At 51.5% G+C, this 137094-nt stretch overlaps 9 protein-coding genes and 1 pseudogene across 23 annotated transcripts; 7 read left to right on the top strand and 3 right to left on the bottom strand.

Annotated features, from left to right (window-relative positions):
- Positions 1-1301: 1301 nt before the first annotated feature.
- On the top strand, positions 1302-2027 carry Hbm (hemoglobin subunit mu). The gene is made up of 3 exons (XM_047534154.1): positions 1302-1401; positions 1544-1748; positions 1851-2027. The coding sequence occupies exons 1-3, from the start codon at positions 1310-1312 to the stop codon at positions 1977-1979; spliced, it is 426 nt and encodes a 141-aa protein (XP_047390110.1). The 5' UTR covers positions 1302-1309; the 3' UTR covers positions 1980-2027.
- Positions 2028-3154: 1127 nt separating this feature from the next.
- On the top strand, positions 3155-4276 carry LOC124969976 (hemoglobin subunit alpha-like; annotated as a pseudogene).
- Positions 4277-8642: 4366 nt separating this feature from the next.
- On the top strand, positions 8643-9527 carry LOC124970201 (hemoglobin subunit alpha). The gene is made up of 3 exons (XM_047533372.1): positions 8643-8797; positions 8924-9128; positions 9282-9527. Exons 1-3 carry the CDS (start codon positions 8703-8705, stop codon positions 9408-9410), a joined length of 429 nt encoding a protein of 142 aa, XP_047389328.1. The 5' UTR covers positions 8643-8702; the 3' UTR covers positions 9411-9527.
- A 2417-nt stretch (positions 9528-11944) lies between these two features.
- Hbq1 (hemoglobin subunit theta 1) lies at positions 11945-14082 on the top strand. Of its 2 annotated transcripts, XR_007106053.1 has the most exons (4): positions 11945-12076; positions 12158-12362; positions 12468-12692; positions 13085-14082. XR_007106053.1 is itself a non-coding variant. In XM_047532996.1 (3 exons), exons 1-3 carry the CDS (start codon positions 11982-11984, stop codon positions 12594-12596), a joined length of 429 nt encoding a protein of 142 aa, XP_047388952.1. In that variant the 5' UTR covers positions 11945-11981; the 3' UTR covers positions 12597-12737. The 2 variants fall into 2 exon arrangements, 1 of the variants encoding a protein (XP_047388952.1); XM_047532996.1 differs by lacking the exon at positions 13085-14082 and having other exon boundaries at positions 12468-12737.
- Positions 14083-15994: 1912 nt separating this feature from the next.
- On the bottom strand, positions 15995-47492 carry Luc7l (LUC7 like). Of its 6 annotated transcripts, XM_047532991.1 has the most exons (12): positions 47320-47472; positions 46412-46482; positions 46065-46148; positions 45330-45424; positions 39348-39446; positions 28161-28271; positions 26954-27097; positions 21894-22070; positions 18826-18914; positions 17422-17451; positions 16903-17073; positions 15995-16335 (listed from the first exon to the last, which is right to left on the bottom strand). In XM_047532991.1, the coding sequence occupies exons 3-12, from the start codon at positions 46072-46074 to the stop codon at positions 16194-16196; spliced, it is 1068 nt and encodes a 355-aa protein (XP_047388947.1). In that variant the 5' UTR covers positions 46075-46148; positions 46412-46482; positions 47320-47472; the 3' UTR covers positions 15995-16193. The 6 variants fall into 6 exon arrangements, with proteins under 6 accessions (XP_047388947.1, XP_047388951.1, XP_047388950.1 ...); XM_047532995.1 differs by adding an exon at positions 44289-44450 and having other exon boundaries at positions 45330-46482; XM_047532994.1 differs by lacking the exon at positions 46065-46148.
- A 6284-nt stretch (positions 47493-53776) lies between these two features.
- Fam234a (family with sequence similarity 234 member A) lies at positions 53777-79081 on the top strand. Of its 2 annotated transcripts, none has more exons than XR_007106054.1 (12): positions 53777-53930; positions 69736-70035; positions 71799-71915; positions 72195-72383; positions 72870-73000; positions 73165-73297; positions 73544-73673; positions 74008-74148; positions 74475-74550; positions 74768-74923; positions 75175-75358; positions 75437-75483. XR_007106054.1 is itself a non-coding variant. In XM_047533002.1 (12 exons), exons 2-12 carry the CDS (start codon positions 69768-69770, stop codon positions 75640-75642), a joined length of 1650 nt encoding a protein of 549 aa, XP_047388958.1. In that variant the 5' UTR covers positions 53777-53930; positions 69736-69767; the 3' UTR covers positions 75643-79081. The 2 variants fall into 2 exon arrangements, 1 of the variants encoding a protein (XP_047388958.1); XM_047533002.1 differs by having other exon boundaries at positions 75256-75358; positions 75437-79081.
- Rgs11 (regulator of G protein signaling 11) lies at positions 77442-84726 on the bottom strand. Of its 5 annotated transcripts, none has more exons than XM_047533005.1 (17): positions 84430-84723; positions 84234-84330; positions 84111-84161; positions 83936-84042; positions 83231-83282; positions 83064-83122; positions 82683-82759; positions 82452-82533; positions 81859-81927; positions 80727-80756; positions 80593-80654; positions 80388-80501; positions 80172-80287; positions 79908-79995; positions 79682-79820; positions 78374-78456; positions 77442-78278 (listed from the first exon to the last, which is right to left on the bottom strand). In XM_047533005.1, exons 1-17 carry the CDS (start codon positions 84490-84492, stop codon positions 78155-78157), a joined length of 1413 nt encoding a protein of 470 aa, XP_047388961.1. In that variant the 5' UTR covers positions 84493-84723; the 3' UTR covers positions 77442-78154. The 5 variants fall into 5 exon arrangements, with proteins under 5 accessions (XP_047388961.1, XP_047388962.1, XP_047388959.1 ...); XM_047533006.1 differs by having other exon boundaries at positions 80727-80750; XM_047533003.1 differs by having other exon boundaries at positions 84111-84330; positions 84430-84726.
- Positions 84727-86346: 1620 nt separating this feature from the next.
- Arhgdig (Rho GDP dissociation inhibitor gamma) lies at positions 86347-88599 on the top strand. 2 transcript variants are annotated; one of them, XM_047533558.1, is made up of 6 exons: positions 86347-86788; positions 87415-87594; positions 87677-87760; positions 87926-87984; positions 88083-88146; positions 88232-88599. In XM_047533558.1, exons 1-6 carry the CDS (start codon positions 86716-86718, stop codon positions 88429-88431), a joined length of 660 nt encoding a protein of 219 aa, XP_047389514.1. In that variant the 5' UTR covers positions 86347-86715; the 3' UTR covers positions 88432-88599. The 2 variants fall into 2 exon arrangements, with proteins under 2 accessions (XP_047389514.1, XP_047389513.1); XM_047533557.1 differs by having other exon boundaries at positions 86353-86788; positions 87926-88002; positions 88232-88598.
- Positions 88600-88692: 93 nt separating this feature from the next.
- Positions 88693-91575, top strand: Pdia2 (protein disulfide isomerase family A member 2). Its single transcript, XM_047533559.1, has 11 exons — positions 88693-88906; positions 89392-89598; positions 89666-89799; positions 89875-90012; positions 90081-90197; positions 90274-90399; positions 90473-90670; positions 90769-90889; positions 90963-91144; positions 91241-91339; positions 91449-91575. Exons 1-11 carry the CDS (start codon positions 88699-88701, stop codon positions 91491-91493), a joined length of 1575 nt encoding a protein of 524 aa, XP_047389515.1. The 5' UTR covers positions 88693-88698; the 3' UTR covers positions 91494-91575.
- A 214-nt stretch (positions 91576-91789) lies between these two features.
- Axin1 (axin 1) lies at positions 91790-127149 on the bottom strand. 3 transcript variants are annotated; one of them, XM_047533905.1, is made up of 11 exons: positions 126776-127149; positions 121455-122410; positions 109121-109261; positions 105447-105543; positions 101691-101828; positions 98189-98712; positions 97602-97772; positions 95791-96033; positions 94402-94509; positions 93040-93207; positions 91790-92486 (listed from the first exon to the last, which is right to left on the bottom strand). In XM_047533905.1, the coding sequence occupies exons 2-11, from the start codon at positions 122327-122329 to the stop codon at positions 92360-92362; spliced, it is 2592 nt and encodes an 863-aa protein (XP_047389861.1). In that variant the 5' UTR covers positions 122330-122410; positions 126776-127149; the 3' UTR covers positions 91790-92359. The 3 variants fall into 3 exon arrangements, with proteins under 3 accessions (XP_047389861.1, XP_047389860.1, XP_047389862.1); XM_047533904.1 differs by having other exon boundaries at positions 126986-127004; XM_047533906.1 differs by lacking the exon at positions 94402-94509.
- Between the last annotated feature and the right edge of the window lie 9945 nt (positions 127150-137094).

Here is a 137094-nt window from a genome sequence, read left to right as displayed (position 1 = left end):
CTGAGCCCTGGGGTCAAGGCGTGTGCCACCACGCCGGCAACGTGGATGGTTTTACATTAATTTTTCAAAACACTGGGTTAAAATGTGATTTTCCTGACTTCTGGGTTGGGGGGCACCCCGATTTGATCCAAGTACGGGGTGGTCTCTGGTCTTTTCACCCCTGCGCCACTGACGCCCCTCGGCGCTGGTCCCGGCCTCCGCAGGCTGTTTTCCAGCTTCCCGCAGACCAAGACCTACTTCCCGCACTTCGACCTGCACCCGGGGTCGCCGCAGCTGCGCACGCACGGCTCCAAGGTGGTGGCCGCCGTCGGCGACGCGGTCAAGAACATCGACAACATCGCCAGCGCCCTGACCAAGCTCAGCGAGCTGCACGCCTACATCCTGCGCGTGGACCCGGTCAACTTCAAGGTGGGCGAGTGGCCCGGGGTCCCGGCTGGGCCGGCCGCCAGCAAGGGACCAAGAGCGGGTGGGGCCTGGACGGGCGCGCCCAGCCGCGCCTTCGCTGAGCGCCACGTTCCTCCGCAGCTCCTGTCCCACTGTCTGCTGGTCACCCTGGCCGCGCGCTTCCCCTCCGACTTCACGGCTGAGGTCCACGCCGCCTGGGACAAGTTCTTGTCTATCTTGTCCTCCATCCTCACTGAGAAGTACCGCTGAGCGCCGCCGCCGGGAACACGCCCCCACCGGACAGACCGCGACTCCTCCCTGTCCCCGAACCCTCCTGCAATCCCCAATAAATGGATGAGAATGGAACAATCTGGGTCCCGTGTTCTTAGTACTGAGGAGGAGGGGAGAAACCGGGGATGCGTCGGGGCGTCGTGGGAATGCGGTCGACACTGAGGACTCTCCGAGGGTGGTTTGTGGAGGGTCTTGACCCAGAGGACCCCAGAGTGCACAGCATCCCGTGCATCTCCTCAGTTCGCACGTGCTTTCGCGCCTCTCCGTGCTTTCCAAAACCGCCATGCTCCGCGTGACCCTAGAGGTGCTGGGCCTGCAGCCGTTCCCTCTCCCAACCCCTATAAGGGAACGGGGCAGTAAGTCTGCTTGTAGAGGAGCAATTATACATCCCCAAGTCTGCAATAAAGGCGCCCACACACTGCGACGTGGGTCAGTTGGCAGAATCCCGAAAATCACAGAGGCCGCAGCCAGCACTTTGGCGAGGGTCCTGCTGGCGACGTTCCTGCTCGCGGGCCAAGGGTGTCTGCGTTCCCGCGGTGCTGGAGCCGATAAGCGCGGGCGGGGTGCGGCGTGGGGGGGCTCTATAAGGAGGCTGGGGTGGCGGGCGCGGCCCCCAGAGTGTGCCGCCTGTGCCATGCTCAGCGCCCAGGAACGCGCCCATGTCACCCAGGTCTGGGACCTGATCGCCGGCCACGAGGCGCACGTCGGGGCGGAGCTGCTGCTCAGGTGAGTAGGGGCGGGGTCGCCAAGGGGCGGAGACAGAGGTGTTGGGCACAGGGCCCGCCACCCCCCGAGTTCCACGGGGCTCTGGGAGGTCCTGGTGGAACCCAAGTGGCTGTTCTGCCAGCTCACCAACCTGCTCCCGCAGGCTCTTCACCGTGTACCCCAGCACCAAGATTTACTTCCGGCACCTGGGCACCTGCCCGGACGAGGCGCAGCTGCAGAGCCATGGACAGCGCATGCTCGCGGCAGTGGGCGTGGCTGTGCAACGCATGGACGACCTGCGAGCTGCTCTGAGCCCGCTAGCCGACTTGCACGCCCAAGTGTTGCGCGTGGATCCCGCCAACTTTCCGGTGAGCAGTTTCTGGTTCGAGTAAGGGTCCAGCATGCAGCGGAGGGGACTCGGGCAGGAGTTGGCGGGGGCAGAACCCTCTCACACGCCCCTCCTCCCACAGCTGCTAATCCAGTGCTTCCAAGTGGTGCTGGCCTCACACCTACAGGATGAGTTCACCGTGGAGGTGCAGGCGGCGTGGGACAAGTTCCTGACAGGCGTGGCGGTGGTGCTGACGGAGAAGTACCGCTAAGCCCCGCATCCCACAAGGCTTGATCTGTTTTGTCAATAAAAGGCTTCAAATGTGCGTGTGGTCTTTTGGGGAGCGCACAAGGCGACATCACTGTTGCTGGGCAGAGAACCCAGGGGTCCCGTTTGGAGCCTCCCAGAGCTCTTAAACGACCACCCAAAGGTTCGCCTTCCCTTCCCGTGGCACAGGATTTTGAGAAGAGCTAGTGCTTGGAGTCTCTGGTTTATTCATTTTTTCCATTCCCACCTCCGCTGGCACCTATGGGTGCAAATCCTTCCCCCCTTGCAGACAGATACAGGAATGGAGTCTCCTGGGGCTAGGTGTGTGAGGGCAAGCAAAGTTGGGGCCCCAGGGCTCCTCACCACTGTTCCTTTATGCTTCCTCTCCTCCCTATTGGAGGTTCCCTCTCTGCAGCAGACCTTGACCTGGGCCAATTTAGTGCCTTCCTCCAGATCTCTTGGCATGGGGGTGGAAGTGGAAGTGGCCACAATTTGGCAGTGCATGTTTGAACCCAGTTCATATTGACAAGCTGGGTGATCTGCACATGCCTGAGCTCTCTGAGTCTCACACATAAGACGGACTCACTAGATCTTTGATATAATTTTTAGAATCATAATGTAGAGTTGATGCCCAGCAGGCTCATAAACACCCCACACCCCAGCACTGCATTTCAGACTTTGCAAGTCTCCTTTACAAGGTGTGTGCTCATCCAGGACCTGGCCCGACACTCCCTGGTGACCTAGGGAGGGCAAGAATCTTAGGGTCCCTACTTTTGCAGTCAATGAGCAGGGACTGAAGAGGGAGCAGGACCCTCAAGCTCTCCAAACACTGAGTGAGGGTGGTTCCCAGGCTGAGGATATCTCTGTGCCGCAGCACAGTGCCAGACTCAGGAGGGACGCTGGTAGCTGAGCCCTGACTGTGGCTCTGCCTGGCCTAACAAGGGGTCAATGCCCAGGACAAGGGAGAGGTGGGGAACTTGTAGGACTTGACTCCCACAGTCAATCTCTAGGTCCTGGGGGAAGTTTGGTGTGAAAGCAGCTTGTATTTCATTCTGGGAAGGATTGCTTTCCCCTCCCCGGCCCAGCAAATAGGTACATCAAGTGTGCCCTGGGTCTGGGCTGCACCTGGGTACCTTATGAGTTTAAGGGGTCTCAGAAACTTATGTTCAGAACCCCAGGATGGGTGAAGTTACAGTGCAGAAAGTCAAGTCTCTAGAGTAGCCGTGGAAGTACAGCTAGGACGCACACTCTCCTCCGCCCCTCCCACAGGGGCACCTCCTGGTGAGGTTGCCAGCCAGTGAGCTTAGCCCTGGGACATGACCCTGCACAAGGCTATAAAAGCTCTAAGTTCTAGCCAAGCATAGTGGTGGTACCCATGACTTGGGAGGCTGAGGCAAGAGGATCAAGAATTCAAAACCTGCTTCAGCAAATTAGCAAGATCTTAAGCAACTTAGAAAGACCCTGTCTCTAAATAAAAATACAAAATAGGGCTGGAGATGTGGCTCAGTGGTCGAGTGCCCCTGAGTTCAATCCTCGGTACCAAACCAAACCAAACCAAACAAAAAAACAAAACCAAAAAAAGACAAAACAAAACAAGAACCCAACATTGTGTTGTCTCCTGGTGACAAGGAACATATCAGGGTTGTGTAGGACAGGGTTGGCAGCCATGGTACTGGGTATGGTGTGGAAGCCCTAGGCAGTTGAGGACCCTCCTCCCATCTGCACCCCAGGTTCAATGTCTGCCCCAGAGCCAGCTCCTAACTGTCCAGCTGAACTTTCTCTAACCCCCCACCCACATGCCGCCTCTCCCCACAGGGTGCTCAGGATCTTCCCCCACCACCCAGACCTGCTTCCTCCACTTTGACCTGTCCCCTGACTCCCCCCCGGTCAAGGCCCAAGGCGAAAAGGTGGCCAACAGGCTGACCAAGGCCACGGGCTCCGCAGACGACCTGGAGCCAGCTCTAAGTGATCTAGAGACATGCACACCCACCAACTGTGTGTGGATCTGGTCAACCTCAGAGTGTGTACTGGGGTGGCCTGGGAGGGGTGTGGGTCCTGGCAGCCACAGTCAGCCTTGTGCACAGGGCAGAGAACTCCAGGGATGTGGACGGCTGGGCTGCAGCCTCCACTGCCACAACCTCTACCCCCTCTGATGGCACTTTCCCCACAGTTACTCAGCCACTGCCTGCTGGTAACCCTGGCCACTCACCACCTGGAAGAATTCACCCCTGTGGTGCACGCCTCCCTGGACAAGTACTCGGGAGCACTGTGAGCACTGTGCTGGCCTCCAAATGCTGTTAAACTGGAGCCTTGGTGGGCAAGCCCGTCAGGCTTCCCCTGTCCTCAGGCCTGCACCTCTTGGTCTTTGAATAAAGTCTGAGTGGGCAGCAGCCTGAGTGCCCTGGGTTCTCCGTGTCTGCCTAGGTGCCAAGGTTGGGGGGTGGTTCTACTTATCTTGGATGAAGGACCTTTCTGGGGAGCGGAGGCGCGCTGAGTTGGACTTACTCCAGAGATGGCACTGAACCATGGCCCAGTCCTAAAAAGCGCCCGACCTCCCAGGATCTCTTTGAGGGGACAGAGGAGGAGAGACCTATAGTCAACGACTTTTCTGAACTGACTGACCCCAGTTACACATACAACAAGACCAAAACCAAATAAGCAGGCCTCAGTGGCACATGCCTGTAATCTGGAAGCTACTCTGCAGGCTGAGGCAGGAGTATTGCAAGTTTGAGGCCAGTTTGAGCAACATGGCAGGACCCTGTCTCGAAACACACATGCAAACAAAAATAGGCTGCTCCAGATACAAAAGGAGGTGCCAGCAAATCTGACTCCCACCAGAGGGTAGGTGGGCTGAAGGGAGTGTGCTGGTCCCACCTACCCTTCTCCATCACAGTGACGCTCAGAGAGCAGGTCCAAAGTCAGGCAAGGAAAGGATGGGCTGGCTGGAGCAGACAGGGTGCCCTCAGGAAGCTTAATATCACAGCAGAGTACCTTGCCCCGCTTTTGTCAAGTCATGTGGATCTGGTGTCCCCAGCCCTGAGCTTGCTGATACCCTGGCTCACTGTCACACATTCTCTGGCTCTGAGGCACTGAGCCTTCCTGGGCTCTCCCAGTCGATCCACCTCTCCTGTTGTCAGCTGTCATCAGAGATGCCCCTGTGCCAGGTGCTGAATCTCAGGCTCCACCGTGGGATCCTGAATACTGGGCCTGATTTCACTGCCCTAGGAACTTCAGGCCAACTACCAAAGTGAGACAGCACACCCTGCGCAGGATGCCACTCGGGAGCAGAGCAAAGACCCATTCGTCACTCTCTGGTCATGGACCTCTCTGAACCACTGGAGTGTCCCGTCTTTCCTCTCCCCCATCTGCTCCTCTGCCTCTTAGCCAACCCATTTTTATTCAAATAGTGAAAATGTTTAAGAAATAAACTGAGGGGCTGGGGAAATAGCTCAGTTGGTAGAGCACTTGTCTCGCAAGCACAAGACCCTGGGTTCAATCCCCAGCACCGAAAAAAAAAAAAAAGAGAGAGAGAGAGAGAGAGAGAGAGAGAGAGAGAGAGAGAGAGAGAGAGAGAGAGGGAAATAAACTGGCCTCCATCAGTGCTTTCACACACACATGTCTGTATCACCAAAGCAGGGGACTAGACCTCTGCCCGGTCTCCCTATCCCACAGAAGTCAAAGTGAACATTTGGGACTGAGTCAGGTGGCCTCCATCTGTGCCAAGAGGAAACCGGTATGGTTGCTGCCTCATGAACCATTTTTTTAAGAGATGGGGTCTCACGAGGTTGCCCAGGATGGCCTTGAATTCTTGGGCTCAAGAGATGCTCCTGCCTCAGCCTCCCAAGTGTCTGGGAATACAGATGTTCATCATGAAACCTAGCTTCATTCCAGTTTTGCTGATCACTTCTCTTCCTGTAAAGATCTTTTATCACCTGTTCTCATAAGTCATTTTTCTTTTCTTTTTTCTTTCTTTGCAGTACTGGGAATTGAACCCAGGAGTGCTTTATCCTGAGCTACATCCCCAGCCCTTTTAAAAAAATTGAGACAGGGTCTCACTCAGTAATGCAGGCTGGCCTCAAACTTGTGATCCTCCTACCTCAGCCTCCAAGGTAGCTAGGATTACAGAAGTGTCCCATAGTGCCTGGCATCTTTTTTCTTCCTTTCACAGGACTGGGAATCAGATGCAGGGACTCACCCATGCTAAGCAAAACTACCACAGAGCTACATCCCAGCCCTTTTACTTTCTGTTTGATGGGGGGGGGGGTTGTTCTTTTTTTGTTGTTGTTTGTTTGTTTGTTTTTGCATTTGAGATGGAGCTGCTCTTGAACTCCTGGGATCAAGTGATCTTCCTATCTCAGTCCCCCGAGTAGCTGAGACTACCACCACGTACCACCACAACTGGCTCCCTCCCCTTTTACTTTATATATGAGGGATCTTTCCACATGAAGAATGCAAGTCAGGCTGGGTGCAGGGGCAAACACCCATAATCCCGGCAACTTGGGAGGCTGCAGTGGGAGGATGATAAGTTTGAAGCCAACCTGGGCAACTTAGCGAGACCCTGTCTCAAAGTAATAGATAAAATGGGACATAGCTCTGTGGTAGAGCATGCTGGGTCTAATCCCCAGTGTTGCTAAATAAGCAAATTAATTAAAATTTAAAATTTAAAAGGTGCAAAAGGATACAAATAAGACAGCACAGAGTTGTGCACCTGCATCGCAGCTACTCTGATATCTGAGGTCAGAGGATTGCTGAGCTAGGAATTTGTGACCATCCTGGGCAACATAGAAAGACCTTGTCTCAAAGAGAGAGACAGAGAGAGAATATGTAAGTCTTTGACTGAAATATGTTCCACAGACTAAGACTTGTCTTAAAAGAGCTCATGTAGGGTTGGGCAACATGGCACCATCTATAATCTCAGCTACTTAGGAGGCTGAGGCAGGAGGATCCCAAGTTTGAGTCCAGAATCAGCAAATTAGGGAGACCCTGTTTCAAAATAACAACTAACGAGGGCTGGAGATGTAGCTCAATAGTAGAGCACCCCTGGGTTCAACCCTAAGTATGAGGTGGAGGAAGGCTCAGGTAGTGGAGAGATGGGAGCAAGATGCAGAGAGAAGTCTGGAGAAGTCTGGTGTCTTGGGTGCCTCTGAATCCCCAGCATCTTATCCTCTTGCCCTTCAGAGTCAGGACTAAGCATGGGACTGTGGGCAGAATCGGGAAAGGAGTGCGGAGTAGGAAGGGGAAGGTGGGAAGAGCAGGGTCCTGGGCACTGCTCAGACGGGTCTAGCTCTGCCCTGGCTGTCCAAGGCAGCTGGCCCTCACCAACGCCCAGGCAACAGGCAGGCCTCCCAGTAAGGATCCCAGGGAAGGGACTGGCACAGCTGTGGGCTGAAGGGTGCCGCCAAACCCCGCTGCAGAGCAGTTCTTCCTCCAGGCCCCAGGCAAGGACACGGGGTGACTTCTTGTCCCCTTGGCTCCTCAGGACCCTCCACCCACCAGCAAGCCCAAGGGACCACCACCGATTACAGCAAGGGGACATGGACAGCACCAGCCGGCGCTCCAGCCCCTCTCCTGCTTCATGGAAGTCCCTCTTTTCTTCAGCCTAAAGCCTCAGGCCAGTCTCATCACCCCTCTCCCGCCTTGGTTCCATAGCCTCAGGGACCTTCTCTCCCTGCCCCTGAAGGCAAGGCTCTGCCTTCTCCTTCACCCTCAAGTCTCACCTCCAGGAAGCCCACCCTGACCCTCAGGCTAAACTAGGTCTCCTCATCCACTTTCTCCATGTTTCCTCAGTGCCCTTCCCAAAGTGGACGTATACTTCTGTGATTTCTGTGATGACTCGATGACAGTGTAGGTCCCTGACAGGCCAAATGCTCAGGTCTTGCTCAGCCTGTTCCTGGGTTTATCAATCTAACCCCACTTAAATCAAGTCATCCATGAGGTGCAATTTGGACAGGGGTGTCTCTGTGAACAAGAACCACTACTCCAGTGGTGCAGAGAGACCATTATTCACCCAATCATGCAGGGGTTGGCAGAGGAGGGACCCCACTGTGAGTCCGTGATCTGGGGCTGCACCACCACCAGGTAAGGGAACTGGAACCTGGAGCACCCTACTCCAGCGCTAGCACTTCCATGCATGGGTGCATCTTCCTTCCTTGTACCTGCGGGTCACTGTCTGTGGAAGGAAAGGGGGCTGCAGGAGAGCTGATGGGAGGATGGCAGGCAGGGCACCATCGTGTGGGCACCTCTTTCTGCCCCGCTGGGAAAGGCTTCGCTCCCTTCTCGCACGCCTTCCAGATTCACCCGTCGATTCTGCTCGGGTGATGCCCATCCAGCGTGTGCCAAGCCTAGGATCAGGGCAGGTGGTGTGGGCTGACCCTTGCCGGGTTCACAGGAGCCCAGTTCCCGCCTAGGATGCTCAGGCATCCGAGACATCATTGAGCTTCTGCGCCCCCACACCCCCGGCAACTGGGGCCTATCGTGCTGCTTCCAAGGAGGCCTCAGGTAGTGGGGAAAGGAACTTCTGATCCGTGGGTCCCTGCGAGGTAGAGGCACAGATCGGCGGGCGAGGCAGCGCTCCCCCTGCTGGCCGGGCCCGGTTGCTCACCCGCACGGTTCCAGCCAATGAGCGCGGCTGGGCAGGGCGGGTCCCACGCACCACGGGCATAAAAGGGCCGCGCTCTGCTGGCCCAACACGCTTCTGGTTCTGACACGGACTCAGAAAGAAACCACCATGGTGCTGTCTGCTGCTGACAAGACCAACGTCAAGACTGCCTGGGACAAGATCGGCGGCCATGGTCCCGCGTTTGGCGGGGAGGCCCTGGACAGGTGAGCGCCCTCCTCTGCCCTGCTAGGTCACCGGGGGCTCAACGCCCGCCCAGTGTCCAACTGGCACCCCTACCTGTCATGCCCCCACCCTTCTCAACTTCGCCACCCGCCCCTTTTGCCCCGCAGGATGTTCCTGAGCTTCCCCACCACCAAGACCTACTTCCACCACTTTGACCTGAGTCCCGGCTCCGGCGATATCCAGAGCCATGGCAAGAAGGTGGCCGAGGCGCTAGCCACCGCCGCGGGCCACCTGGATGACCTGCCCGGCGCCCTATCTACTCTGAGCGATCTGCACGCGCACAAGTTGCGTGTGGACCCGGTCAACTTCAAGGTGAGCGCTTGCGCCGACGGGGCCAGGAGGGACCCGGGCAGCGGAGGGCGCAGGTGGCACTGTGCGCAGGGCAGAGAACCCCACCGTTAGCGAAGGTGGAGCACGGACCGCAGTGGCCTCTACAGCCACTGAGAGCTATTCCTCTCTCTGCAGCTCCTGAGCCACTGCCTGCTGGTGACCCTGGCGGCTCACATGCCGGCTGATTTCACCCCTGCGGTGCACGCCTCCCTGGACAAGTTCTTGGCCTCTGTGAGCACCGTGCTGACCTCCAAATACCGTTAAGCTGGAGCCTTGGTGGCCTCGCCCAAGCCCACCAGGCCTCTGTCCAGGCCCTCCTCCCCTCCCCTCCTCCTGGCACCTGCACCTCTTGGTCTTTGAATAAAGTCTGAGTGGGCGGCAGCCTGTGTGCCCTGGGTTCTCTGTGTCTGCCTCGGTGTCAAGGTTGGGGGTGGGTAGCTTCCTGGGGACTCATGGTTCACTTGGTTCAAAGACCTCTCTGCATCTGGAGTGGGCAAGAAAAGTAAAGGGAGGGAGGGGAGGGAAGAAGCGGGAGTGGGAGCCAGTCCTGGTGGCTGTCCAGGACTCCCTGGACAGCCCTCCCTCTAGAGAGCTCTGCTGTAGTTCCTCCCGGCATTTCACTCCAGGGCCCGGCAGATTCAACACGAGTTTGTGGCGATACTGCCTCTGTTCCTCCTCCACACTTTATCACACGTGCACACACACTTACACTAATAGATGGCCTAGCAAGATGGGCAATGTGACACATGCTGATAATTCCAGCTGCCCAGAAGGCAGAGGCAGGAGGACTGTAAGTTGGAGGACAGACTGAGCAACTTAGCAAGACTCTGCCTCAAAACAAATAAATAAAGTGAAAAGGTTGGGCACTTGCCCTGACGTGGGGTTGGGGAAATTGGCCTAGCTCTCCCAGGGACCCTCACAGAGAAGGGTGGTGGTGAGGAGGCCACACTTTCTCAGAATTACACTGAATCCTCTCCCTTCACCAATTAGTTTCCCTAAAAAAAACCCAAATTCTCTATACAATTCTGATAAACTTGAGGGTGAGTAGCAAATTGCAAATGCCACATCATTTTCAGGAGCTACCAACCCAGGATGTTCATTCTATGAATACTGTAGTCCTGGGGCCATCAGGGTCAGGATTTTGGGCCCAGCCCAATGCCCACTCAGCTGCCCCATGTCATTGGGTGTTCCTGTTCCAGTGGATCAGTAGAGAGAAGATCCAGAGCAAGGGAGACCTGGCTGATCCACCCCCACATAAATCCTCCAGGCAGAGCAGGTCCCAGGGCAGGGGTATCAGAGGGAAGGCTCAGCCCTTCACTTAGGAACACTGTTCTGGGGACTGCAGCGGCAGAGCACTTGCCTAGCATATATGAGGCACTGGGTTCGATGCTTGGCACCACATGAAGATAAATAAAGTGGAGGTTTTGTATCCATCTACAAATAAAATTTTTTTTAAAAAAGAACACTGTTCTTTCTACCCTAAGCCCAAGACTCATCCTTAATATGCCCTTTGGCTCAATAGAGCTCTGGGTAGGAGCTATCTTTGCTATTTTATTAGGAAAAATAGAGGTCTCAGCTATGGTGGAACACAGCAGATGTATGTCAGTGGACAAATGTGCCCACGAAATGTGGCTTGTACATAGAATTCAGCCATAAAAGGAAAGGAAGTTTGTAGGATGTGGACAAACCATGCAAGAAGCCAGACCTGGAAGACTACATATTTGTATGATCCCATTCATATGCATGGTGGCACATGCTTGTAATCCAGGCTATCTGGGAGGCTGAGGAAGGAGGATCCCAAATTCTAGGCCAGTTGGGCAACTTAGCAAGACCCTGTTGCAAAATAGAAAATGAAACGGCTGGAAACATAGTTCAGTAGTCCATGTGTTCAATGAGGAGGAGGAGAGGGAAGAGGGAGGAAGGGCAGGCGGAGGTGGGGGGAGAGTCAGCCAGTCAGCCAGCCCACCCAAAATAAGCAAATCCATGGGCAAAGGAGCAGATGAGTGGTACCCAGGAGCTGGAGAAAGGAGATTGGGTAGTTAACAGTTATGGGGTTTCTGTTTGGCATGATGAAAAAGCTCTGGAACTAGACATAGTGATGGCTGCATAGCTCTGAGACTGTCCTAGATGTCACTGAATTGCACACTCTTAAGATGGCTTTAATGGAAAATCATGTGAATTTTACCTTTTTGGTTTTTTGGAGGGGGGGGCTGGGGATTGAACCTAGGAGTGCTCTACCATTGAGTTACATTCCCTTTTTAATTTTTTTTTTTTTTTTTTTTTTTTTTTTTGAGACAGTCTTGCTAAGTTGCTCAGGTTGGCCTCAATTCAACTCATTCCCCAGTAACGCAAGAAAAAAATTTTAAAAGGTGTGGTGTGGAACCCGGCAGAGCAGATGCTGACTAGGTACCTACTATTAGTATTTGGACACAACCCAGGCACCTAATAAATGTTCAGTGTTCTGAAAGGAACTTCTACTAGGAGCCAGGCACCTGACATTTGATACCCACGTAACTCCCACGACAAACTATGATAACAGCAGATGGCCTGAAGAAGGGGTCACAATCGTTGCAGGAGACAGAGCGCACGCCAAAACGCAGGCCGGAGCTCAGCGTTACGGGTACCGCGCTCCGCAGAGCGAACGCTGAACGAGTGCGGCCCCGCCGGCCGCGGGACGCAGGTGGCAGTCGGGCGCAGCGCCGACGCTCCGGGACGCGGCAGCCGGCGGGCGGCGCGCGCGCCGCGGGCGCCCTCTGGAGGCTGCGCGGAGCCTGCGGTCCGTAGGCGCGGGCGCAGGAAGGGCGCCGAGCGCTCGGTCCCGGCCGGGAGGGCGGGATGGCGCTGTCTGCGGCAGAGCGGGCCATGGTGCGCGCGCTGTGGAGGAAGCTGGGCGACAACGTCGGCGTCTACGCGACCGAGGCCCTGGAGAGGTAGGGAGCGGGCGGCAGGACCCGGTCCCACTGTGCTCGGCCCGCGCGGGGACGCGCACCCACCCTCCGTTCCCCCGGCAGGACCTTCCTGGCCTTCCCTGGCACCAAAACGTACTTCCCACACTTGGACTTGAGCCCCGGCTCCGCCCAGGTCAAAGCGCACGGCCAAAAGGTGGCCGACGCACTGACCCTCGCCGTGGACCAGCTGGACGACCTGCCCGGCGCCTTGTCCTTTCTGAGCGACCTGCACGCACACAAGCTGCGTGTGGACCCGGCCAACTTCCAGGTGAGCACGTGGACCAGGCTGGACCCAGGGTCGCCGGGGGAGGGGGTCCCATCCGGAAGGGTGTGAGGGATGGATGGACCCAGGCCACGGCTGTTCTGCCCGCAGCTCCTGTGCCACTGTCTACTGGTGACCCTCGCCCGGCACTTTCCTGGGGACTTCAGCCCCACCATGCAGGCCTCGCTGGACAAGTTTCTGAGCCGCGTGACTTCCACGCTCGCCTCCAAGTATCGCTGAACTCTGGTTGGTGGTCGGGGGCCTCCTGGCAAAGCCAAGAAGTCCCCTTTCCCGGCCGGCATTTGAATAAAGTCCCCCAGAACAGCCTCCTGACAGGTATGTCCTTTAGATACAGCAATAGGCAAGGCTCTGTCCATTCTAAGGGGCTGGCTAGGGTCTGCGGAGTAGCGTCTCACAAGCCTCAGCTGTTCAGTAGGGCTGCACACAGCAGCCCCACCCCATGTTCCTGGCTCTCCCTGCATCGCTGCCCACCCCCACTCCTAGCAGATGCAGAAGCTCTGCACGTGGGGGGAGGCTGGTAAAAGTTGCCTGACTCTGAACCAAGTGGAAGGAGGTGGGTCCAGCCCCAATACCCAGTCAGGTAGTGGACAGGGTGGTGGTGGAGGGCCCACTGGAATCCTGCCTTCATCTAACATCTCCACAGAGGGGAAATGTAGGGGTTTATTTTATTTTTATTTTTATTTTTTTCCTATATAAAATGAACCAAGGTAACTGCAGAAAACATCAGGAAGTAATTACCCGTCTGCTGCCGGCCCCTTTCCACTACTGGAGTCAGGAGCAGATCTGGCACATGGCAAAGGAACATCCAGAGCACATGCAGGACACAGACATACCCATCAGACCACCAATGGGCACAAACAGGTCTGCAGCCTCTGTGTAGCCAGGGGACAGTCTTTCAGCTCTTGCTAGCCTCAAATACCAGTGGACAGAGCAGACCACACAAGAAGGGTGTGTTGGTCAACAACCTTCCCAGGCTGACAGTATCCAGGCACTTCTGGGGTATTTGTGGGGTTCCCAGGAGAGACTGGCATTGGAACCAGGAGACTGCAGGTCCCCTGCCCAATGACACTGGGCACAGTCCACCCAGCAAGGGCCTGGGCACAACAAAAATGTGCAGGGGGGCGAACTGCTCTCTGCTTGGGCAGAGACATCCCTCTTCTGCCCTTGACGTGGGGCTCCTCGTTCTTGGGCTTTCCAAGCACTGGTTCCCTGGTTCTTGGGTCCTTGGGCTGGGAGTGGAACCACACAACCTGGCTTTTCTGGGCCTCCAGCCTGCAATGGCAGGTGCTGACTTCCCATCCTGGGGCAGCAAGGGCCAATCCCACATAATAACTATGAATCTCTATGTCCTACTGCTTCTGTTTCTCTAGAGAATCCTAGGAAGAAAAAACAAACAAAAAGCAGTGAAAAACTGCCAGGTGTGGTCTAGTTCCACCACCTGGGAGACTGAGAACACTAGCCCAGGACATCAAGGCCAGGCTGGCAACATAGTGATACCTTGTTTCAAAAAATAATACTTAAAAATGAACTTTTAGCTGGGCACATCCCAGCAGCTCAGGGGGATCCCAAGTTCAAAGCCAGCCTCAGCAACTTAGTGAGACCCTAGATAACTTGGTGAAGGTGAGACCCTGCCTCAAAAAATAAAAAAGACCTGGGGATGTGGCTAACTGGTCAAGTGCTTCTGGATTCAACAATGGTACCAAAATAAAAGAATATACAATTTTTTACAAAACAGCCCCTCCAGGAGAGGGGCCACTGTGCAGCCTGTGCCAGTCACATGCAGGTTGTATAGCTGGGCCAGGAACCTGGGACCTCAGCTTGTCCTTCTACCCCACCTGCCAGGGCTTTTCACCAACTCCTGTCTACGGGCTACACCCAAGGGGACCCTGTAGAGGAGGCAGACGTGGCAGTCAACACCACAGCAAGTACAGCCATCCAACTGGCTTCTCTGAAGTCGCTGCCCATGGTGTGAGGGCAGTGTGTCTGGGGAGAACCCTTTTGTTCTGCCTCATCCTGGGCTCCCTTGGGTGTGATGACCACTCTAGCTGGGAGGCCTTCCTGATGGGCAGTCTCCTTCACAGGGCAGGGACATGCCTCCCATGCCCAGGCACCACCACAGTGTCTGACTTTTACAGGCATTGCTGTGGAAAGCAAGAACTGGACAGACGTAGGTCCACTACAGCAGGCTGAGGACCAATGGAGGTTTACCCAGGGACAGGGAGCTGAGGGGAAGGAAGCAAAGTCTAGGGGGCCTCAAGGCTGCTCTGGGGCATGGGCTCCATTTGGCCTGGATCACTGGAAAAAGGCACAAAGGACCACAGTACTTTCCCAGCAAAGGGAGGTGGCAAGTCCTCTACCCAGAGGGCTACACTAGATCAGGTCACCAGGGAAGGACTGGGGGGGACACTGACTCAGAAGCCCAAGAGAGCCTTGCCCCTCAGCTGTGATCAGAGGAGCGAGGGTGTGTGGGTGCTGCAGGTCATTCACTGGCATGCCCTATTCCCTGGCAAACAACAAAGCCAAACAGCTATTTGTCCACATACAGAAATTTATGTCTAGACAGAGAGAAAAGGATCCAAACCAATCACAGTGGTAATGGCGGGGGATAGGGAGCGGACAGACTGGCTGACTTAGGCCTGGGAGAAGACAGCCTGCAAATGAACACTCAGCCTGGACACCGTGACCTGCCTGCAGGCTGGACGCTGGTGCAGAGATCCATACACACACAGAGCAAAGCACCAATCCCACACGGACTCCACAGATCCCCTTCCCACCAGCCTTTCCTGTGGAGACAGGAAAGTCAGGGGAAGAACTGTGTCACAGGCCAGCAGAGCAGCACACCTACCCACTGTCATGCAAGGGACATGCTAGGGCAGGGGTAGGCCAGGATGGGACCAGGGGCCACATCAGGATGCTGGTGGCCAAAAGATGCCTGTGTGCCCATCCAGTCAAACAGCTCAAAGGAGACACCTGCACCTCTACGGGGGTAGAGATGGAGTGACTGTTAACAATGAGGCCAACAGAAGTTTCCTCCAAGACAAATGTTAACCTGCCTCCTCCGAAATGTGAAAAGGGAAGGGAGCTCCCCGTGTCCGTGAGTCAGCACTTACCCTTCCCTTTGGTCTTAAGGCACGTGTCCTATGATGGCAGCAGCAAAGGCTGAGTGGGTAACACAGAAAACCCATCCAGGCAGGTATTGCATCACACTGGCACCCTGGAACATGACCTAAAGCTAGCACCCCTCACGCCCCTCAAGTCTGCCAGGTGGGCGTCACCCAGGGGCTTTTCTTGGCCCTACATAACTTCAAATAGGGAATGGCACTACACCTTGCCTGAGCTCGGATCCGACAGGCCAGCTCCCCCTGAAGGGTGGATGGGAATATGCCCTCTACTCCCTGTCTGCTCTCTAGTCTGTAGCAGGGGCTGGAGACCACCAGCTGAGATGGGTGTGGGTCAGGAGGGTGGGCAGCCACATACACCTGGCTCAGCTGGGAACAGACACCAAAAGCCAGATGGTGGCTGGATGCCAAGTCACAGTTTTCCAAGGTGGGGCGGCAGCAGGCCTGTCTCTCCTGGAATGGAGGGGGGTCCCGGCAAAGTACTTCAGCAGAGGATGATCAGGAGGCAGTCAGGTTTATTTATTTCTACACAACATAACCCATAATACAGGAGCAACTCTGCACGACCTAGGAACTCACAGCTAGCTCCATACAATAGAAATTCAAACTACAAAAGGTGAGTCACGTTCAGCAAATACAAAGGGCACTCTTAGGCTGTGCTGTATTCCCAGACTCTCGATGGAACCAAAGCACGGGCTCAGAGCTCGCCAGCCTCCTTCTCCTCTGACCTCCGTGAAGCCGTCTTCCCGTTGGAGCTCTCCAGTCTCCAGTCCGCAGACCCACGCTCACTCCGCCCACACTCCCAGGGCTCTTCTCTTGATGCACGCTCTCTGGAGAACCTAGGGAAGGGGAACCCGAGGCTCAGTGGAGGCTGCCACCCTGCTTCTGGGTGGCTGTTCAGAAACCAACAACGTGGACCCTCCCCACTGGGACAGGGAGGGCCCTGGTCCCAGGAGGCCACAGGGCAGCCAGGCCTGCCCTCTCATGCCCAACCTACCACACAGGGAACGTTAGGTAGTCACTAAAAACTGACATTTGCAAAGACTTTTAATGAGGAAAGTACAACGAAATTTTACATGTGATACAGGATCCACTGCGTGAGAATACAACAAGGAAAAGACCAAAATTTAAAACCACGACAGAAGCAGGGCCCAGTGTCAGCGTCAGTGCCCGCAGTCCAGGATGACCAAGTGTAGAAGCCCTGCAGCTCCACCTAGAGGTCTGTGAGGGACATCCTCCACAGTCCTCTCCCCTTCAGGTCTCACCACTGGCCAGGCTCCCCACAAGCCCAGCCTCACCCTATGAGATGAAGAAGGGCCCACTGACAGACCCCCAGCAAACCCAGGGAACACAAAGAGAAGGGGCTCACTCCTGGTTGCAGCTACTGAAGGAGTCAGAGTAGTTACTTGTATTTCGCACTCCGGTCCCTGGAAGCCCGGCGATGTCCCCGGCTGCGGCTCCGGGAACGGCTGCGATGGCGCCGGTGTCTGTCTCGGGACCGGGACCGGGAAGACTTCCTTCGGTCTCGGGAGGTAGACCTTGACCGCCTTCGAGGACGCCGATCTCGGGAGCGTGACCTGGAAAAACCGAAGGCTCCGATGGTCAAGACTGTACAGGAAACAAGCAGCCCAGGACTTCCCCCTACCCCCTGTCCTATGGTCAGGTTCTGCCTGTGGCCTTACTTGTATTTCCCCGTCAACTCCCAAACGTGCAAGTCAGGTTTAAATCACTCCCATGAGCCACTCTCAGGCCAGACCCACCCCGAGTGGGGCTTCCTAAACACTCCTGGTTGGTCACAGGTCTCAGCAGCCCGCATGGTGGCCTTCACATGCCACCCTGCCCACCAGATAAAGGCATGGAATTGCAAACATCAACTGTGGAAGAGGCATGTGACTGAGAACACTGTTTTGGATCTGGAAGCCTACCTCCTACGGTCTCTGGTTCTGGATCCAGACCTGAAAAGGGAAAAGATGATGAACAACGTTCCAAAAGCATCCCCACTCTCCACTGGCTGGAGAGGTGCCCCCACTCGAGGTGGAAGACACTCCCCAAGACCTGTTCTCTCTTGGTTGCTCAACTGCTCAGGTTGCAGTGGGAGGTGCTGACACTCACAGGATGAGGCCCCACCCACTGTGGCTCACTCAGTGGCACTGGCAGCACCAGGCCACCTGTGCAGGCTAGAGTTACAAGCCTTTACAACGGACACTGGCACCAGTGTGCAGTCAGAACAGACGCAGGGCTGCATGCAATTCCACAGCCACCAAAGTTCCAGGCACAGGCTTAGTGCCCAGTGAGCATCAAATGGGATCCTTGGATCAGACGACCAGCAACCTGAAACACGCATGTCACGGCGAGATCTCAGGTGACACCCATGCTGAGAGCACTGTGACCGTCTAGACATGCCCAACCACAACGGTGGCACCTCTGTGCAAAGGCTGGCAGGTCTCCTGAGGATGTTCTCACAGAGCGTGAAGCTCTAACAAGGAAACCACCGTGGAAACAACACGCCACAGGAAGCACTGGCTCTGTCTGAGCCATGCGCTCAGGAATTCCTTTGGAAAAGCAGTTTGGGATTTGTAAGGGAAAGGAACTATACCAGAACTTCTCTGAACTCCAACCAGAAGGAACACCTCCCCCTGGTGGAGCTGGGCGTTCTAACTGTACACGGCAGCTCACACTCCACCCATCCCTCCCCGCACGACCTTCTCGACCCCAGCAAGTGCCAACTCCAGGCCAAGTTCCATTCCTGTCAGTTCTGTCCCCAGATCACACCCAGACTCCAGCCCCTTGACTCTTCAGACCCCCAATTCCTTCATGAGGATCCTCCCAACCAGCAACTCACTGGTCTTGTTGCTCCACCCCAACACCCTACACCCTGCTCTCCAAAGGGTGGCGGCACCTCCTGGCACCAGATCCCATGTCTCCTGAGATTTTTCACGTCCCACACTATGCAATAAAGGTATGCCAGGCGACCTCCAACCACGCAGCCCCAAGTTCTTCCCTGACGCACTGTCCTAGAGCAAGGTGCTGCCACAAGAGCACACTGCTCTCCCCGAGGAGCAGCTCCTGCCTTTCCCATCTGCTGAAGGCTGTGTGCCCAACAGTCAGTGGAGCAGTTATGTGGGTGAAGGAGGACGCTTTCCTTAACTGTTCCTCTTCCTTCTCTTAAGGTGAGCACACGCAGGCACTGGGCCAGCCTGCAGTCTGTAGGACTGAATATGCTCTTAGCCTGTGGCAGACCGTGACTACTCCCAGCCACACCTTGGTGCATGAAGCAGGGTCTCCTGAGCCCAAGGGCACTGCCAGCCTGTTAGCCTCTCCCTGCTCACCTCCTGCTCAGCCGTTCCTCCCGCTCTCGCTCCTCTCGTCTCCTCAAGCGATCCTGATTTCTCTTCTCCTGCTTTTCAGCCACAGTTTTCTAAACAGATGAAAAATGGAAAAAGAAAAAAAAAAAAAAAAAAAAGAAAAACTCTAAGATTTAAACACTAACTCATTTGCTTAAAAACTTCTTAATCAAGCCAGGTGCAGTGGCACAGGCCTATAATCCTGATGCCTCAAGAGGCTGAGGGTCCTAGATGTCCTTCAATTGATGAATGGATAAAGAAACTGTGGTATATATATACAATGGAATATTACTCAGCCATAAAGAATGATAAATTATGGCATTTGCAGGCAAATGGATGAAATTGGAGAATATCATGCTAAGTGAGATAAGCCAATCTCAAAAAACCAAAGGACGAATGATATCGCTAATAAGTGGATGATGACACATAATGGGGGGTGGAAGGGGTTAGTGTTAGGGTTAGAGTTAGGGTTAGGGAAGGGGGCAAGAATGGAGGAAGGAAGGACTTGACTGTATAGAGGGAAAAGAGGGGTGGGAGGGGTGGGGGGGGAAGGGAAAAAATAACAAATGAATCAAACAGCATTACTCTATGTAAATTTATGATTACACAAATGGTATGCCTTTATGCCATGTACAAACAGAGAAACAACATGTATCCCATTTGTTTACAGTTACACAAATGGTATGCCTTTATGCCATGTACAAACAGAGAAACAACATGTATCCCATTTGTTTACAGTAAAATAATAAAAAAAAAAAAAAAAAAAAAAAAAAAAAAAAAAAAGAGGCTGAGGGTGACACCCTATCTTAATTAAAAATAAAGGTTGGGCGTGGTGGCACACACCTGAAATCCCAGCGGCTCGGGAGGCTGAGACAGGAGGAAGGAGAGTTCAAAGCCACCTCAGCAAAGGTGAGGTGCTAAACAACTCAGAGAGACCCTGTCTCTAAATAAAATACACAATATAGCTGGGTATGTGGCTCAGTGGCAGAGTGCCCTAAGGATTCATCCCCAGCACCACCAGTAAGTAAGTAAGTAAGTAAATAAATAGAAAAAAAGGTACATTTAAAATACATGTCGTACTGCTACTTCACCACCTGTCACCATCATCGTGTGTCTGTGTGTGTGCTCACCACTCATAGCACCAATAGTTAAGACACCTCACAGATCAAGTTCTTCAGGCTGTAGGCAAAAAGTTGTAAACATACCCACTTTTTTCTTTTTTTGTACTGGGAACTGAACCCAGGGGGTGGTTTAACTCCAAGCTACATCCCTAGTCACTCTTTTTAATTTTGGGGGGTAGGGCCTTGGTAGCTACCTACTGAGGAGGGCCTCCAATTTGTGATGCTCTGAACCTCAGCCTTCTGAGTCAATGGGATCTCAAGTGTGCATCATATGCCTCGTTCATGTTCAAAGTTCTTTGTTGTTGTTGTTTTTGTACTGGGGATTAAATTCCCAGCCCTTTTTATATTTTATTTAGAAACAGGGCCTTGCTGAGGTGCTTAGGGCCTTGTTCAGGGTCTGGCTGGTTTTGAACTAACAATCCTCCTGCCTCAGCCTCCCAAGCCACTGGGATTACAGACATGTGCCATCACACCTGGCCATTTCCCAACTTTAGGAAAAAATTCTTTATGAGATGACAATAGAGACCAAGCATTTATTTGTATTCTATTGAATACATATAACATACAACCTTTTACATCTATAAACTTATAAGGAAAATTTCAACTGAGTACACTGAAAACTAGCCGGAATGTAGTTTGAGGTTGAAGTGCCCCTGAGGTCAATCCCCAGAACCAAATGTTCTACAGGGAAGATAGAAGCAACATATTTTACGAATACCCTCAGTGCCACTGTACTCTGATCCTACTTCTAGTCCCCAATTCATGTCACCTAGGGGACCTTTTCTTGGTGCAGAACCCTTTCATCTACTTGTCCAAGGGAGCAGCATCTTCCTGGAGACAGACAAGACCCAGTCTTACTAAATGAGGTCTGGGTTACTGCAGCATTCCACATTCCAGTCAGATGCCATGTCTGTTCTTCCACATCTCAGGTGCACGCAGGGAAGGCTACATGGCCAGCCCTTTTTTTATTTTCAGAAATAGTCTAAGTTCTCCTGGCTGATCCTACTACCTTAGCCTCCTGAGTAGCTGGGACTGTAGGCTATGCACCATCTCACCCAGCTCCATTCTTTTTTTTTTTTTTTTTTTTTTTAAGTTTTTTTTAGATGTTGATAGATCTTTATTTTATTCATTTATTTATAAGTGGTGCTGAGAATCAAACCCAGTGCCTCAAACATGCTAGGCAAGTGCTCTACCACTGAGCCACAACCCCAGCCCCCAGTTCCATTCTTCAAGTTTTAAATGTTTATAGCCTAAATAGGAAGGAACAGGTGGTACACTGCTAACAGAAAAAAACCCACTGCTTCCTTTTCTTTCTGATGCAACTCAAAGGCAAGGATAACTGAACCACACAGAAGCTATTTCAGAACTGTCCATACCTGGGGATTAGACTCCATAATTTAACACAAAGAAGGGGTACAAACCAAATAAATTTTCAGGATTCTTTGGATTCTGATATTTCATGTCTCATGTGAAATCAAGTGATAAATTTTGAGTATTTCACTATAAAACTCAAGTTCTTAGAGTGAATCAGAACAAAAGGGTTTTTCTAAAAATTTTTTTTAGTTGCCAAAGGATATTTATTTATTTATATGTGGTGGTGAGAATCAAAGCCACTGCCTCACACATGACAGGTAAACGCTCTACCACTAAGCCACAACCCCAGCCCAAAAGGTTTTTGAAAATATAGAAATGTGAAGGAGGAGCTGGGTGGTAGCTCATTAGCAGAGTGCTTGCCAAGCACATGTCAGGCACTGGGTTCAGCACCACATAAAGACAAATAAATAAAATACAGGTACTGTGTCCATTTATAACTAAAAAACAACTTAAACGAAATTAAAACAAACCAATAACAACAACAACAACAAAAATCAGAAATGGGAGTTTACTACAAGACTTCTGGGAGTTCTCCAGAAACACAAGTCACTAACATACCCTCAACTGATCAAGCTTCTCTCGGATCTGAATAAAACCCAGGTGTAACTTGCCCCCAAAGTGGTCTGCGAGGCGACGGTCATTGTCATGGAGACCCAGGTAGGCAGAACAGACCTCACACACACGCAGCTTTTGCTGCTGGAAACTGGATGCAGGCATGGAATTCCTGTATTCTTCCTGGAGAAAACAGAGAGAGATGAAGGTAAGTGAACAGAAATGCCACCATGTACCAACCTCCAAGACAAAAATCACCCAAGGGGTCAGCAGACGTGGCTTTTAAACAAATTTAACATTGGACTGTTCAGACTTTCACATATTCGCTAACCAGTTTAAAACATGAACTAATAGCTGAGAATGGCGGCCACACCTGTAATCCCAGCAACTCTGGAGGCTGAGGCAAGAGGATCATGAATTCCAGACCAGCCTCAGCTAAGAGATACAGTCTCAAAATAAAAATAAAAAGGTCTGGGGATGTATCTCAGGGTTAGTTAAGCACCTCTGAGTTGAATCCCAGTATTATCAATCAATCAATCAATCAATCAATCAACTAATCAATCAATAAAAAACAATAAAACATTCATGATAGCAAAAAACATTCATAAGTTCTCAAACAAGCAGGATTATTCTGAAGCCGGTGGGGAAGACAAGTCTCTGCTCTGTATGAGAAATTAAAAACCAGAGGAGCAAGAAGAATCTTCAACAAATACGCAAAAAAACATAAACCATAGGGATCATGTCCCAATGTTCAGGAAACCACCCCAGTGCTGCTGCAAAAGTGACAGTATGCAGGCAGGCATGGTGGCACACATCTGTAACCTCAGGTATGCAGAAGGCAACGTGGCCAGACCCTGCTTCAAATGAAAATTAAAAGGGCTGAGGATATAGCTCAGTGGTAGAGCACTAGAACGCTTGCTGGAGGCCACAGTTTCAATCCCCAAGACTACAAGGAAAAAACCACAATGAATCCAACATACTGAGCCCAGTACGCGGATGTATGCCTGTAGTTTCAGCTACTCAGGAGGCTAAGAAGATCACAAGTTTGAAGCCAGCCCCAGCAATTTAGCAGGGACCTAAGCAACTTAGTTGAAACCCTATCTCAAAAAAATGAAGATTTGGGGATAAGAGCTCCTGGATTCAATCCCCAGAACCACCACCACCAATCCATTACTTAATGCAGTTAGTATGCACTAATAATTATAATAAAAAAGATCATGTAATTTATGACCAGGAGCATCTGTAGCTTTCTTGGACTGTGTTCAATAATCCAAACAGCAGAGAAATGAGAACTGCTGAAAAAATGCAAATCTCAGTAGCTCAACAGCCTCCCTCCAAACTCTTCAAAGAGATCTAGTTCCTCATCCTGTCCTACCTCTCCCCATCCTTCAAAACTCCCCTTTGTAAATCCCACCTTGTTTCCCAGTGTCTACTCAGCCAAATCCCCTTTTTAGAATACTAATCTCCACCATCTGTGAACTGGGGTAAGCTGAGCATGGTTTGAATATGACCTAAATATAATCACTCCATGAGTACCCTTGGCTGGACTCTACTCTCTCTCAAAGTCCCCACGCTTTCCTTTTTGATACTGAGGGCTGAACCCAGAGGTGCTCTACCACTGAGCTACATCCCCAGTCTTTTTTTAAATTTTATTTTATCTATCTCTGTGTGTCTACACATAGCATCTTACTAAGTTGCCTAAGCTGGTCTTGGACTCTTGATTCTCCTGAGTCCATCTCCCAAGCAGCTGGGGTTATAGGCAAGTACCAATGCACCTGGCTAAAGAAATGCATTGTCAGTCATCGGTTCTTTTTGAGGAGAACTGAATACACTTCAAGGGAAGATTAAAATGATTTACCATGACACTCACACCAAACTAGCAAAAAAAAAAAAAAAAAAAAAAACCACATAAAAAGACACTCTCACACAATGCTGGCTTACAGGCTAGGTTGACACAACTAAATGGAGGGCAGAGTAGTAAGCTACCTGTTTAAAACGCATCACACGTGCAACATCACCAAGGAACTTTTGTAGTCTGCTTCCTGCAACTATTACATCAGCACCAGGAGATAGGTGTAAGAACAAGGTGCCTCACCAGAGAACTGTCTGAAATGGTGACAAACCATCAATAACCTAGAAAACTGCTAACGAACATCCTTGTCCATAAAATAAGAGTCCCACATCAATTGTCAATGGGGGAAGAACTCAAATAAGCCGAGTCAACAATTTGAAATTTTAGAAGCACTAGCGTAGCTTTAAAAATGCACAGCACAGATGCACTATTTATGGGCCATATGAGCAATGAAGTATAAAGACAACAGAAGGACACATGCTGAGTGCAGTCTAGTATTTGCCTCTGTAAAGGAGGGAACTGGGATAGGGATACAGAAGGAACTTAAATTTTCATTATAATGTGCCGTCTTTTATTAAGGAAAAAAAATTCATGCAAAAATGATAATTATGTGAGTTTCCTCTGTCCCCTTTGTCATTTTGAAACTTAGGAGTTTTAAATATATGTGTGTGTGTGTGTGTGTGTGTGTGTATATGTGTGTGTGTATATGTATATATATATATATATATATATATATATATATATATTTTTTAGTTGTTGATGGACCTTATTGTCTTATTCATTTATTTATATGTGGTGCTGGGAATCAAACCCAGTGGTTCACACATGCTAGGCAAGCTCTCTACCACTGAGCCACAACCCCAGCCTTACTCAGGTGTTTTGATATGATGCCCAGGCTGGTCATGAGCTCCCAGTCTCTGAGTAGGGGAGTAAAGATATGTGGGCCTATGCTAAGTATTATAGTTTAGAATTTTAAACGCTACCCTAAATTCTGATAATGGTTTTTTTTCAAAAAAGTCAATCTCAAAGGTTACATATTATATGAATCTATTTATTAGTTCTGTGCCCAGGCTGGCATCAAACTTGGAATCCTCCTGCCTTAGTCTCACAAGTTGCTGTTTACAGTCACCATGCCACACACCTGGTACTATGATTCCATTTACGATAACTTGTTCTTGCTACCAGGGATTGAATCCAGCAGTGCTTTACCACTGAGCTACACCCCCAGTCCTTTAATTATTTATTTTGAGGCAGAGTCTCACTTCGGCACTTAAGACCTCACTAAATTGCTGAGGATGGTCTAAAATTTGTGATTCTTCTGCCTTGGTCTCCTGAGTCAATGGGATCACAGGTGTGCGTCACTGTGCACAGCAAAACCCTTAGTTTCTAAACTGCTAGAAGTCAACCTGAAAAGCAGGAAAGCAGCCTTGGGACTACTGAACTTCTTGCCTGCAACTCCAGAGGTGCCACAACACTGCAGATATGAGCAGTGCCGGGTCCCACATGCCCACCCAACAGTCTCACCCCAAATCATCCTGACCTTGTGCCCAGGGTGTTGCACTAGTCCTGCCTCTTAGAGGTGATGAAACTGGAGTCCTGGGCTTAGACAGTCTCAACCAGACGTCCATGTGAGTAAAAACACCAAGCTATAGTTATTTAGCCAAATCACAAATTCTCCTGAGTCACCAATGGACGGTGAGTATCTCTTCCCCTGTCAGCAGAAAGGGCAAGGGCTCAGGGTGCACTGAAATGCAGGTCTTCCCTCCTGACACGGCTAGAGGCACCAGAAGCCCAACAACCAAACACAGAACTCTAGGGAAAGCTTACATATGCACCCCATTCCCAGAAACTGAACTACCCTATAAATCAGGGGAAGGCTGGTAACAGTTTGGGAAGTCACGCCACCATGCCAATGGCACCAAAAGCATGTGAGTCAGTGTATCACTGCAACTGTCACTCACAGTGCTTCTGTGTCATGGGCTATGAGTGGGTCCCACTTTCAGTGAGCACATATAAGTTTTTCTCTTTTTTAGTATTTTTTTAGTTGTCAATGGACCTTTTATTTTTATTTATATGCAGGGCTGAGAATCGAACCCAGTGCCTCACATACCGGGCAAGCACTCCACCACTGAGCCACAATGCCAGCCCACATCTAACCATTTATACAAAAAAGCACAGTATTTGTGCTGTACATCTATTCATTATCCATTATGTTAAAGAATTACAAGAATAAGGCTAGGAGCTGGGTGTGGTGGCACAGAGCCTGTAATCCTAGCAATGTGGGAGGCTAAGGCACAGGGTACCACGTTGGAGGACAGCAACTTAGCAAGACCCTGTCTCAAAATTTTAAAAAAGGGATGAGGATGTGACTCAGCAGTAGAGTGCCCCCGAGTTCAATAATGTCCCCACAACACCAAAAAAAAGAGTAAGGCTAGAGAATGCCATCTAGGGATGTCACTGAGGGCACCAACCCACCAGGGGGTCACACTTCCAGGACCAGACTGCTCTAGCAACCTCGATGCCAGCCATGGCTTGCAAATGGCTGAATGCAGTGTTCTGGGGGTCCCATCTGAGTTACCCTACTGCCTGCTTCCCGTACTTAGGGCTGGTCTCAGAGGGCATGGCTTCAAAACCCACAAGCCCTTGGCACCACTTAGTTAATATAACCATGTATCTACCAAGTGTTAGGCTCCATGTGCAGCCAGAAGTACGATACCCAAAACTAGACCTACACCGGGGTGTGTAAACACTACCTCTGCCCCCTACCATTCCAATAAGCTCTGGGTCTGTGGGGGTCAGTCAGGGGGACTCCAGGATCACTCTAACCTTAGAATAAACAAAGCAGAGAGGATAGTGAAACTACTCTGTAGGATATCACAATGGTAAACACAGGTCATCATCTCTTGTTCCAAATCCCTAGAATAAACTAGACATCAGGAATGGAGTCCAGTATCAAACTGTGGATGATAATGATGCAGGTCATCCATCAATGGTAATGAACATACCACTCTGGTGGGGGGCAGCTAACAAGTGAGGAGGCTGTATAGGAGTTGCAGGGAAGAGATGGGGAAATCTCTGAGCCTTCCTATCCAATTTTCTGGATATCAAAACCACTCTAATCAAGTTTACTAGTTGAAAAATGCAGGTATTGGCCTAACATTAGTCAACTCCAAATGACTTTCACTTCTCTTCCCAAGACATTTCCCTCACCGACCTCAGCTTCTTTTTTCTTTGCGCGAACTTTCTCCACTTCCATGAGAATCTTCTGGGATTCGTCCACATTTCCTTCAGCTCCAAGCTGCTCAGCTTTAGCAAGGAGTTTTCCTATTTCTTCATTCAACTCGTGTACTTTTTCTGCCTGAGGGGAGAAATAATCAGGTAAACGGACACTAAAAATCAAGATTCTGAATGCAAAACAAACAATTATTTATCTTGTTGTATCTCTGGCCTGTTTGATGGGAAAAAAGGAGTAGCTTAGGGCTGGAACTGTGACTTGGTGGTGTGGCACTTACCTAACAGGTGCAAGGCCCTGGGTTTGATACCAGTACCACAAAAATATATAAATAAAAACAATGAGTTAAATAAATAAAGGAAATGGTTTAAGAGCTATACTGAGACACATGCGCATTTTAGGTGTCCTTATCGCCACCAATGAAAATCTGAGCATAAATCTGTGCATGGCATTCCAACAAAAAGCAGCAGTACCACCCCCGTAATCCTAGGTACACAGAAGATTGGGGCAGGAGGGTTGCCCAGTTCAAGGCCATCCTGGGCCATTTAGTGAGGCCCTGTCTCAAAACGGGACTGCTGGGGTCAGTGGTAGAGCAGTTGCCTAGCATGTGTGAGGTACTGGGTTCAATCCTTAACTTAAAAATAAATAAAATTATTTTATTTATATTAAAATTATTTATATTTATTTATAAATAAAATTATTATTAAAAATAAAATAAATAAGTAAATAAAAATAAAAAGGGTTGGGGCTAGGTGCACTAGTGCAAGTCTATAATCCCAGTGGCTCAGGAGGCTGAGGCAGGAGGACTGCAAGTTCAAACTCAGCTTCAGAACTTAACGAGACCTTGTCTCAAAATTAAAAATAAAAAAGGGATGGAAATGTGACTCAGTGGTTAAGCACACCTGGATTCAATCCCCGGTACCACAAAAAAATAAATAAAAAATATCCGGTGTAGCTCAGTGGCCTTGCCCAGTGAGCAAGGCCCTGGGCTTAATCCCTAGAACTTCAAACAAATAAATAAGCAAAGTGAAAGAAATTATGTACAGAGGAGAAAAGAGATAAGGAAAAAAGGCAAGGCAGCAACCCTCTGGCATGGGCATGCTTAGTCACTCAATGATGGTGAGGCAGAGCGCTATCTACTAGCAATTCAATTACAGATGGCAATCTGTACCAAGGACACCTGACATACCTTTGCAGAAACTTCTGCACTGATCTCCTCCTGTGTTTCTGCCAACCGTTTCTTGGCAAGCTCAGTCCTCCGATCACACTCTGCAATAAAGGACTCCAAGTGATCCATTGCCTAGCTCAGGAAAAGCAGAAAGGGATGATTGATGATGCATGCCATACACTCAAGGAACCCCCTGGGATACCAGGAATGTATTCCTGTAGACTTCAGCTATAGCTAAGAAATCTGTAATCATAATAAATCAAAGGTTTTGTTAAACAAACAAATGCTAGGAAGCATGGTGTTTTCATGTGATTTTCTTGCACATTTTCAAAATTCATAAAAGGACCTCCAACCTTCAACAACACATCTCTCTGGGAACACATCTCTATGGAAATAGAAAAGGTAACATCAAAGCAAGGCGCAAATGCACATACCTGTAATCCCAGTGGCTCAGAAGGCTGAGGCAGGAGGATCTCGAGTTCAAAGCTGCCCTCAGCAACTTAGCAAGGCCCTAAGCAACTTAGCAAGACCCTGTCTCAAAATAAAATTAAAAAAGGGCAGGAAATGTGGCTCAGTGGTAAAGCACCCCTGGGTTCGATTCTTTAAAAAAGAAAAGGTAAATATTACTGAGAGTTGTGAATAAATTTAGTTATTGCCTACTGTCTACTGTCTATAGCATGAGGAAATTCAGTTCACAAAGAAGGAAAAGGAATTCTACAAATCTAACTGCTTACTCTGAAAAGAATGAATAAATTGCCACAGGTGCTACGGTGAATGCACAACAACCAGGCAAAGGTCAATGTAATTACAGGCAGGACATCAACTTCCAACCATCCCTCTGTGCTACTAAGAAGGACCTCCTCCATTAGTCAGCTGGCTAAGGATAACATCATGTCCAATATGATAGCAAGTCCATTAGCAGTGATGACAGATTTAGACAAAGTAGCGTGTTACCAAAATAGAAAGGAAAATTTGGGCTGGGGATGAGAAAGCAGCTGAAAGAACGACAGGTCCAGAGGTTATGATCTGCATCCTCCCTCCAAAAGTAGAGAGCAGGGTGATTGTCCAGAGATCAGTGTTACTCAACAGAGGGACATTGGAAAGGACCAGCATCTTCCAGGAGTCTCCAACATTTCTTCGAATACGAATAAACAGGGGAGAGGCTCTATGATGGTGCTAAGTCTCCCAGGGATTAAAAAGGGCAAATCACCCTACTCGCTGTGTCTGACTTCAGATCCAATTCCATAATTGAGAAAATCAAAGTTCCTGTTATGATAACATAAACATTCACTATGTTCAGGTCAGACCAGGAGGGAATCAAATGATCTAGCCTGTGTGTGCCAACACAGTGGCATGCTGATTTCCAGGAAGATGAAGAACTGGTCACCTGTGCTCACCTGGGACCAAAGCTGCCAATAAGACAGCTGACGTGCCCAAGGCTCACCTAGGAAGTGCCCCTACTGTTCACTCGAAGACAGCACTGTGCACCTGACAGACCCAGGGATCCATTCAAGGAGGTGGAGTGGAAGATGGACACCTGACCACTCTGCCAGTGCCTTCACTGAGCAAAGCAATTACTTATACCACAAGCAGAATCCAAACTGGTTATGGCTTCAGATGTTTGAAAACCTAATGAATGAATGATAAATATAGCATAGAAAAAGCAGACCACAGAGAAGCCTTCTAAACCACCATGTTCTTCAAAATGTGGCTTTCCTTAGTGCCCCATCTTAGGGGTGTCATGAAACACGAATTCCTAAAAGTACCTGGCACACCCCTTCTTCCCAAGAGTGGGGGCCCATAAACACAAAGTCTTAGAACCTTAAAAATAAAAACTATGGATAAATTCTTATTTTTGGTCCTTTTTTGGTAGAAAAGTATCTAATCATACCTTTAACCTGCTTTTTAAAAATTTATAGCAAAAAGGACTTATATGCAATGTTTGCCAGAATTAATATTATCAACGTGGCCATACTTCCAAAGGTGCTATACAGATTTAACACAATTCCAATTAAAATCCCAATAACACTTCTCATAGAAGTAAAGAAAGCAATCATGAAATTCATCTGGAAAAACAAGACCCAGAATAGCTACAGTGATCCTGAGCAGGAAGAGTAATGCAGGAAGTATCACAATACTAGACCTTAAATTCTACTATAGAGCAACAGTAACAAAAACAGCAGGGTAGTGGCACCAAAATAGACAGGTAGACCAGTGGTACAGGGTAGAAGACACAGAGACATACCCACATAAGTACAGTAACCTCACACCAGACAAAGGAGCCAAAAACATACAATGGAGAAAAAATGGTTTCTCCCAACAAATGGTGCTTCAAAACTAGAAATCCATATGCAGTAAAATGAAATTAAACCCCTATCTCTCACCCTGTACAAGACTCAACTCAAAATGGATCAAGGATCTAGGAATTAGGCCCGAGATCCTTCACCAAATAGAAGAAAAAGTAGGCCCCAATCTCCATCATGTCGGCTTAGGACCAGACTTCCTTAACAAGACCCCCACAGCACAAGAAATAAAAGCATTAATCAATAAATGGGATGGATTCAAATTAAAAAGCTTTTTCTCAGCAAAGGAAACAATCAACAATGTGAAAAGAGAGCTTACAGAATGGGATAAAATCTTTTCCACACGCACTTCAGATAAAGCGCGAATCTCCAAAATCTATAAAGAACTTAAAAAACTTTATACCCAAAATACAAAGAACCCAATCAATAAATCAGCTAAGGAACTGGGCAGACACTTCACAGAAAAAAATATACAGGCGATCAACAAATATATGAAAAAGTGCTCATCATCCCTAGTAGAGGAATGAAAATTAAAATCACCCTAAAATTTCATCTATCTCTAATTAGAATGGCTATTACCAAGAACACAAACAATATCAAGTGTTGTCGTGGATGTGGGGAAAAAGGCACACTCATACATTGCTGGTGGAGTTGCAAATTGATCCAGTCACTCTGGAAAGCAGTATGGAGATTCCTCAGAAAACTTGAAATGGACCCACCATTTGATCCAGCTATCCCACTCCTCAGTTTATACCCAAAGTACTTAAAGTCAGCATACTACAGTGATACAGCCACATTTATGTTCACAGCAGCTGAATTCACAATAGCTAGATTGTGGGACCAACCTAGATGCCCTTCAATTGATGAATGGATAAAGAAACTGTGGTACATATACACAATGGAATATTACTCAGCCATAAAGAAGAATAAAATTATGGCATTTGCTGGTAAATGGATGAAGCTGGAAAATATGCTAAGTGAAACAGGCCAAGCCCAAAAAAACAAAGGTCGAATGTTTTCTCTAAGTGGATGATGATAAATAACAAGGGGAGGTGGCAGGGGGGAAGAGAAGAATGAAGGAACTTTGGATGGTGTAGAGGAAAATAGGATGGGAGGGGTGGGGGACGGAAAGACAGTAGAATGAGACAGATAGTATTACCCTATGTATATGTATGAATGGTGTGAATCTAGAATGTGTACAACCATAGAAATGAAAAGTTGTACCCCATTTGTGTACAATGAATCAAAATGCAATCTGTTTTAAAAAAAAAAAAAAAAAAAGATTCTGCCCATGCCACCATTCTATAAGACTTCTATGAACGGGAAATCCTACTCCTTTTCTTGCCAGCAAAGCCTCAGATTTCTGATAGAGACAATCTTTGAACAGGAAATATGAGCTTCTAGCAAATGCTCTGAAATATTTTGTTAAAAAGTTGACCAATCAAAAAAACAGTCAACTAATCAAAACCTGTTTGTGGAATTTAAGAATTAACCTGTGGAAATCCAGGTATGATGTAATCCCAGTGACTTAGGAGGCCAAGGCAGGAAGATTACAAGTTAGAGGCCAGCCTGGAAAATTTAGTGGGGCTCTGTCTTGAAATAAAAAGAGCTGCACCCCTGGGTTAGATCTCCCAAAATGCCCCCCCCCACACAAGAAACATTAACCAGCTGAAGCTGGGTGTCACAGTGCACAACTAACCCAGCTACTCAGAGGAGACTGGGGCAGGCAATCAGAAGCTCAAGGCCAAATGGGAAACTCAGTGAGACACTGTTCCCAAATAAAAATAAAAAGCTGGGATACACCTTAGTGGCAGAGCACTTGCCTAGCAAGTAAGAGGCCCTGGGTTGGGGCTGGGGAGATAGCTAAGCTGATAGAGTGCTTGCCTTGCAAGCACAAGGTCCTGAGTTCAATCCCCTAAATTTTTTTTTTTTTTTAATTAAAAAAAAAAAAAAAAAAAAAAAAAAAAAAAAAAAGAGGCCCCAGGTTAATTGCCAGCAATGCAAAAAACCCAAGAACAAGAACAACAACAACAACAAAAACACCTCACCTGTTGTTTCTGGCTGCCTGCAGGAAGCAGGTAGCAAATGAAGGCTTGTTTCCTGTAGGGAGCAGGATGGGCAGCAAAGGCCTGTAAATGCTTACTACCAGTCTTTTTTTTTTTTTTTTTTTGGTACTAGGGACTGAACACAAGGGTGCTTTTCTACTCAGTCACGTCACCAACCCTTTTATTTTTTATTTTGAGACAGGGCCTCGATAAGTTGCTGAGGTTGGCCTCAAACTGGCAATCCTCCTGCGTTAGTCACTGGGATCATCGGCATGTGCCATGGTCATCATACCTCGAAAACCTCTGTATTTTTTTCCTTTTCCTTTTAAAAAAATATTTCTATTAGGGGCTGGGGAGATAGCTCAGTTGGTAGAGTGTTTGCCTCGCAAGCACAAGGTCCTGAGTTCAATCCCCAGCACCACACACACACAAAAATTTCTATTAGTTGTTGAGGAACCTTTATTTATTTATTTACATGTGGTGCTGAGAATCAAACCCAGTGCCTCACACTGGCAACTGCTCTACCACTGAGCCACAATCCCATAACCTCTGTATTTTTAAAGTTCAGTTATGAATTCTCTGAATAAGCAATACATGGTCATTAAGAACATTAAAAAAAAAAAAAAAAAGCTTTTGGTATTTTTGTTACTGATCTTGTTTTTTGCTACTGATAAGATCTGTTGCACCCAATTTTTCTTTTTTTTTTTTTTTCTTTTTTTTTTTTTTTGGTGCTGGGGATTGAACCCAGGGCCTTGTGCTTACAAGGCAAGCACTCTACTGACTGAGCTATCTCCCCAGCCCCCCAATTTTTCAATCTTACAAATAATCCTGCCACAAATTCTGCGTGTATTATGCACAATCTGTGTGTATATTTCCAATGGATTTTTTTGCAGCGGCAGCAGGGGTGGGCCCTGGGAATTGAACTCTGCCACCTAGATACATCCCCACCCATTTTTTAAAATTCTAAGCCAAGCATGCCTCAAATATTTGATCCTCCTGCCTGAGCTTCCAAGTTGCTGGGAATATAGGCAGGTGCTGCTAGTGCCCAGCTGCTAATCACATTATTAGCATAGATTTGCAGAAATAAGTCACAAGGTAGAAACTTTTACACTTTTTTATTTTTGCCTACTATATTAGCAATCTAATAAACTGATTATATTAGCAATCTAATAAACCTAATAGCTTTATATGACAGAGAAAATGTTAATCTTCTGTAATCCCAGCAACTTTGGAGGCTAAGGCAGGAGGCTCACAAGTTCTAGGACAGCCTCAGCAACTCAGTAGTGCCCTAAGCAACTTCATGAGACCCTGTCTCAAAATAAAAAATAAATATGACTGGGGATGTGGCTTAGTGGCAAAAGTGCCTCTGGGTTCAATCCTCAGTACCCGCCCCCCAAAAGTAATTCTTTCCCTTCCCTTTTCCAGGAAATGATAACTAACTGTGTGATGTGATGTATACCCTTTAAAACTGCATTAAGTGTGCATACTTAAACACATAATTTCTGGTCCAACCACATTTTTAAGTTATTCTTTTCATATCACACCTACTTACTATAATCCAGAGTTGTGCAGTATATCACTGGTTTTTACAAAAGTACTTTAATCCTTCCTGTGTATATTTGAGTTTTTCTACTACTTCAATGATTCAAAATGTTCCAATAAACATTTTATGATTTCTCTTCTGTAGTAAGTACACCTGCTGAACAATTTAACGAGATGACTCATCTATTTAGCATTATACGTTTACATTTATACATTTAACATTTTACATTTATATAAAGGATTGGTAAGATCTTCAAATTATATACAATATCATAATGAAAGTCAAATGCCATTTGAACTATGAGTTCAGCAACTAATTAAGAAATAGTAGGGTTGGGGATATAGCTCAGTTGGTAGAGTGCTTGCCTTGCATGCACAAGGCCCTGGGTTCAATCCCCAGCACCGCAAAAAAAAAAAAAAAGTAAACTTCAAAAATAAAGCCTTTCACAAGGACACACTCTGCATTTATACAATGTACCAAGAATCAATACTACAGCCTGATATGCTGGAGCACACCTCTAGTAACAGGTACTCTGGAAGCTGAGTCAGGAGGATCACTTGACCCAGGAGCTTGAGGCCAGCCCGCATAATACAGCAAGATCTGTCTCAAAAACAGAACTTTAAGGGTTGAGGTTGTGGCCCAGTAACACAGCACTTGCCTAGCATGTGTGAGGTGCTGGGTTCAATTCCCTACACCACATATAAATCAAATCAAATAAATAAATACCCATCAACAACTGAAAATATTAAATCAATAAATAAACAAAACCTTTAAGCCTGGCATGGTGGCACAGGCCTGTAATCCCAGTAGCTCAGGAGGCTGAGGCAGGAAGATCCCTGATTCAAAGACAGCTTCAGCAACTTAGCAAGACACTGTCTCAAATCAAAAATTTGATTTGTGGGGGTGGGGGGGACCTGGGGTTGTAGCTCATTGGTGGAGCACTTGCCTTGCATGTATAAGGCACCATATTTGATCCTCAGCACTACATAATTATAAATAAATAAAATAAAGGTATTATGTCCATTTCCAACTAAAAAAAAATTTTTTTAAAGGCTGGGAATGTAGCTTGTAGTAAGAGCACCCCTGGGTTCAATTTCTAGTACCCAAAAATTAAAAACAAGGAACAGGAGTCATAGCAGTAGCATCAGTGTAAAAGCATGCCTGTTAATCTGACCACAACAATCTGGATTACTTTATTTATTGATCATTAGTAGTATATTTTTTTTGGTAGTACTGGGAATTGAACCAAGGGCCTTGAGCCAAAAAAGTACTCTACCACTAAGCTGTATCCTGACTTGTAACAAAAATTTTTTAAACACACAACTCAAAATGATAGTTTCATTTAATATATCTGTTTATTAATAAATGTTACTATTTTGGTGTCAGTTGTCTGTTTGCCTGACTGATAAAGAGGGCTTCTATGTACCTGACTGACCCATCGAACCAAATCTCATTCCTCCCCCAAGGTTTTTCCATGCTGCTTTCATGAATTCTGGCAGAAAAAATTCAACACTTTCAAATAAGCCGCAGCTGAATGTATATCTCATGGAAGTATTTCAGCAATGAAGCAAATACTACTCAAAACAAGCTACACAAGTATGCCTTACATGGTTTCAAACTTAAAGCTGGGTCTGGGGGCACACGCCTATAATCCCAGCAATTTGGGAGGTTGAAGTAAGGAATCCCAAATTCAAGGTCATAGTCGGCAATTTAGCTAAATCCTGTCTCAAAAACCAAAAGAGGGCGGGGCATGGTGGCACAGGTCTGTAATCCCAGCAGCTCAGATGGCTGAGGAAGATGATAATGAGTTCAAAGCCAGTCTCAGCAATAGTGAGGTGCTAAGCAACTCAGTGAGACCCTGTCTCTAAATAAAACACAAAAGAGGGCTGGGGATGTGGCTCAGGGTCAAGTAACCTTGAGTTCAATCCCCGGTACCCCAAAAAACACAGAAAAACAAAAGCAGGGTAAATCTTTTTTCTTTTTTTGTACTCTGCCACAAAATTACATCCCCAGTCCCTTTCAAATTTTGAGAAAGGGTGTCACTAAGTTGTCTGGGCCAGAATTGAATTTGTGATCCTCCTGCTTCAGTGACAGAGTCAATGAGTCAATGTCATTATGGGCATGTGCCACCAGGCCCTGTAGCAAAGCAGGATAAATCTTATAGCACATAAATTATGTCTTTATGAAGATACTATCCAAAAAGTATTTGAAGGCAATAACTCCTTAATACTCAGAGATAACTGCTTAAAGCTTCACAGGGCATCCTATGACCTATGATGGGACAGTTCATGTAACCAGTACCATTAATAAGTAGCCTTATTATACCCTTTCTTTTCCTTTTTAAAAGAGGTACAATACACCTCTTTCCTGTGTATTCATTTGCCATGTCCTTAAGATACATTCCCAGCAGGGGAATTACGGAACCAAGAATATCTGCATCTAATATGCTGACAATGCCATGACAGACTGCCCTCCGGCACACACTGCTACTGCAGCTCACTCTTAATTCTCAATGGGAGGCTCTGTTCCTTAAGTGTACAGCACTGGTGACTGAACATTTTAATGAGCCACCTATAAGTCAGAAATGACCTGTAGGTTGGGTTGGGGTTGTAGCTCAGTGGGAGAGCACTTGCCTAGCATGTGTGAGGTACTGGGTTCAATTATCAGCACCATAAATAAATAAGGTTCACTGACAGCTAAAACATAATAAAAATAAAAAAAACTTTAAAAAAAGGAAAAAAAATGATCTGTAGGGAGTTATGGGGGAGATGGTGGAGGGAGGTTACCTTTCAAACTGAATAAATAATTTTCACAAAGTATACAAATGTTACCGATCTGCCTACCCTAGCCTCCCAACCCGCTCTCCCAAGACAAGTGTCCACAACCGCTGATGTTCCTCTAAAACTACTATCTGCACATAAAGCACTTCAACCAATACACAATTCCTTCCTTTGAAAATAACACTGAACACCTTTGTAATTCCAGTTACTCAGGAGTCTGGGGGAGGAGAATTGGATTGCAAAAATATATTAATAAATGAGAATAAGTAAGGTCTGCCCAAGCACAATACAGGAAAGCTACGAAGGAGATAGGCGTAGTGGCACACACCTGTAGTTCCAGTTACTCAGGGAGCTGAGGCAGGACGACTGCAAATTCAAGATCAGCTGCAGCAACTTACCAAGACCCTGTCTCAAAACAAAAATTACCAGGGCTGGGGCTGCAGCTTAGCGTTAGTGTGCTTGCCTAGCATGCATGAAGTCCTGCATTTGAGTCCCAGCACGAAGATACAAACCACACACAGCTCACCGGAAAAAGAACTAAGAAAGTATCCTATCACGCTCTGCTTCTCACTCCCTGAAGGTTCACATCAACACACACTGAAGGACACTGTTCTCCTTTCACAGCTATGCATCATCCCATCATGAAGAGCTGGACCATACCACTCCCTTACCAAAGAAGTCAGAGGGTTTTTGCCTCTTGCAGTTACAATGGTGCACGAGACTCTAGAGCAAGTTTATTCTTGAGCATACTCAACTGTACCAGTCAGACCCACCCTCAGAACTGCCACTGCTGGGATGCCTGGAGGCAGATCAGAACCACTTAACTCTCCTTAACTCTGAGGATCATGCAAGCTAGGCGAGTACTCTACCACTGAGCCACAACCCCAGCCCCTTGATACTGTTCTTATCCGAAAAATTTTACATATGAAGAAAGCAGTCCATCTTTATACATACTAAAAACAATTTGTTCTAGTTTACTGACTTTCATCTTACAGCAGAAAATTTGTACCCTTTGAGTGACATCTCACTATCTCTCCCAACATAAGGGAACTTCATTCATTCGTTCATTTTCTGGTGGGACTGGGAACTGAACCTAGGGGTGCTTTATCACTATGTTACATCCCCTTTTCCATTTTCTCATTTTGAGGCAAGATCTCACTAAGTTGCTGAGGCTGGCTGTGAACTTCTCCTGCTTCAGCCTCCTCAGTTACTGGGAGTGTATGGGAATTTTTGATATGCCAGTATTTTGAGTTCCTTTGCAGACAAATGTGCCTAGCTTTCTCTCTTAACTTTCTGGGTTTTGTAACATTTTAAGATGACAGAATTTGTGTCATCAAACCTGTTATTTTTCCAAATGGCTTATCACAGTTTTCAACACTGTTCACTGAACAACCTTTGTACTCCACACTGGTGCAACACACACCCTTCATAATATACTAAATTAGATCTATATATATTTCAGTTATTTTCCATAATCCCAGTTTCTTCCATTAATGTATTTCTTTTGTAGCATTAAATTCATCAAGTCACTTAAAAATTGCATTGACATTTTGGTTTAATAAAAATGCTAGTAAGATCTATAATCCAAAAAGATTCATTACTAAAATGAGGACTTCAACCTATACATCTTTAGACCTTATCAGTTTCTGAAACTCCAAGTCTCAAGGCAATGACCTCTTTACTGGTTAGATCATAATCAAATCCCATTTTACAACTGCTAAATTGCAAAACTTAAACAATCTGATAAAACCTAAGTATTGATGGGGGCATATGCACTGATATTAGGGGTACAAACAGGAAGTAAATCCTCTGCTAAGAATACACCCTAACTAAATCCCTATACATGTAACTAAGAAGCTATTTTTTAAATTCCTGTTATTATTTATAACAGAAAATAGAAAAACTAGAATCAATTCTAATGTTTTTAAATAAAGAAAAGACAGTTTGTGGAGCAGCAATGAAAAATAAACCCTGCCCAACAACAGAGGTAAACATAAATGTAATGCTGAAAGAGAAAAAAAAAAAAAAAAAAAAAAAATCAGGTCTAGATGATCTACAGAATCCCAGGCCTCACGCATGCTAAACAAGCACTTTATCAGAGTTACATCCCTAGCACTGCCCCTCCTCATCTTTTTTTTGCAGTACTGGGATTGAACCCCTTTTCTTATTTTGCAACATGGTATTGCTAAGTTGCCCAGGTTGGTCTTCAACTTGGGATCCTCCCACCTCAGTCTCCCAAGTAGCTGGGTTTACAGGCAAGCTTGAAACCATACTTATAAAGCTTAAAACAAAGCAAAAATCACAAAAATATGTAATAAAAATGTTTTTGAAAGAAAATCATACATACAAAATTCTGGATAGTAATGGAATGATAGACAAAGAGATGTAGATAATACTCCAGTACTCAGCTACAGAAGAGTGATAACAAATGCCTACTTCATTATTTTGCTTACTAATTTGGGAGTGCTACATTATTCTAATTAGTTCTATATTTGGTTCTTTACAATAGGGAAGAATCAACACCAAATAACACTTACATCCAATTCAAAGAACAGATCTCTTTCTTTACTTGCAATCTCATAATCTGCTCGGAGGGCCAAGTCGTGGATCTTGGTACATTCTCCTAAATCCATGCGCTGTGGAAAACAAAACATTCACACATGAACACTCTGCAGAAAGTGTGTAGAGCATGCAACACGGCTTGACACTTTATTTTTGATTTTTACTTTTTGATACTAGGGATTGAACAAAGGGGTGCTTAAACACTGAGCAACAACTCCAGTCCTTTTTATATTTTAGAGACAGGGTATCACTAAATTGCTTAGGACCTTGCTAAGTTGCTGAGGCTGGCTTTGAACTTGCAATACTCCTGTCTCAGCATTAGGGGCATGTGTCATTGTGCCCAGCTATCACTTGGTATTTTAACTGATAAGATAAACAATACATTTTTTTGAGTACTAAAACTGACAAGAAAATTAAGAAATCAAATATGGCTGAGAAGTTTCTTTTACCACCATGATTATGAGATACTTGGAAAAGAAGCACTCAACAGTGTAAAGGTGCATCTCTTTTAGATCCAGAGATAAGTGAACTGCAATCAAGAACACCTATCGGGGCTGGGGAGATAGCTCAGCTGGTAGTGCTTGCCTCGAAAGCACAAGGCCCTGAGTTCGATCCCCAGTACCGCAAAAAAGAAATACCTATCATATTAACTTTCACAACTTTTATGCATTTACTTTTCTTACTTGCAGTAGTGGCCTTGAACACAGGGCCTTGCACATATTAGCCAAGTGCTCTACCACTGAGCTACAGTAGCAGCCCTTTTTTACTCTACTTTTGAGGGTTGAGTTGCCCAGACTGGCCTCAAAATTGTGATTCTCCCATCTCAGCTTCCCAGTAGGTGGGAATACAGACGTGTGCCACCATGCGTGGTACCATCGGTTTTATTTTTGCTGCAGGTGAAACAGGAAGGAATATTTTAAGGGGTGTAACTGGCAAGGGCCAAAACACAAGGTCACTGTAACAGGTTTCTAGAATTCCTCCTGTGGTCTTAACTACTCGAGATACACCATGTTGGCCAAGAGAAGGTGGACCAGGCCTGTAATTCCAGCAAGGGAGCCTGAGGGTGGAGAATCCCAAATTCTAGGTCGGTCTGGACAACTTAAGGAGATTCTGTCACAAAATTTAAAAACAGGGTTGGGGATATAGCTTAGAAGTAGAATGGATGCTTAGCATGTACAAGGTCATGGTTTTGATTCCTAACATGAAGAAAATGAAAGAAAGAAAGAAAGAAAGAGAGAGAGAGAGAGAGAGAGAGAGAGAGAGAGAGAGAGAGAGAGAGAGAAAGAAAGAAAGAAAGAAAGAAAGAAAGAAAGAAAGAAAGAAAGAAAGAAAGATGCCCTATGCCTAAAACAAATAAGAAAGATGAGACAGAAATTGGGTTTTGGCAATTAAACACCGCCTAACAAGTGGCTTTGTGTAGCTCTTTGTATAATAAAGGGCTTAAAGCAGAAAGGGCTGATTCAATAGTTTAAAGAATCTTTCAAACATTCTCCTAACCTGGTAAATGACCTTAGACACATAACTGGGTCACTCAGTTTGCCCAACTTGGGAAACAATCAGCCTTCTTACTAAAACAAAATGGTCTGTGTTGTCAGTAAGATTTGCTTGATGTCCTACTGTATGTTGTAACCAAATATAGACTAAAGAGGTAATAAGGCATGCTTTTTATCTAAACCCTAAGAATACTGTTCTATGCAGGAACCTCCAGTCTGGCCATCTGCACAATAATAAGGAAGTTTGCATGGATGGGTTGTTAACAAAAACTAACCTGATCAGAGAGGGGGGCGGAAATTAAAAAAAAAAAAAAAGCACATGGTTATGTAACTAGTAAGAAAAAATATATATATATCATTGAACTTCACTAACTCCTTTAAGCTTGAAGTATAACTGTGCCCCAAACTATTTTTACAAGTTCTTGGATTATAAAAACCCTTACTTCCTATGCAAATTAAAGGACTTGTAATGTCTGATTCTTGGGCCTAGTCTTGTAGAAAATATTCACCAGGCTTAGTACTAGAATACCCTTTCCTTTTACCAGCAACAGAGTCAAAATGGGGCTGGGAAAAAAAATAGTGGAATTTGTCTTCATTTTGACCAAAGACTGACTTTTGTCCATTATTTTTATTCTCAGGTCAGATGTAGCTCAGGTTATGCTGAGTACCTAGGGAATCTAGAGGAAGAGTCAAGAGTTTCTTGAAGTCAAAGTTGTAACTAAGATCACTGTCCCTGTAAACCTGGTAATATAATTTCTGCTTTATCAACTTTTCTAAGTACCAAGCACTAATTCTTTTTTTTTTTTTTTTTTTTTTGGTACTGGAGGCTGAACCCAAGGGCACTTTACCACTGAGTTATACATCCAGTTCTTTATTTTTTGAGACAGGGTTTGCTAAGCTGTCAAGATTGACCTCAAACTTGTGATCTTTCTGCCTTCGTCTCCTGAGTAGTTGGGATTATAGGTGTGTGCCACTATACCTGGCCTAGGTATTATTCAGTCAGGTGTAGTGGGTCAGGCCTATAATCCCAGCTGCTCAGAAGGCTGAGGCAGAAGGATTGCAAGTTCAAGGCCAGCCTGAGGAACTTAGAAAGACCTTGTCTCAAACATAAAAAGGGAGATGGATGTAGCTCAGTAGTAGAGTACCACAGGGCCAATACCCAGTAGAGCCCAAAATAGACAGAATGATACACAGTTCCACAAATGGAACTAAGTGCTTATAGCTGAAAAATGAGTGGACTATCAGAAAGAAATGCCATAAATTAACAAAGGCTCTATTGTTCAAAGAAAAAACCATCACCAAAGGAAGTTAAATACTAAAACCTTTTAACCCAAATCCAGAATGTCTGAAGTACACACTGGCTTCCATTTTAAACACTTCAACTATCAAGCAAGTTTTGATATTAGGACACCTCACCTTAAGCAAAGTTCACCACTTTATTTGACGCAAGCAAGCGCAAAAGTCATTACTAAAGCAGACTACTGGATTGGGATCCATAACTACCTTCTTTGGTATACCTTCCAGCTATGCCAAGGAGACAAGGAGTTGAAACACTAAGGAGAGCTGATATATCCCACTAAATTTTTCCAAAATATTCCAATTTGGCTATAAGGTCCAATGTGTCAAGATTTTTTTTTTTTTTAATATATTTTTAGTTGCAGAAGGACATAGTACCTTTATTTTATTTATTTTTATGTGGTGCTGAGGATCGAACCCAGTGCCTTGCACATGTGAGACAAGTGCTCTACCACAGAGTCACAACCCCAGCCCCAAGACATTTTTTTTACTATAGGGATGTAGTACAAACACCTATGTTTTCCACTCCATGCTCTGGTGGTCTAACACTGCTGACAGGAAGCCAAATATGAGATAGTGTACATTCCAACTCTTAGGGAGTGCTAAGGCAGGAGGATCACACAAGTTCAGGATCAGCCTGGGCAACTTAGCAAGAGCAGTATCAAAAGTAAAATTAAAAGGATTGGGGATTTGCTCAGTGGTTGACTACCACAAAAAAAAAAAAAAAAAAAAAAAAGAAAGAAAAGAAAGCCAGGTGTGATGGTGCATGCCCTGTAACCCCAGCAACTTGGGAAACTAAGGCATGAAGATCCCAAGTTGGAGGCCAGCCTGTGCAACTTTGGTGAGACAGATAGGAATATAGCTCAGTGGTAAAGTGCCCCTGTGTTCAACCCCAACTGAAAAGAGATTTAAAAAAAAAAAGAAAGAAAGAAAGAAAGAAAGAAACCACTGCTGACAAGGAAGACAACTAAAGGTGCCTGAATCTTCAGAAAATAAAGTTCTACCAAGGCACAGTGCAACCACCTTACCTCCAATTGTTACTTTAATCTTCCAAACTCACTAATTAAGACTACACTTTCCTATAAAACTCAATAATTACTTCCATCACTCTGACCCACCCCATTAATCAGAGAAAAGAGTTTGACAAAAACCTGGACCAGGAGCAGCCCTTAGTAGGCTGAGGATTATAACCACTTGCTCTCTCTGCTGTTATATTCTAAAAAACTATGGTCATTCTATTTTGGGGTATTGCAAAACTCCACAGAACAGTGATCTGTTCCACTACACCTTACCTCCACATAGCCCAGGACAGCAAAGCTCAACATTCACAACCTCCATCAGAGTTTTCAATCCTCGCCCTATGTTCAGCAGCCCCTGACCTTCGTCAAGCACTTTCTTTATGTTCGTATATGCTTCCTGGTATCATTATCCTCCTCCTCCTCCTCCTTCTCAGACTGCTCTTCTCAAACATCTCTGTTGAGTCATCTTGACCAATTCAAGCACTAGAGTGATCCACCAAGCCCATGACTTTTCACTCACCGGACTCCACAGCCTCTGCCTCCCTCACACCAGATCAGACATGTAGCAATGCTCCCTCTGGTCTTGCCTCCACCCAGAACATGATATCCCTGAACCTCACACATGTGTTCTTTCACCATTCAGGGCTCTGCTCAAATGTCCCTCAGAGGCCTTTCCACATCATCCTACTCTAAAAAACAGCAAGTTATTTACTGATTTGCTTATGTGCTGTCCATCATGTTTCCCACTAGGTAAGAGTGGGAGTTTTACTATCAGCATAGTGTCTCTGGCACAGAGCAGAGGTCCAATAATAAATATTAAGCAAATAACTCTACAACTAACAAAAAGTACCTATGGGAAATGCATATTCTGATTATTTTTCTTGCCAATGTTCCAGAGTAATGCTACAGGGCTCTGAAAAAATGGTTGAGACCCTCACTACAGTTCATATCCATCTGTCTTCTCTGCCTTTTCCCAGTATGGCTCTGTCAGTGATTCCAAGCTGTGCTTCCTACAGAAGAACGTAGCCAACTGCTAAAATGCTCATCACTAATCCATACACAATACCAACAACATGCTACAGCAAACAATAATTTGATGTTTTCCTACCCTGGGTTAGACTGCAACCAGCACAGGTTTGGCGTTCATTTCATGTCTGCGGCCAGAAATGCCAGTCTCGAAGACTTAATGTAGCTGAGCAGTTCCTCAGCAGATGTGCCCCCAACACAATGGTAATAACAGAAGCCATGATTCACCATGAAGAAATATTTTCTGGAACATAAGTGTGCAGTTTTTACATTCCCCAAGGTAGCTGTAAAGACTTAAAATGGTGAGTCTTTGTGGAACACTTTTGCTCTATGTGAATCAACACATGGTCCTCCACTTAAATTGTATCTAATTTTGGATAAATGTACGTTCCACAAAACTAGCAATTATCCATTTTGTTTATCTGAAGTAGATTCTACAATCACTGGATAGCGTATTGATTTCACGAAAAGGTGACTTAATATTAATATAAAACTATAAAATTAATGCTATCTCCAAATGATTTGTAAAAAAAAAAAAAACCAACACAACAAGAAAATGGAAGAGGGTTGGGATTGTGGCTCAGTGGTAGAGTGCTTGCTTCGCATGTGTGAGGCACTGGGTTTGATCGTCAGCACCACATTAAAAAAAAAAAAAAAAAAAAGAAAGAAATCAATAAAGGTATTGTGTGTCCATCTACAACTAAAAAAATCAAAAAGAAAAAAAGAAACTGGAAGAAGAAAATGTAGCTTGCTGAGTAAAAAGTCTAGAATATACTCAACCTGTAATCATACAAACAAATCCATCCAGAATATTCAAAGAACTACATGCAGACCTAAAACACACATTTTGCTAAATTAAAATGTTTGTACTACTTCATTGTAAGTATCACAACGTGAATGACTTTACAAAAACTTGATAGCTTTACAAACAGAACTTCACACCACTGAAATATGTTCCATAAAATAAAATAGAACCACACTAACAGAAACTACAGTTTGAAGATTAGTCAAGTAATTCAAGTAATTTCTGTGGTTGGAGGAAAATAAATTTAACCTGAAAACCTTCACTGTCTATATAACACTCACTGTGAGTGTTCCATGAGGTCCCCCAAAATGCACCTACCGTCCCAGCCAGGATGTCATGGGGGCAGCAGTCCAGAAGGTGACTCTTGCAGACGCGATCATCTGTAAACTTGACCCTCTGTCTGGTTTCGTCTCCTGAAATTCATTTGTGGTTTTAAATAAGACAATATTATCAGGTTAACCACAAAAGGATATCTGGTACAACAATTCACCTGGATTATTTGCAGACTATCATTTCTGTGTTTTCCCCATCACATACACTGAAAAGCTGATCTAAAGACATTTACAACTGGAGCAAGGAGAACACAGATTTTTTTTTTTTTGGAGGCTAAATATACCATGAAGAATCACAATGATATCTGACTCCATCATTGTGCCAAAGAAGTCAAAGAGTCAGAAGTAAAAGGTTGAGCACCAAAAGGCCATTGTCCAACATATATATGTGGGCAGTGAGACATCAGTGAGTGCCATCAATCAACTGTGTGACTTATAGCTAATAATTTCCACCAACAAAAGTTACTAATTAGCTTAATCTTTTTGTTATGGAGAAACACATAAGAGGTGGTTTGCCCAAATTTACATAAAGAAGAAAGGTTTCAAATTCTTATCACTGACTCTTAAATAATCTAGACCTATTCTTCTCATTCCCCTTTCATTCCCACCCTTAAAAAAGAAAGTTGGCACCTGGGAGTCACTTTTAACAAGACAATACCAAAAGAAGCAAAAAGGAACTAGGTTAGTCAATACACACTGTGAGCGCCAACACATACTGTACCCATCTGCATTCTTCAAGACCTCAGCTGCAGAATTTTATGCCCGCTGTTGAAAAGTTTTAAAGGAAAAGTTTTCTTGCCCATACCTGCAGTAAGGAAGTCAGGGGGAATGATACATAAAAGTAAAGGCAAAGTGGTATGTGACAAATTTTAAAGCTAATCTGTGCATAGGACACAGAGTTGTGTAATAGTCAAGGAGGAATATATTTTAGGATTTGCAAGCATCCAGGATTAATGTAGTGTCTTTTTATTGAAAATGTTTTCTTTCTAAACTACACTTTTAAAGTTACTTGTGAAAAAAAGCAAACACTTTTTTGTTATAACAGCTTAGAAATTGGTTGTGACTCACGGCTCGATGAACATGAGGCTTTTCTGCAACTCCCTTGCAGATTGATGTAGGCAGGCAAAGATACACTGAACCTTTATAAATAAAATAGAGGGGCCACAATTGTTCAGTTTGTATGAAATAAAAATATGGGAAGCAATTCAAAAGCAACTCAATAAACAAAGAAAGCTAAAAAGCACTTATCCACCTATGAAATAAAGTGCAAAGAATCTGCACAGCCCTGCGAATGTGCCAGTGTGAACTTACAACTTCATTACTTCAGTAGAAAAGGAAACAAACCACAGCAGGTATATGTTTTGCAAGAATGCAACCGCTTTATCCTAAGACAACCATGATCTTTCGCTCCTCCCTACAATACGACCTGCCTAACGACCGCCAAGCGCTGCCTAAGCAGAGGCTCTCTGTGTGGTTGTGGGGAAAGAGGGACTGGAGAAGTACTAGACAGGAACCCACGTTAGAAAGCTCAGTTTATGGCTCCCTGTCAATGGTACAGAACAGAACGCCCCGGGGTTTCGAGGCCCGTTTTTCTGCCCTGAGGAGCCACGGAGAATTCCGCCGCCGGGCTGCCAGCGACCCGGAGCCCGTGCTGGTTCCAGCCCTTCGCCGATTCTTGGTTCGCACGGGGGCGCAGGGCTGCCGCGCCGACGGGAAGTCGCAGAAGCCCCACCAGTCGCGCGGCCTCCGAGGAAGGAGCCCGCCCGGGACCCACGGGCGGCCCGCGGGGAGCCCGGCCGCAGCCTCCGCGGAGGCGAACCGGCTCAGACAAAGGCTCGGCGCCCGCGGTCCGCAAGCGGGGGAGGGGCGCTGCGCCCCGCGCAGACGCAGACGGCCATGGCCCCCTCCTCCGGCCGCCCGGCGGCCTCGCCTCACTCCCGCCCCAGCCCCTCGCCTAGTCGGCCGCCCAGACTCACCGTCCCGAGCCGTGCCCATCAGCTGGTCCAGCAGGGCCCGCATCTGCGCCTGGGCGGACATGGTGACCAAGGGGGCGACCGCGACAGCTCCTCTGAGGGTGGCGGTGGCAACGAAGGACGGCCGCGTAGGTCTAGAGCCCGCTAGGCTCTTGCCCGCCGCGGGGGGCGCCGGGAGGAAGTGCGTGGCGGCAGCTCAAGGCCTGCTGGGAAGTGTAGTTTCCGGGGCGGGGCGCCTACGGGCCCGGGGGCGGAGCCAAAAGCCCCCGCCCAGGCTCCTCCCAGCCTTCAACCGGGCGGCGGTAGCGGCTTTGAACCTGCACTAGCGAAACAAGAGTCTAAGCCCCTCACTTTTTCTGCTAGCGGTGAAGGAGTGCGCTTACCACTTAAGCGTCTTACTTCTGCGAAATGGGTTTGCTAAACATGCCCCTCACGGATTCCGCCACCCTCCACTGAAGATTTAGTTCTACCGCTGAGCTAAATTCCTAACTTCTTTTTTTCCCCCCTCTTTTTGGTCAAAAGGTCTCTCTAAGTTGCCGAGCCTGGCCTCGAACTTTCAACTTGTAGTTCTGCCACAGGCTCTGGAGTCACTGGGCTTGCAGTCGTGCACCACCGCACCTGGCTTATAGGAGACTTTCTTTCCTTCTTTCTTTCTTTATTATTATTTTTTAAAGTTGTAGATGAACACAATACCTTTATTTTATTTATCTATTTTTATGTGGTGCTGAGGATTGAACCCAGTGCCTCGCTCGTGCTAGGCAAGCGCTCTACCACTGAGCCACATGCCCAGCCCCCATAGGAGACTTTTTTAATGCAGTCTCCGGAGTTGAACCCAGGCCCTGAGCATCCTCGCAAGCGCTCTATCGCCGAACTACATACTCAACTCTGCTCTGGATGAAAGTTAAATCAAGCATGAAATTAACGTTACAGCTATGATTATCCTTTGCAGTTGTTGTTCTGTGAGCTGGTAGTCTGTCATTCACAGTGTAAAAAGAGACGAGTAAGCAATGTAATGTGTGTTTGTGTGTGAAGTATAACATATACGTCTACTCTATTGTTTATTACAGATCTTGCATCTAACTCCACTGTCAGAATCATAGTCCAGGATACGCTCATCTTTCACCTGAAGATAGCAGTGACCACCTGCTATAGGATCTCCCCACTTCCATTTTCAACATTCTCCCCCAAATATGGCAAAAGTTCTTTTCATTAAACAGCACTTGGTCTTGCGATGATGGCTTTTTATTGTACTTACAATAAAATTCAAACTACTTTTCATAGTTCATTATGCCCTGAGAGGTCTGACCCCTCTGGGACCATATCTTACATAGGTTCCATTCCCCACATTTCCTCTGGATACTACAATGCTCTAGATACTATCAATGCTCTTTCCAGGACTGGGAAGAGGATGACACCTTCCTTCCCCATTTCTTCATCCTCCACAGAGACCCCTAATACCACCTGATGTTTGGATTATGATATAAACCCTTATTATACAAATACATACAGAAAAAGGCAAAGACAACAAAAAGAGGGAGCACGAAGTTCTTTTTTACCTGTTGTCTCATTCTTGTTTTTTTTTTAAAGGAATAGAAACTTTTAAAAAATATTGCTTAGATGTTGATGGATCTTTATTTTATTCATTTATTTATATATAGTGCTGAGAATCAAACCCAGTGCCTCACACATGCTAGACTCTACCACTGAGCCACAACCTCAGCCCTGTTGTCTCATTGTTATTATTCCCTTTGAATTAACCCTTTGAGGAGAGATGGGATAATAGCCTTTCTTTATGGATGAAAGTACTGACAATGGAATAGGAAACTGGATAAAGATCACAGAGCTTGTCCACGGCAGAGGCAAGGATGGAACTCCGCTACTGCCTCCAATAGAACTATCTCAAGCTACTCAAGGTCACTCACCTACAGAATATTTCTGGTTCCTGCAGATCTTGATGCAAATGTAGGAAATTCATATTATCCAGAAATGTTTGCTGCCAAAATCAAGCAATGAAAATGTCCTGGCCAAAGGAAAGATGATCAACATGAATATGCTTCATGGAGCTGATTGACACCTGTTTTTAATTTCAAACATAAACAACTTGCAACATCTGAGGGGAAAAACCAGAAGCAAAGGAGTTGACTCTTTAAAGTTGTGGGTATAGTAACTTAGGACTGCTTATAATTTCTTCTTTCAAAACCTTCACATATGATAATTTAACATTACTGATGCTCTAAGAGAGGAAAAAAAACCTTGCTCTGTAACAGCTGAACAAAGACTATGATGATTGTGTGCAAGCATCCAAACTTCAGATAGTCTAAGACAAGTTTTAAATAATACTCTTTAAGGCACAACTATTAAATAACACTCCAATGCATGACTTTTCTTCCAAATGGTCATTTGAACAAAACAATTTATTCATCTGAATTATGAACCTCCTTTCACTGCCAAAATTATTGGCATTGGTGAGAGTATAGGGAAACTCTGATCACTGGAGGAACTGTAAATTGTCAGGCAATTTGTGCATATTCTTTTTTGGGGGGAGGGTACCAAGGATTGAACCCAGTTGTGCTTTACTGCTGAATTACATTCCCAGTCTAGCCTTTTTTATTTTTTATTTTGAGACAGAGTTTACTAAGTTGCTGAGTCTGGCCTCTGACTTACAATCCTCCAGGTTTGGCTTCCCTAGTCTCTGGGATTATAGGTGTGAGCCACTGCACCTGACTTCTTTCCTTTCTTTATGTTGGATAAATTCTATTTATCTACATTCAACTTTGTTGATTATTTCCTCTGCTAGCCCACATCTGTTGAGCCCCTTCTAGTAATTATTTTTCATTTTGATTATTGTATTTTTCAACTCCTGAATTTCCATTTGGTTGAACTTTTTAAATATTTACTTGTAGATGGACACAATACATTTATTTATTTATATGTGGTGCTGAGGATCAAACTCAGTGTCTCACACGTGCTAGGCAAGCACTCTACCCCTGAGTTACGACCCCAGCCCTTTTTTAGACTTTTAAATATAATTTCTAATTTCTAAGCCTTATTGGAATTCTCTGGAAAATTCATGTAATTCCTTAACATGATTTATGTAAGTTCCTTGTATTTCCATGTAATTTCCATGTAATTCCTTAACATGATTTATGTAAGTTCCTTGAACATGTATGTATATGCATATATACATATATGTGTGTGTGTGTGTGTGTGTGTGTATATATATATATGATAGTTGCTTTGAGGTCTTTATCCGCTAAATCCAACATCTAAGCTACTTTATATGGTTTTCACTGACAGCTCTCATTCAAAAGATGATACCATTTTATATGCACAACTTGAGCATGTGTGGATTTTGGTAACCTAAGGGTTCTCAGAGCCAATCCTCCATGGATCCCAAGGGAGAGATTGCTAGGCATTATTTCTATAAACCATCAATTACAGAAAACACAACTTATTCTTTAACTATAATTTTCAATAGCAATGGAAACCACAAAATACCCAGAAATAAATCCAACAAGAAAGTCAAAAGATTTGTGTGCAAGAAATAAAAATCTTACTGGAAGACATTAAAGAAGGAATAAATAACTGTATATATAATTCATTCTCTTGTTTAAGAAGACAATATCTTGTCAGCCTCCTTCCCTGGTTTACAGAGTCAATACAAGAGAGTTGGGCATGGTGGTACATACTGTAATCCTAGTGACTGGAAAGGCTGAAGCAGAAGGATTGTAAGTTCAAGGCCAGCCTGGGTGATTTAGGGAGATCCTGTCTCAAAAGAAAAAGGGCTGGGGACATAGCTCAGGGGTAAAGTAACTCTGGGCTCAATTCCCAGTACCACAAAATAAAAATAAATAATAAAGTTGAAAGCCACTTCCTGACATCTGATCTTCTGTTCCTGGAGTTCTTTCACGTGAGAATGGAGACTGAGGGACTGCCTCTGGCCTGGGAAGGCACAAGGGAAACAGATTTTGCTTTCAACTAGCACAGCCTAACAACAGTGGAAATTTTGCTACTGAACCAGGCACAGTGGCACCCACTTGTAATTCCAGTTTCTCCACTTTTGCAGGCAGGTGGGCTCTACACGTGTTGCAGCTCCTAATGGCAGGCCATGCCCTGCAATGCTGCAGCATACCCCAGCAGCTTACCATCAATTTCTTCTGGAATCTTGTCCCATGAATTCAAAGAATGAAATCCACACACCAGGATGAGTGAGTGTGCATAGAAACAGAACTCCTGCAGAGCAAAGGACACCTGACAAGGGTTACCTTCTGAGTGTGCCAGTCTAGGGGTTTATATAGCACTTGGGTCAATGCTATTGGCCAAACTTACACTAACTAGGGTTTAGAAAAGCACTAAAGCTGTTGTTTAAGTTCAAATTTCCATTCAGTTCTGCCCCACTTCCATTTCCTCACCATTAACCTGCAAACGCAGCTTACGAACAGACTGTGGTCAGCAGATCATGCATGCTCAAGGTTCTGGAGCTGCAGAGCTGAGTGGAGCGTCCTTCTGCAGCAGGTGTCCTCACCATGCTGCCGCTGCAGGATGATAGGTTGGTACACTCCGGATTACCCCAATGGCCTTCTCTCCTTTATAGAAAAGTCATTTTTCTTTGTGCCTCACCTATGTTGTGTCTGACACTCATGTAGGAAGAGTAAGATCATTTCCAACATGGTACCCCAGGACTAAGGCCTGTTGGGTAGAGGCTGTGAAGAAAATGATATGTACACATAAGTCAGGAAGACACCTGATCCAGAACACCATGGGTAGGTGTTAGGGTAAAACTAATGAAGCTGTGCACTGAAAACATATACAGAAGCTCATACATACTTGGATTCTTTTTTCCAGTTCTAGGAATTGAAGGGGGCTTTGCCACTGAACTACACCCTGGCCTGCCTGCCTGCCTTCCCTCCCTCCCTCCCTCTTTCCTTCCTTCCCTCCTTTCTTTCTTTTTACCCCAAGGTTGTGCAAGCTGGCCTGGAATTTGAAATTCTATTGCCTCAGCCTCCAGAGTCCCTGGGATTACAGCTATGGCCACCACACCCATATTGCACATGAGGATTTATCAAATGTGGCAAGTGCCATTGCAGATTGCTGGGGAAGTGGATTAGTCCAATAAATGATACCAGGACTCCAGGTTATTCATATGGAAAAAGAAATGAAATTGCCTCCTCACTTCCCACTCTATTCCAAACTAAGTTAAAGACTTAAGTGTTAAAACTTTGAAACATTTAGAGAAAGTGTGGGAGAGCAACATGGGATACGGAAGGATTTTCTTTTTGGTACCTGGGATTGATCCCAGGGATGCTTAACCACGAGCAACATTCCCAGCCCAGGACACCAGGATTACAGATATGCACCATGGTGCCAGGCTTTTTTTTTTTTTTTTTTTTTTTTTCACCAAGGATTGAACAGAGGCACTTAACCACTGAGCTACATGATGTTCGGCTCCTTTTTTTTAATTTTGAGACAGGGCATCACTAAATTGCCTCTGGTTTTTTGAAATTGCTGAGGCTGGCCTTGAACTTGCAACCCTTCTGCCTCAGCCACCCCAGTCACTGGGCTAACGGGCGTGCACCACCAATGCCCTGATGGGGAAGGAGTTCTTAAACAAGACCAAAAAGTGTCAACTATAAAGGTTTGACATATTTGTCTATATCAAAATAAACCGGTGTTCATCGACACCAGTGCAGAGAAGCCGCCAGCGATGTTTGCAGTACGTTTCATTGACAGAATCCAGGACTGCAGAAAGACAGACATGCACTCAACACGGCAGGGGTGGAAGACACCAGTGGACGCGAACAGAAGAGGAAACGCCAAGGCCCACAAGCACACGGGACGCTGCCGGAGCACACCGAGACTCCGCGCGAGCCGCCGGCCGACGCAGGCCTTCCCGCCTCCCGAAGCCGGCGACGCTGGGGACGGCCAGAGCCACCGGCGCAGGGTAAGGTCAGTCGGTACAAGCAGAGACCGAGCCCTCACGGTCGAAGCCAGGGCAGCCGCCCGCGCGCAACCACACCCGGGGCCAAAGAGAAGCAACCTTCCTCTTCCCGCAGAGGTTGGCGGCTGCGGACCACCCGGGCCGCGCACCACTCGGGCTGCGCAGCACTCGGGCCGCACCGGCGTAGCTCGGCAACGGACGCAGGCCGCGAGGCGGGGCCGCTCGGAGACCCGAACGCGAGATGGAAGTGACGAATACTGGGCGGGGTCTTCCGGGGGCGCGTTCCGCACGGGAGCTGGACCTGCGTTTGGGGCGGAGCCTGCGGAGAGGGGGCGATCTGGAGCCGAGAAGTGAGAGCGGCTGGGGCGGGGCCTGCTGGCGGCGGGGCCGACAGCGGGAAAGGCGGGGTCTGAGTGGGGCGGGCCTGCGATGGGTGTGGTGGGCGGGGCGCAGCCTGCAGGCGCGATAGGCGGGTCGGCGCGCGGGGGGCGGAGCCTCAGCTGGAAGGGGCGGCCTGGGGCGGGGCCTGCGGCGGGGACAGCCTCCGCTCCTGGGCCCCGTTCCTGCGCCTTGGTCTGCGCCGCGCGGCTTTTCCCGGTGGCGGTCCGGCGCCTGAGCTTTCACAGTAGTGTGCGCGCGGCGAGGAGCCCCGAGGGTGCCGCGCTCCCGATCTGAGGTAACCCGATGTTCTCGCGCTGGCGGGAGCGGCCGGGTCCAGCGTGAGGCCCGCCGTCTGGTAACCGGCCTCCGCAGCTCGCCCGAGCGCCGGGAGCGGCGAGGTCAGTGCGCTCGGGCCTGCGCGTCCGCTGACCGCCTGGCGCCCCGGCCGGGGGACAGGCGGAGTCCCGATCGGCCCAGCGTTGCATGGGCTCCATCGGGCGCAGCGGTAGGTGAAGGAGCGGACCGCGGAGGTGCAAAGGAGAAAGTGCAGCCCAGAGGCGTGGACACCCGGCGTGCCCGCGGAGCCGGGGGTCTGCTGGCGCCTCGTCGACTCGCAGTCTTTGCTGCACGCCTGGCATGCTCTGTCCGCCGGGTCAGGAACTAGCTCACACTGCGAAGGGAGGCCAGGAGCGTGAGAGAGGCCGGGATTTGGTAGTGGTGGGGATGTCGCCTGCGTACCCCCGCTGCTGTTTCTTCTCTGTTGGCCTTTTCTCAGCTCCTCTGCCATTATCTGCTGCTGCGTATCAAAGTTTCTGTGGGTTAGGCATTCAGCAGTGTCTGCCTAGCTGACAGCCCGAGCCTCTCTGTTGGAGGGTCTAATTGCAACCTGGTTCACCCACAGGCTGGTGGCTGGAGTCCCCACGTTGCATCAAGCCTTTCTTAGGGCAGAGAGAGAGAAGAGGGATTGGGAGGAATTGGAAACCGCTGTACTTTTTATGACCTCTCTTTGGAGCCTAACACTTCCTGCGCATTCTATTCCTTAGGGTTACCAACAAGGGACGCCACCTTTTGAAGGGAGGCATAACAAAGAGTTTGTGAACATAGTTTAAAACCACTGTACCACTTACTATCCCATCCCTGTGGGAAAACTCCTAGTTTCTGTAATTCCAGCAGAAGTTCTGGGCCTCATTCATTTGGGCCCTAACTTCTGTGATCTAAATTAGTAAGGAGCCCTCTGCGGAGTGGGGAAGGTGTAGTCTCACCAGAACCACACTGAGCACATGAGAGACTGGATTCTCCCAAAGACTGCCAAGGTATTCTGATTCTAGAGAAGATAAGTGTCAGGTAGTCCCATCTGACTTATGCCCTGTTTCTAATCAGCTTGTAATTCACCTGCTCCTGCAAGCTGTAGATTTAAAAGAAAATGGTTCATGAATGCTTTAGTAAATGTCTCCTCAGAGCTTAACTAGAATTGAACATTTATTCAGACATGTGTTTATGTTTATTTTATTCCTGGGCCTCTGCTGTGCTTTTGTCCTTGGGAAACAAAAGCAATAAAATGAGTGTCTGCCTTCAGCTTTTTCAAAGCTCTGAACTCTGAGGAGCCCCTAAACTAGAGGGCATGAGGCATTTGCGGATATGAAGCAGTATTGGCTTCACAAGTGGAGTAGGAGTGGAGGAAGAAGGGCAGATGAAATGGTGTGTCCCCAGCAACATGTGACTGGAGGAAGCTGAATTGGGACAAAATGTGTGGGCTTGGGGGATGACACTGAAGAAGTAGGCAGGAGCCAGGAGTGAAAAAACCTCAAGATAATGCAGGTGTTGATTTTTGTTTTAAGGTGGTGATGAGTCATTTCAGGATGATAGGCAGATGACCAAGAGATATTTTAGGAAGTTTGAAAGGGCTCCAGAAATCCCAGTGAGAAGTTCTAAGAATATGACCTAAAGCAGTGGTCATCAAAAAGAATGTCTAGGGGCTGGGCTGTGGCTCAGTGGAAGAGCGCTTGCCTAGCACGTGTAAGGCACTGGGTTTGATCCTTAGTACCACATAAAAATAAACAAATAAAATAAAGGCATTCTTTCCATCTACAACAACAATTTTTTTTTAAAGGAACTAAAAAGAAGTAGATAAGCTAGAATCTATACGGCTTGTCAGATGTTTCTGCTTTCTGTATATCTCACTCAGAATTGTTTTTTATAAAACCCACAGACTTGGTGTATTTTGTTCCCATTGTCATTTGTAAAATTCTTCATGGAACATAGGCTTTCACAATGCAAAAAAAAAAAAAAAAAAAAAGAAAGAAAGAAAGAAAGAAAAAGAAAAAGAAAGCTGTCTCCTAACCAACAACTAGGAAGCAGATGCTGAGAAATGGAGTGAGTTTCCTCTAAAGTGAATCAGATATTAGAATCATCAAGAGATGGAGCATGCAGGAGCAGTGTGCTGACTGTGTGTTGACAGCCCCTGGGGCCTGGGAAATGTGTGCTCTAGTTCTGTGAATATGTAGACATTTATGTAATGAAAGGTTTTCTTAAAACAATGTAAAGAAGTAATCAAATCAAAGATGAGGGCCTCTGACCTTGTAGGGGTGATCAGAAGTGATTGAGTTAGTTACACTTTATCTTCCAAGCAGCTTTTGCTCCCCACCACACCCACTTAATGTAAGGACAGGAACAAATGGAAAAGCCACAGGGGAAATACCTGCCCTAGAGTTCAGGAAAAAGAGTTATTCGAGGACCAACCTATGAAACTTACTGTGTGTGATGGTTGCTCATCTGAAATGCCAGTGGCTCTTAATCCTCAGCTTACCTTTAGGAAGCTGTGTGCCATCCTTGGTTGCTTTTAAAGCCCTTTATGTGAAGGAAAGGAACTTGTTGAGGTTTTTGAATGCTGACCGCATGTGCTGTGAAATTCTGCCTTTGTTGGGGAATCATGACCTTAAAATTTGTTCTCAGTCGAAAAATGAATGTGGGCCTATTGTTTGCCTCAAGATCATTCTTGGTGAAGAGAGGGAATAGCTGTTCATTGTAAACAACTGGACTCTAACTGTAACTGTCTTTGTCTGACATCTGCTTGGTCAGCTGGAAGCCCCAGTGCTGCCTTTTGGATGTTGATGTGTCTCATATTGTATTGCTGTCAAAATACATGGACCAGGGACTTCGATTGTAGCTCAGTGGTAGAGTATTAGCCTAGTATGTGTGAGGCGTTGGCTTCGATTCTCAGCACCACACAAAAGTAAATAAATAAAGATCTAAAAAAATGTACCTATAAAATACATGGACCAGAAGCCCCTGGGCTTGGTGGTGCATGCCTGAAGGGTCACAGGTTCAAAGCCAGCCTCAGCAATTTAGCAAGACCCTGTCTCAAAACAAAACAAAAAGTAAAAAGGGCTGGGGATGTTGCACAGTGGTGAAGCATTTCTGGGTTCAGTCCTCATCACTGCAAAAAAAAAAAAAAAAAAAAAAAAAAAACACATAAAAATGCATTCTATTGTCAAATATAACTATTTAGAACAAATAAATAAATAACTGCTACAACTTGCACCAAACCTTTCTTCCTGTTTCTTTCAATGTATTCTTCCCTCCCTCTAGCCTTTTTAAACTTGCAAGCACACACACACAGTTTATTTATTGATTTTAATTTACAAGTACCCTTGATTTTTTTAAAGTCTGCTTTGTAGAACTGTTATTCCATCCATTGGGGTCCAGTCATGCAAGACTAGCTGCTCTTCTCTGAGTAGCAAGCATTCAACCAGCTGAGCTAGAAGTTTGGGGCAAACAACAGCGGGTCTTCTTTACTCCTGCGGGAGATCCAGACCCAATTTAGGGCCTCACAGAGTGATTGAGGCTAGCTTTGAACTTGCAGTCTCTCCTGTCTCCACTTCCTTAGCCCTGGGATTGCAGGTGTGCGCCACTGTGCCCAGTTTTCCAGGTGCCTTAGTAAACTAAAGCCAGAGTTAAAAGACTTGAAGACATGCCGCTAAGATTTAATGAAGTCAGACTTTAAAGCATGAAACTTTTAGGATAAAATGCTTAGTTCTGACTGATCTCTTGTTTATTGTCCAAGAATTCACTTAGAGTGCTAAAATGCACAATTTAAAAATTGACAGAGTAGGGGATTCTTTCCTTTTGTGGTACTGGAGATTGAACCCAGGGGTGCTCTACCACTGAGCTACATCATCAGCCCTTTTTATTTTTATTTTTTTATTTTGAGACAAGAGTTTACTAACCTCATTCCTCAATCTCAGGAGTGGCTGGGTTTACAGGCAAGCCCCAACCCCTGTACTCAGCAGGGGAGACATTTATTATTAAAGTAACCTGAAATTATCTTTCTACAAAATTACAGTTTTGTGGTTTTTTTTTTTTTTTTTTTTTGGTGCTGGGGATCGAACCCACGGCTTTGTGCTTACAAGGCCAGCACTCTTTTGATTGAGCTATTTCCCCAGCCCCCAAAATACAGTTTTTGTTACATTTCTACAGTTTAAAAAAATTAGACTCCCCTCCTTTGGAAACATCTGTAGAATTGCCAGTTATTTGTTCTGACAGTTTTCATTCTGTCCTTCCTGGAGATTTCATGCTTTTCCTAATTAAAAAACAATTAGAATGAGACTTTGTTTTTATTTTCTGTTCTCGTTGATTGGATAAACTATTCTATTTTCTTTCTGCATGTGTATGGAATTCCTGCCTCTTTTAAATCAAACTCTCTGACCCATAAAGAGAGTTTGCATCAGCCCAGGGCTGCCTATTTGCTCAGGACAGGTGTGGCAGCCCAGTGGCCTTGGGCAGAGCACTAGCTGTGTCTGGTTTCCTGGCAGCTCCACTGTGCAGGGGAGTGAAGCCTGAAAAGGCAACTCAAGGATCATCCTTCAGGTCGCACTTTGAGTCACCTATTACCTTAAGCAGTGTGTGTCATGTTACTGTACTTTTTTTCCCCACATTTTCCTTTCTTTTTTGTTTTATATGACTTTAAGTCAAGAAATATATTTAATAGCTATGATTTCAGAAGTTCAAAATTGATGGAAGGAAATTCCAGTCACTTACTGTCAGAAAACTGAATTTCCAATTTCTTTTTCTTTCTTTCTATGCTGAAAGAACCGTGATGCGAAGGAGGTGGAGCAATGAATCTCTTTTCCTTCAGTATCTTTTCTTCATCTATTACCTGTTACATTTTAACAGCTTTTCTTTCGGCAGGAATTTTTTTTTTTTTTTTTTTTTTTTTTTTTTTTTTGTGGTGCTGCGAGTATTAACTCAGGGCCTCCTACACACCAGACAAGCACTTTTTGATAGAACAATTATTTATTATTATGAAATGTTCCCTTGATATCTAGTAACGTTTTGGGTTTTTTTTGTTGTTGTTGTTTGGGGTTTGTTTTTGGGTTTTTTTTTTGTTTGTTTGTTTGTTTTTGTATCAGGGATTGAACTCAGGGGCACTCAGCCACTGAGCCACATCCCCAGCCCTATATTTTATTTAGAAACAGAGTCTCATTGAGTTGCTTAGTGCCTCACCTTTGCTGAGGCTGGCTTTGAACTCCCGATCCTTCTGCCTCAGCCTCCTGAAGGAAATGTTTTTAATTTCTATACCATGGCTTATTCTAGTACACAAGTGTGGTTTTTGTTTTCCTCTAAAAATGTCTGTTGACAGACATTTACTAACAAACATTGATGCTCTCTAGGTCTCATTTCTCATTCCCACGCTGGATTTTTTTTTTTTTTTTTTTTTTTGCGGTGCTGGGGATTGAACCCAGGGCCTTATGCTTGTGAGGCAAGCACTCTACCAACTGAGCTATATCCCCATCCCCCCACACTGGATTTAAAAAAAAAGAAATTATTATTATTTTTTTTAGTTGTAGATAGACACAATACCTTTATTTTATTCATACATGTGGTGCTGAGGATCAAACTCAGTGCCTCAACATGTGAAGCAGGTGCCCTACCTCTGAACCACAACCCCAGCCCCTCACATTTGATTTTGCTAGCACAGAGGCACATGTTTCTGTTCCTCCCTTGGAAGTTTCAGAAGCCTTGCCTTTTATTTATTTTTATTATTATTATTTATTTATTTTTTGCGGTGCTGGGGATTGAACCCAGGATCTTGTGCTTGCGAGGCATGCACTCTACCAACTGAGCTATATCCCCAGCCCAAGCCTTGCCTTTTAGGCGGGAGTGGTTATTAAAGCCCCAGTTGCCCACAGGTAAGGGTGTAGCAAATGAACTAACAGACATACTCGATGCCAGGAATATTGTTTGCCCTATTTGTAGTTTACAAATACTTCTTGGTGGTATTAGAAGCAAAGTACCCTTTATGTTTCTTTTACGCTCTTTCTATATGGAATTCAACAACAGCAGTTGCAATCTGAAACAAAAAGAAGAAAGCCCAGAGTTCAAACACCGCGGACCTTAGCTCTTTATTGTTGAGCCTCTTTTTTTTTTTTTTTTTTTTTTTTTTTTTTTTGCGGTGCTGGGGATTTGAACCCAGGGCCTTATGCTTGCAAGGCAAGCGCTCTACCAACTGAGCTATATCCCCAGCCCTATTGTTGAGCCTCTTAGGATCTGGTTAGCATGTGGAACCTCCTGTGCATGCCAGTGGATAGGGCACTTCAGTCTGTTTGTCCTCTGCAGAGGTGAAGGCAACCTTCACCTGAGTGCTGTTTGCCTTTGCTCCTGAGACTTCTGGCTTCTAGTGGCAGCAAAGAGTGGATATCCACCGTAAGGAACCTGCAGGTTTCCACTTCCAGCAGGAAGGACAATTTCCTGTCGTCCACAAACCTCTGGGTCTCTGTGCTCACCCCACAGCCTCACTGCCTGGTAGCAGAGGCTCTAGCACTTTGCTGGAGAAGGTTTCAGGTGTACAAGATAAAGAGGCTGAAAGTAAAGCCAGGCAGGCAGGACAGTGGGCCTAGACCTCTTGCAGGTTTGAATTTCTCACATCTTCCTTTGAAAATTTTCTTGTACTGTACCAGAAGAGCCCTGAGAATGGGTTTTCCCAGGCAATCATCTGTGAAATTAAAGAGTAGCCACTCTGGGAATCTACCCACATGTTAGAAGCTTTAGGTTAACATGACAATTGGGAAGTCAGCTTGGTAAGAGCCAAATGGCTGGACTCTGGTTATGAGTGTAGATGCTGAAGTACAGCCTGACCCAGGGACTGTACTTTAGCATAAACTGTGAGGACTTTCTCCATCAGGCTTCCACAGCAGAGAAGCATGGACAGCTTCCAGCTGTTGATGAGCAAATCTTTGAACCTGCCTCTTGCTGTCCTTATTTTCAAACTAGGTGAAATGTGAACCAGCCAGCTTTGACTGTGCTGCTCTTAAGACCTTTAATACTACACCTGTTTCCTTGGTGGCTGAGTAGAGTTCCCAGGAAGTCTTACTTGGGGGTTTTGAGGTTTTGGGGTCTTGTGAAGGAATTTTTGATCAGCTCTTTAATTTTCCGAAGGCTTCCTTACCTGCATCCAGTGCTCTCACAGCACGTCCACGGGAAGCAGACACTGCAGCCGGGAGGATGCTTAGCAGGAGAGCACCATTCCTTCGGCATTCACTTTGATACTTCTGATAGCCTGTGGTCCCGCCCAAGGACTCTGGCGTTTGCCTGGTGTCAAGTGTGTTTGGGCTATTATTATTAAGGATAAATTATGCTGTGCATATCTTTTCCTTCCTCACTGTGGAAAGGTAAATAAATGCAGTGGGTGATTTTCAGGAAGCCAGTAATTATTCTGAAATAGAGAATTGCAGCATGCCAGGGGTCTGACGGTTCTCCAAGTTACCACAGAACCCCACTGTTAACATGTTCTCTCAAACACAAAGGATACAAAACAAAAAGTTCTGCCTTTGGAACAAAATAGCTTTATAGTGAGGTGGCTCTGAGGCATGACTGGGGCCACTTGTGGGGAAGCTGGTTCTTCCTCTTGAACTTGAAGAAACTTCTGATCCTGCTTCCCTTTCTAAAGTTTTTCCTTTTTTTTTTTTTTTTTTGTGTGTGTATCAGTGTTTGAATCCAGGGGCACTTAACTACTGAGCCACATCCAGCCCTTTCTTGAATTTTATTTAGAGACAGGGTCTCACTGAGTTGCCTAGGGCCTCACTAAGTTGGTGAGGCTGGCTTTGAACTCAAGATTCTCCTGCCTCGGCCTCCCCAGATGCTAGGATTACAGGTGTGTGCCACTGCATCCAGCTTCCTTTCTTTTTTTATTTTATTTTTTAACTTTTTGCTTTGACTAATTATAAATTCAAAAGATTTTGCAAAAATATAGAGCTGAGCTGGGGTTGTAGCTCAGTGGTAGACCACTTGCCTAGCATGTGTGAGGCACTGGGTTTGATCCTCCGCACTACATATAAATAAATAAAATAAAGGTTCATTGACAACTTAAAAAAATCTTTTTTAAAAATAATAATATAGAGCTGTCCTGCAGCTTCCTGTCCCTGATTAGAAACCTCACATCTATAGCAGGAAGTTGACACCAGGTAGGTCTTACCCTTTCAGCTTTCACATGCACTCATTCATGTGTGTGTCTGACTTTTTCTAACCCTTCAACATAGAGAGAGAGCTGTGGGACCAGCCCTGGGGCCCAGGGACAGAGCAAGCAGGAGCCTCCTCACACCTTGCTCCCTCCTCCCTTTAGCTCTGAGCTCTCAGTAGCTGTGTGTGGTGTCTATCACTGTACTCAAGGCCAGCTTCCCAGTGGCACCTGTGTGGCTTGCTCCTGGACACTCAGCTCAGATAGGGATTTTGAGGGAAATGAACCCCTGGGTATGATTCATTGCTGTTAATACTGGGAGGGGTAAAACCCAACATGTGATTCCTCAGTTTTATAAAGAAAAGAAGCCATCAGAGAAGGATCATGTTATCCTTCACCTATTTTTGTAAAGTACCTTTATTTTGTTTGGGGAGGAGTGGTGCTTGGGGATCAAAACCAGGGTCTTGCACATACTAGACAAGTACTGTACCTCTGAGCTGCACACCCAGTCCTATAAAACATCTTTACAGTTGCTGGGAAGAAAGTCTTGGAACCCTGTTAATGATTAGGAAGCAGGCAAGCAGCACAATGCTGACCAAGTGCTCCTCACTACCTGAACCACCTCCCAGCTTCTGTCTGTTGGTCCTGGTGTGCAGTTCCTGCCCAGGGGAAGCCCGTCAAACCTCCAAAGACATGACGGACAGAATTTCATATCTCTCTTTTGTGAATAATTTATTATTGACCCCAATTTAAGCTATGTGAATTAGGCCATCCTTTATTGGGATAAGGACTGTGGCCTCCTGGCACAGCCTGCTGTAGGGAGCAAGGCCTGACTGGTCAGTCCAGCAGAACTGGGAAACCCAGCTGTAACAGCTTTCCCAATTTCTCTCTCTCTCTTTTTGTTTTTCCCTACCATACATTCAACCCATTGCAGCATGAATCTGCAGGTATTATGCACAAACAATTCAAAATTAAAGTTTATAGTGGAAAGGTCACCACACTGTACCTACCTCATCACAGTGTACTTCAACCAAGGCCAGCAGATATGCACCTCCGACAGGCAGATACTTTGAGAGTTAAAACTACTGGAGGAGCTGCAAATAAGGAACGTGTAAAAATAGCAATGCTTAAGCATTAGAGCATTTTAAAAAAATTTTTGTTGTTGTCAATGGAGTTTTATTTTTTATTTATATGTGGTGCTGAGAATCAAACCCAAGCGCTCTACCACTGAGCCACAACTGCAGCCCCAACAACAGAGCAGTTTTAAAAAGTGACTCGGAGCAACATAAACACATCTGAGTTCTCGCTGTGAGCCACTGTCCACCAATGCGTGAAGCACCAATTTTGCAATTCTGAGAAGGAAAAGGTCCACACTGCCATGTAGAGTCATTCATTGCGTGCTCTGGACTACACATGATCTTCAGATCCTCTTTCAGAGTTTGATGCATCTCAGCCGATTTTCTCAGAAAATCTGCTTATCATTTGGCAGCAACTTTTAATAAGAACCTGGGTATTGAGGGTCTTGCAGACTTCCTTAGCAACCACGAGGAAACTTCTTGGCTAACTCCTCATTTTTGTTTGCAAAACTGGGTATGGTAGTCCATACCTGTAATCCCAGGTCAGATTCAAGACCAACCTCATCAACTTAGTGAGGCCCTAAGCAATTTAGCAAGATCCTATCTCAAAATAGAAAATAAAAAGGACTGTGGGTGTGGCCGAATGCTTAAGTGCCCCCCAGGTTCAATCCCTGGTACCAAAAAAAAAAAAAAAAAGTAAAAATGGCTGTGCCCAAGTGGAGTTTCCAAATCTAGGCCAGTATTATGAAGTCTTGAAATCTCCGGCAGTACACGTGTGGTCTGCTGGTGGCCCTGGCACCAGACTGCTTGTCAGAACAGAGTCAGTGACTTGGGAGATGCTTCCTGGTTTAGATTGTTTGGTGCAGGGATTGAACCTAGGGCCTCTAGCATGCTAAGCACACTCTAGCTCTGAGCTATACACCAGCCCTCACTCATTTTTAATTTGAATTTTTTATTATCTAAAAATGTTAAGAGTAAATAAAGATCACTGAGAAAAATATATGTAGTGAGTTCTCTTTTAAATGATTATCAAGGAGTTGGCTTACCAGTGGTTAGAAGGCCCCAGACCTGCTTGTTGTTGGTCACCACGGGCAGTGGGCTCTTGGTCAGCCCATGAAGTCTTCCTTACATTGACCATACAATCGTCTACTTTTCAGGAGTCAGCAGTGGTTGTCTTGGTCTTGCTTGTTACTAGGATGCAGTGTAACTGTTCTGTGAACTGCTGGCAAAATGCAAATAGGTCAGCTGTTCTATGAAACTCTTTGGATTCTTTGGGAAGACTTGTAAAGGTGTAGGTCAGCAGACATCACAGTCTAATTCCATGTGCATAAGACAAAAAAAAAAAAAAAGACTGCCTTGTATGAATCCAAGAGGATTCTACACTTGGGTCCCCAAGTTTTCTCTCTACTTTAACTTGTAGATATGACTGTGGAGGAGGAGCCCAGAGCTCTGGTCCGTGGGCCACACTCAGAGAGGACTTGCTCCTATATCAGAGGATCAGTGAACATGTGTACATTTGTATGTTTCAAGTAACAGCAAAGTATTTTATCTTATTTAAGTCAAGTTGCCTGCACTAGTTTGCTCCTGACGATAGGGGTTTTCCTCTCGAAGCCTTTGTTCCTGTCACTTACTCTGCCCTGCTCACGCACAAGAGCACTGGCCAACAACAGGCGCTCACAAGGGGCTAGTCACCTGACTTCCCAACTGTGCTGCTCCTCAGTACGAAGGATTTCTTCCTGCTCCAAGTCACTGGCAGAGGTGGGAACCGTGGGGCAGTATTAAACAGGTCCTCCAAGTCAAAGCCTGATAGCTGAGAAAGTGTCAGCACCCCCTGGTTCCTGCATGTGCTACTCCATTTTGTCTGATTTCACATGGTAAATCATGCAGAAGGTTTAAGAGTTTATCTTTCCTCTCATTTCCAGAGGTCACCTTTGTGATTCAGCTGTGCTGGTCACATGTCTGCTCAGGCTTGCCAGTGCATGGACTTTCTGGGAGGGGCAGTTAGAAACGAGTGGCCTGGGCTGGGGTTGTGGCTCAGTGGTAGAGCGCTTGCCTAGTGTGTGTGAGGCACTGGGTTCAATCCTCACTCAGCAGCACATAAAAATAAGTAAATAAAATAAAGGTATTGTGTCCATCTACAACTAAAAGTATCTAAAAAAGAGAAAGAAAGAAACCAGTGGCCTGCTTCTGCCCTAGAGTCACCCTTTTACACCTCTTAGAGGTTGTGCCATATGTACTTAGATAACATTCCTTATCTTCATAATCATGCATAATCATGTTTTGCACTGTCCTGTGGTCTTGGTTTTGGGCATCCAAATGGCTTGGGGACTAGAGAAACAAGTAGGGAAAGGAGCAGTTTGCTGGATAAGCTTAAGTCTGCGCTTGGGTTGACTAACCTGACTGAGAATTCCAGGGCAGGACACTCAGGACCCAGCCTCGGATGGTTTGATTCAAGGGAAGCTCCCTCCCTCTGTTGCTCTTCTCCAGGCTTGCAGTGGCAGGAGAAATCTGGCCCTCTTCTGATGCTCAGGTGGGGTGCACAGGTCCCTGCAGATGCTCAGCCTGTACTTTTCCACCTGGCTGCTCCTGGGAATCACCAGGAGAACATCAACAGTGCTCCTGCCTTGGACCCCTATCCAGAGGGGCTGATTATTTGGTCTGGGGTTCAGCAGCAAGATTGGGAAAGCACCCTGAGGCTCTGAGGTGGAGCTGAGGCTAGAGACCACGGTTGTGTCAGGACCTACGGAGATGCACTGACCATGACTTTACAATTCCTGGTCCACATGGGCTTATGAAGACACAGTTCTGCTGCCCAGGCCTAGTGACCAGCTGTGCTGGCAGCAGGTTGGGAGCTGCTATTCAACACGTCTTCCAGTGCCTACAGGACCGTGAAATGTGTACTGGTGGAGTGGACGGGCCTTATTTTTAGACTCTCAGGTCCTTTTGAGCAGTGCCCCTCATTCTTCTTTTTTTTTAAATTATTTATATTTTATGTTTAATTACTGTTTAAAAATAAAAGTGCTAGGGTTGCCAGAGCTAACAAAATATTTTAATAAACCTTTTATTTTGGAATAGTTTTAGATTTATAGAATTATACAGATAGTTCTTATTTATCCTAAATCCTAATTTCCCCTATTATTAACATCTTACATCAGTATGTATATTTGTCACCATTAATAAAAATGATAGTAATGCAATATTATTAATAACAATCCTTCCTTTACTCAGTTCTGCAGTCTTTCCCTAATGTCCTCTTCCTGTCCCAGGATCCTGCCAGTATACCACACTGCACTTGGTGGTCATGTTTCCTTAGGTTCTTCTTTTGACACTCAGGTACAATTTTCATCCAAACAATGAACAATTTTTTATAGTGCAGGTACATCTCATGCAAAATTTCAAAATCTTTACTTTAAAATAATTATTCATTGTCTATCTGAAATTTAAATTTTTTGGTGATGCATTATAATTACACATAATAGTGGAATTCATTATTACACATTCATACAGGCACACGATAGAAAGATAGGATTTGGTCCATTTCCCTGTACCTCCTATTTCCCTCCATCTGATCCCCTTCCTCTACTCTGCCTGGTTTTCCTTCTATTCTCATGAGATGTCCTTTTATTTTTCCTTTTTTTCTCTCTAACTTCCACATATGGGAGAAAATATATGAACCTTGACTTTCTGAGTTTGGGTTATGAAATTTAAATTCAACTGAGCGGGGCTGGGGAGATAGCTCAGTCAGTAAAGTGCTTGCCTTGCAAGAACAAGGCCCTGGGTTCGATCCCCAGCACCACAAAAAAAAAAAAAAAAAAAAATTCAACTGAGCATTCTGTTTTATACTTGCAACCTAAAGTATGTGTGTGTACTTTGACTGCAACCTGACATTATTGTCAACCTTGCCTTAGAAACCCCTTGAGGAAAGGGTTGTCTTCATTTTGTCAACATGCATGTGCAGAGCCCTGAAGCAGATTTGGGAGGGCTCCCTCCTTTGCCTTTGCCTCTCAGAGGTAAAGATAGTCTCTGCCTTTAAGATTCAAATCCTAAGATGACTGGAGATGCTTTCTTACTCTTTTTTGTATCACTTAAAAAAATCAAACTGAGCACAATCCATCAGTCACAGTTTCTCTCTCAAGTTAACCCCTCCGGACTCTCATTTAGTTCAAGGATCGCCACTCTAAGAGGAAACTAGCCTGCTAGTGGGGAGCATAAATTGGTATAATATTTCTGAAGAACAGTTGGCAATATTTAAAATATGTAAAGTTTGCAAAGCCTCAGAGCCAGCAGTTTCACTGTTAAAATTTATTCTATTAGGGCTGGAGTAGAGCATTCACCTAGCACATGTGAGGCACTGGGTTCAATCCTCAGCACCACATATAAATACATAAAATAAAAGTATTGTGTTCACCTACAACTAAAAAAAAATATTAAAAAAATTTACTCTGTTAGAGTTTTGCAAGCTTTCTAGGTTCATGGTAGCCGTAGCACCATGTAATTTTTTTTTTTTTTCACAGCACCCTTAGGCCAAAAGAAATACAAAACAATGTTTTAAGTTGTTAGGTCCAAATAATAAGTATTTATGCCCTAACTTGGTAGCTATTTGAAAAAATAATTCACATACATTGAAAGAAAAATAATTTGTATTTCATTGTCAAACAGATTTCTTAACTAACATAATGCATGTATCTCTTGGTCATCACACAGCTTCTCAGACCTTCCAGTCAGGTCGGACATGATCACATTCATTTGCAGAATTATACTGATTTTTGTACAAGGCTCTTTATCATAGCACCAGCAAAAACCCGACTTTACAAAGGTATGACCTCAGTGATCTAACGTCAACTGCATGAACTACCTGTTCGTAGAGCATAGAGATGTTAAATGTTCCTGTATTTCCCTCAAAAGGATGCCACGGCTCTTTGAGTTCTCGGTGGCGTTGTGGAAGCACCTTGGCGCAGGTTTCAGAGGTCTTAGTCCATGGAAGACCGGCTTCATTCTTCAGGGCTTGAGATGAGGCAGGACATCATGGCAGAAGAATGTGGCAGAGGGAAGCAGCTCACATGGTGATCAGGAAGCAGAGAGAGCAGCGCCCCTCATTCTTGCATAGTGCTTGAGGCTTAAGGGTGCTTGTGCCCGAAAGGTGCTCTGGCTTCTGACAGTGAGGGTAGCCGCAGCTTGGAGAACGTAGCTTTCCTTCCTGGGGGTGAAACCTTAATAGTGCCTTAGAGACAGCAATCTGGGATTTTAGCATTGCTAAAAGAACTTCTGCTTTAAACATTTCAAGTGTTCCTTTGCTGGGGAGCTGGGATGTGGAGGCTAGGTTTGCAAAGCCGACAGCTCTCCTGCTCTCCTGGTGCTGACGGCCCTGCTGGGAAGACACTGCAGGCCACCCCTGGCTTTTCCCCTAGCCACCTTTCTCCTGCCACACCTCCCCACGCCCATTCAGGTGCTTGGTTTCATGAGTCCCCATCATGACTCACTCATTACCTGTGTAGACCACATCTCCTGACCTCCAAGATATTAAAATCCATGCCTCAGCACTGAGGAGTGCACACAGGTTTGTGTTTTCAGTTGTGCTCAGGCACACATGACATAAAATGTTCCGGGCTGGGGAGATAGCTCAGCTGGTAGAGTGCTTGCCTCGCAAGCACAAGGCCCTGAGTTCCATCCCCAGCACCGCAAAAAAAAAAAAAAAAAAATTTCCAACAGTGACATTTGGTGCATCTGCGTATTTTGCACACTTTGGTTGTCCAGAAGAAAAACCCACACCTGCGTGGTCACTCCCCACATCCCCCATCAAGCTCCCAGCAACCCTGACCTACTTAATGTTCTGCAGATGTGCCTGTCCTGTATGTTTCATGTACATGGAGGCAGACAAACGTGGACGTGTGTGTCTGGGTGGTGGCAGGTGGCGCGGCCTTGGAGGCTCACTCCCTCAGCCTCGCCTGAGAGGCAGCCCTGTGAGGAAGGACCATGTTTATTCAATTGTTTGGTCACTGATGGACACTGAGGTTGTTTCTCTCTTTTGGCTATGGTGAATAATGAAGTGAAGAACATTTGTTTACAAGTATCTTGCCTTTGCCTTAAATTCTTGTCGGCATATAGGAGTGGAGTTGCTGGATACAGACCAATCCAGTCACCACCCTTGGGTCACACGGTGGAGCAAGGCTGAGATACCACTCCCATCTTCACCTGAGATTCCTTGAACTTGGAGTCCAGAGCGTTCCTGTGTGAGAACGTTGTTCTAGCAGCCTCTCCCATCAGTGCCAGTGGATGGGCAGGGGGCTTAGTCAACACCCTGGAGTGGCAGGCAGGAAGCTCCAGTGTGTGAGGCATGGCGTTTCCTTCCTGTTGGCTGTGCGCCACCTGTGTGCCCTTCTAGATTGATTGGAGGTCTGCTCGGGTAGAATCTGTTCATACTAACACCCTGAGCTGTCAGGGAGCTTTTATTTCTTGGGCTGAGGTCAACAGTGGCAGCTGCAGCCAGAATCCTAGGAAACTGAATCCTGCAGACTTGCTGGGAGCTGCAGCTGTGTGCTGCTGGTTTACTGCTTCTTGTTTTACTGATGCAGTGACCAGGAGCGAAGTTTTGGGATGTGACGGGATGATGGACAACAAGGATTTGGAAGCCGAAATCCACCCCTTGAAGAATGAAGACAGAAAATCACAGGAAAATCTGGGAAACAGGTTGAAAAATGAAGATAACTTAAAAAGCACACCTCCACAGTCCCGGCTTTCCCGATGCCGAACTGTGGCATTCTTTCTATCCTTGTTTGCCTGCCTTTTTGTGGTGTTTGTTGTCTCGTTCATTATCCCGTGTCCAGACCGACCAGAATCTCAGCGAATGTGGAGGATCGACTACAACGCGGCAGGTGAGGATCTCGGCCTGGAAGCAGGACTGTATCTAGACTTGTCTTTGACAGTGAGTCAGCGACGTGACTGCAGTTCTGTGCCCGTGTCTCCTGAGGTGTTAGGTGCTCCAGAGCAGCCTCAGTGAAACCAGAGGCACTGCCTTGGTGGGGTGAGCAGGCACAAGTGGCCCTTTCTGCTACTCTTCTTTTTATTTTCCTTTTATTCTTTTCTGGTACTAGGGATTGAGCCCAGGGGTGCTTAACCACTGAGTGGCATCCTTAGCCCTTTTTATTTTTAATTTTGAGAGAGGGCCTCACTAAGTTGCCCAGGCAGACCTTGAATTTGGAATCCTCCTGCCTTAACCTCCCTAGTCCCTGGGATGACAGGTGTGAGCCACCACACCCAGTTTGGTTATTCTTTTTTTGATACCAGGAATTGACCCCAGGGTTAACCACTGAGCCACAACCCCAGGCCTTTTTTATATTTTGTTTAGAGACAGCGTCTCCTCAAGTTGTTTAGAGCCTTGCTAAGTTACTGAGGCTTTGAAGTTGTGACCTTCCTGCCTCAGCCTCCCAGTGCCAGGATGGCAGGGATGGCGGGTGTGGTGCTGTGCGGGCCTTCCCTGTCTGAGGGGCTATGTGGCACTCCCTTCATTCTGTTCACATGGTGTGTTAGAGAATTGTCATTGGCAGCTGTACCCCCGAGCCCCCGCCGGAGCCTGCCAACTCAGCAGCTCTTCTCCCGCCTTTCCTCTGTGCCAGCCACACCAGTGGGTCTGAAGCGACCTCTCTTTAGGGCCTTGCCTTGCAGCTCACTGATGACTGGTGACATGGCGTGTCTTTTCATGTCCTGAGGGGTCACGTGTATCTTCTTGGGACCCTTTGCCCCCTCTTCAGCTGGGTTTATTTTTTGATATTGGGTCGTGGTAGTCTTTATATATTCTGGACACTTGTCCCATGTGCATATGATTTGCAAATATTTTCCCCCATCCTGTGGGTTATCTTTTCATTTTCTTTTATCTTTATTTTATTTATTTATAGGTGGTGCTGAGAATCAAATTTAGAGCCTCACACATGCTAGGCAAGCGCTCCACCACTGAGCCACCACCCAGCTCTCCCCTCTTTTTATTCTCTTTTTTTTTGCGGTGCTGGGGATCGAACCCAGGGCCTTGTGCTTGCAAGGCAAGCACTCTACCGACTGAGCTATCCCCCAGCCCCCTTTTTATCCTCTTGATGGTGTCTTTTGATGTACAAAAGCTCTTAACTTTGATGGATTCTCATCAGTTTTTTCTTGCTGCTTTGAGTGTCATCCCTAAACCCAGTGCCTTGTAGACTTCCCTGTGTTTTCTTCCAAGCATTTTGTAGTTTTAGCTCTCTGTTTGGACTGATTCCTTTTGAGCTTTTGTGTAAGCCAAGGGCCCACTGTCATTCTTCTGATGTTTGATTTTAAGACAGAGTGTATCATTTGAGTCCTTGAACCAAAGGAAGCAATAGGCCCTGTGGGGACCGAGTGTGACTTTCTGGGTCCCAGACTGATCCAGGAGGATCCCTTCCAAAGACAAGTGTTCCGAGCACCTGTTTGTAATGCCTGAGCATCCTGCCTGTGTCCGTACCTGGCAGGATCTTTCTGGCCTGTCATGTTCATGAAGAATTGCTGCTTTTCCCAAGTGTGTGGAAAACCCTGCCCACAGTGGCAGGCAGAGCAGAGGAGTGGATCGCATTAGACTTGATCTTCCTGCAGACAAGCATGGCCTGTGGAACATGGTCTGTGGCTTCTTTTTCAGTTACCTATGACTTTCTGGCCATGGAAGACATAAACAGGGATAGGATCCAAGATGTTGTCTTTCTTTATAAAAATGCCAACGGCACTGACAATTCCAACCAATCCTGCGCTGATGAAGGTAATTTGGTTTTATCTGAGAAGGAGGGGCTCCCTGCAAGGGAGAGGGTCTTTGTTCTAGGTCACACTCCCACTTTTGTGGTGTTTAGGGAGGCAAGTGGTGGGATTCTGGAAGCCATCCCATCCCTCCTCCAGGAGTGGGAGGAGGCAAGGAGGCAAGCTCAGCCCCACTTGGGGCTGTGAGTGAGTTTAGGGACCAGAGACAAAGGAGGCAGGGCCTCCTTTTTTTTTGCATGCCGGCAGCACCAGGCTGACTACAGGCTATGATCTCCCCCCTCAGGCTTCTCTTCTCCCTGTGCCTTCGTGGCTGCTGTGTCAGGGGCCAATGGCAGCGTGCTCTGGGAGAGGCCTGTGGCCCAAGATGTGGCCCTGGTAGACTGTACGGTGCCCCGGCTGTCAGACGGCAAGTCATCTGCCTGCATCCTTGTGGGAAGGCCCAGTTCTCTCACTGCAATTGACCTGCTCACAGGTAGACCCCAGGCAGAGGGCTGGGAAAAGAAAGGCATAGTGGGCGGTGACTGGGGACAGCCCCGGGAACACTACCAAGCATCTGACGCTGAGGTGCTCTCTTCTGGCAGCTCAGTGGCTGCCACAGGGCCCTGAGGGGCCTCCAGCACTGCACCTGAGGTGGGAAGGGTCACATTGGCCCTGGGTGTTCCAGAGCAGCCCTTGCCTGGTGCCCAGGAGTAGGAGGTCCAGGCTGGAGGCCGGGAAGAGAGGTCTTCCCAGGAATGACCCTTGTGCTGCTTTCTGGTGGCCACCCGTCTTCTCTCACATGGGCATGCTATGTCTTCGGCCTGGTGTCTGTGCCTCTTGACAAGGACATCAGGCCCATTCACACATGTCCCTGTTTCTGAGTGTGTAGGCCACGGGCCCTCAGCATGGACACTTCCCCAGGGGCCGTTGCAAGAAGGGTGTTTGCAGCCGTGTGCTGTGGTGGTGTGCTTGGTTTTAGGGGGGACCCTGTGGAGCCACCCCCGCAGCTTTGGTGGGAATGCCTCTGTCCTGAAGCCTCTGCTCCACGTGCCCGATGTCGACGGTGATGGGGCTCCAGACCTGCTGATCCTCACCCGGGAGGCCAAGCAGGTGCCGTCCCACATCGCTCTCCTCCCCGGTCCCCAACCCCACACACATGCAGCCTCCCCTCTACCTCCTTGTCCACTTCCACCTCCCAGAGAGGATTGGGTCTGACCCCAGGCTCTTCTGCAGGTCCAGGTCTGCCTCTCCCCCATTGTCCTTTGTCACTGCAGGTCAGTGGGTACCTCTATTCAGGCAGCACTGGGCGGCAGATTGGCCACAGAGGCAGCCTTGGTGTGGATGGAGACAGCAGCCCCCTCCTCCACGTCACCCGGACAGGCGCGCACTACATCCTCCTGCCCTGTGGTATGCCGGTTCCTGCGTTCCCAGGGTGGGCTTCATTCTCGCGGTGGCGCTGGTCTTCAAAAGATGAGCTTAGCACCCTGGAGAAAGCAGCATGTAGGGAATTCAGCTTCGCCCCGAGGCTGTCCACTGAGGTGCTGGTTAATCCTGTAGTTCAGGGGGCCCAAGTGCCTGGACCAGGGGTGACAGCATGCTGTGTGTGGGGCTGCCCGTTGACCCCGGTGACTCCTGATTCTCTGTTCTGAATAGCAAATTCCCTGTGCGGCTGTTCTGTGAAGGGTCTCTATGAGAGGGTGACTGGGAAAGAGAGCCCCTTCAAGAGAGACCCCCTCTGGGAGAGCATGCTCAACACCTCTGCCCCCAAGCAACTCCTGCGCAGGTTGGTCTGGTGTACGGGTGTTTGTCCCCCAGGTCGGGCTTCAGGACCTGCAAGGACCACAGGCGAGCCAAGCAGGCTGAGTCGTCTGGCAACTCTGGGCCCTGAGGCCTTCCTAGTGGGCTGCTCCTCCTCCTCCCCCGGCAACCAGGGTCCTGTTGAGGAGAGTGTCCTGGTGGGAGGCTTCTCCCCCAGCAACCAGGGTCCTACTTACCCTCCAGCTGGGTGCTGAGAAACGGGGCTGTGCTATAGGGACGTGCAGGAGGCAGCCTCCACAGGCCTGATGGGCAGGAGGCAGCCAGGGACCCTGTGTGCTTCCTTCCGTTCCCCTGTCCAGCTCTGGAGCCATTCGCTACTTGGTGAGCGTCCCAGGGAAATCTGGCCAGGACTTACTCCTTGTGAGCTCTGAGGCCTGTGTGCTCCTGGATGGGCAGGAGCTGACACCCAGGTGGACCCTCGGTGCAGCCCAGGTCCTGAGGTATGGGGTCTCTCCCCTTGTCCCCTCCTGGCATCCCCAGCCCACCCCTGGCTGACTTGGAGGGTGGGGGAAGGCTAGAGGGGTCCATGTGCTTCTGCCAGAGGCCTTTTCCTGGCCCTTGGTTTTGCCCTGCACCTATAGTGGGGCCAGTGAAACCTCTGGTTCTGAGGGTCATCTTCTGCTCCTGGGGCCAGATATGGGCAGCCCCAGCCCTGTCCAGGTATGGACACAGAGGATTGGATGGCATACCGTCTCCAGGTATTTCCTTCATCCTAGTCTCCTTACAGAAATCCCTTGTGAACTCCTCTTCCCTACCCCTCTTCCAGAAAACCCATCCTTGGCCACTACAAGCCAGACACCTTGACCGTGGTCATCGAAAACGGAACTGGCACTGATAGACAGGTGGGCTTTGTTTCCTCCAGAGGTTCCAACTTGACACAGTTGAGAGCAAACTGGAGCAGCACTGTGTCCTCAGAGGCAGCTGCCCTCAGAACCAGAGAGAAGGCTCTGGCCACCCCCAGAGAGCAGCGGCCTCCAATGCTGGTGTGGATGGGGGCACCTGTGCCCGTGCAAGCCCTGAGGTTGTCCCAGTGCTACCCAAGTGTCCCTTCCTCCCCAGATCCTACTTCTGGACCTTGGCAGTGGGGCTGTCCTATGGAGCCAGGCCCTCCCCAGCTTCCCTGGGGGCCCGCCATCTGCCAGCCTGCCAACTGCAGACCACCGCTCAGCCTTCCTCTTCTGGGGCCTCCATGAGCTGGCCAGCACCAATGAGATGGTATGGGGGACACACTCGGGACAACCCTGAACACACACGCCAGGCTCGGTGGCAGGCCCATCCCAAATCAGTTGAAGCCTAGTGGGAACATGCCCAGAGGGGTCTCTTAGGCTCACAAGGGGATCTGGGTTGGGGAGGGCTGGCAGGAATATATGCCAGGGAGGAACAGGACCCCACCCAGGTTGGGGAAGGGAGGCTTAGGTGGGTGCCGAGCTCGGGGCATGGTGGCTCTGACGGCAGCATCCCTGAAGGCGGCCTGAGTGTTGCCTAGGATGTGGCCGTGACCCGGGGACAGCGGGAGTGTTGAGGCCTGTTGGTGGTCCTCACTCCAGGAGCCCAGAGTCGCCCAGCACAGTCTATACATGTTCCACCCCACCTTGCCCAGCGTCCTTCTGGAGCTGGTCAACATCTCTGCCCACATCATTGCCTTTGACGGTGAGTGTGGTCGTGGGCCCGGGCACCCAGGTCTGCTCTGGCTGGCCCTGAGAGGCTCTGACAGCTTGTCCCCCACAGCGCTCCTGTTTGAGCCGAGCCGCCATGCTGCCTATGTCCTCCTGACTGGCCCAGCGAGCCCCGATGTGCCTGGTCTGGTCTCTGTGACCAAGCACAAGGTACGGGACCTGGTCCCAGGCAGCAGGGTGGTTCGCCTGGGTGATGGCGGGCCGGACAGCGATCAGGCCGTCAGGGACCGCTTCTCCCGGCTACGGTACCGGAGCTAGGTATAGATGGAGCCAGCTGGAGCATGCAGGAAAGACTCCAACTGCAGAAGCCAGGCACCCTGGGAATGGGCCCTTCCCTTGGCCTCCTACAGACCCCCCACTCCTGACCCTGGTGACGGTCTACTGGGGAGCCACAGCCTTACTGTTTGCACCCGAGGATGTACATGGGGTTGCCCAGGCTCCTGACCCAGCATGCCATGTGCGCACTGAGACTCACTGGGTTTCACTCTGTTCGAGGGTCTCAGCAGGTCAGGGTGCCCTTGCAGCCTCCAGGGCTGTATGTGCAGAGCTCACCCTGTGGCATGAAACCCTTGCTCTGTGCCCTGACCTTACCAGCTTCTCCCAGGCCAGAGAAGCCACTATAGGACATCAACTCCCAGGAGGGGAAGCGACTCCCCTGGGGGAGAGGAACAGGGATGCAGAGTGGGGGTCCCGCCTGCTGGTGGTCAGGGGCCTGCACCACAGTTCACAGGTGTCCTTAGTGCGTCCACTCAGCCCTCAGCACACAGGAGCTGCCATCCCTACGGAGGCCCCCCGGTCATGGGGGCACCTCCCGCCCCACTCCCTGGTGCTCACCTGATGCAGGACTCACTCTGTGCCTTGTCACTCCTGAGGCCCAAGGGCAGCCGCTGTGCTCTGCATGGAGCAGCCCTGCAGAGACCAGAGCCTGAGCTCTGTAGGAAAGAGCCTGATGACGCCAGTCACAGCAGAAACTACAGAATAAACCTGCACTGTGTAGAAGAGCCCTGGTCTGGTGTGAGCCTGCCATCCACTGTCTGCTCCGAGAAGCAAAGCAGGAATTTACAGGCCCAGCAGTCTCCACATAACCTGGGAAAGGGGCCCTAGGGTTTGAGAACTGCTCCACGACAGGGAACCAAGCCCCATGTAAGCTGTGTCCCTTGTCCTCCATGACCCTGGGTCCAGCAGAAGCTGCAGCGCAGGGGCTGGGTGAGCACCTGCTGCCACTGGGGCAGGGCAGGCCTGAGAGGGGCTTCAAGGAGGTGCCATGTGGCCTGGGAATGAGGAGCCCTCAGGAGCTGGCTGTGGTTTCAGCACTACTCTGGTCTCATAGCTGCTCAGATAGCCTTGCTCCTCCTCCTCCATGGGAAGTTCTGGGGTGGGGATGTGGGGTTGAGGTTGAACACGGGGTGTTGTGCTGGGAAGCAGATCCCCTGTCCTTGAGAAATAAAGGCAACCAACCCAACTGCAGGCCTTGAGCACAGAGGGCTATAGGAGGGGCTACAGGGACACTGGCATATATGAAAGCTGCCAGGGCAGAGAGAGGGTCTACCTGGGGACTTCCGTAGAGCCAGCCTGGGGTGGGCACTCTGCCGTTCACCTGGTGACTGCTAAGGACAGGAAGTCTGTTCACAGGTTCCCTCCAACCACACAGTCTTTGCCTCCTAGACTTCTTACCATGCCACTCAGGGTCCTGGAGACTCTGCCCATTCTGTGCCCCTTGCAACTTGAGGGCCTTAGAGCAGGCTGGGAACAGCTGCCCCAGGAGATGTTCATGCCAGGAGCCCCTCCCATGAGCAGCTTCCTTGGCAGTTCCCTCTCTCTTGGCCAGCATCCTTACCGGCCCCTGCTCACCTTGGCCTGCCAGGGCACAGGCTGTGCCCTCCACCTCCCCAAGTCTCAGCACAGCCTGGAGCCCGAGAGTCTGGGTCCTTCCACCCTCATCCCACACACTGAGGGAGGCCACCTTTACACCTGAACCGTGCCCGCTGACCTTTGCCTCTGGGCCAGCTCACACACACACAGCGTGTACACCACATGCTCACACACGTGCACTCCACAGTGGGATCAGCTTAGGGCTGAGATTCTTTATTTCTGTACCAGTGTACAGAAGGGGGAGGATGTGGGTCAGCCCTGTGGGAGGGGTTGCACCTCGAAAAGAACCAGCTATGCCTTCAGCCTAGGCCTAGGGAAGTAGGGCGCCCTTGCCTGAGTGGGAAATAACACCAGTGGTCCAGAGGAAGTTTTGGTGGGAGGAGTGGGCACTGGCTGTCCTGAGGGAATCGGAGCCTCCTGATCAGAGTGGGGCGTGGAGTCGCCTGTCAAACCTTGGAAGGGTGCCACGGGTGGCTTGTGAGAGTGGGCGGGACAGGCTGGCAAGGTCTCAGCAGGATTAGGGTCACAGGGCGGTGGAGCTGCTCCTGGGCAGGGTGGAGTGCCCAGAGGCCTGCTTTTCCTCATCTCGTGACAGGTGTCCTATTGTGCCAGCTGTCTTGGTGCCCTCAAGGTGGGGAAGGGCACCCAGTGCTGGCAGAAGGCTGCAGACTGCCAGGACCTCCACATGGCCTCAGCCTCGCCTTTCATCTGGCCAAGCTTGGCTAGTGAAACCCCTCCTGGAGACCAGTCCCTTCTGGGCAGGCAGTAGCATGTCCGAGGGAAAGGAGGAGCTGTAGAAAGGCGGGCAAGACTGGGCCCTCTGGACGAGGGAGGAGTTGCAGAGTTCAGGAGGAGTGGCCCACAGTCGGTGTCGCTGTGGGGGTGAGCCTGAGTCCACCTAGCTCTCCCCATCACCACCTGCAGGGCTTCCAGCTGCCGTAGCTGCCGTGGGCTCCCCAGAGATGGGCGGCAGAGCAGGGCAGGGGCTGGAGAGCCGTGGCTTCCGCACGAATGGGAACACCCTGTGGCAAGAAGAGGCTGGGACAAGTGGCTGGAGGGCCCTGTCCCCTCCCTGCAGGGCCTCACCACTCAGTGAGCACAGGGCACCTGAGCTCACCGTCTCTTTGTCTCCAATGGAACCACAGCTTCGGCCAGCAGGCCCTTGTACATGTCAGACTTGAGGAACCTCGGGTAGGAGTCCTGCAAGAGATGGCATCCTGGCTGGGGCTGGGCTCAGTGGTACAGCGCTTCCCTAGCACACGTGGGGCGCGGGTTCGATCCCCGGCACCACATACAAAATCAAACTTATTTAAAAAGAGAGCATCCTGCCCTTGACGCCTCCAAGTTCTCACTCCTCAACAGGGTCCGTCCCAGCATTGCTGGCCTTGTCCTTCCCACAGAGAGGCTGCTGGTGGCAGCCATCCTTACCTGCCCAGCTCAAGTTGGGCAGAGCCGGGGAGGCCTGGCTCCCATCTGGTGGGACTACAATAAAACAGAAGACGGGCAGGAGCTGCAGTGCCCACAGGTGGAGAGGTGAACCAGGCTGGCCTCAGTATTTTTTCGAGGCCCTGCCCCAAAATAAAAAATAAAAAAGGGCTGGGCTATGGGTTCAATTCCAGTGCCAAAAAAATAGAAAAGAAAAGAAAGAAAAACCAAGGTGGGAAATGGGTGTGGTAGCACACTCTGCAGCCCAAGCTGCTCAAGAGGCAGAGGCTGGAGGACCAGTTGAGCCCAGGAGTTTGGGGCCAGCCTGGGCAACGTAGCAAGACATTCGTAAAATTTAAAGATGATTTAATTTTTAAGATTAATTTTAAGAACATTTTTAAAGTGCCTGGAGTTTTGGCTCAGTGGTAAAGCACTTGCCTGGCATACGTGAGGTCCTGGGTTTGATACTCAGCACCACATATAAATAAATAAAATAAAAGATCCATTGACAACTAAAAAAATATACTTAAAATTTTTTTAAAAAAGCTGAGGGTGCAGCTCAGTGGTAGAGCACCCCAGTGCCACCCAAACCAAAACGACTTCCAAGCCTAACTGACCACCCTGGGCCAATACCGCAGCCCAACTCTTCTTGTGTGGTGCTGGGGGTGAACCCAAGGCCTCATGCACTCCTCCAACTGAGCTGTATCCCCAGCCCACAACTTGTTATTTTTCAAAAGTAACAAATAAAGGATCAGGCATGACTACTGTGGGGTCTGCACGTTAGAACCGCAGCGGAGACACGGAAGCACCAGCCACAGAGGAGTGGGAGGGGCCTGGTGGCACACAGTGCAGGGCTGCCCATGCTCCTGGCAGAGGAGTGTGGGAAACACCCACTCCAAAGCAAATGCTCTGGACAAAATCCAACAGGCAACACAACAAGAAGCAACTGAAACCGAAGGGCCTGTGGGCCTGGGTGGGGACGCCAGCCCAGGACAGTCACCTTTTTCATGAGCATGTAGATGTGCAGCTGTGCGTCATCCAGGACGTAGCGGTGGGGCCGGCGCAGCCCCTCGAGCGTTCGCTCCATTGTCCGGCTGTCAATATTGACCCACTGGGCTGCGCCAGGAGCCAGGAACTGCCTGGGGTGAAGATAGTGTCTGGCGGGGTGGGGTCCAGGCTGGACATGCCCTCACGCTGGCCAGCTGGTACCAACCCACCACACTCACTGGTACACGGTGTCCACCAGAGTGGGGATCTGGGCCTGCCCTCCAAAGCGCAGCTCCTCACACGCCTCCCAGAAGCTGAGGTTTTCCGCTGGGGACCAGGGGAGCCAAATCAGGGGTCCTACCCTGGGGTAGCCAAGATGGGGGTCCCAGGCCAGTTGGGCCAGGAGGATTCTGAGGCATCCAGTGGGAGCCTAGGAGGAAGGGCCAGGCAGCAGCCTCCCTCAAGCTGCCTGCCATGAGCAGGGAGGATTGGGGACTTCTCACCACTGAACTCCTTCTGAAGAAAGTCCATGAAGTGGACCCTCCCCATGGGATCATCCAGGAGCTCCTGGAAGCTGAAGCCCCATCGCTCCACACGTGGCTTTGTGGGCACAGCCACCCTGGGAGGAGAGGGTCGGGCTGTGGGCAGGTGGGAGGCTGGCTGCCACCAGTCCCCGGGCAGGAGGCACGCCCGCAGTCCCTCAGCCTGTGCTCACTCACATGGGCGCATTCACGGACCAGTAGGCTTCGTCATCTGTGATCCAGGGGTTGCTGGGCAGACACCCCGCCAGGATGGGGTCGTGTGGCCCTCGCTGGTGACTGAACATCAGGAACCTGGCAGGTGTCCAGGCAGTGCTGAGGGGCCTCGGGGCAAGCAAGTCCAGAAAGGGGCTGGGCTGGGGGTTTCCTGCCCACTTGGACTCACGCCTCAAGGCAAATGGAGGACTTCACCCGGGTCCGGCCTAATGCTGTCCTGGAACGCTCGATCTGAGATGCCAGAGCCATGAGTCGGGACCTGGGCTAGAGCATGGGTGGCCCAGCCCCACCCCCAGGACCTACCTCTTGCTTATAGAAATCCAAGCTCTGTGTCTGGAAGGGACAGGTGGCCGCATGACCAGGCAGGTCTCCCCTCGGAGCTGGAAACCCCACTTGCCCAACACCACTAGAGCAGAGCTCCTGCTACGAGGATGTGGCAGAGAAAGGTCCAGCACCCCCAACCCCTTCCTTGACTCTTTTTAGAGAGAAGTCCCTTCTTCTTCTCTCTAAACCTGGGAGACCTCTGGGAGCCTTTAGTCTGAAGATTTCCAGGATGTTCCATAGAACCCCAGGTTCTCCAAGTGGCCTTGAAGTCCCCCAGTTATGTTTAACTGGTCATATTTTCAGAGGTGTTTAAAGTATTCTTTTAAACAACACATACGTGAGAAGTCCTCGTACTGGCATCACATTGGGGAACCCAGTTCTAACTCACCCAGGGCATCACAGGGGCCCAGGCCCAGGAGAGTGGCTGACCCAGGTTCCCCATTCTCCAGCACGCAGTAGGGTGCTGGGGGTGCTTGTTCCAGACTCCAGCTTGCCCCAACTCTTTGGCTGCCTTTGCACAGGGAAGAGTCAGGGTGCTGAGACAAGAGGACACAATTCTTTCTGGACTCTTGTTTGGGTGGGACAGGCATGAGCAGTTTCCTGTCCAGGGCCTGATTCCTGTGGTTTGCAGGCCACCAGAGGCCCTGAAGGGAGGTGATGTGGCCCAGGTGCAGGCCATAGCCCTGCTTGCCACCCCTCCACTTCCCTGACACAGTGCTGGTCTGGGGGAAAGCCCTCCCCTCCCCCAGGCCCACTTCACTTACTTGCACACAGGCAGGTGGGAGGAGAGAGGACAAGAGTTAGCAGGGGACTGGGAAGGTACTTTTTTTTTTTTTGGTGGTGGTGCTGGGGTTTGAACCCAGGGCCTTGCACATGCTAGGCAAGCACTCTACCAACTGAGCCATATCCCCAGTCCCTGAGGGGGCTTATACCAGGAGTAGAGCAGGGCCCTTGGAGTACATCAGGGCATTTGTGTGGACCAAAGGACAGAAGGGGGATGGGTGAATGAAGCACAGCCCAAGCTGTCCCATGGTGGGTGGTGGGGCAAGGCATGGGCAGGTGGGCCAGGGCAAGTGTGTGTGCCAGGGCAAGTGGGTGTGCAGACGCTCACCATCTGCACCTGACTGGTGTTGTTGGAGGCCCTCTCTGGGCCCTGCTCCAGCACACTGGGGACCCCAGGCTGCAGAAGGAAGAGAGGATAGGGTGCTAGGTCCCTATCCCTAGGGACCCCAATTCTGAAGCTCTTCATCCTTTGATGTGGAAACTGTGCAAGAAACCAATCCTGGTCTGGCCCTGAGCCCCATCCTCTTTACTCACTCCCACGTCCCAGAATGAATCCCCAGAGAGAGGGGGCCTTGAGTCACCTGCCAGACCTGGGTCTGGGGAAGGCCAGATCCCAGGTAGTGCTCCAAAGCCCAGTTCTGTTGCAGCTGAGCCTGGCCTTCACAAGGGGCTCAGTCCCCCAGGCTCCCCTATAGCCCTCCCTTAGATCTGCAGAGGACCTGACAGGTCCTGTGATCTGGGACTACAGGCAGCCCCAATCCTGAATGTCACCTGAACTGCAAAACAACAGTTTCTGTCACCCATCAGGAACAGGAGGGGTATGTCATTCCTACAAACTCAAGTCAGAGTTTCAGGAAAGGTTCCAAGGATGCAGCCAGACCGACGGCTACCCAACCCCACCCTCATGGCACAGGGACTCACCGGGGGCCTGTTCACCAGCCAGTATGTCTGCTCCTGGCATGCAATGACCAGCCTGTCCCCTTTCCTGCGCTGCTTAGCTGCCCTGGAGGAGCAGGTGGCCGGGGTGGGTGGTAAGCAGAGCCCCACCCCCCCGCCATACTCTGCTCAGGGCCTGGAGCCTGGGATGTTTTCTGGTTCCAGGGCTGCCAGGCTTGGTGCCAGGGGGTGGGCATGCGTAGGGACAGGGCTCACCGCAGCTGTTCCCGAGCCTGCATCACTACCAGGTCCCAGGTGTGATTGATCTTCTTGTGCAACTGGTCATAGTGCTCCTGGAAGCATGAGGTCTCCCGTGGGTGACCCCTCCCATACCCAGCTCTGGACATGGGCCCACCTGATGTGTGTGTGCTATCTCTCCACCTGGAAGGGAGGCCAACCCACCCCAGAGGCCCTGTACAGAGCTGTCTCTCTGGCTCTGGGAGCACTCAGCTGCCCCTTCAGGGTGGGGGCCTGCCCAATGAGAGCAAAGCAGGTGGTGGCATGTATGGATTGTCTCAAGGCCTGGGCTATATGCTCTGGGGCGGACTGTGAGGCGTGGGTTCCTCCTGCTAGACTCAGCCTGCTAGGGGCCCTCACCTTCTCATGGTTGACCAGGGCTCCCGGCTTCCGCATGTTCTTCTTGGCCAAGTAGATGGCTGGAAGGACAGGGAGCAGGCTGCAGAGAGCCAAGCTCTGCCCTGCCCCATGGCATCACCAGCCCTGCAAGCTTGACCCACAGCTAGCCCCAAATCCTCCATACTCACCATAGTCCAGCTCAGCAGGCGGCCACAGAGTGCTTGTCCAGAAGTATGGTGTCTGGCCATGTGCACGAATAAGGGTGTCTGGTATTGCCTGAGCTACGCTCCACCCCACCCCAGCTACGCCCCTCACCCTCACAGCTCCCTCTAAGGAGACCGCTGGCCATCTGCCCACCTCAAGTGGGCCAGTGGAATGGACCACTTTCCATTCTTTTCACTTGGACTGAGTCCTACTCATGCTTTAGGATTTTGCACAGAGATTGTCTCCCCTCCAAGATAGGGTGGGGGTGGGACTGCCCAAGCCCCGGATGTGGTCACATGCTCTTGGGGTTGCTGGGGTCGCTGGTCCGGGAAGGGCAGGAAGCAGGGCTCCACCATGTTCCAATACACACACTGGTTCAGGGATTCTGTTCTCACCCCAACACAGCCTTCTTCAAGGTGGGGCTTAGGGACACCCCCTGCAGGCTTCTCCGCAGATATTGCCTTTTATGGGGGTCCTGGTGTAGCCCCAACAAACTGAATCCCCCACCCCTTAACTTGGCCCCCACCACAGGGACACTTCCAGTCCTGGCCTCCTGTGGGGGGGGGGGGGCCGGTGGGCCGCCAGCCCGGTGACGTCACCACACCCCCCTGCAGCAACCGCAGGCCACCCTCCCGAGTCCCCATTGACAGGCGGGGAGCGGGCAGGGTAGCTCAGGCGCACAGCCTGACCTGGAACCTGTAGGGCGTCTCGTCCGGCCGGAGCGCCAGGCTGCGTGGGTCGCGCAGCGGGTATATGTAGCCGTGTTGCGCCAGCAGGCTGCCCAGGTGTAGGGCCTCTGCGGGGGCGGGAGTGAGTGCTTGGCCGGTTCCACCCTCCCCAGCCCCGGGGCTGGCCGACCCTCACCCTCCTCCGAGATGCAGAACTTCCGGACCAGCCATTCCACGACGTCGCCGCCTGCACGGGAGAGGCTGGGTGGGCGCAGGCCGGGCTCCCCGTTCCCCCTCAGGGCCCTCGCCGCAGCCTCACCGGTCACCGCGTGCGGGATGACAGTGATGAGCAGGCGCTGGCTCCGCATCCGCACGCCCTGGTCGGGGTCCTGCATGCTCACGACCATGCGCTCCATCTGGGCGAGGGGGCAGTGAGGGGACGCTCCGCGGTGCTCCCAGACCCCGCTCCCGGCGCGCCCTCCAGCCCCCCCGGAGCCGCAGGTCGGCGGGCCCACCTTGCGGAGGTGCAGCCTCTGCTCGCGGGGGCGCCCGCCACAGGGCGCGGGGCTAGCGGCCATGCTGAGCAGCGGACATCCGAGTGGCCCCGCCCCGCCCGCCTGGGTTAACCCTTGGGGCCTCGGGCAGAGGCCGGCCGCCCAGCCTGTGTTGGAGAGCCTGAAGCCTCAAGCGGCTACATGCGCGCAGGGGCGCAGGGTACCCAGGGATGCCCTCCTGAGCTCGGCCTGAGCCGAGTGTCCCACTTGCAGCGCTCTTGTAGCGGGGCGAGGGTCCCTGGATGGGGTGGACTCGGACCTGGGACTGAACCAGCAGATAGAGGGTCTCCAGAGGAGGGTCTGAGGGGAATAGGGGTTCTGGGCTTGCGGGAGCCGTCCCTCCCTCCCCGTTGCCTGTGTGGGACCCCCCAGCGTGGACAGGGACCAGCAGCGGTCACTGCTGTGAGGTCGGAAGGGCTCCCCGGCCTGAGCAGGGTGTTTCTGTAAACCATAGCACCCACTGCTCATGACCTGTGTGGGCGCCACAGGTTGGTGTCACCCTGGCTGCGGTCACATGATCATGAGCAGGGAACTCCCAGGAGCTGGTTCGGCTTTCCCCGAGTCAAAGTTGTCCTGGGGTTGAGGTTTCTGGGAGTGTGTGACACCGTGGGTCCCTAAGCAGGGGTCCCTAAGAGTCTGGGGAGAAGGGTGGGGGATGGCCACATCCCCTCAACCGCACAGGGGCTTGGGTGGGACAGCAGGTGAACAGGTCCAGAGTGCCTTGGAACTATAGAAGGGGCTTTACTGGAGAAGGGAGGTCTCAATACTGCCCCTATCCATATTCATCCAGATTCCCAGGGTTTCCTGCACTTTCTTCCCTTCTCCAGCAGCTTGGCCATCCTTCCCTAGATCTCCTGAGATGTGCCCAGGCCCCTCAGGCCCCATTAGGAAGCCCTTTATGAGAAGTAGAAATGCTTTATTATATATTTCTCCTTTCCTCCCTGTCCCCACTCAGGAAGTGCTGGGGGCCAGGTACAGGGAGGTGGGGTGGGTGGCCTTGGGCCAGGAACCTCCAAACATGGCCAACTGAGTCCATTCCCAGTGCTGGCAATGCAGATCCAGAATGACTCTAGATAGTGACTCGGGGGGCTAGGGTGGGCACCTGCCATGGGCAGGGTACTCTTCCGTCTCCCTCTTAGATCCAGGTCACCCATTCCCCATCCCCCTATCTGTCAATGCTACAGGCCTCCAGCAGCTGGAGCTGTCCCCAGCCTGGAGACGAGTGACCTAATAGCTCCAGTCCTACAGAAAAGGGCAGCAGGGGTGGGTCCTCCAGCGTGACCTGGGCCCCTTTGCAAGATTCTGTTTGTAAGACAGGGCCAGGTGAAGACACCAGCCAGACCCCAGCACAGAGGGTTGGCCTTCTGCTTAGTCAGAGGGGCTCTGATCTGATCCCTGAGTGTCCCCAGAAATGGGAATGGGGACAGAGGTGTCTAAGAAAAGTAGGGGTTCAATCTGGTGTTGGGCAACCCCCTTTACTCAAACCCAGCCTTTTGTCTAGTTGTTCCTGTGGAGCGCCTGCTCACCCCTCACCTGCCCTGGCTGATCCCCACACCCATCCCCAGCTCTCAAGTGTCAAGATCAAGAAACCTGGGCTTCCCTCTCAGCTCCCCTTCTATTTTCTTCATTGTTCTTCTCTTCCGGAGAGCAGGACCTCCGGACTTGCCTGGGTCCCCAGGCCCCTACAGATACATACACCCCCACGGGCACATCCTTCAGTGTCTGTGGCCCAGACTGTCCCTCAAGGTGCTTGGACCAGCCTGCCCAGGTCCCTCGGTATTGATGGCTGGAGCCTCTAGGCTGCAGGCCAACCCCCTCCCAAGCTGGCTGGCCGGGAGTCCCCTTGGCCCAGACAGCGCCGGCGGGCGGAGAGGAGGGGTGGCGGAGGGCGGTGGGCCCAGGTGTGGCCTGGCCGCCCGCGGCTAATGGGCGCCGGGGGGACGCGGGGCAGGGAACGCACCTGCTGCACTCGGCCCGGCCCCGCCCGGAGGCTCGGGGGAGGCCCGGTTCCCCGGGGCGCCGCGGGGCGGGGCAGGCCGCGGCGGCAGCGGGTTCGGCCGGGTGCCGGCGCGGGGCGGGCGACACGCGCGTCTCTGCGGGCTGCGCGGGGTCCGCGGAGCGGCTGGGGGCGCGCGGCGCGGGCGCGGCGCTGGGCCGGGGGGCGCTCCCGGCCGGGATGAGCTCACCGCAGTCGCGCCGGGGCTGAGCCGAGCCGGGCGGCGGCTCCGCGTCGGGCCGCGCGCCACCATGCTGGGCCTGGACGCGTGCGAGCTGGGGGCGCAGCTGCTGGAGCTGCTCCGGCTGGCGCTCTGCGCCCGAGGTGAGCGGCTGGCCGGTCGGGCGGCGGCCACGTGGGCGGGGGCCCTCCCCGCGGCAACTTTGGGGGCGCGTGGGGGCCTCCTGGTGCCGCCCCGGCCTGACTCCAGCGGGGGTGGGGGCCTGGTTCCCGGCGAACCCGCAGAGGAAAGGAAGCCCAGGGTCGCGCTCGTGTGAAGCCAGGGAGGCATGGGTCCTCTCCTAGGTGGGGCTGGGGCTCCAGAGAGCCCTAGTCTGGAGGGGCTGGAGCATTTTGGGAAGGGTCCAGCAGTAGGGACCCCCTGGAGGGCCCCAGGGCCACCGCTCTAGCAGTAGTCCCAGCCCTGTGCTTCCCCACTTGGGATCGTCATTCCTTTAGGATTGGCCTCAGAGTCAGGGAGGGCCCCTGGATGGACATCTGGGAGCCTCCTCCAGCTACCAGGGCTTCTGCTGGAGAGGCAGGTGGGAGGCTGCCTGTGTCCTCAGAACCCTCACTGCTCTCCTGGCCCATCCTCCCCCTGAGCACCACCTGCTCTCCTTCCTAGTTCCTTTGGGCAGTGGGAGGCCCAACTGGCCAGATGGGGGGGGCTGGTCTCCAGCATGTGCTGGTCAGCTGGTGGCAGCATCTCATAAACCTTGCCCAACTCCCAGTCCTCCTGGCCGACAAGGAGGGTGGGCCAACACCACTGGAGGAGGCACTGGACGAGGCTGTGCCCGAGTACCAGGCACCTAGGAAGAAGAGCGTGCTGGAGATCCGGCGACTGGACCCGGAGGATGAGAGCCTCACCAAGTACAAGCGGGCGCTGCTGGGAACCGTGCCGCCTGCAGTGGGTATGGGCAGGGGCCCTGGGCGTCGAGGGCTGCGCCTGGGTGGGGAGCCGCAGGGCATGCTGTGGACATCCATCCTCCTCAGATCCCAGCCTGCCCAACGTGCAGGTGACCCGGCTGACGCTGATGTCGGAGCAGGCTCCGGGGCCCATCACCATGGACCTCACAGGTAATGCTCTGCAGACCACCCCACCCATCACCTCTTAGGACCCCTGTGCCCCATCCCAAGCCCTGGGCCCATCACCGCAGCCCTGAGGGTACCACACCCTGGTGGGCTCCTCAGGCAGGGTGAGTCCACCCTGGAGTTAGAGCTTACCTGCCATTTCCCTCCCAGGGGACCTGGCTGCGCTGAAAAGCCAGGCGTTCATCCTGAAGGAGGGTGTTGATTACCAGGTGAAGGTTACCTTCAAGGTGAGGGCAGCTGCGGTGGGGGGCGCCGGCCAGCCAGGGCCCCGGCCCCAGAGGAGCCCTTAACGCCATCCGTCCCACAGGTCAACAAGGACATCGTCAGTGGCCTCAAGTGTGTGCACCACACCTTCCGCCGGGGCCTGCGTGGTGAGGGCAGCGTGGAGGGCAGTGGCGGGTGAGGGGTGAGATGGGGCGGGTGGAGGGCAGCCCTGATGCCCTGTCCCTCCCGCAGTGGACAGGGCTGTCTACATGGTGGGCAGTTATGGCCCCCGGGCCCAGGAGTACGAGTTCGTGACTCCAGTGGAGGAGGCACCGAGGGGCGCACTGGCACGGGGCCCCTACGTTGTCAGGTCCCTCTTCACGGACGACGACAGGACAGCCCACCTGTCCTGGGAGTGGGGCCTCCACGTCTGCCAGGACTGGAAGGGCTGACTCCTGCTCCAGCCCTTCTCCCCACCTCTGTCCACTGCTGCAAGGGACCCCAAGCTCTCCCAGCCCCTGGTCAGTGACCAGACCCCGCCCTCCCTCCGTCCTGCACCCTCGCCTGGCGCTGTGCCCCATTAAACGTCGTCTCACTGCCCTCCGTGTGGCCTCTCTCTGGCTTTGTCGTCCCTGAGAAAGGGCCCAGGTGCTACGTGGCGATTGCTGCTTGGTCCCCAGTCCCCTTATCTGCCCCAGCCTCTGGGGCCCGGCACTGCTATGGACCGCCAGCTTCTGCCTGTGCTGCTGCTCCTGCTAGGGGCCTCAGGCCTACAGGGGCAGGGACAGCGACCCGAGAGACCCTCAGAGGATCTCCTGGAGGGTTCCACTGGGGAGGAGGTCCCCCAGGAGGATGGGATCTTGGTGCTAAACCACCGCACCCTGGGCCTGGCCCTGCGGGAGCATCCAGCCCTGCTGGTGGAGTTCTGTGAGTGTTTGGGTCAGTGGGCTGGGGACCACAGGGACCACCCAGGCTCTCCAGCCCCAGTCCTGTGGACTGGAGGACCTTTCCAGGGGCACTCTGCCCCCATACCCCAGGCTTCCAAGGTGCACCCTAGGGCAGGGAGCTCTGGGACTGAGCGTGGAGGGTGGTGGGTACGCAGGTGACCCGGGGACATGAGACACCCTGCTTGGCCATCTGTGGCCTTGTGTTGACACCCCTGCCTCACAGCCACTTCTCTGAGCTACTGGTGGCAGGGTCCCCTGCGTGCTCTCTGCAGGGCTCCGGGTGCGAGGTCACCCTTTGTGCACGTCAAGGCCGTTCCTGGCGGCAGCCTCAGGAGGCAGCCTGGGGATCTCGAGGACCCGGCTCTGGGTCCTGAGGAGAGTGTGCACAGGCACGCCTGCTGCCCAGGCCCTGGAGGGGAGCGGGTGTGGCTGCAGAGGCCTGGCACTCATGGCCTCATCCCCCAGACGCCCCATGGTGTGGGCACTGCAAGGCGCTGGCCCCTGAGTACAGCAAGGCTGCTGCCCTGCTAGCAGCTGAGTCGGCCACGGCCACGCTGGCCAAGGTGGACGGACCTGCGGAGCCGGAGCTGACTGAGGAGTTTGGTGTAACCGAGTACCCCACGCTCAAGTTCTTCCGTGACGGGAATCGCACGCACCCGGAGGAGTACACAGGTGTGGGGTGGACGCGGCCTGGGGTGGGTGGGGTGGGGCCTGCCTAGACTGAGGGCTTACTCCACAGGCCCCCGGGAGGCCAAGGGCATCGCTGAGTGGCTGAAGCGGCGGGTGGGGTCCAGTGCCACCCGGCTGGAGGATGAGGAGGGTGCCCGAGCGCTGATGGATGCTGGGGACGTGGTTGTCATTGGCTTCTTCCAGGTAGGCTGGGTTGGGGGCCCGGCCATGGGGGCAGCACTGGTGGTACCTGCCAGCCTAACAGAGCTGGGCCTGTAGGACTTGCAGGACAAGGACGTGGCCACCTTCCTGGCCCTGGCTCGCGATGCCCTGGACATGACATTTGGCTTCACTGACCGGCCACAGCTGTTTCAGAAGTTTGGCCTCACCAAGGACACCGTGGTTCTCTTCAAGAAGGTGAGTTGGGGCTGAGGGCCAGGGCTGAGGGCCAGGGCTGAGGCCCACACTGACCCTCCTGGTGTCAGTTCGATGAAGGACGGGCAGACTTCCCAGTCGAAGAGGAGCTGGGCCTGGACCTGGGGGACCTGTCCCGCTTCCTCGTCACTCACAGCATGCACCTGGTCACGGAGTTCAACAGCCAGGTGAGTTCAGCAGCCACCTGGGTGCAGTGCTGGGGCCCAGCGTGGGCCCTGGGAGTCACAAGCAGCCACTCCACAGACTTCCCGAAGGATCTTCTCTGCCAAGATCCTCAACCACCTGCTGCTGTTCGTCAACCGGACGCTGGCTTCTCACAGGGAGCTCCTGGCAGGCTTCAGGGAGGCAGCTCCCCCGCTCCGGGGACAGGTACTAGGGGCCAGTCCTGGGAGTCCAGGAGGGCGGGGGGACATGGTGCCCAGCATGGACTCCCTGCTGGCAGGTGCTGTTTGTTGTGGTGGACGTGGCTGCCAGTAATGACCATGTACTGCGGTACTTCGGCCTCAAGGCCGAGGAGGCCCCCACCCTGCGCCTGGTCAACATTGAGACCACCAAGAAGTACGCACCCCCAGGCGGGGGGCCCATCAGCTCAGCTTCTGTGGCAGCCTTCTGCCAGACAGTCCTCAGTGGTGAACTCAAGGTGAGCCGGCTGCACCACAGGGCAGGCAGGGAGGGGGCTCAGCTGCTCTTGGGGTCCTGTCCCCCCACAATACCCAGAGCTCCTGGCCTGGCCCACAGCCCTACCTCCTGAGCCAGGAAATCCCCCCAGACTGGGACCAGCGGCCCGTCAAGACCCTCGTGGGCAAGAATTTTGAGCAGGTGGCTTTCGATGAAACCAAGAATGTGTTTGTCAAGTTCTGTGAGTGCTGAGGTCAAGGGACGGGTGGGTGGGCAGGTGTGGACCCAGCTGGCCAAGCTTGACTCCCCTCCAGATGCCCCGTGGTGCAGCCACTGCAGGGAGATGGCCCCAGCCTGGGAGGCACTGGCTGAGAAGTACAGAGACCACAAGGACATCATCATCGCCGAGCTGGACGCTACAGCTAACGAGCTGGAGGCCTTCGCTGTGCCCGGCTTCCCCACCCTCAAGTTCTTCCCTGCAGGGCGGGATCGGAAGGTGAGGAGCTGGGGCGGAGGCAGCCAGGCCTGTCTTTGGGGCTGGTGCTGGTCGGGTGGTGACCCTGGAGCGCCTTCGGGCCCCACTCCTCCTCAGATAATGGAGTACAAGGGCAGCAGGGACCTGGAGAGCCTTTCTAAGTTCTTGGACAGTGGGGGTGAGCTGCCAGCGGAGGAGCCCACGGCCCCCTTCCAGGTATGCATCCTGTCCAGGGTTCCAGGCCCTGGACGGTTCCCCTCCAGGCAGGGCTGACAGGGACAGGGGTGGCCTGAGGGCAGGGCTGAGCCTCTGTGGTCCTTTCTAGGAGCCACTAGCCAATGCCAGCATGGGGCCCAGGGAGGAGCTGTAGCCGCCAAGTTGCTGCCAGCCTCAAGTGGTGCGTGGCCCCTGGCTGCAGAAGCTGTGCCGTGAATAAAAAGCTTTGCCCCTGGACTGTGTGTGTGGTTCCTGGTGAGGCTGGCAGCATGGGGCTCTGGCCAGCCTGGGTCTCCTGGGGCCTGCTGCACTGGGTGAGGGGCTGTTCTGCAGCCACTGCCTGCAGCCCCCTGCTTGGCCAGCATGACCCCCTTCCACTGCTGGGTTGAGGAGGGCAAGGGCCAGTTGGGCCCACCAGTTGCAGATAGGCAGCCCACAGCCAAGGCAACTCCAAAAACTTTTATTCTTTACTATCCAAGTACCTTGAAAAGATCATTGTACAAGTCATCCCGTGAAAAACGGGCCGGGTCAGCCCCCTGCTGGCCCTGGCCTGAGAAATGTACATATTTACAGGGGCCCTTTGGAAGGAGGGTCCCGACCCGCTGAGCTGGCGGCCAGGAACAGGCGGAGCAGGGCCACGGTGCTGCTGCGGGATTCACACAGTGACAGGCGGGAGGGCGTGTTGAAGGCACTCAGTGACAAGTACAATCTGAGGGGTCCCTGCACCCAGCCTGGGCTGACCAGGTGCCGGAGCAAGTCCAGGGGCAGAGGTGACACCAGTGCTCGGGACCAGTGAGGCCTATGGGTTTCCAGGTGGACAGCAGGGGCTGCGGGGTCTTCCACAGCTCCAGGCAGGCTGCCCGGCTCATGGTCTCTGCTATTGCTATGGTGGGCCTCCCTCTGGGGGCCAGGCAGACAGGCCGTGGGACACTCTGGGGGGCCCAGGGCAGTGGCACTCCTGGGCCTCCCCAGGACCCTCACCAAGGGCTCCGTGGCTGTGTGCTGTGCTGGCCGCCTGCATCAGTCCACCTTCTCCACCTTGCCGATGATCTTCTCCTCAAAGACGGGCAGGACGGCCGCGTCTTCCCGAACCTCCTCAAACACCACCCCGCAGTCGAACTCGTCGCTCACTTTCTTGAAGTAGTACCTGGGGACAGGGGCCATGCTGGTATGAGGGTCCTCCCCCAGGGCCACAAGCGGGGCCGCCTGGGGCCTTGTGGGTGGAGCCCACCTGTAGGGCTGCAGCTCCGGCCTGCGGGGAGGGCCCACAGCCCCTGGGAGCCCTGGCCTGGCCCAGGTGCTGCGACGAGGGGCAGACAGCTGTGGGGCGCTGGCCTCCTCCTGCAGCCAGCTCGGCAACAGGGACCCGCCCAGTGGGCAGGGACTGGCCTGGCAGCCTCCACCAGACTCTGGGGTGGCCCTTGGGGTCCTCTCTACCCTCTGTCCTTCTCATGAGGCTGCCAGCTTCTGCCTCAGGCTGGAGCCCAGGTCAGCCCAGCGTGTGCACTGACCTGTCTGGGCCCGTTTCCCACCTTTAGGCTGAGGCCTGCTGTGCCCACTGCCCCCCGTCGGGCTGGGAGCAGTGGGCTCAGGGTCAGAGGAGGCCAGGACGAGCTGGGAAGGCAGCTCTTTCCAGCACACAGGGTGGCTATCCTGGCTGGGTAGGGGGACCTCACCAAGGCCCCAGGCCCTCCTCTTACCTGTAGCTGCCCTTCTTGGTCAGCAGGTCCTTGAACTGGCCCAGGGTGACCGTGCGGCCCCTCACCAGGGTCCGGTAGGGAATGGGCTCCCCGCAGAAGTAGTAGGCCACAACAATGCTGTCACAGGGCTGGGCACTCCCGCTGCCGGCCCTCCTCTGTGCCTTTGTCCTGGAGGGGAGAGCAGCAGCTGCTGGACCTGCCCAGTGCCTGTGCAGGGCAGCTGGGGGCCCTTGCTCAGCAGCTCCATGACTGCAAAGACTTTCCCACATGGAAGTCACCCTGGCCAGTCCCTGCTGGCCTCCCAGGAGCGGCTCCGCTGCCTGGTGGGTGGCAGGCACACAGCTTCTCACTGCACTCAGGCAGAGTCCACACCATTCCCATGACCAGTGGCCACCTGCTAGTACCTGAGTAATACCTGAGTTCTAGAGCTCTTGAAATATCCAAAGGGCCAGGACAGGACAATTGGATTTCAAAGCAAATGTCCCCACAGGCTACAACTGGTCAGACCTCCAGAGCCAAGGAGCCAGCACTGCCCAGGAGGTGGGCAGGTGCTGTGTGGCCTGTTTGGGATGACAGGTCACAGCCCTGTGCTCCCAGGGCCCCAGCACAGAAGTTGCCGGGCACACCAGGCCTGGCCTCTGGACACCAGCTGGGCACACCAGCGGAAAGCACCGCGGCACTTCTCTCCCCTGCGCCCAGATGACCGGCCGCCTTGGCAGTGTGACTGTTCTGCACGCCGGGCTCCCAGGCACCCCTTGTGCTCTGAGAGGTCCCAGGGGCCATCAGAGGCGCCGATTCGACAGGGTCCACTTCTCCAGGGACGGAGGAAGGAGCAGAGTCTCTGCAACACCCTGCAGCTCTCTGCTCATGGCCGAAGGCCTAGGGACTCCCATCCTCAAGTCCCTCTTGGGGGATCCTCCTCCTCCTGCCTGGAGCAGGAACCAGGAACGGGGAGGTCAGCCACGGCCACGTGCCGCAGGGCAGGGCAGGAGGAGACTCGTTCCTGGCTCTGGCCACTCACGCTGTCCAGGCACCACTCCAAGTAACTCCTGTCTAAAGCCCCTGGTGTCATTTCAAGGGACATGGCTGCACCCCAGCCCTGTTCAAGATCATCGCAGACCCCTGGGGCCCCAGCCTGGGCACAGCAAGCTCAAAGTAGGAGGTAGCGCCTGCTTAGATAGGCCATCGGCCCAGACACACATCGGCCGTCGGGGCAGCAGGTGACTTTCCGGGCAGGGACAGGAGGGAGGGCGGGGATCTGGTGGCCTTTCTCCAGTCCTGGCTCTGAGTTGTGCCCAGAACAGCTGCTCCCCCTGGGGCGGCCCGATGGCGGGTGGCGGGAGGCCCTCCTGGCACACGTACTCTGTCTCGGAGAGCTCCAAGTCCGACACGGCCGGCACCACGCTCAGCACAGGTGTGCACGCTGGCCTGACGCAGGCGCGTCCCCGCTGCATAACCGCCTGCACATACCTAGAGAACAACCCGCGTCACTGGGGAGGGGCCACGGCCAGCGCTGCAGACAGCAGGCCAGAGGGCAAGGTGAGGGCTGCACTTGTGGGAGTCGGGTGTCCAGGGACATCCCAGATGCAGGAGATTGTTGGTCTGGAGCACCCCAGGTTTGGTTCCCTGGGCACGATGTGGGAACCCTGACCTGGGAGCTCGTGCTGTGCTCACCCTCCAGGACGACCCTCTGTGCCACAGAGCCCATCTGAGGGCTCCTCTGAGGCACAGTGACTCTACTCAGCTCTCTGGAGCACCTCGGGGACCCCTGGTGCTGTGAGGGAGGCCCATCTGGATAGGCTGCTGAACTGCCCTGAGAGTGAAGTCCACCCTGAATAGCCTGGGCAGGGCCCACAAAGCCCAGGGCCAGGTCCTTTACTGCTCAGGATCTTTGCTTAGTATATCTTACAAAAAGCCCCATCCCCTGGACAAACAGACAAACCAGCGATTCCAGGGTTCTCCCACACCTGGAGTGGCTGCAGCCACCAGCTGAAACCATGCAGGGGAACCACACCCTGAAGGCTTGGCAGAGGCACCTCCCGTGGATCAGCTGGTGCTGCAGCCAGGAGAGAACAACAGAACCTGCCTTCCCAGAGGGCTCTGCCCAGGCTGCCGCAGGCTCCAGCCAGGCATGCACAGGACAGAGCAGAAGTGGCAATGTGGCTGGCTGTCACCATGCCCCTGGGGTGCAGGCTCAGAGCCTGGTACCGGTCTGCGGAGCCCTTCAGTGGCAGGGTTGCGTCACCTGATACCAGCAGAGCAGATGGGTCTGGAAGCCTGCTGAACCCAGGCTCAGCCTCCAGGCTGCCCAGAACAGGGGCCCCACAGCTGGGAGGAACTGAGATGCACAGTGAAGGGCCATAACTTCTGACGGACACACCATGGCCAGGTCTGGCGAGGGAGACATCTCTGACCCACTGGGAACTCCAGTAAGAGGGTCAGAAGCCACATTCCAGCCTGGAGAAAATGATGCTGCGCTAAGTGAGGCAGGCAGCAGGTGTGGCACCTGAGACCTCAGTGCTGGCTGCAGTCCTGTCCACTGCAGCCCAGCTTACCCAGGTGCTGCAGTCACCTGTCCCTGGAGCCAGGGACCTGCGGCCGGCACAGACCTGGTGCCGGAGAGCATGCCTCCTCTCTTCCTCCAGGGGTGGCAACAACACCCAGCTGCCCACCTTGCCCTGCAGCAGGTCACCTGCAGGCTCGGCAGAGAGCCAGTAGGCCGGGTGGCCCAGTGCCCCCCACAGGGCCTACCTCTGCTTGGAGGGCAGCTTGCTGGCTCTCTCCTCCTCCTCCAGACGCCTGCGGGCCTCCTCCAGCTGGGTCAGGGGGTTGGGGGCTGGGTTGGGAGGCATCGTGGGGTCTTGAATGAAGAGATGTGAGGGCTGAACAGCGTTCCGGAGTTGGGCACTCACCCAGGGGTGCACAGCCCCAGGGCGCTCGACGGACAAGGGTCTGGTGCTCTCGTGGGCCTGCTGCTTCCTCGCTCCAGAAGACCTTCGGAAGCAAGGACAAACATGGCAGCCCCAGAACACCAGGCAGGTGGGTAAGGCCTGGACCCAGCCACCGAGCCCATGAGCTCCTGGCCTCAGCAGGCACATTCCACTCTTGTGGGATTTTTAACCTCATTTTTAGCAGCTTTACTAAGATATAAACCATATACTATATATATGCTTTTTAAAAGACACCATTTTTAATATAAAAAAAAAATGATTTAGGGCACATGCCTGAAATCCCAGCTGCTCAGGAGGCTGAGGCAGAGGATGGCAAGTTTGAATGTGGCCTCACCAAATTAGCAAGGACCTAAGCAACTCAGAGACCTGGCCTCAAAAGTAAAAATTAAAAGGGTTGGGTTGGGGATACAGCTCAGTGACTAAGCCCCTGGGTTCAATCCCCAGTAACAAAAATCTAAAAATGAATTTTCAGAACTGGATACATGTAGCTCAGTGGTAGAGCACTTGCTTAGCACACATAAGGCCTTGGGTTCAGCCCTCAGCACCTCCACCAAAAAAAAAAAAAAAAAGAAATGTCAATGGTGCAGAACCTGGAATATGCAGGAAATTGAAAGAAAAGCTAAATAATCCACAATACCCTAATTTAGAAATAACCTCTTAGTATGTTCTGGTATAGCCCCTTGCCCATTGAAAGCACTTAAAGTAGCTGCCTGAACCTAAACATGTCATTTTCCTCGATTTTCCAACTTAATCATCACAGCCCACCCTTCACTGTGCCCCGGGAACGTGTGTTCCATCTACAAGACTCCATCACTCAATCCCTGAATCCTCTGGGCCATGGGGGAGAATCAGAAAGGGCTGTACCCTCAGGCAGGGCCACCGAAGACAGGGCCAGGGCAGCCAGTCCACAGGCTCCCTTCTGGTTAAGGCCCCAGGCCCAGCCCATCTGCCCTAGTGGCCCTCGCCAGAGCAGCCAGCCTGAAGGTGCCCTCCCCCAGGCCGTCCAGCCACAGAAACTGCCTTTCCTGGGGAATGTTTAGGACAGACAGACACACCCCCTTGTGAAATCCACAGGAGGGAAACTAGAGGAGCCACAGGCTCACCCACACCCCAGCCCAGGCTGGACAGGGCTCCCGGAGACCTGGGACAGGCTCTGCAGCCCCAAACAGACAAGGTGGGCAGGCAGGTGCCCCCCCAACACTCCCTGGCCCCACAGGTAGATCTGGCTTCTGTCACTCTCCCAGTCCTCAAGAGGGTGGTCTCTGCTGGCCAGAGGTGGGCTGATACCTCTTTGGGGCACTGGACACACAGGGATAGAGGATGGGACAGGTGAGTAAGGGGACACTGAGGTCCACAGCAGGTGGTGCTGGCCCTGGGGCCCTTGCTCTGCCCCACCCCAGAGCAGCCTCTGTCCTCAAGGCTGGGGACAGGCAAGTGAGAGCAGATGGCATCTCCCCCGGCCGCTGGCTTTCCTGCCCAGGGACGGCCCCCTCGGGGGAGGGCTTGTGGCCCAAAGCCAGGAATGACCTCCTCAGAGCAGGAGAGCACCTGTGCCCCTGGGAGGGGCTGCTGGCCAGCTTTGGGGAAGGGGCCAGCGCTGCGGCCACTCACCCATGGCCAGCCTTGCGATGCCTGCTGATCTCCTTCTCCCCCTCGATGATCCACTGCATGATCTTCTGGTTCTTCTCCACGTCCTCTGCAGGCCCCGGCGTCTCCGTGCTGGCGCTCCTCCCGGAGTCCGCCTTCTTAGAGCTCCTTTTGGAAGGTGCACCTGCCTTGCCCCTGTGAGAGCAAGACCTGGGGGTCGCCCTGGCCTTCTCCGTGGCCTCCGGAGCCTCTGACGCCCCACGGAAGGGCACTGCACCCTGTGAGGTGGTTACCACCGGAGCGGCCTGCTGCTGCCGCGGTTTGTCTTGTCCTGAGCACACTGGAGGAGGTGCACTGGTCACTGATAACCCGCCAAGACAAAAACCTTGGACTGCAGTACTGTCCTTCACCTACCTGAGTGCTCAGTGGACCCTCCTTACCCAAACACTGACCCTGTCCCTGGGCCCCCGCCTGGCTCCTGCCCAGGTTTCCTGGGACTTTCTAGGGAAGGCTGGGTCTCCGCGAGGACAGCCTGACAGCATGGCGCCCTGGCCCTGATGCTGGGGACGGGGACCCCACCATCCCCGCAGCACCACTGGTGCAGAGCTCACCCGCAAGCCAGGTCACAAGTGTTGGGAGCGGTGCCTGCACTTTCTGAGCAGCCACGGGGCTTGGTCGCATGACCATGGGGTTCTGGGCCCCACGTGAAGCTGCTCTGGGCCCTGCGGGTGGCCTCAGCCTCCAGCTGCTCCTTGGGCCTGGATGTGCCGTGGTGCAGGTGGTGGTGGACATGCCTGTGGTGGTGCAGGCCCGCTGCATCCAGTTTTGCCCCTGACCTGGGTATGTGCTTCCCGTGGCCCAAGGCTGTGCCCCCTAATGCCACCATCTTGGCCATGTGCCCACTGTCGGGGGAGCGGTGGCCAGGCCCAGGGGACTGGCAGCCAGGTGTCCTCATGACCCGCTGCACGTGCTCATCCAGGATGCTTTCAGGGTTCTCCTCGTGGGCATCCCGCAGCCCGCCACAGCCGACATCCACATAGCGGGGAGGGAAGTGGTGCCAGGCTGGGGCAGGAGGCAGCTTGTGGCTCAGCCCTGGGGGCCCCGGGGGGAAGTCTCCATCCTCGCCTTCTTCCTCCTGTGGGGACAGGCAACACCCTCAGCACCAGTTGCACCCAGAAACCTCACAAGGTGGCGCCAAACAAGAGACAGGACTGGCCCAGCAGCAAGCAGGATCCCAGAGGTCAGGACATACTGGCCCTACTCAGGATGTAGCCAGGCCAGGGAGAGATGTCAGACTCCTGGACACCACATGCTCGAGCCTCCTGGGACTCTCTATTCCACAGGCTGAGGGCAGGGGTGAGAGGACAAGGACCAAGCAGAAGCAGGGCAATAGTGGGGCCTCAACAGCCAGGCACCAAGGACTCAAGGTGTCCAGGGCCTGTGTTGGTCTTGGCCACCGACAAAACCCTTCCTGGACTTAACTTTCTTGCACGTTTCTCAATAAAGGTTTTGTTTTCTTTTGACTGGGTTTCCCATTCCTTGATTTCACTGCCGTACGTATTTCCCACGACACTGTAAGGAGAACACTGCCCCAACACGGGAGTTCATGATTTGTGCTTTCTTGCCTGTGCTTTTTTTCCTTAAGGCACTGGGGATTAAACACAGGGGTGCTCTACCACTGTGCTACACCCCAGACCTCTTGTTTCTTATTTTAAGATAGGGTTTCAGTAAGTTGCCCATGTTGGTCTCAAACTTGGAATCCTCCTGCCTCAGCCTCCTGAGCAGCTAGGACCACAGACATGCACCACTGCACCTGCGACAACCTGCAGCTGGGACCACAGGTGTGGCCACTGCACCCGCTTACTATCCACTTTAATACAAACATATTTCCAGAGGCCGAACACCAAATTCCTCACAAAGGCAAAAGCATCAAAGCAGTTAGGACCCGTGTACCAGAGCTGCTGAGGCACATGCTGGCTGGGTGGCTGGTCAACTGTCCGATGGGACAGAGAGCAGCTCGCGCCTGCCTGTGGGGCTCGGGGACTCTGGGCGACAGCTCTTGGCTGAGGGTCTTTCTGTGGACTGGAAATGTCACTATTTCTAAGGCAGCAGGAGAAAGGGGAAGCCCAAATGCCTGGGGACAACCTGGGTTGAGACCCAGTTCCTTCAAACCGTTCTGCTTCTGTAGGATTCAACTGGGGGGCTTATTCATCTTGGGTGCTGGGGAGTAGACCCAGGTCCGCAAGTGTGCTGGCAAGAGCCTGACCTGTGGGCCACCCCCCACCCCCCGGTCGGGTTTTGGAACATTAGATTAACTTAACTGCAGCTAATAGCTTCACGACCTTATTGGTGCTTTTATTTTCTAAATTTTATAGTGACAAAAATTTATTTTAAAAAAACATGAGGTTATAAATATGTGCATTTTAAAAATATGAGACTATTCCCTCATAAAAAGGAGCACCATCGACACCACGAGGGAGCCATGTGTTGGGGCAGCTAGGAGATGGAGCCATGTGTTGGGGCAGCTAGGATTGCTGCCCGTCAGGCCCACTGCCCAGAGGCAGAGGCAGGGGCAGCAGTGAGGCCCGAAGGGAGCCTGAGCTGGAGGCCTGGTGCCCACAGACACTCCCAAGTGGTATCGTATCAGGGGCACATTTCCTGTCAGCCAGGGAAGGCAGCTCTGCTCCAGGGATGCAGCCGGCCCAGTCCCCACTGAGCTGTCCTCCTGGGGCAGAGCCGCCTTTAGGGCGTCAGGGACTCTGCGGGGCTGAGGGAGTGGAGCAGCTCCACTGCGTGGGCACAGTACCACGCTGCCCCAGTCTGCCGTGAGCACACCTCCAGAGCTGGCTGTGAAGTGCTCAGGGCCCTTCTCACAGCAGAGAACGTCCCCTGAGACACTACTGTGCATATTAAGGCACCGACAAGATCACAACAGGAGCCAGGGCTCAGCACTAGAAGCTCCTACTGCATAGTGAGCCTGCTCCAAATATTTGGATTTTGGGAAAAGGCTGTGCACCTCTTCAACTACCCAATGAGGCTTCCATCGGCCCCAACAGGGGGCTGGCCAGCGTGTGCACACCCAGCACCACCAGTGCCACCAGATGCCAGCTGCAACATAGCTCCTGGGCCAACTCACAGGGTCTCCCGACAAGACAGCCGATCCCAAGGACAGCTACCCACATGACACATGATAGCGACTCACTACTGTCTGCCAGAACCTCCTGAGTGATCACAAGATCACAGCTCGCAGGTGGCCTCAGGCAGGGTCGTGAGCTTTGGGGAACCACCAAGTCAGCTCCAGGGAACTGTGGAGAGGGTGGCTGACTGCACATGGAAGTCCCCACCAGCACCTTCTCTCACACCCATGCTGGAGGGGAAGAGAAAGGAGGGAAGGGGAGGATCCTGCTGGTCTCGAGGCAGAGTGTGCTCCAGGGAGCCAGGCCTGTTTCCCTGCTGCACTAGTGGTCGTCCCCCGACCAGTGCACCCAGCTCATCTGTGCTCACCTGGGCAGTTTGAGCGGGAAGAGAGAAGGCAAGCCTGCTGGGAGTGCTGGGGCCTGGAGGGGCTGAGCCCACAGGTTCAACAGGCACAGGGAGTGGTGGGGAAACAGTTCCTTAGAGAAACACCGCAGGTTGTGCTCAGGGCAGACTCAGATAAATAAGAATGTTCATATTTTGAAAGCATTATGGTCACCAAACACTGCAAGGAGAGCAGAGGATACCTGCTTGGTGGCTATACAGCTCTGGCAGGAACCTCCCTGAGGAGAGAAGGCCCTTCCACAAGTGGCACAGAGAAGCCCCAGTGTCCAAGGCCTACATGGTGGTCTTGACAAGAAGGGGAAGGCCAGGGTAAGAGCCTGCAGCACTGGCTATCTGCCTCAGGGGGCCCATCACCTATCAGGTGCTGGGAGCCTGAGGTCTCCTCTCAGGACAGGGCCACGTGGCCCCTCTTGGCCCATGATGGTGAAAAGGTGCTGCTGGGGCGCAGAGTGACAGGTGGGAGGGTCAGAGGAGGCACAGTGTCAGGAGGAGCAGGAGCGAAGCTGAGTTCAGGGCTCCCAGGTGGGGAAACACACAGCAATGCAGACGCAGCTCTGAGTGCGGCCCACTCACCATCCGCACGCGCTTCAGCCGCTCCTCCAGCTTCTCCTCGGCCTCCCTCGTGCGCTGGACAGCCTCCAGGCGGTGAATGAGCTCCTCAGCGAACTTCTGTGGCTCCACACGGATCTCCTTTGGCATTCGGTAGGTACGCTGCAGGAAGACTAGGAGTCAGCGGGCGTGGCCCCACATGGTGTCCACCTCTGTGGTCAGCAGCATGTGTGGCGAGGACTACAGGTGCCCCTCTTCTCTCACTCTGGCACCACTTGCCCCTGACCTTGTCTGCATTCAGCACGGAGGTGGGGACTCTCAAGACAGACTTGGAGTTCGGATGAACCCAGCACTGCACCCGGTGCTGAACACCTACAGCTTGTGCCTGTGGAAGAACTGCCGACATGGCTTACCACGGGAGCATGCCTGAGGCTCAGTCACAAAGGCCACCAAGGACAAGAGCAGGTAAGACCACCAACACGGGCACGACTGCCAGGAATGCCAGGGTGGGTCCATGGCCCGGAGCACCTCCAAAGATCCCACCTGGCAGGGACCCATGCTGGGCCTGCCAGGGGTGCCCTGTCTGAGTGTGCACGGGTGGGTCTGCTCCAGCATCATGGGCACAAAACTCGAGCACAGGGAAAGCTCTGGAGCTCAGAAGGGCTTTCCTTTCTAAAAGAAGGCAAATCTGAAATTTTAGTGACATGCTTATAATTTTTTGGGAGGCTTTACCTTGAAATAACTTGGAACCTCAAAACAGGTGCAAGAGCAGCCCCCGGCCTGCCTGACCGTCACCACACTCGCCACGTGTGGACCAGCAACATCTACACATGCCCACACACCCTCTCTTGAACCAGCTGGAGTGCACTGAGTAAAGCAAGGAAACTCCACCTCTGGGCACAGAACAGCTGTGGGCGCAGTAGCCTGGCCGTGCCAAGGCACTTTGGTCACGCAGGCTCAGGCCAGTCTCACCCCCCCCAGTGATGACGACTCCAAGCCACTGTCTGAGGCAGAAGAACTGCAAGTTCCAAGGCCAGTCTGCCTAGAAAAAGCCTGCCCCAAAAATAAAATAACAAGGGCTGGGATGCAGCTCAGTGAAGTGCTTTCTTGGCGTGGACGAGGCCCTGGGTTCCATTCCCAGCACCACCCACACCCACACCCAAATTCAAGCCACCAAGATCTAAGCTGGGAAGGACCCAGCTTCTCCTAAGCTAGGAGCAGAGAGGGGCTCTGGTGGAGAGGTGGCCAGAGGACAGTCAGCAGACAGCTACCCCTCTGGGGCATCAGAATCTGGCCTTCAGTGTGGTAGAGTAAGGCCAAGTGGGGAAGGCGTGGCGGGCGGGGCTGCTGGTGTTCCCTCCTGCCCCACCAGCGGACGTTGCACATCCTGACTGTGCACACCCACGTCTCATCTACAGAACCAGAGGGGAAACAGAAAATGGTGTAGGGGAGAAAAGAAGACCAAGCAAAGGCTGAGCAACATGATGTGCAGAGCTCAGAACAAGGCACTTCCTGACAAAACACACCCCCCCAGACAGGTATGTGGGGCTTGCCACCGAGGCAGGCACAGTGCGGTTCCAACAGGAGCCCACAGGTCCTGGTCGGCTCATCTGCTGTGAGCCCTGAGCCAGCTTCTTGGACCCCCTACCTCTGCAGATTTGCTCCACTGGTGAAAGGGAGCATAGAGGCTCCTGGGCAGCACATGGGGGCACCCCATTTCTAACTTCAAGTTTTACAGTCAAGGGTCCAGACTCCAGGTGTTGCCAGTCACACCCTGACTGGCAGGTCCCAACAGGAGAGAGGTGTCCACTCCACTCCAGAGCTGTCCTCGAGGAAGGAGCCCATGGGTAGAGGCTCACACCACCACTTTCTGCAAGATGCAGCACATTTCACATTGCGGCCAAGGACTGCGCACAAGGCCACATGTCTGTGGGGTTGTGGGGAGGCGTGGGTCTCCGTCCTACCAATACCTACACCCCCTAAACTCCGTCCTCCTGAGTTCCTGTGACCTTCAGAACCTGGGCTCCACATGTCCCCTGAACTGGTTCCCAGTGACTGCACTGACCGGCCTCGACTCCTTCTCTGCTGCATCAGAAGTGCTTCAGGCCTGGACTCTCCCCAGTGTGCTCTTCAGGCTTCTTCTAACATTCTATTTTATGTTTAACTCACACAATCAATCAAATAGCTTTTACTGTCAAGCTTCAGCAAAGCAGCAAGAAAAGCATAAAGAACATCTTTCCTGAATCTTCCAGGAAGACACCACCTGCCTGCTGTCCCCTCACTCTGGACTTGCTGAAATTTCCTGCCACAAGGAGTCCCTCCTTCTAAAATGCCCAAAGTGTCCTCTGCCTGTCTCCCCCCACATCCAGGACCCTGGCTTCTGAAAGTCAGAGGTCAGCTGCTGTGAAGCCCCTCACCTTGCACTGGCTGTGGTCTCTGGCAGACCTCACCCACCTTGTGCTCACAGGCCCCCTCTGGCCAGGCTCTAGCGCTGGCTTGGGAGGTACTCCCCACTGCAATACAGGGTTTCACAAAGTGCCTACTCTCACCACAATGGTGTGGACCCACGGACCCAACTTCACCTTCACCAGTTTGACGTCCAGGGTGCTGTTGTGCTACTGGGGTTGGGGCACACCAGCTTGCCTGCACAGTGCATCCCTCTTGTTCTTGCAACATTTCCTCTGTTCTGTTCCAGCTGCTCTTAATAGAAGTCCGAGTTTAGACTCCTACTAAGTACCTCTGAGCTCCTGCTATGCACAGGAGTGGAGAAACACACATCCTGCATGGGAGGCCTAGCTGGAAACATGCTGACTACTCTGCTGAGGCCAGGCTGCTCCTGACACACAAGTGGCAGGCACCTGAGTATGTGTGCAGACACATACGCACACCACTGCACACAGAGCCCTGCTTGTGTAAGTGGACAATACCAGTGCCTAGTCTGAGCCAAATCTGCGTAGGGGTGGCAGGGAGATGACACAGCAGCCCACCCAATCTCCCAGAGAAAAGAACAAATGAGCATCTCCCCTCTCAACCATGAACATCACTGTCCTGATCTGGAAATTAAAGGCTCTGCCAAAAAGTTAGAAGACCCAACTGAGAAGTGCAGCCTGAGTGTGTGTGAGGCTCCTGCACACCTGCGCAGCTCACCCTGCACCACTGCAGAGCCAGGGGGAGGCACAACACTAGCTGCCCTCGTCTCACCTAAAGCATCTTTCTGCTCAACGTCAGTGTGCCAGCAAAAGGAGAGTCTACTTGCAGACAAGTGGACTCTGCTGATGGAGACTGGCTATGCGCGATTGTAGCCCCCAGGGATTGGTCCAGGAGGCAAAGCTCAGGCAGCCTTGCAGTCAAGGTGTCTGTGCAGAGGTGCCTACTGCTCAGCCATAAAAAAGCTGACTCTGGAAGTTCACCTGGAGCAGAACAGAGCCAACTCTCACAGAAACCGTCAGGGAGCTGCAGAGGGCCAGAACTGGGCCCCACGTCACGAGGGAAGCCGTCAGCCACTTCCCTTGAGAGGGCATCCTGCTCACAGCAACAGGAAGAGATCGCCAGGCGTTCTAGTGGAGGACAGGTCCTGCCACCATGCATGGCTCTGCAGCCCCAGTTCAGGGCTCCTCTGGGCAGAAGGTGCCTGCAACACTGCTCCAGCATCATTCAGGTCAACATTGGTGTCTGGAGGGGGCCAAGCCTCCAGGAAGCCAGGTGCCTGCCTGTCCTGCTTGTCTGCCGCCTGGCCCAGCTCTAAGTGAGAACAGGGAGCATGGAGGGGCTGGTACTTACAGGAATGTGAGGTAGAGGTACCCTCCCGTTGACCTGGATGCTCTCCTGCATCTCTCTCCGGTGCTGCTTACGAGTCCGGTATGGGGGGACTCCATCCCTAGGCAAAGAAAAGGGGCAGTTGTGAACTCACAAAGGAAATGAGGGTCCACAGAGCACCAGCAGGACTGCCAGCCTCCGTCGTCTGCTGTGGTGGCCACAACCACCAGGGTGCAGCAGCCCCACATGCTTACAGGTGCAGGGCAGCGCACACGGGCTCACAGGCATGTGAGTAGCACAGCACACACATTCATACGTGACAGCAAGGCCCAAGAGTTTTGTTCCTCCAGCTAGTATTTACTGAGCATTTCAACAAAATTCAGCTTTGCCTGCTTTATGGTTTGAAGCTGATTTCTGAAGGGTGGGTTAGAATATACTGTGTGGCAGCAAAGCTGCGAGCAGGGACTGCTAGCTTAGCTCTTCATGGAGACATCCGCAGACCGTGCTGTGTCTCCTAGGCCGGGGTCATGACGTACCTGCTAGCGACTGCAAACAGACCAGAACACAGGAGGCTGCACAAGGGGCAGCTGAGATTCCCCAAGACTGCTGAAAGCTGGACTTCCAGAGTGCTGCAGACTGCCTCCTCCAGGCCAGTGCAGAGCCAGATCTCTGAGTGGCACCCACTGGGTCTTCTACACATGCACATCTCTAGAGTCCCAGACTACAGGATGAGGGGTGCTAGCCACAGGGCTCCCTCAATCAGGACAGATGCCAGATTCAGCACCCTACACACTGCCAAGCACTTTCCACTGTCACAAAAGCCACTTGGGAACAGCAGCAGCAGGAGCCAGTGTGATGTGAAGAAGCCCCAGAGTTGGGAGATAGGACAACTGAGACTTTGGAGTGCCATGCATCCCCCTCATCACCAGTCTCTGGTGACAGGAATGACTGGACAGAGGATTAAATCCCCTGACCATAGAAAGGTCTCAGGCTGGTCTCCAAGAGGACAGAGTGAAGGTGGTCTGTTGGTGAGTATCCTGGGCCTCCTTGTGCCCAGAGTGCTGCCAGCACAGAGCTACTCACACATGGCAGTGGGGGAGACAACCACGGTGCTGACGCTGAGGACCTCCCAGGACAGCTTGGTAAGTACCAGCCCCTCATGCTTCCTGTTCTCACTTGTGCCCCCTGCCCCAGACAAGGCATCTGAGCCCCTGGGCCTGGGATGGCACTGTCAGCAAGCAGGCTGCAGTGTTCTTCCTTCTAAGAGCCACACACAGATCTCCGTTCTGAGTGAACAGGCACAAGAAGGGGGAGAATAAGGCAGACAGAGGCTGTGATGGCCTCTCCCAAGTGTCCTCTGCAGACAAGAGCAACAGCTGAAGCTGAGGCAAAGGTTGGGCTGCGAACAGGCACATCCAGAGTAGGCGAAAGGAGGCGTCACAAAGCCGCCAATTTACCTGCTTCCTCCGCACTCAGACTGAACATGTTAAATTCCACATACCTGCCTGTGCAGTGTGGCACACACCTGAGGCAGGAGGAGGGAAGACATGAGGCCAGCCTGCGCAACTCAGCAAAACCGTGTCTCAAAATGAAAAATGAAAAGGGTTGTGGGGTAGCTCAGTGGCAGAAGGTACCACACAGGATCTATGTTCATGGTGGACAGCCAGGAAACACTTGCTTAGCAGGTGAGTGTGGGCCCAACAGAAACGAGGCTCACCCATTCCACTCCTGCCTGTGACACATAGCAAGTTTATGTCCCATATTCTTAAATCTCTCAGTACAAACCACAATGAATAGACATCAAGGAACGATAGATGACAGATGACTTATTTTAGGTTCTGTTCTTGTGAAACATGACTCTTATGAAGAAATTAAAAGTTGCCTGTTTTCCCTATCAAATTGTCCCAGGGTCAATTTCTACCACAGGACACCAATTCCCAGGGACAAGAAATCCAGGATGAAGAATGAAGGATGAAGGAAAACCTGCAAGGAGCAGGCCCAGGTGGACGGACACCTGGGTGGAGGGTGCCCAGGACGGAGGATGTCTGGGTTGAAGTTGTGAGTGGTCCATTTTCAGAATGCAGCATTTAGCCTTAAATGTAAGATTACTGAGACTATATATACAAAAATCAGCTGGAGAGGAAATAGAACGAAAAGCACTAGCCCTTAACACAGAAGTGCAAATATGCACAGTCCCTGAGCAAACAGAAGGTGGAGGGACAGGCCGACTTGACCAACAGAGAGAAACTACAGATACTCAAAATGTACTCAATCCAAGGGGCCTTTTTCACCACCAAAGAACAAAGGGAGGTGGGGCAGCTACAGGTACATCTCTTGAAATAATCCAAGAGGAGACAGCAGCACCTAGGCTTCGGGAAGACTGTGCACCCATAGTACTTGGTCAATGAGGAACCAGGGACAACCTTGTACTCCAGGGGATAAAATGCTGATTTTAACTGCCAGGTTTGGGGGTTGCGGGGGGGGGGCGGGTGCCTGCTCCCCCAAACCCTAACTTGAAAGACTGTCAGTAAAGCCTTGCTTTTTGCTATACCTTGTGTCTCTCAGGTCAGTCTTTGGGTCTGGACAAGTGAGTCCTGTCTTGTACAGGACACCTGGGATGAGGGACACCTGGAAGGAGCACTCCTGGGCGAGGGCTGGCTACTGGGCTCACACCTGCTTGCTGGGATCACCACAGGTTTTCTCCACTATTTGATGCTGCTGGGGGGAAGCCCAGGTGTTCCCAGGCTTCAGTACCTGCCCTGGCCTTCCCTGGTGGTCAGAGAGCAAATGGCAACAGATTGGAAGCTGGCTATTGAGATTCAAGGATGACCACAGCAAGATTTCAAAGCATCCACCAAGCTGAATGGGGAATCTACAGCAGTACTCCTGTCTGGTCTTTTCTTTTTCTTCATTTAAGGAAATATGCTTTCTCCTGGTAATATCATGTTATAATACTAATTGTTTTCACCAATTTTGACTACTACCAATTTCTTCAACATACCAATTTGATCCATCCAGTTCCTAATGTGCTATGGATCCCAGCCCTTGCCCGCACCACTGAGCTGAGGACAGTCACAGGACACACCCATCCCACGGGCTCCTCAGAAGTGTGACAACACAGGGATGTTCTCCTGACTCACTGTGACCGCAGGGGATGCAGAGGCTCAGATGAAGCTGGGGCACAGTGAGCAGACTACTCGCCCTGACCACCTCTTACCATGGGGAGCTGGGTTCAGCACCTGAAGCCACGGTGCCCTCCCGCCTAGACTGCAGCTCCAGCAGCGGTTGCCTGACACAATCCTGTACCACACAAAGGGTGCATGCAGGGCTGCATCAACAAGGAGGTGTCCATGCAGCCATGAGGCCTCCCAGAGACTGCACCCCTATTCTGCAGTGGGCCCCTCTCCCCTCTGCCTGCTGGCCTGTGCCTACCTCTCAACTAAAACACCAGGCCACACAAGCTAAGGAGAAAATGGAACCTGCAGTGCTTTACCGGGTGGCTCTGAATCTGCCTCCACATACCCTGGACCTACCTGTGTCAAGGCTCCAGGCAGCTCTGGCCATGGCACCCTTGGGTTCCACCCACAGTGCAGCTCACCTGTGTTTGGCTGCACTAGGCCAACTCAGGGAAACTAGAGACAAAGCCCAGCGCCACAGCCTGCAGCCAGGCCGCAGAACGCTGTGTGGGTAAAACTTACACGCTGCTGTCTGTGAGGGACAGGGTGTCAGCGTCGCTGGACAAGCTCTGCTGCTCACTGTCGTTGGCGCTGGCGGCGGGGGCCAGGGCGCAGCCAGAGCTGACGTAGTAGGAGTGTACTGGCTCCCGCCAGGGTCCATGCCTGCAAACAAGGAGGACACATGAGTGGCAGACTACTGCACCCCTTCTTTAAGTCCACATCCCAGAACTATCTGAATACTGTGTGAACTAAAAACACCAACAATTTAGGAAGAAAAATGGACCAGAAAAGGTCAGTGTCCCTCCCTCCCTGCCCATCCCTGTGAGGGGGTCAGGCCTGGGTACCAGTCCCGTCCTCTGTTGGAAGATGTCTCAGAAGGCAGACTCTCACATGGGCTGGGATGCTATGCATGTAACTAGAAATGGGATATGTGCAGAGGTAGCCCCTCATCCTTGCTACTGGGCCTCTGGGTCCACCCTCAGGGCATTTCCAGAGCAGGAAACAGTGGGCCTGTAAGGGCAGGCCTCAGCAATCTCAAACTGGGTTGATAGTACATGACCAGGACCTTGGTCAGCCTCCCTCCCCAACATGAGCAGCCCACGGGTGCCAACTTGCAACTTCACCCTCTTCACTAAGTATCAAGACGCACTATTCCCATGACACTGTGTTGCCACTTCCCCAGGTTAAGCGCTCAATTATTTTTAAGTATGGCTGCTGCTACTAAGAATATCAAACTTTGGTAACTTTCTATAAACACTTATTTGGTCAAAAAGCAAAGCTCAAGTGACAGAGAGAAGTCCCCATCAAGGGCACGCAGGCCCCGCCCTCCTCCACTCTCTCCGGTAAACAAGACGACAAGGAGGCAAGTCCAGAAGGTCTGAGGAGGAGGGAGAGAGAAGGGAAACTCAGATGGGAGAAAGGGAGCAAGGGGGCGCCAGCAACCTGCTTTCCTTCTGAACCCCAGGACAACTGCCCTGTTGGAGGGGTTAGGGGACAACCACTGGGCTGATGTGATGAAGCTTGCTCTGACCAATGACAGGCAAGAGGATGTTACCAGGACTGCAGGACCCACCCTGACAGCAGCTGGGAGCCACAGAGGAGGTGGTGTGCAGCAACCACACTCCCAGGCAGCACAGCTGGGCTCACTGGAATCTGCAAAATATAAGCTCAAAGGGGTCCACACAGACACAGCCTTTTCAACATGGAGCTGGAGCAATACTCATGAGCAAAAAACCGAACCTCAAGAACCTGAAGAACCAAGTCTCATGTTTCCTACAAAAATCCCTCACTTCTGTGGCCACTGGCCATTTGCAGCCCCTGTTCCTTCCCCGACATGCTCAGGCCCCAGTGCTGGCCTACCAGCCCATCTGTTCTGCCCACCCCTGCTCAGTACCCACCCCCAGGTGGTTCACTGGAGTCTCTGGCACCCAACAGTCCCCTCCCACCTGCCACACACAGAGCTGGCTTCTCAGTGAGGCCTGTTGGTGCCCAAGACCAGGGATGGGTTCCACTTGCTGCCAAATGTAGGTCAGTCCCAAATCTCAGTGAGTTCATAATGGAGAAGTGGCCTGTCCTGGGGCTGAGTCCTCTGTGTCCTTCATACAGTGACTGCAGACTACACAGCAGCTCAATCTGTACCCACCCAAACCCTTCTCAACTCTGTCTAATGTCTGCCTGGGTCCAGCTACCACACAAGCAGATGGCTCCTTAAGGACAACGTTGTACGCCATGTCTACGCACCACACAAAGTGTGACAAGCGGCCTCCCCCAGATATCCCTTTAGCAGACCCATGAAACACAGGCTGACTCAGAGCTGTGTCCCTAGAGCATGGAAATAGGACCCAGGGAGCATAGGAAGACTTCTTACATAGAGCACAGGTTGGCTCCCCCAGAAAGCTGAGATCATGGGGTCGGGTATGATGGAGCCCTGGACTGGCAACAGCATGGCTAAGCAGCAGGTCCCCAAGCTCAAGTGATGGGAGGCAAGGCAGCCTCTGGGGCTGCGTGACCTGGACAGTGTCCTGCTCTCTCTGCTAGGCTGCTGCACAGACAGGACACAGTCCTAGGCACAGGAATGGCGAGCACTTGGGCATGGGGATCGTGATGGTCACCCCAGACACAGGACTCTCCCACCTGCTCTAGGGTATACCTCTGCTGGTCCACCCCTCACCCCAGCACCTGGAAGCAGAACATCCATGAGGTCAGTAGAGTGCCCCCACCCACTCATCCCCAAGCATCTGCCTCCCAGAGACCCAACTCAGATGGTAGTAATTCCACACCCAGAATGTTGGCTCCTATGACCTCCTTCAGCTCTCTGGAGTCCAGAGTAAGTAAGGACAGGGTCCATTAGTCAGGGGGTGTGTGTGCTGGAGACTGCAGGAACATCATGTCAGCTCAGTCCAACTCTGCCTGCCTAGACACACCTGACCTCAGGTGAGGGCCCAGCCTTGGCCTCATCCCCACCTTAAATGCATCTGGTGTGGGCAAGGACCCTGGCAGAGACCATGGATGCCACCCTCTGGCCTCCCAGAAGGAAGCACTGAGGGTGCAGTTTGAGTTGGCATGTGTTCCCTGCCTGCACGGCAGGACAGTGGGCATGTAAACAGAGGGGAAAGGCACAAACTGCCACAAGAAACCAAACAGCACACAGAGCAAGAGCCAGGAGCAGGGAATGGGCCCACAGGGAGCTGCAACCAACCCGCCCGGGGCTACCTGCCCCAAGCAGCGGCCTCCCTGCGGGACATTCTAGCCCAGTGTCCTCTGAGTGCTTACTGATCACACCACGGCTCAGCAGGCCACTTGTGCAGGCTCTGACCCTAGAGTGGAAGCTTCCTTCTGCTTGGTGGCTTTCCCTACTAGTCCTTCCTGAGCCCTCCAAAGAAGCCACTCAGGAGCACTCAGGAGGTGGCTACCTGATGGGGTCTGGGGTCCCAGTGTGGCCCAGGTTCTGACAAGAAACCTACAGGCTGGCTTGTTAACCTTCCCCTGCCAGAATTCCCGGGGACAGAAGAGCAACAGAGTCTGAAAACAAAGCCCTCCTGAGTGGAAGGTGTCCACGGCACAGTTGCAGACAGGAAGCACACACTGGCTCCTGAGCTGCCAAATGCCCCAAGAGCACTGTGGGCAGCACAAGTTCTAATGAATCCCAGGAGAGGAAAAGCATCCTGGCCGAGCTGCAGAAGTAGAGGCACTCTGCATCCCACCCTGCAGAGGCACAGTCAGCAGGAGAGGTGCATGCCACAGAGATGGGCACAGAACCCTCCTTCCCAGCCCAGCACCAGGGACCCCACTGAGACAAGAACACACCCCTGGGTCCTCCCAGCCTTCAGGAACACAAGAACACTGCTTGTGAAGCTGGAGTTCCTGAGCCACAGACACACAAGGGACAGCACGCTGATGGCCACTGCCAGGAGGCCTGTGCCTCACTCTTCCTGCACCTGTTCGTCGCCCCAGCCATCCTCTGTCCTGCTGTCACGAGCAGCTAGCCTGCACGCTCTAGAATGCTGCACTGTCACTCAGGAGCTCCCCTCGTGGTTTGGCTCCTCGTGACACTCTGCTGAGTCCTTCACAGGCCTCCGTCAGCAGACAGCACGTGTGGGGTGGCACCCCAGTCTCCCAGTCACAGCCCACACTGCACAGCACTGTATAACTGGCACAGTCCATCCTCACAAGAGCCAAGCAAAAGCCAGTGCCCCTCGCCACCCTCACCTTCACTCAGTCCTGCCAACTGAGTGTGGGTCTAGATGCAAGTCTGGGTCTTCTCTACCACCCTCATGGGCAACAGTGGGGCAAGGAGGCATCACCCTAGCCAGAGGCAAGACACTGCGGGTCCTCAGCGCATGTCTGCCTGCGAGTCTGTGCTGCCCACAGCCTGAGGGCTGCCAGTCCAGGGCCTGGGAGGGAGAGCAGGGGCTAGTTCCCAATAAGGCAACTGCTTTTCCACTGGAAGGCACAGACAGACAGCAGTGCTAGAAGGGCCAGGTGCATGTTTCCTCGCTGCAAATTAGCCTTGTCCAATGCAGACACTCAACGGCAGGTAAGATCTGCTTGCTTGCTTTTTTTTTGGTACTGGGGATTGAATCCAGGGGTGCTCTACCACTAAATGACATCCCCAGTCCTTTCTGAGACGGGGTCTTGCTAAATTGCTGAGGCTAGTCTCAAACTTGCAACCTTCCTGTTCAGCCTCCCGGGTCTCTAGGTGTATGCCATTGTGCTCCACCCTGCTTCTGATTTTTAGCAGCAGTGGCCACAGTCACATGGAAAACTATTCTTCACATAACACATAGCTCACCTCTGCACCTAAAGGTCAAAAAGGAGGATACTCAAAACTGCGATCAAAAGTGGACTAATGTCAGCTATAAACATGTTTTTGTTTTACTTTTCCACACAAGATAGAGTCTAGCCTCTACCCCTGAGGGCTCAAGGTTTCCAGCATTCCCATCTGTACCCCCAGGTCACAGCCTCCAGCGACAGGCCCAGATGAAGTAAGGCTGGACAGCCAGCCTGCCCTGGGACACCTCCATGGAACGGGATGTGATGGGAAGCCACAAAAGGCTGAGAGAATGAGTCACTAGGCAGCGAGGGTGGGAGCTTCCTGTCACCTGTGCAGAGGAGGTCAGCACCGCTTCAGGGGTTTTATTTCTTCTTACACCTCTGACACTCCACCCACTCACTCTGAATTACCCATCGAAGGCCCTTTATGGTCAAAATCACATAGTGGGTCAGGGATAGTATGTGCTTCACAGAATGCAGAATGCAGGTACAGTAGACTGGGGTGGCACTCACATTTGCCCAGGGAGCCACCTGGGAGAACCTTGGCCTTGTTTCTATCACCATCACCTACAGGTTGCAGATTGGGAGAGGCAATGCCACTGCTTGACAGGGCTCTGACCATCCTAGTGAACAGCACACCCAGCCCCAGAGTGAAGGTCCCACATACAGTGAGAGCCCTGGACACAAACTGGCAACCATACTGTCCCTGGCCCCGCATCCCACACTCTGGTTGGAAGGAGGACACAGAAGTGAAGGTTGAGGGTCACAGTAAAATGATTCAAATGCTTAACCAAATTCAAGGCTCTGGTGTCAGAAGAACAGCAAGTCCATGGAGCCCAACCGCTGGTACTCCTGAGAAGCACAACACAGATCTTCAGGTCTACCGAAGGCAGGCAACCAAGAGCATCACAGATCCCATCTTCAGCCAGGGAGACAGAAACCAAGACGACGCTACCCTATGCAAAAGCAACACCAAATCATTTAAAATATCACAATCTGCCAGGTGTGGTGGCCACACCTGTAATCCTGGAAACTGGGGTGGCCTAAGCAGGAGGATTCCAAGTTCCAAGTCAACGTGGGTAACTTAGCAAGACTCTATCTCAAAATAAAAAATAAAACCAAAAGGGCTGAGGGTATAGCTCAGTGACAGAATACTCCTAGGTGCAATACCCAGTGATACAAAAAAAGAAAAAGACAAAGAAAACACCAGAAGAACCCAAAAACAGCAACGCAAGCATAGGACTCTGCCAGGAACCGCCTGCACCCAGTTAATGTGCAAAAGCCCCCTCAGGGGGCTGCCTATGGGGTAAGGACCAAAGCCTGTGAGCCCCAGGGAGTAAACGCCTGCAAAGCACACAGCCCAGGGGAGAGGCCTCAGGAGGATACCTCCCATTCTCTGATTTCAAATTCCATTCTGACTGAGGACTCAATCAATCAATGTCTGTTGTTTTGTTATGATATTACAGACAAGACTAATACCACAGGGTGAGACACAAGGAGAAGTGGCCTCCTTGGAAAGGCAGGGGCTAGGGACACATAAATGCAGCTATCAACCCTTTAGGGTTATTTTTTCTTTATCTCCATGTTTTCCGATAAAAATTAAGGTTAATTTTTAAAAGATCTAAGGGGTTGGGGTTATAGCTCAGTGGTAAAGCACTTGTCTTACATGCATGAGGCACTGGATTCGATGCTCAGCATCACATAAATAAATAAAATAAAGGTATTGTGTCCATCTACAACTAAAATAAAATAAAAATAAAATAAATCTAAGATTATATTAAAAGGAAACATTTAGAACCAGGGATGGAAGTGCATGCTCCCTGTTCAGAAACACACCAAAGCAGAGATGACCCCTCTGCAGCTCAAGACTACAACTGACACAAGCTCTTTGGGCCTCTCCATTCCAGACTTCTTCAGTCAGAATGCTGGTCATGCACTTCTATCAGACTGACTGTAGCAGAGAAAACAAACTTTTAGAGTACTGCCCACGAAGGACGTGCATGAATGTGAGCAGGACGGTGGGCCATCAGGGCATACTCGTGTCCCAAGGACCTCCGGTTTCATTCCTGCTGCATGGAAGGCTCTGGAAGAAGGGACAGCATCTATGAAAGATCCCTCTGAGGCTTCAGGGAAGACTCACTGGGAGCATCCTACAGCAATCCAGTTGGAGATGGTAGGAGGCAGGAGGAGACAGTGCTTTTGATAGCAATCACCAGGGCCTGCTGCTGACCTGAATGAGGGCAAGTGAGGCAAGAATCGAGATGTTTTGGGCCGATTTGATGAAAGTGGTTCCACTTCCGAGCTTAGAGAGTTTAAAAGAGGAACAAGCTAGGGTGGGGAATCGATATACCTCATCCTAAGCAAGTCTGGTTACTACAATTTGAATGTATATTCACCAACACGCTTGTAACCATCTGTAACCCAGATGTGAATTTCAGTGTCCAACATTGTCTGCGTCCAGAAGATGCTGAGAGTGCGACTCAGAGCTCAAGCCCATGAGCAGCTGCGGGTGCAGGTTCAGGAGTCCAGGCACTACCTCAAGGCACCCCCATGGCACCCTCAATTGGCAGGTCCTTCCTTCATTATCCCCATTTCACAGAAAAATACAGAGAGGTATAGGAACTTCTCCAGAGTCACACCATAGCAGGAGGACCCCACAGAAGTCAAGTGGGCCCTAAATGCAACCACTGAGCCTCAAATTCTCCAAGCACATAGGAAGTTCTGGCAGAAAACATGGCTCTTCCAGTCACTAAGTTCAGGAATAATTATAAAGTTTCCTTTGGATTTTCACAAACAAAAAACATCTTCTTTTTGGATGTGGATCAAACAGGAAGTATGAATCCCAAGGGAGACTGGGAAAGCCACACCAATGCACCCCTTGCAGGTCACAGACCTCCTGGCCACACTGTGTTGGCCAGGGGCCTGGTCCTAGAAGGCCTGTGGGCTGTCCAGCCGCCAAGGCAAGGGAGGTGCCACCAACTCTGGTCCAGAGCACCACAGTGGCATATAAAGGTTCTCTCTGGAAGTAGCGCCGGTACCATTCTGGGTTTGCCTACCCAGGGATGAAGTTCATCCATTGGACCAACCACACATCTGAAAGATGCCAGGGATGGCAGCAGGGCCATGCTCTCCTCTCAGCTTCCTGCCCCAAGGCCTACAGCAGAAGGTAGAGGGCTGCAGGGAGGTCAGAGGTTAGACTTCACAGATGAGCTGACTTTTGTCACAAATGACCCTGAGGAGAAGGGGCCAGAGGTCAAATCAGTCTGTCCTGTGTCTTCAGGTTAGGGAACAGCAGACTACATTCTCTTCTGCAGCCAGGCGCCCTTTGCCAGAGCACTTCACTCCCTCAACTCAGAAGCCAGGGTCCATCTTCCAAATGAAGCTCTGTATAAACTTTGGGCACTTCCTCTTTTCACAATTTCTTCTCTTGACCTTTTAAGTCATTACCAGAAAGTCAATAAACTAACAGGCAGATCCCACAGTCATTCAGGCAAACTCTGAGGGGCCTAGAGAGCAGTGCTGGTCTTGGACCTGAAAGGAAACTCTTGTCTTCTGAGTGGTCAGGCACTTCGTGCCAGGAACTCAGCCAAGCCGCCATGTTGCTCCTGCTCTGAATGGCATCCATGGTCCAGTTCTGGCTATGGTCATAGAAACCACCCATGAATGGAAGTGGTCTAGTCCTAGGAAGACACAGAAAATATCCAGGGAAGTTGGGCACAGTGGCACACACCTGTAATCCTGGCTACTTGGGAGGCTGAGGCAGGAGGAACACAAGTTCCAGGTCAGCCTGGTCAACTCAGCAAGAACCTGTCTCAAAATAAAATTTTAAAAAGGGTTGGAGATGTAGCTCAGGGGTAGAGTGATTACCTAGCATGTGAGAGGCCCTGGGTTCAATCCACAGTACTAAAAAAAAAGAAAGAAGATATCCAGGGAGATCCTGCCCTCAGGGTCTACTCAGCTGGCAGGAACGTCAGGGCAGCAAACTGAAATGCCAAGAACCTCTGCCACCAGAGTCCACACCAGCAGCCAGGTGGCTCCAAGCCTGCCCTGGACACCTCTTTGTCAAGCCAGCCTTCCAAGGGGAGTGAAACCCAAGCGGGCCAGCTAGTGTGTTGCAGTCCCCAGGCCCAACTGCCAATCATTCAGTAAGCAGCCAAAAGCTGCTGGTTCACACCAGCTGAAACAGTGGATCTGCACCAACCCATGATATGTTCAAAGTTCACATTCAATAGGTAATAAAAACTGGAGAAGTCTTGGCAAAGAGGCAAAGGAGGGAACCAGTGAGAAGTTCCATGACATTGGGGCTCAGGGGCTCCCCAGACAGCCACAGGAGGGTAGGTCAAATGCAGAAGGAGGCCAAAAGTATCCTGTTTTCTTGGTTTTGATGGAGAGCTAAGTAGAAAACTCATCTGAATTTCCTCCAGTCACCTAAATGAAAACCACCTGGCATACTCAGACAAATGAGGACAGAAGCAGCAGAGTGGATGTCACCAACAGGCACACAAGCAGAGCAGCCCACACTACAGGAACAGAGCAAAGGCAGTGCTAAGCCCTCTGGTGTTGAGCTGTCCTAGAGGGCCCTCTTGACACATCCCTCCACACAATTCAACTCTGCAGCTGATGAAAAAGTGAGACTGAGCTCCAGGCCTCCTTCCTGGTGGGTGGTCGCTGCTCACCTAGCCAGCAAGCACCCACTCTCCTCTTCCCTCTCAGCCTCAACCTTCCCTTGGGGAATCATCCTCACCCAACTGGGGAGCAGCCATACTATCTGAGGGCACCCCACTTTCCTTCCAGGATGGCCCTATGTAGTTGAAGCCAATAGCTCAGTCTCAGGCCCTTAGAACGTAGAGCCCATAGGACACAGAGGCACCAGTGTCCCCTGACTGACAAACGCAGGGCCTTTCTTTAATGCTGTGGTAGCACCTGTAAACAAGGGGACCCAGAGCCTGAGTTCACTGCGTAGCCACCTCCAACACAAGGGAGCAAGCAAAGCAATGCTGGCCATCAGGAAGGTAGGGCCAGTGGAGCATGAAGGAGGGGGCTGCAGTCGGCCAATCCCTTCAATGTCTAAGCCCAGGTGTCACACTCCCCACTCCTGACTTCTGACTATAGCCTGGGGGACAAGCTGAGTGCCTACAAATGAAAATCAACATGAGCAGGGGACAGGGTATGCTCAGTGGCCAAGGACTTGCCTAGCATGCTCCAAGACCTGGGTTAGAAATCCAGCACTGCAAAAAGAACAAAAACAGACAAAAACACCTCAGTGCTAGTAAACAATGATCCCAACATCAGAGAACTTCAAACTACAACACTGTACCACAGGCAGTCTTGGGTGGGAGAGAGCCATGGTAGAAGGGACTCCTAAACTCCAGGCCCTTCTGCTACCAAAAGCTCCATGAGGGCAAGTGAGCGTGCTACGGCCCTCAAGGATAAACACCACCCAGCAGAAGTAGCCACATGGTCTACTCATGTCAGTCAACACTTGCCTTACAAACAGGACAAACCAAAGAGAGAAACAGCAGAACTGCTGCTGTGACCAAAAACTGAAGAGTGGGCAGACTGGCTGGCCCAGGAGGGGTGGGCGTTGGTGTTTTTAAAATTAGAAATCAGAATTAAGCTGGGTGCAAGTGGCCACACCTGTGATCCCAGCAACTTGGGAGACTGATGCAGGAGGATCCTAAATTCAAGGCCAGCCTAAGCAATTTAGACAGACCCTGTCTCAAAATAAAAAAATAAGGGGCTGGGGATATAGCTCCGTTGGTAGAGTGCTTGCCTCACATGCACAAGGCCCTGAGTTCAATCTCCAGCATAAATAAATTAAAAATAAATAAATAAATAAATAAATAAATAAATAAATAAAAAAGCCGGGTGTGGTGGTACATGCCTGTAATCCCAGCAGCTAGAGAGGCGGAGGCAGGATTCCAAGTTTGAAGCCAGCCTCAGCAACTTAGTGAGGCCCTACGAAACTTAGGGAGACCCTATCTCTAAATAAACTACTTTTAAAAGGGAGATGGCATTGTGGCTCAAGTTAAGCACCTTGGGTTCAATATTTTTCCTGCAGCCCAGTACTCAAATCCTCAAATTTAGTGTCATCTTGACAAGGTTTCTAGTATATTATAATCTTTTAGGTTAGGTTTCAGAACCTGTTAGTTACACCAGCCTTAACAGGATTTGTTTTTCTTTTCTTTTCTTTCCTTTTTTTTTTTTGGTTCTGCTCTACCACTGAGCTGCCTCTCCAGCCCTCTGAGGCAGCTGGGATTACAGGTGTGCGCTACTAAGTTGAGCTTAACAAGGTATTTTTATAGCATATTCTGTCCTAAAAAAAACTTGCTAAATAAAAGCATTTAGTAATGGTATAAATCAGTATAGAGTGCTTACCTAGCATGCATGAGGTCCTAGGTTCAGTACCCAGCACTGTAATAATATTAATAATAATAATAGCAGCATTTGGCTGACAACAATAAGCAAAAGGAACAAAATGATTAGTCAAATAGCCAGGAGTAGTGACCATGCTTGTAATCTCAGTGCTGGGGAGGCTGAGACGGGATGATCACAAGTTCAAAGCCAGTTTCAGCAACTTAGTAAGACCCTGTTTCAAAATTTAAAAAATCAGCTGGACATGGTGGCCGGCCTGTAATCCCAGCAGCTCGGGAGGCAGAGGCACAAGCATTGCAAGTTCAAAGCCAGTCTCAGCAAAAGTGAAAACACTAAGCAACTCAGTAAGAAATCTCTAAATAAAATATAAAAAAAGGGCTGGAGATATGGCTCAGTGGTTGAGGGTCCCTGAGTTCAATCCCCAGCACCAAGAAATAAATAAATAAATAGATAGATGAATAAATAAAAAGATAAAAAGGGTTGGGATGTCACTTAGTGGTTAAAAGCTCCTGGGTTTGTGGCTTAGGGGCAGAGCACTTGATGAGCATGTGCAAGGGACTTGGTTCGATTCTCAGCACCGTAAATAAATAAATAAATAAATAAATAAATAAAATAAAGGTCCATTGCCAACTAAAATATAGATATAAAAAGAGCTCCTGGGTTTAATTCCCAGTACAAAAAAAAAAAAAAAAAAAAAGAAAACCATTACTCAATCCATGTTGACCACACTTAACTAAAGGATCCAATTCACTTAACCCTCAAAAGGGTGAGTCCTATGCAGACTAGCTCAAGGCCAATCTCTTCAAGGCAGCAAGCTTGAAGAGCTGGTCTTGGTGTTCAGCAGCTGCACCAGAGCCACAGCACCTGGCGACAGACTCTCAGCCTCATGCTCATGTTAGCAGCCAATGGATTCCAGACCTTCAGAGTCCCCCAGGCACCAGCTCTGGGGAAAGGAGCAGGAAATGCAAGTGCTCTGCTAAAACATGCAACAGAAGCCAACCTGCAAGCCAAATGAGTCTCCCATAACTATAGAGGAACTGCAGGGAAAGAGTGAAGAAGCAGTTTCAAAGCTGTAGAGACTTCCTGAGAGTTTTGCAGCTCCCTCCAAGCTGCATGTGCACCTACATGCACAACTGGTGAGGACCACCAGACAAAACACCTGGGCTGCTGGCACTGACCCACAACACCCACACATAGTTAGCAAGCTAAAGGGACCAATCCTCAACTCCAAGCACAAGTCCCACAAGCTTCCCAGTACTCTGACAACTCCCCACACAGAAACTTCCCCACCAGGTCTGTCTCCAGGAAGAACCCTACAGGATCGCTATAAAAAAGCTACTGGAACTCTCCATGCATCGATGTACTTGAATGTGTACTCCTCCCTTACCAAGCCCAGAGTTGTGTTTCCAGGTAAAGCCACTTCTGTGCAGGAGGACATGAGTCTACCTGCTCCAGAATCAAGTTCCAATGTCATTATGACTTATGAGAACTCCCATGTTCCTAATGATTCACCAAGCCACGCAGTCTGTTCTCAATGAAAGTATTCTCAACATCACAGACACAACAAATAGGGAATCAAACCCTGACAAGACCAGAGTGGCAGCTGTACACTCAGCTTGGGCTAAAAGATCCCGTCACCAACACCCTTCCCTTGTTCCTTCTGCAGGTCTCAGAGGTGAGCACAGAAAACAGACAGCTGGTGACTCACCTGAGCTCTCTGCCCTCGCTGTACCGTCTACTTGAGGCCCTCGGGGTGGCTGTCTCCAGGAGCAGCTTCTGAGTGAGCCTGCTGGGGGGGGCGCCATCTCTGCCATCATCCTCTTCCGCATCCTGGTCACATTTCCACTCCTCATCTTCATTCAAAGTGGGCAGATATCCAGATATGCCCTTCCCTGTCCCTGACCCCGAGCTCTGGTCACTGCAGACCTTTGGGCTCTCCGAGCCTGTCCTCGTGTATTCCAAGTAAATGTCAGACTTCAGAAAGGACGGGTAAGTGTTCTCCTCCATGGTGGACTGGATCTCTGTCTGGGCCTGGTCGAACATGGCAGGGTCTATCTGCTGCTTCATGACACAGTCCTTGATGAAACTCTTGGTGGCTGGTTTGGTTTGCCTGGACACGATGCCACTGCTATCCAGGATATACTTTCGGTAGATGGCTCTTGCCAGCTTCAACCTCTTCTCCTCATTTGAGTTGCAGGGCTCAAGTTTCCTGAAGCCACTGCAGGCAAACCAGAAGTCCAGCAGGTCAGCACAGCCCTCCTGCTTCAGGAAAGTCCTGAACAGGCTGATCCCATCCTGGTCGTCCAGCAAGGAATGCAACGACTCCGCCCACCGCAAGTAAGGCGGGGTAGGAGAGGCACTGCCCTCAGGCTCATACCCCAGATCCAGATCTGAGCGCCTCGGGGTAGCTGTCGAGGTCTCGCCTTTAATGCCGATACCTTTCCCAGAGCAGAAACTGTGGCTGACGGGCCTTGGGTCTGTGGACACCAGTTCTCCCTCCTCACCAGGCACTGGGGGTCGGGGGGCATCTTCAGTGAAACTTGCTCCAAGGTCCAAGGGGAAACCCTGCTCCTGGACACTCATTCTGGGACTCTGCGTCAATGAACAACGAGCGCTGCACCCTAATACATCAGTACTTACGGCTCCCAGGGGAGGCAATCTGTCCTGTTGAAACCATCAAGAGGACAAGGGTTAGGAAGGTGGCCCTCGGGACACTACCAAAGGTTCTCTGAGACGAAACTACGGTGCTGCCCTCCCACTCTCACTCAAAGCAGAAAGCCAGTTCCATTTCCAGCAGAGATATACAGCCACACAGTATGCTCTACATCATACAACTTTTGAGAACTTACAACTCCAGGAAGTCCTCTCATAGTAAGTGGATGTCCAGAACACAGAGGATACTTCTCCTATAAAGTGTCCTTGCGTGAGACCAGTAGTCTGCAGCCAGCCACTGTGGCTTAAGAGCTGAATGACCAGGAGGGTTAGAGAAAGTAAAGATGCTCCCATCCCTGACCACTGGTGCCAAGGGCTTACTGGTCCCTCACACACAAAGATAATCACTCCACCTGCCCAGGCGACTCGCAGAACTGGGAAAGGCACGCTGCAGACCCTACAGCAGGTGGGGTGTCTTCTGAGTCTCACAGCCTCTGTTGTTTTCTGTTACTGCATCACTTCATATTTGATATGCCTTGCAACAGATGCAAGCACCCAGCCAGGTGTCCCTGCTACTCTACACATACACCTCAAAGAGCAGGTGGCCTCAGGCTGCTTTCAACACTGTGAGACTGGCAGTCCAAGGACACAGTACATAGACATTCAGAAGGCTTCAATGCTGGCAATCTTAGAAATGCAGAGAGTTACACTTGACTGTGAGCACCTGTCTTATGAGGAAATATTCTGATAGCAAATGGTAGGTGGGGACATTAAGGGACAGAGAAAGTAGAGAACAAATTAAATTCAAATACAGGTTTTTAGCTAAGGAAGCATACAGCTCCTATGATTTAGCTCCCTAAGCTGAAAACCAACCACACATCCTCTTAGAGGTTATTCAGGAGGTTGAGGCAGGAGGACTAAAAGTTCAAGGCCAGTCAGGGCAATTTAGAGAAATCCAGCCTCCAGTCTCAAAGTTAAAAATAAAAGGGTTGGGAGTGTAGCTCAGTAGTAGAAGGCCCCTGGTTCTATCCCCAGTTGTTGAGAAAAAGAAAACAGTGTTCACACAAACTGGTTTTTATTGCTACTGCTGCAACAGGAAGGTGGAAGGCATGTAGGAGACCCCCTCAAGCAAGATCTGGAGCCCACGAGCAGGCTGGAGAGGGGACTGTCCACCATCAGATCAAACATCTGGAGCACTGAGCAAGCCAGAGCGCACAAAGTCGGCCTCTCCCTGGCTGCCACTGCACGCTGCTGGGTCTTGGCCTCCATGAGATCTACCAACACACGTACATTCCCACACTGCACACTCTCATCTGCCAACCACTGCTGAAAGTCAGAGGGATGAGTATCACACATCTGAAGGGAGGGTCGCCAGCATGTGCCACTGTCATCATAGCTACAGACTTCTTAGGGAGGCTGCCATCTCAGCCTCCGCAGGGCAGCCTGTTTGTTCCTTCAGGCCAAGATCCTGTGCTGCGCTGGGATGTGGCTCAGTGGCAGAGCGCTTGCCTAGCACGTGTGAGGCACTGGGTTCAATCCTCGGCACCACGTAAAAATAAACAAATAAAGGCATTCTGTCCATCTACAACTACCAAAAAAATAGTTTAAAGAAAAAAAAAAGAAAGATCCTGTGCGGTTCACAGAACCCCCTCCTTTTAACTACAGTCACTTTCTCTGAGTCCCACCATGTTGGAGGGAGCACCTTGGATGTCTGCAGCCCCACATCATCTCAGATGTCTAGCTTCCTCTTGTCCAGGACGCCACCAGAGGAAAGAGGGCCTACATCCCTGACCAACCTTTCAGATGCACAACAGGCAGCCCATTAGCCTTGAGAAAGAGCTGTTACCAGGATCTGAACAGCAGTTGGGCAGTGTGTTGGAATGTGAGGTTGGCTACTGTTGCTCTCTCCAAAGTGCTCAGGCCTCCCTGTGAGTGAATGCAGCGGACCCTCAGCACTTTAACAGTCTCAAAACCAAGGGTACCTATGGATATTCAATTCACTGGCACTGAGGAGAAAGATGCTTGTCCCAGATGCCAGACACAAGCTCTTTTCACATGCTGAGCTATTCTTGCGCAATAAGCAGCAAATTCAAGACATAGTCCTTGATTACAGAACTGCAGCTGCCCTTCAAAACTCACATTTTACTGTGTAAACCCAGTCCTCCTAATTATTTTAAACTGCTTTTCAGAGTCTAGAGGAAATTTATCTTATAACACGTCTCTTTGGTTATCAACTGACAGGAGACCTTTGATGTCCCTGGAAGGACACCAACACCTCCACATATCACTGATGTGGAAACAAGCCAATCCCCCAAATCTCCAAGCTCCCCAGGGGAAGCATACCTAGCATTTAGGGCACACACACTTACATACCACACATCAGACAGCTACATTAATTCAGGCGAGACGATGCCCACAAGCACCAAATCTGGCCCACAGCCTGTAACCACCATCAATAAAGTGATTCCATAAAGGGAACTATAAGTCTGATACAATATTTAAAATTCAAAATTTCCTTGGGCAACACTGAGGCACACACACATCCCTGAGTACCATGGCAGCAAGCTTGATGCTACAGACTAGTGTTTGTATTTATTTCACTCAAACATAACTTCCATACTTAGATTTATGAGGAGTGTGAAAGTAACTGTCTAATGGTGACACTCTTGTAGGTCAGGGCTACTCTTTCCCATGTTACACTTCCCTCATCACCTGAATTCTGAATGACCAATGCAGCCCAGAAAGTTCACTCAGCTTCTCTGAAACAAGAAATCTAAGACAAGTAAACACATACTGCAAATCAAACAAAAACAGTGTTACCAGGTGCAGTAGTGCACGCCTGTAATTCCAGAGGCTCAGGAGTCTGAGGCAGGAGGATCGCAAGTTTGAGGTCAGCCTCAGCAATTTAGCAAGGCCCTGAGCAACTTATTGAAACCCTATCTCAAAATAAAAAATAAAAAGGGCTGGGGATGTGGCTCAGTGGTAAGCGCCCCTGGATTCAACCCCCAGTAGAAAACAAAACATAACAACACCATGTTTTATGTGCTTTCCCACACTTGTTCCTGAATGGAAATTCCTAAAACTGAAACCAGCTAGTGCTGGCTATCTGTGGCAGACAAGAGTTAGGCTGCATGTGTTCTCTAAAACAGGGATTGTGGATCCAGGTAATATGCATATGAGCAAAAAGAAGGGTTCACAGCACAATGAAAATCCCTCTTGAAGATGGGCTGAAAAAGTCTCCAGAGGATTGATGTGTTTGGTTTCCTTACTGTCTTCATGTCGGTTGAAGTGTGCAGTTCTAGTTTCATGCATGGCAGGGTGGGCAGGGAGAAGGTCTGAATTCAAATTTTGTGATGAGGACAGAATCTAAGACTTAACCCCAAGAGAAAGATCTGTGTTTTGGCTACCAAAACCTGAAAGGGTATGGATGCCACAGCAACTGGTTTCTCAAACAAGCCAAGCCACTGGCTATACCCACTGGCCCTCCTATGGTGGTCGCATACTACTCCCACTTATGAGGGATGAGGGAGGAGACAGGGCGAGGGGAGGACCACCCAAAGCCTGGCCTCAGTAGCTACTGGGCACCTCATTCACCCTAAACATGAACCAGGCCCAGGGTCCACAGGAGGCATCCCGCACTGTCAACCACATGTCCACCTGTTAGATCAACCCCCTTCCCTGCTGACACAACCCAAGGTCAAGGCCCTTCCTAGCACACCAGGCAGTCCTCTTCGCACACTCAGTCGCACACTGCCCCCCCCCCTCGGGCCGCAGAGTTCACTTCTGAGAGCTTCCCAACACACTCCCCGCCCCGCCCACCCTGGGCCTGCACAGTCCACGCTCCTGCACGCTTCCCCACACAGTCCCAGCCCCAACCCCCCCACAATCCGCACAGCCAACATTCCGCAAGCCTCCCTTCACGCTCCACGTCCCGCACACCCTCGGGGCTGCGTAGTCCGCACTCCTGAAAGCCTCTCCGCACACTTCTTGCCCCGCACACTCTGTGCCCCGACGCCCTGCACTTGTGCACGTCTCCCGAAACACCCGGGACTCCGCACATCCTCCGGGCTGCTCAGCCTGCACTCCTGCACGCCTCCCGGAACGCACTCTGCCCGGCACAGTCCCAGCCCCGCACGTCCCGCGCCCCCACACCTGCGCACCTCCCCGCACTCCCCGCTCCACACGCCCCGGGGGCCCCCACGGCCCGCACACCTGGTCGCCTCCCCGCACACTCCCCGCCCCTGCACGCCTCCCGCGCGCACGCCGCGGGCCCCTCTTCCGGGTCCGCGCCCGCCGGCCTAGCGCGGCCTACACCGGCGGCGCGGGAGGCAGGCCCTCCCGCCGCAGGAGCGCGCCCGCCGGCCCCGCGCAACTCACCGGCGCGCGGTGGCTGTGGCGGCGCGGCCCCGGGCCCTGCTCCCGGTGCGGCGCGGCCCATGCGCTCAGCGGCTGCGCGGCGGGCGGGCCCCGGCGGGGGCGCGGCCCGCGTAGGCCCCCATCGCCGCGGCGGCGGCTCGGCAGCCGGAGGCCTGGAGGCGGGCACGGGCAGGCCACGGGCGCCGCCGAGGCCCGGCCGCCCGCTCTCACCGGCCTGCTCCGCAGGGACGCGGCTCCGGCCCGACTCCGGCGGGCTCCTGCGGCGGTAGCGGCGGCGGCGGCGGCGGCGGCGGCCGCGATCGCTTCCCGGAGCCAGAGCCGGAGCCCAGAGCACCGAAGCCCAGGCCCAGCGCCCCCGCCGGCGCCGCCCGGAAGCGCGGGGGCGGGGCTTCTGGCGGGGCGGGGCCGCGAGTCGGGGCGGGAATGGGCGGGGCCGCGGACCGGGCGGGAAATGGGCGGGGCCGCGGGCCGGGGGCGCGGACGCGGAGCGGACGCGGAGGTGGAGGCGGGCCTTGGCCCTGACCTGTCGGACTGCCGACCCCCGGCTGCCGCAGTGCGTCTGGGAGGGTCCCGAGGGCTGCCGCCAGCCGGGAGTCCTAGGCGGGTGCACTGAGCGGAAGACCCGCCCGGATGTGAGCGCCGCAGTGAGCGCCGGGTAGCAGCGCTTTTCTGCCACTCACACCATCGAAGGCGGCCCCCGGTGTCCCGTCCCCTCGACGAGCGGACCGGAGCCGGAAGAACTGGAAGATGGATGGGTGCCTGCCTGACCGGCCCTGGACAGGAGGCTCCTAACAGGAACCATCACCGCCCGCCCAAGGCATGCGGACGCTTACGGAAGCAGATGTCGCGGGGGTTGGGCTGTCGTGGTCAGGGCGGGGCTGATCAGGATCTGAGCTCCTTGTGACCGTCCAGCCCCCTTTTTTCCCCTTTATTTATACCCACTGCCCCCCAACTGTCTAGGACCCTCAGACGGTGGACTTAGGACTAGGGCACACAAAAAATGCTGACTGCCACTTGGACAGGAGGTAAAATCTACCAAGAGCTGTGGGCTGGGGTTGGCCAAGACTGCACCAGAACACAGGTCCCTCTGCCTTAATTTCTCCCAGGCACCATCCAATATTCAGACAGGGGCCGTCCTTCCCACTACTGCCCAAGGGTCCCACTAGTCCAGACCAGCCTGAGAAGGAGGGCTTCTGCGTGTCCTGTCTTGCCCCACCCCCATCTCCATGGCATCTCTTGCTGAGAGCTCAGGTCTGAGCCTCCAAGCTCAGCAGGCCAACTCCATGTTGCCCACCATCACTAGATGCAGGACAGAAGGCCCACAGCTCTAGACACTCAACTGCAAGGGAATTTGTAGCCATACCTGGCAGCAGCCCCTGCACCAGCTCTGGCTACTGTCATCCTGTCAGAACCAGCACCTCTCCCAATCCTGGGGCCCTGCTCAGGCCTCAGTCCTCCATTGACCACTCTCCAGGGAAAGAAGATAGGCACCAGCAATTGCTGCCCCTTTGTCTGTCACCCCATGACAACCCAGGATCCTGTGCTTCACAAAGCCATGTCTGCCTGGTACCTCACACACACTTCAGGCCCTCATTTCACAGCCAGAAAACTTCACACAACTCAAGCTGACTTCTGCCCATCAAGGATTCACAGCACATCATCCGACCCCCACCTTAGCTGACAGTCTTCAACTGGCCTGCACTCTGCTTTAAACCTCTCAGGGCTACCAGGAGCCCACATCCTTTCAGGACGATTCTAATGATATCTCCTACACACCACCCTCTCCTGGATGCATCTGGTCACTTGCTCACTTCAATGCTTCCACTATGATGCTCTCCCAAGTCAGCTCCAATGCCACAGTCATATCTGTTAGACATTACTAACCATGGATGCCAACCCCTTATCCTTCATTGCAAACTTCCAGGCAAGCACAGAAATCCTGGCTTGGGCTTTTGAGTCACCAGCCCACCTCCCATACTGCTGCCTATCTGTGGCATGTGCCTGAGGTGAGCATGTGCAGAGACATGGCAGGCCTAGCCCCTGTTGCCTACCTTTCTGGGGACTTAGCATAGTGCTGGATGTCCAGGGTTGGTGTGTGCAGGAAGTGGGTAGCATCGACAGTGGCTACTGGAGTGTCCCAGTCTGCCATGGGCCATCCTGGTCTATTACTGTGCCTCAGGGTAAGGGCCAGGGTATGGAAGCCGCACTGCTAGTCCAACACCAGCCACACTGGGTCCTGACAGCAGGTGTCCATAACCCACCAGGACAGCCTGAGGTCAAATGGTGCCTACACTGGAAGCTTCCTTGAGGCCCCTCCCCCAGCCCATTCAGTCCCAGAACTTAGAGGAGACAGTGGGTGACCACTGGGCCAGCAGTAGATAGCCCTCATGGCACAGCAGGCAACTATATGTTCAGGGAGACCTGGGTGGGCTGCACAAACAGCAGAACCTCTGAAACGTTGGTCTTGGGCTACCTCCCCACTCCCGAACCAGGGCCCCAATGCTTGCCTCAGTTCTACAGAGCTGCTGCCACGGCCAGGCCAGGCTCTCGGGGTCAAGTCCACGTCCATCCTCTTCCTGGCCCACGGTGGTAGGTGTCCCCCAGCCCTGGGACCAGAACTGGACCCTTGGGTCTCCGGCTCCTTGGGGCCCCTGCCCTGCAGGGACAGGAAGGGAGTCAGGAAGCCTGCAGAAAATGCACAGCCCTGCTAGAGTGGATTGTGGTGTGAACATGAGGGACAGTGTTGGCACAGGGTGGTGGAGGCAGGACCAGAGGAGGGAGCTCTGTAGGCCTCCACCCAGGGCTAGCCTAGAGAGACTGGGGAAAGCTCTGAAAAGGAGGCAGTGGGTAAAGTGGGACAGAAGAGGCTGGACACCTGAGGAATTTTCAGGAAGCAGGTTTATTGACTGCAGGGTTCAGAGGGGGCCATCACCTAAAAATTCTTCCTCTGAGTCTAGAAATTCTTTGAACTTCATGCCCAATGGCGGGGGCTTGGAGGTTCACATGACAAGTGCTTTGCATTCCATCCTCTAGACCAGATGGAGGTTTCAAAAATTTTTTTTCCTGCAAACCTGCCATTTACAAAAAGAGAAAACTACCAACCACAATGCCCTTCTGCAGAAGGTTTTGCTGATAAAAAGTTTTCTGACAGGCTAAGAGAGACTCACATGCCACAAATATGTTGGGTGTTTCTGTTTAATTATGGTAAATGTCTTCTGGGTGGGGGTCTCTGGCCTCCTTCACAGGCATAGCACTGGGGGTCTTGCTTCTGAGCACTTGGCACCCTCCTTTCAGGATAAAGTGCTTTTGGATGTGAACACCTTTGGGGGAGCTGGAGTTTGCTACTAAAGGCTTGGATTTGATTAACTTCCTTGACATTTATTCAGTTTTTCCAGGAATTGATCAAACCCTTCAAAGCGAAAATGATGTTGTCTTCACGTAGACATAAACGGAATACTTTGAAACAAAGTGACTTTTGTTTGTCGGCTTGACTGAGGAAGACCATTTATAAACAGAGACCTGAAGAGAATCACCTGGGATGCCCATGGCACGTGTGCAAAGGCGGGTCTGGCTATGGGGACACAGAAGGGGGGGTAGCTGCAGAGGGAGACAGCGAGTGTCTGAGTACCAGCTCGGGGGACGAGGAGGGCAGTTCTGGTCTTAATCTGGAGCGGTAGGGTCCCTTCCCTACCTCCATTGCCCAGTTCATAGGTGTGGGAAATGGAGGTGGGCAGGCAGGCTAGGTCTCTAGTGGGGCTTGGAGATCTTAAGTGGCTTTACCTGTGGTTCTAGAATTGGACTCAAAATGTTTCCAAATGCTGTGATGGGAGAATTTTGATGGTCCAGTGCCAAAGATCAAGGCCAACCTTGACTGCCAGCCAGCGGCCTTTGTGCTACCCGCCTGGCCCCAGGGCCCCTGAGTCTTTTCTGTCAGTTCTGAGTTTGGGTGACAACAGGAAACCTAAGTACCTATCCCAGGTATTCATGAGGGTCTTTGGTGAACAGCAGAATTATGAGTGAGCTCCGCTTTCTTCTTTACACTTCAGGAAGTTTCCGCAGTGATACTACTGTTACAATCAAGCCTCTGTAGCAGGCTCCATCTTCCTCTCAACAGCAGTATGAATTAACCCATGGGAGCAACATGGCAGCAAAGGTGAGGAACCGCAGGGATAGAGCTGACCTTTGGCTAGTGGCAAGCAGAATGGCAGGCCCAGTCTTGTGCCTGCCACATCTTATGTCAAGCCCTCTGTTGGCCTGGAGACAGGCGAGATGATGCAGCCACCTTCCTGAGACTTGTGCTCTGTCTTGGGCTTCCTGGGCTGCCTTGCTCCTGTGGTCACTCTGGACTGGGGTCTTCCTGGGCCCCAACTCTGCATCTAGCAACCACTTTAGCACTGACACACCCCTTGATGGGTCCTTCCTCCCCTGCCCTTGCGCCACTGCTCTCTCCCAGGCCAGCATGTTGGACCATCCCTGCTACTGGAGTTCTCTGTCTCTGGACAGCCTTGCAGCCAAAACTGGCTCCAACACAAGCTGGGCTAGGGGGTGGGGACAGGCTCACATGACCCCGCTCCATTGCCAGCCAGCACTGAAACTGCATGAATAAAGGTTGACACAACTGTCGCTGCAGCAACAGGTGTCCCTGATGGCTCCTGCTCCCAGGACACATCTCAGCCCAGGTGGGGAGGACCCGCCCAGAGGGGCGAAGGTGGAACAGTCTTGCTGGCTGAAGCCACTGCGCCTCCCCTCTGAGGCAGAGGTCAGAGCTACAATCTGTCCTAGGTCCACTAGGCCAGCCTCTTGCTTGTCCCCGGGCAAGCACACCCACGTCCCCACACCAGCAGAACTGACACAGCACCCCAAGTCCCTGTGGACCCGTAGGTCTCAAAAGCTGGGCTATCAAGGCCAACCAGAAAACAGTGGCACCAGAGAAGGGTGGGGTTCAGCCAGCTCTCCACTCCACCTGGGGGACCCCACAGTGTCTCCCTCCCAGGGTACCGGCCACACCCTCCCACTAGGGACTGACTACTGCTGTTCTAAGGGAAGTCCTCCTGCACAGCCTTGTGGAAGCATTGACCACAGGGCAGGTGGAGTGTCCCAGGTTCCTGGGGGAAGGCGGTAAGAGCAACCTGCTGGCACTCTCCAACTCTGGAGCCTCAGTGACAGTGACAGAGTGGCCATTGGCCCAGTGCTTGCCTATGTCTGGGTGGGGCAGGGACCTCTTAGCTAGAATGTCTTTATTGGAAAAGTGAGGCGCCTGACCCAGCCTCACTGCCTCAGAGCTGTGTGATCGTCCAGAGATAGGCCTGAGTGGCAGGAGGGAGCTTACAGCGGATATGGCCCAGGCAGGTGTCTCAGGCCTGTCTTCAGAGAGCTAAGGGGTTCTTCTTAGTCTCAGGGCCATTGCCCAGGACTGGTGGTGTCATCTGGTGGTGGCTTGGCCTCGAGGGCCTTTTTAGCGGAAGTCACATGTCCCTGGCAGCCTCAGGCCTCTTGTTCTCTCCCCGGGCACACTTGCTGTCCTGCTCACAGACCCTTGCCATTCCCTCGCTGGATGCCGTTCCCCATTCTGACAGCCTCTGTCCACACAAGCCCTTCCAGGTTTGGGGCACCCTTAAGCCCCTGCTGTCATTTTCTTCTACTTCACTGTCCTCAGTGACCCCCAAACATGCATGGTCCCAGGGAGCAGCAGCTGGAGACCAGGGGACATCCTTTTGGGGGTGAAGAGGTGGCACCCAGGTAGGTAGCTGCCAGCACCCTCAACCTGCCTAAGTCCCTCCTTCTGCCTGTGCCCCTCCAGTCTGCTGCCCTCACACTGCTGTCCCAAGATGTCTCTCTCGGCTGCCTAGGAACGCTGTGGCCAGTGCAGCCAAGTTCTGAGTATGTGATTATGTATGCCGGGGTCCCTACAGCCCCTTTGTTGCTGTAGAATCTGTCATGGCAAACAAAAGTGCACTGGATTAGCCACAGTGGATTAAAAGATTTGCTTCTCAGAGTTTACCTAATAACCTAACAATCGCATCAACAGCAGCTTTGAACCCCCAGGATGCCTTGCCAGGCCAGCTGAGAGCTTGAGGCTCTGTGGGCAGCAGGAGTGTGGTTGGGGTGGCTGTGTACAGCCTGCCCACAGGCAGGCCTGCCCCCCGGCTGCTGCAAGCTCATCTGGGCAGGACATGGGGAAAGGATCAGACACGAATACCAAGTGGAAGCCCAGGCGGGGGACTGGGCCCTGCCAGGACCACCTTCCAGAGGGTGTGAGTGTCAGGGACCAGGCCTTGCCTGTGCCTGGCCCCCAGATGCATCCACGCATGTCATCGCAGCAAGGACGTGGGCAACATGGAGGGTGGCCAAGGTGGGCAGGGGACACACCACACTTGGGCTCCACTGTGCCGCAGTGCAGGGTCCCTCTGCTGTCACCCCATATCATGTGCCCCTGCTCACACACATGCACATGTGTGCACACATTTGCACACATGTGCACACACACTCACATGCACACACATGGCCCCTTTGATCTCCAAGGGGGCTCCATTGACAGGCTCCTAATCGCAGCTGCCTGTGCAAGGTCTGCTCTGAAGTCCCGAGTAATGGGATTTGGCGCTTCTGATCCATCTGGGCTGGCTGCTCCCTCTTATATAGGTGGACATTTTTTTCTATCGCTTTTTTCTCCCCCTTCTCAAAAAAATGCTCCTTAAACCGCACTGACTTGATACGGCTTGTCGCTGAGCCCAGACACGGTGGCCAGGACGCCAGGGCCCAGGCCAGTCGGGAGCCTTTGATGCCGCTTCTGTGTGAAGTCTGACGTGGGAGACCTACCAGGGTGGTTTTTGGGTCCGTGGTGCGGTGGGATTCATCTGCCTCCTGTGCTTTCCTTTGTTTCTCCCCCTCACCCTTCCTTGGGACATGTGGGAAGAGGGTCCAAGGGCGAGGGTGTGAGTGGGTGTGTGTGTGTGTGTGTGTGTGTGTGTGTGTGTGTGCACGCGTGCACGACGGAGGGTGGGTGGGCCCAGGGAAGGGCCGCAGCCACAAGAACAATGGGCTGCAAGACCACGTCCATCCACCTGTCGGCCTGTTTGTCCGTCCATCTGTCCACCCGCCTGGCTTACCTCACCTGCCTGGCTCCACACGCCTGCTCGCGCCCCACCATCCTGCTGTCCGCCATGATGGGCTCGGCCAGCCGTCCAAACACTTCCAGCCACTCCAGGAAGCGGGTCCCTGCTCTTGGCCACTGTGTGGCTGGGAGGCAGAAGCGTGACTCTAGGCTGCAGCTCGGGCTCCCGCCGCCGATTGGCTGAGGCAAGGACCAGATGACGGGCCTCGGAACCCTATGGTAGCCATGGCAACCAGCCCCTTTAGACACCGCCACCCCCAAGCCACTCCTGACTGCTGAGGGAGCAGGCGGCGCCGCCAATGGGCCCATGCCAGGGTCCTATTGGAGGGGTGATTGGGTGTGGCTGCATGGTAGCTGCTTCCAGACAGCTCTTGAGCCTTTCCGTGTGTTTCATGCATGTCCAGTGTGAAAAGGGCCTGTTCCCCTCATGGCTTGTCCCAGGTCCATGTCCTGTGTGACCCCTGGTGGAGGTAGGAGCAGTCACCTTGCAGTCCCTTTGCAGCCCTGGCTGAGAGGACTTCAGGTCAGGCTTGCCCCAGGGGCTGAAAACCAGGCCCAGTCTGGTGAGAAAATAATGAGTGGGCAGTGGTAATAAGAGCAAGGAGAGCTTTCCAACCTAGGTGGGCACTGCCAAGCTCTCAACCTACCTCATAGTCAAGAGCCTGCCAGCTTAACCATGCCTGCAAATCACTCTGCTCTACCCTCGCTGGCTACTGCCTGTTGAACATATGGACCCATGGTTGTGATTCCCTCTCAAGAGCCTTCAGAGGTCCCTGGCCTGGCTCTGCTCTCTTTGGACCTTGTGTCCCCACCAGGCAGGACTCTGACCTGAGCCGCACTCGGCCACACACCTGATTGTGCCTGCTCCCCCATGACTGCAAGCCTTCTGGAGTGCAGAGCACTCTTCACCTGCAGAGCCCATCGGCCCCCCAGCAAGGCTTTCTTGGATGTCTCAAGACCAGCCCTGATCTCAGCAAAAGTGTCACGTAGCATCCCTCCATGGGCTGACCATCTTGGGAGCTGACTTGGAGCCACCTTGACCCCATCTCTGTGACCATCAGAATAGGCTGGCCCGTCTGAATGCCCTGGAAGTTGCATCACCTGGTCCAGCACCTTACAAACACCTCCTGAATGCCCTCGAAGCCTGCATCCCAGTTCTTGGCCCAGGTACGAGGCACATTTGCTGAGCAGAATGATTAGTTTTAGGGCTAAAAAGCAGATACAAACCTGGGTTCCCAGGAAGAGGCTAGGGCTGCAGCAGGCCCCAGGGGTCTGTGAGGTCATGAAGGTGGCCCCTGCCAAGGCCAGAAGGACCTAGGAATGGGGGACCTGGTACATAGGTCCAGGGGCTCCTATATCCAAGGCAGCTGGCTTTGGGGTGATCCCGGATCACTAGGCTTAGGATGGATATGGTCACTGCTGGTTTGAAGCTATGGCCAGTCTGAGCCATGGGACTTGAATTGCTTCACAGGTCCCTGATTTGGCCTGACCTGGGCCCAACCTGAGCAGCCCCACCACGAGAAAGAACCCTGAACTCACCCAGCCTTCCCGCATGCTGCAACCATCAGCAGACAGGTCTAGTCCATGGCAGAGTGTGGGTGGGGATGCTGGCCCAAGTCAGCTGGCAGCAGTTGGAGAAGATGGGTCCCTTCTGGGGCATGGCAGGGGCTGGTGGGGGCTGAGTGTCCTGCCCCAGAAACAGCCAGGAGGACGTGGGGCCCTGGCAGTAGGGGGAGTTCACTGGGCCCAGGGTTCCAGCTTGGGACTGGCTCACAGGGCTGGAGGGAGCCTGGGGACACCACATGACCAGACCCCATCTAAAGCTAGTGGAAGGTTCTGGTCGTCAGACCAGTGGCACAGGCAAGGGAGAAGGCGGCAAAGGACGCGAGATGATCTGACATGCGGGCAGATGTGGCTATGGGTAGGGCCTCGTGTTGGCTCCCTGGGCTCTCAGCACACACTGGGCCCACCAGCCACCCCATGTCCACGCCACCCTAGTTGCTCTTCCTGGCCTGCCTATCCCATCTCTAGGTGGAGTGATGGGTCACTTCTTCCTGGGCCTCCATTACCCAGCTATAGCAGCAGTTATGGTCCATTCTGGTACCCAACCTCTTTTCCACATTTATAGCCCCTTTGACACTGACCTCAGGCTCTGCCGTTGTGAACTCATGGGGATGTGTCTTGGCCCCCGAGGGCTCCCAGAGGACTGATCAGATCCAGCTAATTCAGGGGCGAGGGCCAGCACAGGGCAGCTCTGCCTTCCGCAGGTTTGACCTTGGTCAGCACAGACCCCTCTGTGGCAGGCCCTCAGACAGCAGGAAGGAGGCTGGCAGGGGTAGTCCATGGGCACAGAAGTGAGGGTGGAGGGGTGCAGGAGACGTGGACAGTCATCGGGGCTCGCAGCTCAGATCCTGCTTCCTTATCTGTGCAAACGCACGTGTGCTTCATGTGCGTATATACATGTGAGTCTAAGGAGACGCAGTCCTTGTGCCACTACAAGCTCAGAAGGTAGCAGCACAGTCAATGGCTGGTGCAGACTCTGGCCCAGACCTAGGTTAGTTTCACTGAGGACCACCCCGTCCTTTTCTGAGTCACAGCCATCCGTGAGAATCTGACACAATTGACACTGCCTCCCACCACAGAAAGGCTGCTCTGGAGTAAGTCAAGGTCACATCCAGCATCCACCTAGTTTGGTCCTAGTCTTCCTGAGGGGAAAAGGAACAGTCTTGGGCTCCTGGAGGCTGCCCCGCCCCGCCAGTGGCTGGCCTGTGCTGATAGCCCTTGGGCCCAGAGCTGCGGCCCTCAGTCAACTCAGGCAGCACTACAATGCTTGCCTGCCCACTCTGCAAGGCCTGAAGCCAAACCTGTCCCCTACCCTGCTCCAACCACATGTCCCTCCAAGCCAGCCTGACCCCTGGAGGCCCCATGGACTGACACAGAAACCCTATATGTAGGTCCTGATTGATTGGGGCCTTCGATGCAGCTGAAGGGCAGATGAGCAGGGTGCAGTCAGCAGGCTGGGCTCATCCTGGCACATACCCTAGCAAGGGCCCAGGCCCAGCCTGGAAACGGTGGGGCTGGGTGGCAGGCCCAGAAAAACACAAATCTGGCTGGAGCCAGACCTCAGGGCCACATCCACGTTTAGACAACTGGGCAGAGCCTTTGGGGGAGGTCAGAGCTGACCAAGCACTGTCTGCTTTGGGAGTTT

Source organism: Sciurus carolinensis, chromosome 18, assembly GCF_902686445.1.
Source record: "Sciurus carolinensis chromosome 18, mSciCar1.2, whole genome shotgun sequence".
Lineage (NCBI taxonomy): Eukaryota > Metazoa > Chordata > Mammalia > Rodentia > Sciuridae > Sciurus > Sciurus carolinensis.
This window is presented reverse-complemented; position numbering and strand designations above follow the sequence as displayed.

Excerpts from the sequence above, each read along its gene's own strand:
- Luc7l (XM_047532990.1), bottom strand. The coding sequence starts at position 47,380 with ATGTCCGCCCAGGCGCAGATGCGGGCCCTGCTGGACCAGCTGATGGGC. Across the intron at positions 22,071-26,953 it reads CAAAGAAAAAAGAAGCTGAG|GAAGAATACAGGAATTCCAT; the intron begins GTCGGTGAGGGA and ends TGTTTTCTCCAG. Across the intron at positions 18,915-21,893 it reads AGAAGCTTGATCAGTTGAGG|AAAACTGTGGCTGAAAAGCA; the intron begins GTATGTTAGTGA and ends TCATCTGTTTAG.
- LOC124970201 (XM_047533372.1), top strand. The coding sequence starts at position 8,703 with ATGGTGCTGTCTGCTGCTGACAAGACCAACGTCAAGACTGCCTGGGAC. Across the intron at positions 8,798-8,923 it reads GGCGGGGAGGCCCTGGACAG|GATGTTCCTGAGCTTCCCCA; the intron begins GTGAGCGCCCTC and ends TTTGCCCCGCAG. Across the intron at positions 9,129-9,281 it reads TGGACCCGGTCAACTTCAAG|CTCCTGAGCCACTGCCTGCT; the intron begins GTGAGCGCTTGC and ends CTCTCTCTGCAG.
- Hbq1 (XM_047532996.1), top strand. The coding sequence starts at position 11,982 with ATGGCGCTGTCTGCGGCAGAGCGGGCCATGGTGCGCGCGCTGTGGAGG. Across the intron at positions 12,077-12,157 it reads GCGACCGAGGCCCTGGAGAG|GACCTTCCTGGCCTTCCCTG; the intron begins GTAGGGAGCGGG and ends TTCCCCCGGCAG. Across the intron at positions 12,363-12,467 it reads TGGACCCGGCCAACTTCCAG|CTCCTGTGCCACTGTCTACT; the intron begins GTGAGCACGTGG and ends TTCTGCCCGCAG.
- Rgs11 (XM_047533003.1), bottom strand. The coding sequence starts at position 84,492 with ATGGCCGCTAGCCCCGCGCCCTGTGGCGGGCGCCCCCGCGAGCAGAGG. Across the intron at positions 84,331-84,429 it reads AGAGGCTGCACCTCCGCAAG|ATGGAGCGCATGGTCGTGAG; the intron begins GTGGGCCCGCCG and ends CCCCTCGCCCAG. Across the intron at positions 82,534-82,682 it reads CAGGCTCGGGAACAGCTGCG|GGCAGCTAAGCAGCGCAGGA; the intron begins GTGAGCCCTGTC and ends CTGCTCCTCCAG.
- Arhgdig (XM_047533557.1), top strand. The coding sequence starts at position 86,716 with ATGCTGGGCCTGGACGCGTGCGAGCTGGGGGCGCAGCTGCTGGAGCTG. Across the intron at positions 87,595-87,676 it reads AACCGTGCCGCCTGCAGTGG|ATCCCAGCCTGCCCAACGTG; the intron begins GTATGGGCAGGG and ends CATCCTCCTCAG. Across the intron at positions 88,003-88,082 it reads AGGTGAAGGTTACCTTCAAG|GTCAACAAGGACATCGTCAG; the intron begins GTGAGGGCAGCT and ends TCCGTCCCACAG.
- Pdia2 (XM_047533559.1), top strand. The coding sequence starts at position 88,699 with ATGGACCGCCAGCTTCTGCCTGTGCTGCTGCTCCTGCTAGGGGCCTCA. Across the intron at positions 89,599-89,665 it reads GCACCCGGAGGAGTACACAG|GCCCCCGGGAGGCCAAGGGC; the intron begins GTGTGGGGTGGA and ends CTTACTCCACAG. Across the intron at positions 91,340-91,448 it reads AGCCCACGGCCCCCTTCCAG|GAGCCACTAGCCAATGCCAG; the intron begins GTATGCATCCTG and ends GGTCCTTTCTAG.
- Hbm (XM_047534154.1), top strand. The coding sequence starts at position 1,310 with ATGCTCAGCGCCCAGGAACGCGCCCATGTCACCCAGGTCTGGGACCTG. Across the intron at positions 1,402-1,543 it reads GGGGCGGAGCTGCTGCTCAG|GCTCTTCACCGTGTACCCCA; the intron begins GTGAGTAGGGGC and ends CTGCTCCCGCAG. Across the intron at positions 1,749-1,850 it reads TGGATCCCGCCAACTTTCCG|CTGCTAATCCAGTGCTTCCA; the intron begins GTGAGCAGTTTC and ends CTCCTCCCACAG.
- Axin1 (XM_047533905.1), bottom strand. The coding sequence starts at position 122,329 with ATGAGTGTCCAGGAGCAGGGTTTCCCCTTGGACCTTGGAGCAAGTTTC. Across the intron at positions 109,262-121,454 it reads AGCGAGGGCAGAGAGCTCAG|GCATGGACCCTGGCGGGAGC; the intron begins GTGAGTCACCAG and ends CCTTGTTTGCAG. Across the intron at positions 105,544-109,120 it reads TCCCTCACAGACAGCAGCGT|GGATGGAGTCCCCCCATACC; the intron begins GTAAGTTTTACC and ends TTCTTTGCCTAG.
- Fam234a (XM_047533002.1), top strand. The coding sequence starts at position 69,768 with ATGATGGACAACAAGGATTTGGAAGCCGAAATCCACCCCTTGAAGAAT. Across the intron at positions 71,916-72,194 it reads CCAATCCTGCGCTGATGAAG|GCTTCTCTTCTCCCTGTGCC; the intron begins GTAATTTGGTTT and ends CTCCCCCCTCAG. Across the intron at positions 73,001-73,164 it reads TCACCCGGGAGGCCAAGCAG|GTCAGTGGGTACCTCTATTC; the intron begins GTGCCGTCCCAC and ends TTGTCACTGCAG.